The following is a 116,044-nucleotide window of genomic DNA, read 5'->3' on the forward strand; positions in this document are numbered from 1 at the left end:
AACACAATGCAAACATGGGCCCTGAAACCACATGGGAGAATCTATTCACAATTTGGTCATCTGGATAGTCTAAAACATGCTTGTATTTTTTGTATATATTATCAACAAAATTAAAATACAATATTAAAAAGTTGTATAGGGGCTGGCCCCATGGCCGAGTGGTTAAGTTCACATGCTCTGCTTCAGCCGTCCAGGGTTTCACCAGCTCAAATCCGGGGCACAACATGGCACGGCTCATCAAGCCATGCTGAGGCGGCATCCCACATGCCGCAACTAGAAGGACCCACAACTAAAAATACATAACTATGTACCGGGGGTCTTTGGGAGAAAAAGGAAAAATAAAATCTTAAAAAAAAAAAAAAAGCTATATAGCATACACAAACTCTGAGAATACACTGAGGCTCCCAGTGGCTCATGAACCCGAGTTGGAGGAACATTGGGTGGACGAAGTGAGTTTGGACCTGGACAGATGGTTGTGATCCAGAAAATCAGGGTAGTTGTGCAAATCTTGAAGAGCAGTTTGACCCTGGTGAAAAAAAAAAGGTCCCCCCAGCCCAAGTAAGGGCAGTTTTGGATTGATAAACAATGTAGGGGTCGCTGGGCCTCCCCTCTGGAAGACTGGGCCTCGTGAAGTTTACCAGACTGTCCAGCCTGCTCCATCAGCCCTGAGGGGTGGGCAAGAGCTAAGGCAAAGGGCGCTCAAAGGCCCACCCGCCTGCACATATTGGAAAAAGAGGAGGGGCTGTGGGGTGGAAGAGCAGCTGCCGCTTCTTGAATGGACCCAGGAGGACCATGGTCAAGGCTGAGCTGGACCTAAACAATGGAGGAATAGGATGGGGTCACTGAGGTCAGGGACACAAGCTGAAGCAAGACCCCAAAAAGTCACCCTCCAAGTCACAGCAGGGAGGCAAAAGAACGTTGGGACCCCAGCAATAATCAGACTAGCCTACCCACTGGTACAGCAACTGCTGGTTGGGCAAAGACTAGCCAATGCAGTGTAACCAGAGAGTTCCTACTTCCCAGTGCCTACTTCCTTAACACTCTGCATTTAAATGTAGACTACAGAAAACGGAAAGATTCCGTAATCTTACATAATGTAGAATCCACAATCAGCCAAGAAAAGTACAAGGAAAAAAAGTATAAAGCCCATTCTATTTATTTTTTTCCTTTTCTTTGGTCTTTTTTTTTATTTAGATATAATTGACATATAACATTATATTAGTTCCAGGTGTACAACATAATGATTCGATGTTTGTATATATTGCGAAACAATCACCACAGTAAATCTAGTCAACATTCATCACCATACATTGTTACAAAAATTTATTTTCTTGTGATGAAAACTTTTAAGGTCTACTCTCTTAGCCACTTTCAAATATACAATACAGTATTATTAGCTATAATCACCATGCTGTACATGACATCCCCATGAGGCCGTTCTCATTTGTGAACAGCCTTTTTTTTTCTAATTCTAAATAAAACATGAGCAATTGAACCTAGCAGTATTTAAAAGAATTGTATAATCACAACCCAGTATGATTTAAATGAAGAAAGTAAAGACAGTTCTACATTATAAATACTATCAGTATAATTTATTACATTACTAGATTAAGAAAGAAAAGGCCTGGGGGCTGGCCCAGTGGCTGAGTGTTTAAGTTCGCACGCTCTGCTTCAGCGGCCCAGGGCTTCGCCAGTTCGAATCCTGGGCGCGGACATGGCACTGCTCACCAAGCCATGCTGAGGCAGCATCCCACATGCCACAACTAGAAGGACCCACAACTAAAAATACACAACTATGTACCAGGGGGCTTTGGGAGAAAAAGGAAAAATAAAATCTTTTAAAAAAAAAAATTAAAATTAAAAAAAGAAAGAAAGAAAAGGCCTGTGATCATCTTAAATGCAGAAAAAGAATTTGATAAAATCCAGTGCATGTGCTTGGGAAGGAGAGGAGGAACTTTTGGCAAACTAGAAAAAACAGAAAATTTCCTTAACTTGGTAAAGTTTATTTCCCTTTAACCAAAGGAAACATTGTCCTTGACCTGAACACTAGAAGCATTCCCACTAAAGCCAGAGAGAAGACAAGGATGCCCTCTATCATGAACAACATTGCGTGGGGGTCCTGACCAGGGCATTAAGACAAAAAAATGCACATGAAAAGAAACAGTCATTATTTTCATTACTTGCAGACAACCACCAATCAAGAATATCTAAGGACAGCAACTGGCAAATAAAACTAAAAAGAGCCTTCACCGAGGCAACCTGACACAAAATCAAGAAGTGAGAACCTGCGGACTACGTATGTGCCAATGACAGATGCTCCCCTGACCCTCCAGAACAAACCCCCCCCGACACCACCTGGATTTCAGCCCAGTGAGACCCATGTCAGACTTCTGGCCTCCAAACTGCAAGATAATACACTTGTGCTATTTTAAGCCACTGAGTTCGTGGTAATTTGTTAGAGCCGCAATAGAAAGCTAATATAGAAAAGATTCAATATCATAAAAATATTAATTATCCCTAAATTAATATCCATAAATTCAATGTAACCCCAATCAAAATCACAGTTTTTTATGCAACTTGGTAAACTGATCATGAAACTCCAAACTGGAAGAGAAAATTTGAGGCAATAGCCAAGACATTTTTTAAAAAGAGCAACAATGTGGACAGACTCTTCCTATTAGCTATCAAATCATTCTCTCAGGCCATGTTGCTATGGCAACAGTGGCATCAGTACGTGAATAGGCAAATAGAACAATAGAACTAAATAAAAGCCTAAAACAGACTAAGGTAAAAATGGAAATTTAATACATGACAAAGGAGTATTTCCAAATGGTAGGAGAATGACGACCAACTGAGTAAATGGTGTTGGGCTTCTGGAAAATAGCAAAGCTCCACCCCTACCTCACATTATACTCTCTAAGATAAACAATTTTTTTTTAATTATAAAACTATTAGAAGAAAATATGTCAGAATGTGATTATGCCCTTCAGGTACGGAAGACCTTCTCAAGCAAAACACAAAATATAGAAGTCATTAAGGGAGAAAAGAATAAGCATAACCACTTAAAAAGAAAATATTCCAGGACCAGCCCTGTGGCCAGGTGGTTAAGTCTGCACACTCTGCTTTGGGGGCCCCAGAGTTCGCCAGTTTGGATCCTGGGCATGGACCTACCCACCACTCACCAAGCTGTGCTTTGGCTGCGTCCCACGTAGAAGAACTAGAATGACCTACAGCTATGTACTAGGGCTTCGAGCGGGGGGAAAAAAAGAGGAAGATTGGCAACAGATGTTAGCTCAGAGCCAATCTTCCTCACCAAAAAAGCATACATTAAAAAATATATATCTTGAATAAAGTCAAAAGGAAAAAAAAGGGGTTTTTTAAAAAATGAGGAAGATCTATATCCTATCTAGTATAGGAAGATATCCAAGTAAAAAAAAACACAACAGTGAAACACTGCACACAGTCTGATCACACTTGGATAAATGAAAAAACCACAAAACTCCATATTTTTATGGAAATATATGTATATAAATGTATCAAAAAAGGTCTGGAGCATAACACACACCAGGCTGGGAACAGTGGATACCTCCGGAAAGACAGGTGGGCCTGGGTGAGGGCTAAGCGGATATTACATCCTTGCTCTGAATTTGAAGTTTTTAAAAATATGTATATTTATGTGTTATTTGTATAATAAAAGATAAATTTTTAAAATTATTTAATGGCCACTTCAGTCAAATCCTTTCAGTTTGTAGTGGTATCTAGTGACTTGTTCAAGTAAAGAGAATGGGAAAAAGGTAGGTCAACTAAAGTCTTAGGTCAAGCTTTGGCAAGATTCCTTTAGATTCAAAAAGCTAGACCTTAGCATCTCCTTTCCCAGACCAAGGTTCTCAGAAAACTGAATTAGTTATCAGATTGCCTATGAAATGTGGAATCCAAACAACATGATTTGGATAATCTTGAGGGACATGTTCCCAGGCTCTGGGAAAGCTCGGTTAACTATCCCCGCCCCACAGTAAAACTCCCCTCTCTAAGCAAGAGTATTAAGTCTGCTTAATATGTTCTCTTCCCTGGATTGTGATAAATAAACTAACAAATTCTTACTATCTCAGCTCCTCTTCTAGACACACTTTCCAATTAACTCTTCCCTTAACATATTCTTTTTTGCCACTTTCAAACATTTTTTGGAATGAGGAGGGCCTGACTAAATAGTTAAATGAACTGGTTCTCAACGGAGTCATACTACCTTACCATCCTCAGGGGCACTTCAAAAATTTGCAGGTTGGGGCCAGCCCGGTGGCCGAGTGGTTAAGTTTGCACGCTACACTTCGGTGGCCCAGGATTTTGCCGGCTGGGATCCTGGGCGCAGACATGGCACCACTCATCAGGCCATGATAAGGCAGTGTCCCACATAGCACAACCAGAGGCACTCACGACTAGAATCTACAACTATATACTGGGGGGCTTTGGGGAGAAGAATTAAAAAAAAAGAAGATTGGCAACAGTTGTTAGCTCAGGTAACAATCTTTAAAAAAAAATTTGCAGGTATGTTTTGTCATTGTCATGGTAGTATTGTCATCCTCCTTGTTGCTGTTTTGATTATTACAATGATTAGGGGCACTACTGGCATTTAATGAGTGGGCCAGGGGTCTTAGACATCTCACAAAATGCAGAACAATGCCCCACAATGACGAATTGTGTTATGTCCTGAGTGAGGTTTGAGTGTTAAACTTGGCATTTATGTAAATGAAAAAACCTGTATGCAAATATTTGAGCCTAGAACCTAATCCTTCTATATATATAAATATAAGGTAACTTGGACCTGTTGGAATATAATTTAAATGTTCCAAAAATAAAACTACCGAATAAATCAAAGGAAGCTTGTACTTTGTGTTTTCCAGAACTTTATTCATTTGTCCGCCATTTTGGAAAGTGTCATTGCCCATGGCAACTCCTCTCCTTGTATTTGAGTTTCCATCTGCATTTGTAGCTGTTGCATTCGTGTGGTTCTATGCATGGATGGAAGGACCAATTTCATCACGCGTTCTAGTTAGTCATGCCTGAGCACTTGAATACATGCTGGGAGATACATCCTGACATATATAGTGAGATAATGAAAAACAGTCATGGTGGCAGCCAGATCATGATGTTCTTAAATCCACACAGGCAATTCTCAGACAAGGCCATAATGTTACCGAATTTGGAACAAAACGGAGACAAGTCCACTCTGCCACCACAAAATGACTGAATATCCCCCTTTTCTGACTAACAGGAGTGATTACTACTTCCTTACCAATGACAACTCTAGCTCAGCTTTAATCCTTACTAGATCCTCACCAGAATCCCCCTAGATAAAAATTAAGATAGCCTACCACCAAATTCCACTTACTTCCTGGCAATATCCAATCCAGAAGCATCCCTTCCTTTCTTAATCCCTCTTTGGGATCATTCCCCACAATCCCAAATCCTATAAAGAGCCCCTCCCACCTCACTCGCAGTACGGATCATCTGGGATGTGCTGTCCGTCAATGCAGCAAGGTAAATAACCTAACGATTTTCGCTGCAGGTACATTCTCGTGGTCTTCGTTCAGTGAGCTTCCACAATACTATTTTATTATAAATTTTTTCATTTTATTTTACATGATAGGACATGATATTGATTTTTAAAATTGTGTGTATACATATAAATTATATTATTCATGAATTCATTTCAATAAGGTAAAGGGGCATTATAAAATATTTGTCTTAAAGAGGGGCATCAAGTCTGGCAGGATTGAGAACAACCCGATGAAAGAATTCTTTATTCACCAGATTGCAACACAGATGTTTGGATCACGGCATTCTTCAGCCTCCCCTGACCTGAGCAGGCTCTCCAGCCTCCTCTAGTTGGGCTGTCTGGGACACTTCCCCAGCTCCTTGTGGCTGATTGCTTGGGGACCCCTCAGCTTGTGCAGTAAGGCCAGCCAGAGTAGAAAGGAGGAGCTGCAGAGATGGTGCTCCAAAAGCCTGGGCACACACGACCCCAGAACCTGCGGCTGGACCAGATGAGAGCTTCAAACCATCAATGGCCTTGTGAGGAAAGACCAAACTCTTCACACGAAGGACTGTTGGGAGACTGACATACAACGTGCAAAAGTGCAAGAAGGTGGGATCAAAGAAGAGCAGGTGAGGTTCTAGGCCAGCCATGGTCGAGGAAGCATTACCAGAACACGGAAAGGGTCACACTGAGGCACGTGGGCAGAGAAAATCCTCCCACGCCCATCAGAAAGGTGGGTGCACACCTGGAGGCACTCCTCTCCAAGTGCTTTTTTGCCCCATGAAAATTCAGGACGAGGAGAAGAGGAGGCCAAATGTGTCCCCACCGCATATTCTCTGAGGTAAAGAAAAGAGAGGATTAATGAGTGCGACTCCCTCCCACACTCTGTCTCCCAAAGTGCAAAGCAAATGACAGGGGCCACATGTAGGTACCTTGACATGGGGGACACTGGGAGCAAAGGGAACTCTGAATATAAAGCATTAGCCCAGAATCTGACACATAGTGTGTCCTCATCTTTCCCCCATCACTCCACTTTTTTTTTAATTGTTTTTGTGTTTGTTTGTTTTGCTTGAGGAAGAATGTCTCTAAACTAACATCTGTGCCAATCTTCCTTCATTTTGTATGTGGGATGCCACAACAGCATGGCTTGATGAGCAGTGCATAGGTTCACAACTGGGATTTGAACCCAGGAACCCCAGGTCACTGAAGCAGAGTGCACGAGCTTAACCACTATGCCACCAGACCAGCCCCTCAGTCCACATTTTTTTTCCTCCCTCTGGGAGGGAAGGCTATCAAGCCCAAATATTACCAGCCCCCATCCCTTCCACCCTCCACCCTGCCATCCTCCTCCTGATGCTGATGTGGATGGCACCATTCAAGCACCTTCCTCTGAAGTGGGGCTTTGTCTTCTGTTAACAGGCAGCTCTCTTGAGGGAAGAAGTAATCCATGAAGCTGATGGTGTCAAACTAGGAAGAAGGCAAACAGAAAGGGCCCCGTCTGGGTGTGGGACCTGAGCTAGCAGGGAGCAGCGAGGGGTCAGTGACCTTCAACTTCTCAGGCTGTGACCTGACCTGCTCGTGGTACAAGCCTCCACCTGGGGCAGAAGCTCAGACACGGGGCACAGCTGTCAGCCCAGGGAGCTTCTCTGTGCAGGACTCTTTCTTCTCACGATGTTTGCATGGATACATGTAGTGTGTGGGCCTTAAAAACATTTTGGCAAAATACTGAGAAGTAGAAAGACAAACACAGTTTAACCTATTTCTATCTTCAAAATAATTTCGCAAACATGTCCGTGTATCTCAAACTCTTGTGAAATTTGCAAGTCTGTGAGAGGTTTCTTAACTAACATAGTTATAGCAATTCCATCAAATACGCTTGCGGGTCCTAAAAGTCACACGGTGACGGCAGGCCCCTACGGCACTACTGCGCTTAGAAGAAACTCAAAGCTCCTTCACACGTCCAGCGGGCCTGGCTTGGTATGACCCTGCCTGACTCCCTGTCGCATCCCTCGCCTCCGCTGCCTCTCTCTGCCTCACTTGGACTCAGTCTTTTCAGTCCTGGAAGGTACTTTCTACCTCGGTCTCCTCAGACGTGCCATTCTGCTTCCTGGTGCCCACTTGGCCTGGTTCACATCCACTCACATTCCAGATCTTGGTTCTGAGGCCTCTCCTCCCCTCCCCCAACCCTGCCTTAGTTAAACCCCACTGTTATTCTCTCTCCTAGCCCTTCTGTCTTTCCTGAATGACACGTCTCCCAATCGTTTTTTTCCCCAAAGATTTTATTTTTCCTTTTTCTCCCCAAAGTTCCCCCAGTACATAGGTGTATATATATTTTTTTAGTTGTGGGTCCCTCTAGTTGTGGCATGCAGGACGCTGCCTCAGCATGGCCTGATGAGCAGTGGCATGCCCGTGCCCAGGATTTGAACCGGTGAAACCCTGGGCTGCCGAAGCAGAGCGCACAAACTTAACCCCTTAGCCCCGGGGCCAGCCCCACATCTCCCAATCTTTAATGTTACCCATTTTTATTTGCTTGATGCTCGTGTCCCCCACTGGACAGACATGAGCAGGGGCCACGTCTGTTTTGCTCACCTCTGTTAATCCCCTCCTTGGTGTTCTTTTGTTGAACATCTTCCTGTTCTATCTGACCCATCCTAACTTGCTCCTGGGCCCATCAGCTTCTAACCTCATGGTCCAAGTCCAATTTACAGCCTCCCTTTGCATCTCCCACACAGTGTCTGCAGCCGTGACCTCCATTTCCCTCCTCTAACAGGAGGCAGCCTCCTGCTGCTTCTCTGCTTCAGCTGCAAGGTGAACATCCTCTCTGCTCCCACCCACCCTGACTCCAAAACAGCTACCTCTGCCTGGCCCTGGAAGTGCCTGAAGAGTCTGTCTTGCTCCCAGAACCAGGCATGTCCAGTGACATCAAGCTTAAGCCATAAGGTTCCAGAGGCGCCTCTGGGCTGCCTGGAGGAGCAGGCAGGAACCCCACGCTGGTGCCTGGATGTTAGTGTGCAGAGGAGAGAGGGCTCCCTCTGAGCCTCACAAATGGAGTGCTGGAGCCTCCTGCAACACTGATTCCTTCTTGAGATGTTCTCTAGTTGCCTCGCTCACCACTCAAACCTCCTTAGGCGCTGACAAATCTTCACAGGCAGAGGTCCACTATCTTGGGTGAGGCTAAGTACAATCGATTCTCATTATTCACATATTTATGTGCTATAAATTTGCCATCAACACTGAATTAGCAAACAGTGAACTGCTGCTCCTAGGGGAAATCCAGAGTTAGGCTCCTGCGAGCCTCTGGTCACATTTCTGTCAACTTATCAACACACGACCTTTGGTGAATAAATGAACTATTTATTGACTACTGAATATGTGCCAGTCCCAATCACATGCTTATTTCATTTATTCCTCAGAACAACCAAAATGGCACCATTTTTGGAGAAATGAAACAAGTAACCCAAGGTCTTTGAACATGCTCTTTGAGAGCGTCTCATCTGATAAGATGCTCAGTAAATGTCACTTACCAGATGCTTAGTAAATGTCATTTCTCTCCCTGGTATGTCAATGGTCTCTGAGGAACAAAGAATACAATGCAGGACCTGCCTCCATTGAGAGGCTTAAACTCTGGTCACAAATCTCTCATTAAGAGGAAAACCACTCCAATGTCTATCCTTCATCTTTTCAGTCTCCACTGATGTGCTCAAAAGAATCAAAGCAAAAAAGTCAGCCAAAAACATCCCTGATAATAAAATAACTGACAAGTGCAGGGCACTTTATAGTTCTTAACATATTTCTGTGTGTGTGCGCACATATACACAGGAAGAGGTTAACAGCAGGTCCTCAGGATGAACCACCGTAAACAAGTTACCAGGATGCTCTTCTATCAGAGGTACCTTGCATAGTCTGGCAACCCCATCAGAACAGAAGTCAAAGCTCCAGTGTGCCCCGTCTGGCCTCCATACTCCAGCTCACCTGCTTTCCCAAACTTACAGGCAGAGGAAAGATAATTCTGTTAAATCTTAGAGTGATTTACGTGGGCAAGACAGCAGGAGAAGTGAGTAGGAGGGGGTTTTCTTCAAGTTGAAGGAGCCGAGAAGGACAAAAAAAATCCCATGGTAGCAATCAGATTGTCTGTACCAAATAGAGTGACTCAGGCAGGTGCTCGGCAAGCAGGCACTGAGCTGGGATGGCCCACGCCCTCGAGAATCAGAAGAGCATTCTGTGATCCAAGCTGGAAGGAATGCATCCCATCAGGAAGCCAGGTGAGGCGAGCCTGTTATTAAGGCAATCCGGGCAGAGTTATGACTACAGATGGACCAACCTGTCAGGAAGAAAACCGAAATCCACAGCACCGGCTGCCTGCCATGTGGCCAAGATTTCCTTTCCCATGCTGTTTTTTTGTCCAACTAGTATATCTGGGCAGTGACATGGCCTTAAGGCTTTGTGGTAAAAGCACCTGATAGTAAAAATAATAACAATTTTAAAATGTCATTGAGTGAGCTGCATGCAGTATTACAGTCCTCACCCTCTTGCTCGTTAATTATGATGGGATGTTCTAACTTGAGAGAATTTTCTTTTTTTTTTTTGGTGAGGAAGATTGGCCCTGAGCTAACATCTGTTGCCAATCTTCCTCCACTTTGTATGTGGGGTGTTGCCACAGCATGGCTTGATGAGCGGTGCATAGGTCCACACCTGGGATCTGAACCTGTGAAATCTGGGCCACTGAAGCAGAGTGTGCAAACTTAACCACTACACCACTGGGCTGGCCCCAAGAGAATCTTTTTATAACAAAGGGAGACATATTTATTGGAGAAAACTTAGAAACTCCATGTAAATATTCAGAAGAAAATTATAATCATACATAATCCCTTCACCCATACATAACAAATCTTAACATTTTATTGTGTAACTCTCCAAACTTTCTTCTATGCATATATACATGTTTGTTTCTTATTAAAAAAATAGAATCATGATGCACAGAGTCTTTTGTTACTTGCTTTCTTCACTCAGTCAAATATGCATCTTTCCATGTCAATGCAAAAATTCTCCTACAGCATCATTCTTTATGTCTGCAGGGTACTCCATTGTATGGTACTGGTAATCTCATTAGTTATTTAATCAACTTCCTATTGTTATACATTTAGTTGCTTTCAAATATGAAATATTATAAATGCTATACTAAACATCCTTATTCACGTATCTTCCCAAACTTGTCTGATTATATCCTTCAGTTCCTCCTTGAATAGGAATGGTTGGATCAAGGAGTTTTCTAGTATTTATGGGTTTTGATATATATTGCTAAATGGCCTTGCCCTTCAGGTAAGTTGTACTATTTACATCTCTACCTCCATTGTATAAATGTTCCCTTTTCCTCTCATCCTCACCTGCAATTGTTTTTATCCTGCTATCTAACAAGTTGAACAGTGATGTAAAGAAGAGTGATTTGTTTTATTTTTGGTTTCTTGACTATTTAGTGAGGCTGAGTATCATTTCACATGTACATTAACTTCCTAGGTCTACTGTAACGAGGTGCGACCCACTGGGTGGCTTAAACAGCAGAAATGTACGGTTTCACAGTTCTGGGGGCTGGAAGCCCGAAGTTAAGGTGTTGGTAGGGCCACGGGCCACGCTCCCTCTGAAGGCCGTAGTGAAGGGCCTGTTCCAGGCCTCTCTCCCAGCTCCTGGTAGCCTCAAGCGTTCCTTGGTTTGGAGATGGCTGTCTTCTCCTTGTATCGCTTCGCATGTTCCTTCCTCTGTGCATGTCTGTCTCTGCGTCCAAATTTCCCCTTTTTATAAGGATACTGGTCCTATTGGATTAGGACCCACCCTAATGACCTCATCTTAACTTAATTATTTCTGTAAAGACCCTATTTCCAAATAAGGTCAAATTCCCAGGCGCAGAGGATTAGGACTTCAACTTATCTTTTTAGGGAGACACAACTCCATCCAGAACAACGTCTTCACTAGGCATTTGTACTTCTTTTTCCTTTGGTGAATTGCTCACTTTTCTATTGAGTTGTTCGTCTTTTTCTTCGGTGGGTAGGAGCACTTTATTAGTAATCCTTTATCTGTCACATACGTTATAAAGGTTTTCCCAGTTTGTGGGAAACAAGAGTTTTTCAATTGTTTATGCATTCATCTTTTTCTATTCCTTATTTTGATGTCATATTTAGAACCAGTCTACCTCAAGATTACAAAAATAGTTTGCCTGTGTTTCTTCTAATACTTTTTGGGTTTATTTTGAAAATTTAAATCTGGAGCTTATTTTGACATGGGACCCAGGTCACTTTTTTCCCAAATGGCTGGCCAGTTGCTCTCCTACATTTATGGAATCATTCCTCTTTTTCCCCAGTGACTTGAAGCCATCATTATCTTTTATTAAATTCCTACATATACTTGGATCTGTTTCTGGGCTCTTTATTCTGTTCCATTTTCCTGTCTGTCTTTAATAATACATTTATTGTTATAACTTAAGTTATAACACTATAGCTTTATATAACTATATTTATTTATAACTTTATTTATATAAAATTATAAAGTTATTATAGCTTTATAATACATTTTAATATTTGAGGTAAATATTCTTTATACTATTCAAGGAGAACTTTCTATCTTTAATTTGTTAGGTAATCTTACCAAAAAATATTTTTATCAAATGCCTTTGTGATATATCCCTAGATAGTGATAGCATTTTTCTCATTTGTTCATTTATTCAGCAAATATCCTTTGAACACCTGCTATGTACCAGGTCCCGAACTATGTGCAGGATACAAGGACGAGCAAAACGGAATGGTCCCTGCCCTCGTGAAGCTTATCAGAGTCTAGTCGAGGACACAGACATTAAGCAAATAACCACAAAACGAATGTAGCAGTACAACCACAGCAGGTGCTAGGAAGCAAAGAGTTACAGTACTCAGTGTGTGGCCCATGGACCAGCAGCAAAGGCTTTACCTGGGAGCTTGTCAGAAACAAAGACTCTCCAGCCCCTCCAGACCTCCCGAATCAGGGTCTGCCTGTTAAGAGAATCTCCTAGTGCTTCATACGCACAGTGCAGTTTGAGAAGCACAGGAGTTGGGAGGATTTGACTGATTCGAGTTGTAAAGAAAGGTTCCTAGAGGAAGCAACGAGCAAACTTAGCTCTGAAAGGAGAGGAGGCATTAACCAAGTCAAAAACAGAGGGAAGAGAGTTGCAAGTAGAGGGAACAGCATGTGCAGAGCCCCTGTGATGGATGGAAGCGCAGTGCATCTGAAGAACGAAACAGGGCAATGAGACTGGACCACAGAGCTCCAGGGAGAGCCCTGAGGGGGAAGACCCTGTAGAAAGAGGGGAAGCCGGACATACAGGGCCTTGTGTACTAAGGAGATATGTCTTTTTTTTTTTTTCCTAAGGAAGATTAGCCCGGAGCTAAAAGCTGCTACCAATCCTCCTCTTTTTTTTTTTTTTTTTTTTTTTGCTGAGGAAGACTCTGGCTCTGAGCGAACATCCATGCCCATCTTCCTCTACTTTATATGTGGGACGCCTGCCACGGCATGGCTTACCAAGTGGTGCCATGTCCGCACCCAGGGTCCGAACCGGCGAACCCCAGGCCACCAAAGCAGAATGTGCAAACTTAACCTCTGCGGCCACCAGGCCAGCCCCAACGAGATATGTCTTTACATTAAAAGTAATCGGAAGCCATGGTTGCGTTTTAAGCATGAGCACAACTTGATTATATGCTGCCTTTGGCCTGTTGATGTGATGAAATGAATAATATACACTAATAGGCTTCTTCCTATTGAACCATATCAGCATTCCTGGAATAAACCTTACCTGAACACAGCATTTATTCTTTAAATATACTCCTGGATTTTATTTAGAACTATTCCACTTAGTATTTTTGCATCCACATTCATTCATTAAATTAGTCTATAGTTTTTTTTGTTTGCTTGTTTGGGGGATGTTTTGTTCTCTTTTTGTCTCAGAATCATGCTAGTTTTGTAAAATAGCATAAAATTCTCTGCTATCCAACAGTTTATCTATCCTGGGAATTCTTTTCTTTGAAGACTTGAAAGAACTCACCTATGCAAGAAGCTTCTTGAACATATATTGATAATTTATATTATCATAAAAAAGAATTTCATCAAGGTTTTAAAACATGTTAGCATAGCATTATGCATAATATTCTCCTAATAACTTTTGTTCTCCATGATATCTATGTTAAAATTTCTTTTTTGATTACTCATTTTATCTGTTTATCTTTATTGGCCTAGCTGTGGTGTCTATATTATTATTGTTTTGCTTTTAATAATAATGTGTTGAATTTATGGTAGTGGCTATGTTTTTTAACTCTATCCAGCAACCCTCTCTCCCCTTTTCTGGTGAGAGACCCTTCAGCCTTGACCACAGGGCCTCCCTATAGAAGCCCTTTCCTTATAGGGGCTCCTTATGGATGCATGTCCCCAGGTTTACACAGGGCTCGTGTGTGAAGTTGAGTAAATCACGGTGCCTCAGCCACCTCATGACAGCCACTGGGCCAGGGTTTCCATGGCACCCAACCAGCTAATCAAAGTTCTTTCCCAGAGTTTTTCTTACAAGAGCTGCCAATCAGCCTCCTTTTCCTCCCTGGTTACAAGCTGGAAGGATGTAACCCTCACGTTGCCTAAATCCATGTTCTCCTCCATGTTGTGGATAGAACAGAGCCAACATACACAGAGATGCAGAAACGAGAAACAGAAAGTGCGTGGACAGCTCTAGGGTCCTTAGATTCCAGGTAAAGCCCGCTCAGTCTCTGCTCTTTCTTTGATTTGATGACATAAACCAATAAATTCCCTTGTTGACTTCAGCTAATCAGAGCTGGGTTTATCAAAGATGGGACTTAACATTTCCTCAAAGGTCTGAAAGAATTTCAGTGTCTTTTTATCTTGGATTCGCTTTCTCTGCTATTAATATTGCAATCCCTGATTTGTTTGTTTGCCTTCGCCAGGCTGCCTTTTCTTTCTTTTTTTCGTTTCTTTTTTTTTTTTAAGATTTTATTTTTCCTTTTTCTCCCCAAAGCCCCCCGGTACATAGTTGTGCATTTTTAGTTGTGGGTCCTTCTAGTTGTGACATGTGGGATGCTGCCTCAGCATGGCTTAATGAGTGGTGCCATGTCCGCGCTCAGGATCTGAACTGGCGAAATCTGGGCGGCCAAAGCAGAGACCCTGAACTTAACCACTAGGCCACAGGGCTGGCACACAGGCTGCCTTTTTATCTGTAGCTTTGCTGAGTTGCTCTGTTTTCAGGGAGTCTCTCAACAAGGGCTGCTCTTTGCTGCACATGCACCACCAGAAGGGCCTCACACCAGAAGTGCTCCCAGTGAAAGGTGAATGTGGACTTCCAGGAACTTGGTTAGTTTGTGTCCTGCCCTCAGTGTCCAGCTAAACTCACTCTGCCTCACCACATGACTGCACCATGTAGAAGCTCCTCTGGCCATCTATCTTCTCTGGCATTTTCATTACCATACCACTCAGGGTTTCCAGGCCCTGACTCAGCTTCTTTCTGCTCCTTTTTCCCAAACTTTTCCACAGTGCCCACCAGAACTCATTCTGTGTATAGCAAATCTTCCCATATTGTCAACTTCTTTACTAAATATTTCCTTCGTCTTGCCTTAACTGAAATCTAGGTTTTCCCCAGGAAGTCTCCTCTTCTACAATACTTTTCTTTTGAGGAAGATTAGCCCTGAGCTAACTCCTGCCAATCCTCCTCTTTTTGCTGAGGAAGACTGGCCCTGAGCTCACATCCGTGCCCATCTTCCCCTACTTTATATGTGGGACACCTACCACAGCATGGCTTGCCAAGCGGTGCCATGTCCGCACCCAGGATTCGAACCGGTGGACCCCAGGCCACTGAAGCAGAACGTGCGCACTTAACCGCTGAGCCACCAGGCCAGCCCCTACAATATTTTTAGATTCTACACACCCCCATTCCATTCCTAAGCATTTTTTCCTTGTTTCTTCACTTTGCTGCTTTCCTTTTTATTCACGCACTCATCAGGCAGCTCCATTTTTATTTCTGTCTATGATCCCATTATCTTCATCTTTTTTCCCATTTCCTGGAAACCACATTTTCTTGACTTTTATCTAAAGAACAATGCAGATGTTATCTGAAACCTTCTTTTTTTCCTGCCATAAATCTTTTCAAAGGTGTTTTTTCCTCTACTTATTCTGTGTCATAGTCTTTCTTACAGGGCACAGAATTTTTTATAGATCTCTCGGGGTTTTCTTCCCCTCACTTTACTCATTCCTAAAACGTAACAGCTTTATCCAAGAAATAAACTGGGTGGGCGAGTTCTTTTTAGCTTCCCTTACTCTCCATTTCTAGGCAAGATCTCTTGCATCTCAGATGGAAGAAATGCAGTGCCTGTTCTGTGATCAAGGTGTCCAAGGCCATGGGGAACCATGAGAGACGAACTCTTTCATTGCAAGCGTCTTCTACACTTTTAGTGAGGTTGCTGTACAATGTGACACCTGGTTGCTCTTCAATCCTACTTAACATCCATAACAAATCTTGCAACTTCCATTGTGGCAGCAGCCACAGCAGATCATAGAGAGACAGCCCACCAGGTCTTCCTTACCCCCCCTCTCACACCCAGCCTGATTTCACCATGCTGATACCCTTGTACCCATGAAGAACTTTGCTGACACTAAACTGCCCCCTCCTCAAAAACCGCTAACAGCTTGCTGCCGTGTTACACCCTCCTGAGTCTCAATACCCCACTATCACCACTGCCCTTGAACCCCACTGATCCTCAGGGACCACAGGAACTCCTGTCAAGAAGCATGAAGGCATGACGGTTAAGGGTGTGGCCCCCAGAGCCAGATAGCCTGGGTGTGAATTCTGGCTTTGCTACTCCCCACCTTGCACAAGTTACTTCACTTCCCTGTTTCCTCATCTGTAAAATGGGAATAATAATACCTACCCCATAGTATTAGAATGAGGATTAAATGAGTAGCTATCTAAATGAATAGATATTCTAGGACTAGAATAATGCCTAGCACACAAACTAGATATTTGTAAATAAATTAATTAAAATCTCACCACCACCAGACCTACTTCCTCTCTTTTCCAGATTGATCATGGGGTCCATTTATTTTCTTTATTTGTTTTCCTTTTAATTTTTTTATTTGAAATATTTCAGGCACAAAGGAAAGTACACACAGACACTGATACAGCAAACACTGATGTACCTATCATACGGACTAATTTTTAAAACATTTGTATAGCAGAAAGAAAAGAAAAATGTTATTCTAAGAGTTTGCAGCAGAATTCCTCCTGAGGAGAAATGGTTCTATTATTTAACTGAGGTATACAAGTGAAGCTCCCAGGAGTCGGGCTGGACAGCCAGAGAAAAACAACCATGGAGGGCTGGGGGATGAGATAGACAGGAGGAGACAGTAGGAGTGGGAGAAAGAGGAGCCAAAACTCAGGGCAGGTAGGATGTTCAACTTCTCCACTGAGGGCGTGAGAGGCTGAAGATTTAGAACCACTCTATCCCGTGTTCAAGGTAAAGTTGTTTGCTGTGCTGTGATGCTGTGTTACTTCTCCTGTGGCCTCAAACTTTTGGTCAACAATTGCCACCCACACAAGCTCCACTGTGTCCATGGTACTGAGAGAGAGTGTAGGAATCAGAGTGGATTCTAGTGTAGCATGACAGGGTTCAGAAATGGCAGAGGAGGGGCTGGCCCGGTGGCACAGCAAAGTTGACATGTTCTGCTTTGGCGGCCCGGGGTTCACCAGTTCAGATCCTGGGTGCAGACCTACACACTACTTGTCAAGCCATGCTGTAGCAGGCGTCCCACATATAAAGTAAAGGAAGGCAGGCATGGGTGTCAGCTCAGGGCCAGTATTCCTCAGCAAAAAGAGGAGGATTGGCAGCAGATGTTAACTCAGGGCTAATCTTCCTCAAAAAGAAAAGAAAAGAAATGGCAGAGATGTGGCAGGGGGAGAGAACTATAGAGTCCTTCATCAGAAAATGAAATGTTTCCTCCTAAATCTTGCCTAGAGAATCTGATCATCTTAGCTCAGGCGACAGAGTCTGGTAACTACCAGTTGGAATGCATTTATTATGCTCTAAATTCTTCATACACTAACTGAGCCTCCTTATCCACAATAAGCCACCCAGGAAGCCAGCCTGCTATAAGTCAGACTTGTGGGAAGCCAGATGGGTGTCTCTAGTGACAATCCAGGAAGCGAAACAGTAACTTCAGTAACAATCAGCCCCAAATGGCCAGGACTTGTTCAATAACTGACAGCTTCCCTAATTTTTGTCCCCATTTCATACTCGGGGCCAACCAGAGAAAGCCAAATGTGTTCCTCTAACCAATCCGATAGGATGCCCCATTTCTAGTGAGCCGTCCTGCAGCTTCCCCAGGCCAACAGCCTCCAGTCAGGACATACCTGAAGCCTTTCCTCTTTCCACTATAAAGCTTTCCCACTCCTCTGCCTGCCTTTGAGTCTCTGCCAAAACACAAGAGATGGGGCTGACTGCCTTGCTATATCAAGTTCAGAATAAATAGCCTTTGCTTTCCTCATTCAGTTGGCCTTCATTTATTCCCCAGGGATGACCACTCCACATGATGTCTACGTCCCCAGGTTACAGGGGGCCTAAGATGCCATGAGGATATGGTAGCTCCAGTGCAGTAGTGATGAGGGACAAAAAGGTATCGGAAATCCGGTGCTGAAATACACTCAAGGCTCATGTACATACAACCTGCCTGTACTTCGGGCAACTCTTTGGATACCCATGACTAGTTCCTTCCTTTTTTCTTACTCACCACATACCTACCATACACAGCCATCCTTTTGTGGTTGTCCAGGTGTAATATCTTATCTCTTTCATGCCTGCCGTCACATATATTTTAGCTTTATCATCCCTGTGTACAAATGATGGAGAAACCCAGCCTTGGCCACATCCTGTGCCTCACTCCTATGAGGGATGCACAGTTCTGCTCTGGGTAGCTTGAGGTCCTCTCAGGCTAGCACAGGTGAGCCAAGGGCATTTGCTTTCCATATCTTGCCCCTCCATTAAGAATGTGCTCATCTATCCCCCGGCTAAGCAACTCTCCATGCTTCGAACAGGGAGGAGAGAAAGTCACACTGATTATCTTTCTCATTATTACCAAAATTACCTCAAGTCAGGAGAAGAAATACATCCCACTCTGTCTGGTGTTCAGCTGGAGCGACCCCGGAAGTCTGCTAAGAGTTTGGGTGGAACCTGATGGTCCTGCCTCCTGACCTTGAATTCTTGACCAGGAGCCACAGGCTACAGCTGGAACTGCAAAGTCCAGTGGGGCTGCTGGTAGGGTGGCAGCCCCTCCCTCACTCCCTGCCTTCAGCACCTCTCCCCTACTTCAGCACTGACCTCCCGAATGGCAACTCCCCCTCCCAGCCCACGGCTCCCCCATACACCCAACTAAGTTATATTGATTTAATGACACAAATAAGTGTACAGATCTTGTTTTTAAAAGTTGAAGGCAAACATTTTCATTTCTCTAGGATTAAATGACTCACAGTGCTCCTGGGTCAGATGAGGAATGAGCTGCTTGTGCTTGCCCTGTCAGATCTGAGATGTCTAGACTTCATGTGAGGTGCCACTGACATTCTAATACCACCAGGAGAAACCACATCAAGCTACTTGCATCACGCTTCTTGGTGAACTCAGATGTATTTTTGATATTTGCGCTGCATGGTGTTTACAGCAGATAAAGTATTCAGTGTTTACAGTGAATGAAATCAGTCTTTGGTAACTCCGTGGATTGCTTCTTAGAACTTCTCCCCTAATCCCTGGTCTTCTCATGAGCCAGTGTCCTCATTTTGTCCTCTAACTGCCCACTATTTTCATGGCTTATCCTCTCCATACCCACCACCTCCACCAGTCTTGAAAAATCTCAGACTGGATCGCTCCTCCACTCTTACTCTTCAAAATTTGGCAGCCAGATATGCTTTCCAATTGGCAAGAGACTCTGAGTCTCTTTGGCAAAGGGTGTCATAGAGAGTAAAGTTGATGAAAGCCACGGAGATGGTCTGATCTGATCCTTCTCATTTTACAGATAAACTGAGTCCTAGAGAAGAGAGGCCTAAGGCCAGCACAGATACTAAGACTTCAACCGAAGTTCCCCAAATGAGCCTTCACTGCAATGAGAAACAGAGCCCTCTGGCTTAGGAACACATGGGACAGGCCTCAGGTCTCCTCCTCCAGGCTGAAGTGAACATTACCCCACAAGAGGCCTTCCTAACCAGGGCTCCTCAGCACTTCTGCACCCAAAACCTGGCCCACGGCAGGCTGCACAGATTATTATTATTATCACTGTCATTGTTGCTTTCACTATGACAACCACATTAATAAGAATGGGAAAGAGGGAAATATAGGATTCCCAACAAAAATAATTATTATTTACCTCACACCTCAAAGACATTAACTCATGGCCTGCCACCACACCCCTGAGAGTTAATAGTACTGTCCACGACTTGTAGAAGGGAGAAGGAAGGAAGGAGAAGGAAGGAAGGAAAAGGGAGGAGCGGCTCTGTCCGTGAATTAGCAGAAAGACAGATTGTCAGAGGTAGGCTAAGAACACAGACGAGTTTGATGCTCAGCCCAAGATTAAATCTGTAGACCTGTTTTCAATAGAACCTAAATCTGTGACCTGCACAATACTTCAGCACAGGACTTTCCAAACTCTTTTGATCATTTCCCAAAGTAAAAAGTATGATTTCACATTTATACTTATGCATATATATTATATAAAACAGAAACAAAAGCTTTCACAAAACAGTCCTTAACCCTTACTACGTACCATGCATTCTGATATCTTCTCTCTCATTCTAGTCTATTCTATTTTGTTCTTTAAAGTGCTGGTTGCAATACCCTAAATGTATTTCACTACACGTTAATGAGTTGTCACCCACGGTTTGAAAAATATATATTCAGAGGGAAGATGAAAGAGCAGTCCTAAAGGAGAAGGGCTGGATGACATTATTCTCCAAGAAAGCAGGAGAAATGAAGTTATGGATAGAAGTAGAATAAAATGTGTAGAGAATCAAATTTGTGAGGTTAAGATACTGTATAACAGCAGCAGTATACATACAGAATTTTTGCCCAAAATGTTTAACCTGAATCTAATCATGCTGACACAATCAGACAAGTCCTGATTGTGGAACATCCCACAAGACAACAAGCCCGGCAGTCTTCAAAAATCTCATTGTCATAAAAGACAAGAAAAGGTGAGAGATTATTCTAGATTAAGGACTACCAAAGAGACATGACATACATGCAATATGTGATCCTTAATTGGATTCTGGCTGGAGAAAGAAAATAATAAAACAACTCAGCCACAAAGTACATTATGAGGACAATGAGGCAAATTTGAATGTGATCTCATATTAGATGATGCCATGGGGTCATGTTAAGTATCTTGGGTGTGATAACGGTATTGTGTCACGCAAGATGAGGCGTTCGTTCTTGGAGGTGCCTACTGAAGTATTTAGGGAAGAAGTGTCAGATTGTCTCAAACTTACCTTAAATGGTCAGAAAAGAGAATATACGTATAGAAAGAGTAAGTAAATGTAGAAGAATGTCAACAATTAGTGACTCTAAGAGAACGCTACATAAGTAGGTGGTTACTGTCCTATTCTTTCCATTTATCTGTGTTTGAAATTTTTCAAAATAAAAGAGGGAAATGGAAAAAATATAGATTTTAATAAAGTAATTTACTGTATTTAAACTCTAATGTTGCAAAGGACGTTCAAATGGTGTTTTGTAAACATTTTTTAAAAGATATAATAGGGCTGAATCTGCTCACTTACGCCCCACTCCCACACCACATCCCCTCGACGCCATTAACAAAATAGGACAATTCAATTCAGTAAGAATTTACCAGGTACACCTGACCAGCACCCTGCGAGGTGCTGTGAGAAATGCTTAAGTTGACAAAAGCCATTTATACAATTTTAGACTACTGAGGCCAGCAGCAGCAGGGTAGAATGTGTGTGTTTGGGAGTCTATCAGATTTCATCTGAGTCCCATTTCCACTGCGTTTTAGCTATGTGACCTTAGACAATTTATTTGACCTCTAAAACCATTTCCTGGACAGTGTGGAATTTAATCTGAGCCCAGTGATCCCAGAAAACAGTGAAGATTAAAAAATCCCCCCACCCCTTGTGTTCCGGAACAGCTTACTGCAAGGAGCCACCCTTCCCCATAAGACTGTTAGGAGATTCACAGACGCCTTCCTTATTTACTTATGACAAGGCCAAACACAGAGACTCCAAATCCCCATCCTTTGCCTTGGAAATGATTAGCTGAACTTCTTGTTCCTATTGATCAATGGGAACAAGATGCTTGTTAAAGAAACTTTTCATTAAGCTTTTCTCCTTTCTCCAGACCTCTGAACTCTGGCCCCCTCTCAGCCTGAGCCAGCACGCAGCTCCCTGAGAGGGTCCCTCCCAGAAAGTAGGCTGGCCTCAGGGTAAAATGGTCTCTGATCTACTAGCTGGTCTCGCCATCCTTTCATCCCACTTCCCACACCTGGTTCTTTCTTGCTTTGTTTACCGCTCAATAAAATGAAAATTCTGTTTCCCTAACTCTCCGGGGGTTTACAGATCTTTTGGTCACAGTGAGCTCCCTATTACAGTAGTCCCCTTCCCCTGTAAAGTAGTCCCCCTCCCACTATTGCAATAATCATTTTGAATTAAAGTTTCTCCTTACTAAGTCTGGATTTGTTTTTTTATTTGACACTCCTCTGTTGTGAGGATAACAGTAACATGCACAACGCTCTGGAGAGGGTTAAAGGTAGTATCCTTAATGTGCCTAGTATGTCTGGCACACAAACGGAAGCTGCTGTTATTAGCATTGAAGGCAACATCCTGGATGAGAAAGATGAGGCCCCACTCAGCCCCAAGCTTGGGTCCAGCTCCAGGGCCTGTCCTTCTTACCATTATGGCTTCAGGTGAGCAGGGCCCAGAGGATGGTGGAAGGGGTGTTCAGACCATGTCATTTCAGAGGTTTATGGAAAATACTGGGCTGAGAGTCAGAAAAATCTATTTCTACTTTCTTTTTTGACACTCACCTACTGTGTGACCATATGAAACTCCTTTGTCTTTTCAGGACCCAGTTTCATAAGAAGGTTGGTTTAGATCAAGAGTTTTCAGACTGTTCCCCACAGCGTCCTAGAGCTCCACAGAGAGGCCTTCAGGGTTCCACAAGATATCTGAGAATTCTAATTTTTAAAATATTTTAGGGGCCGGCCCAGTGGTGCAGCAATTAAGTGCACAGGTTCCACTTCGGCGGCCCGGGGTCCGCCGGTTCAGATCCTAGGTGTGGACATGGCACTGCTTGGCACACCACGCTGTGGTAGGCGTCCCACATATAAAGCAGAGGAAGATGGGCACAGATGTGAGCTCAGAGCCAGTATTCCTCAGCAAAAAGAGGAGGATTGACAGCAGACGTTAGCTCAGGGATGATCTTCCTCAAAAAAATATATATATATATTTAAAATACTTGTTCAGCTATCCTTTGAAAAACACCCACTCAAATATATCATACGCCCTGTTTTAGCCCACAGGACAGCACTAGGGCATTGTCTTGTGTCACCAGGTTAACTTGGTTTAGCCCAGGCTCAATCATGTTCAATGATTTGATTCATACTAATAATTCTTCATATTGAAAAGAGATTTTCCCCTGAGAACCCAAAAGTACTCTGTCCTGCTTATTTCCCTGAAACCAGCTAATGACTATAAATTTGCCTCTCCTTTGTTTTGTTTTGTTTTTCAAGGTTAGGAAACTGAGGCCCAGAGATAGGAAAGGTCTCAGATAGAGGCATCTAGCTGGGGGTCAACAGGATTGGGAACCACTTTCAGCCAGGTCCCAACCATATTATCCCCACCCCCTCCCGGTCCCTTCTCCTTCTGTGATTCTAGTTAAAGTTATTTCTCCATAAAGGGCTTAATTTTGCTCCGTCTTTTCCAAAAGCCCTTCACCAAGTTACCCAAGGCCATCGCCAGCACAGGGAGGAGGTCAGAGGCCACACCACCCACAAGGCAAACTTGGAAGGGGAGAAAATTTACAGAAAGGCAAGATATAGCCTTCCACTCATTAATTTCTTCAGTAAACATTCCCTGATTACTTGTGGTCTTGTACTGTAATTGGTGTTAAGGAAGATGCAAAGAACAGTACAGCATTTTTAAAAGGCTCAATTCTAGTGGGCGGGGCTGGGGAGGGTGACAAAAAAGAAAACAAATAATTACTTTACTGAAGAGTCTCAAGAGCCAGATTAACCGTGTTTTGTCTGGGCCCATGGTATTTGAAAAAAAAAATTGAGAATGTTGTTCTTCAGTCTATCACACTTCCCATCACTCTGCAGATATAGGTACTGACACCAGACCAGCTTCACTCCTTGGTACTTCCTCCAGGACCCAAAAAGCAGGTGAGTTTGAGATCCCTGCTTTCCAATGGGATAAAAAGGATATTGTGATGGAAGAAGATGGCAGAAAACCCAAAGTACTAGAGGAGCATACAGGAGGAGGCACCAGCTGGGCAGCATCTGAGCCAAGTTTTAAGTAGAAGCCCACAGGGCAGAGAAGAGAGGTGGAGAAGGGCATCCCAGACGGAGGGCACAGCACGTGCAGTGGACCAGGGGCCTGGAAAGAGACGAAGACACATTTAGGAGACTATAAGTGGTTGGGCACAGCTGGCACACGGTAAGGAGGGGAGAGATGATGTTGGAAGGGTAGGTTACAGGCAGATCCTGACAGACCTGCTGGTCCATCCTAGGAGTTAGGACTTTCCTCTGTATGCCAGGGGGCACTTTGAGCAGACACTGGACAAGGGAGAACTATAAATAATTCCACACTGATATTGTAGAAAGCTCACCAAAGTGTGGATGGCAGACTACCGCAGGGAGGACTGGGTAAGGGACTTTTATTACAACAGTCTTGGAAGGATGAGGGGTGCTGAACCAAGACAGTGGCTAACGTCATTCAAGCCACACAGCTGGTGCTGGTGCCCTGCAACAGAGAACTAGAGCTCACAATTTCTTAGTGACTGTGAAGGCCCACACAGCTAGGTGGTGGTTGTCGTTTTTTAATAGATTCTTCATCTAAGGAACACACACATAGCTGGTATAAATCTCAATCCACAAACTCAGATCTACAAGCAATGCAACTTTGTTCTTCTAAGACTAAAGAATCTCTAATGTGAGCTCCTGTCTGCCGGGTGGCAGAGATGCAATCTCAGTCAATGTGGGGGCCCATCCCAGAGCTGCATCTAAATAAGAAGATGTCTGCTGGAAGGGGGAGTTGTATCATCTGTCCACACTGGCATCTGCAAGGGAACAAGGTCTCCATCTTCAGCTCACACTAAGTGCTGCTGAGTCATCCCTCTTCCCAGACACAAGATCTGTCCAGGCCAGCTCTGTCTCTCCGCTCCTTCTGGGCTCTGTGCTTCTCTCCACTCCTCAGAGATCATTAGGTATCTCCCATTTGCGCCACGGGAAAGAGAAACTCCCAGGCTGTCTCAGGCCCTGTCTGGTTCCATGCCACTCTGGGGCAGCTCCTACCCACACTGAGCTCTGGGAAACCTGTGGGGCTGCCCAACACCCTCTCCACCTAGACCCACCATGAGGCCATCAGCTCTCTGGAGTCAGGTCACCTCCCTGGGGCTCTATGAAGTTAGACATGCCCCCTTTGCTCTTGGATTGCTCAACCATCAGGGAGTTCTGCCAGCCCCCACCCCAAGACTCATTCAAATCTTTAAACTGTATTATAATTTCAGTCGTCTACTTAAAATTGATCGCTAGCCACAGGCTATGTTTCCCCTTATTTGTACATAGTGACAGGGAAATATTCATAATTGTAAAAGGAAGATACCAAAGTATATATATTTTATTACCGCAATTTTTTTTAAAAATCCACATGGGAAAAAGGACTGGAAAGAAATAAATCAAGATCATGTGGATGAGGGTGTGGCCCCTGGGGATAGCAGAGCAACTAGAACTAGACTGGAGCTATGGAGTTGCCCTATGAGCCCTTGACTGCTTACCTTCAAATGACATATGAGAAATAAATGTTTATCCTGTTTAAACTGAAAAAATAAAAATAAAAATGCCAATAGTGATATTTAAAATAGTGGAATAGTATTCTGGATTTTAAGTTTTTTATTTATCTATTTATTATTGCTTTTCTCTAGTTTCCAAATATTTAAAGTTAATTACTTTTATAGTGAAATAAATAAATGTGTCAGGGCCAGCCCAGTGGCGCAGCGGTTAAGTGTACACATTCCGCTTCAGCGGCCCAGGGTTTGCTGGTTCGGATCTCGGGTGCGGACAGGGCACCAATTGGCACACCATGCTGTGGTAGGCGTCCCGCGTATAAAGTACAAGAAGACGGGCATGGACGTTAGTTCAGGGCCAGTCTTGCTCAGCAAAAAGAGGAGGATTGGCAGCAGCTAGCTCAGGGCTAATCTTCCTCAAAAAAAAAAAGGCTTGATTTATTAGACAACCTTTTACTGAGGGGTTAGTATGTATCAGACACTAAGCAAAGAATTGAAGAAGAACAATGAAAAAGACAGACATGTCCCTGTCCTCATAGAGGTTTTAACCTAGAAAGGAAAATAAACATGAGAGAAGTAACAAGCAGTAGAGATGAGCACTGTCACAGACAAGTGCAGGATGCTAAGCAAATACATGACAGAGGATCATTTGGGATGGGGAGTGTGGCAGTCAGAAAAGTCTTTTTTGAGGCCATAAAGGAAGTTTCAACAAATTTCAAAAGACTGCAAATATGCAGAGTATGTTCGCTGACCATAATGCAGTCACGTCTGCAATTAATAACAATAAATTACCTAGAAAATACCCACATGTTTGGAAATTTAGAGATACATTTCTAAATAACCCATGGATCAAAAAAGATTTCATAATGGAAATTAGGAAATGTTTGAACAAAAATACTACATATCAAAACTTGTGGGGGGCCGGCCCCATGGCCAAGTGGTTAAGTTTGGAATATTCCCCTTCAGGAGCCCAGGTTCGCTTCCTGGGCATGGACATACACCACTCGTTGGTGGCCATGCTATGGCAGCGACCCATATACAAAATAGAGAAAATTGGCACAGATGTTAGCTAAGGGCGAATCTTCCTCAGCAAAAACAAAAAACTTGTGAGAGTAGCTAAAGCAGTATAACAGGCACGTTTAAAGCCTTAAAATGCATATATTTGGAAGAAGAAAGGTTGAATAAAAATAAATACATATAATTTTTTAACACCTCAAGAACACCTTCATGACCTTGGAGTTGAGAAAGATTTTTTAAACAAGACACAAAAGAAACTGACTATAAAGGAAAAAAATTGTAAATAGGACTACATGTAAATTAAGGACTTCTTTCATCAATAGATACTATTTTACAAGTGAAAAGGCAAGTCACCAAGTAGGAGAAAATATTTGTAACATCTATGACTGACAAAGAGCTCATTACAGGAGTATACAAATCTATTCTACAAACCACTAAGTAAAAGATGAGTCACTAGGAAGACGAGCAAAAGATTTAAACAGGGTTAATTGCAGTAGCCCAAGCCAATAATAAAATATGAATAATGATGGTGGCTCTGTCTAGCATGATAACAATAGACTAGAGAGATGTGAATAAATTCAAGAGATATTTACATGCTAGGATATTTATAATCATGAAACATTTGCTTTATTTTACATTTAATAATATAAATATATATAAAACAACCATTCAACCAAAACTTCAAATGTATTTTAATAAAATTTTTTGTGACTTCCAAAAAGTTGAATTCCTCATTCTGCAGAAGATGGTGTTCTTTGCCTGAGAGTTTTCTTTTCCCCCAGCACACTTCCTAATCTACCAAGGAATAGGATGACTAGAAAGTGATAATGTAAGAATTGCTTTTTAAATGATCCGTTGATCCATAAAGGTTCACCCGGAGCTCTTCAACCAAGGTTGGCTATAGCTGGGTTTCTCGCTGTCACTCATTGCTAACCTGAGGTTTAGACAAGGTGGCAGCAATGAGCGAACTTCACTTCCTCCTACCATCCCAGGCCTCCGGGACCTCCTCTATCCCCACCCAGGTCTGAATATAAGTAAAGAGGACAGAGTGCTGGTCTACCTAGCGCCATCGCTGGTCTCTGGCAGAGTGGCTGGGCCACTGTTGAGCCACCACCAGGGTCTGAGTGTACAGCAGGGCCAGCAGGAGAGGTGGGGGAGGAGTCCAGACTGTGGAACTGACCATCCAGGACCCTGAAAGAGCTCAGACTTGTTTCCAATGAGTCAGCCAAGGCTGAGGCCAGACAAGATCTCAGATCCTGAAACCTCATTTCCTACTCGCAAAGCACCAGGATAATAACACAAACAGGTATCTGAGCTTCCTGGATGAGATCAAAGGGCTTCGACCATGACTCCCATTCTAAAGCTAACGCAGTGAGGCACGATTTTTCATCAACACTGTAAGAACCATTCATTTCATATACACAGACTAGCAAGGCTGCATTACTTAAGGACTTTTCAATTCATTTTAGCGTGATTACCTGGGCTCCTACAAGTTAAGACTTGGAAAAATTCAGTCTGACGTTTTAGGAGTAAGGGGAAAAAATGAGGAGCTTCAGATTGTGCTATAAAGAAGAAAGAAAGAACTCTCCATGGAATATGGAGACACAACTATAAACACTGTCACTCATGACAGAGATTTCCTCCTCCTATAGTCTGGAGTCAGCTTCTCGGGGTTGGAAGTCGAGCTCCATCAAGTCTAGCTTGTAAATGTGCAAGCTTTGACAAGTGGCTTCACCTCCCTAGGCCTCAGTTTTCTGCCCTGAGCCGGAGAAAAGTAGATAATAAAGTACTTACCTCATAGGATTGTTGTGGGAATTAAATGAGATAATCCATATAAAGCACTTAAAACTGTGCCTGGCACATTGTAATAACAGCTGGCCTTACCCTGACTCCAGGGCTGCCGGGGGCACCACTAGTCCAGCTTGAAATGGAAAGGATGTCTGGGACCCTGAACAGTGGTTTTCCGGGAGTTACCAACTCGCGAGCTAGAGAGAACCTGGTGCTTGAAGAACTCTGCTTTCTTTAAAGGACTTTGGGTTGAGTCAAGCGTCCCACTACCCTCAAAACAGAGTTCGCCCGCCATCTAGTGTCCAATGGCAGCAAATGCCTAAATTCCAGTGTCAGGACCCCTTTCAACTCACCAGTCTCCTTTTCTACTCAAGGTTCCAAGTCAGCAGAACCACTTGGGTTCCCCAAAGCTCCAAGCTCTGTCACACTCTACTTTGTTCATGGCGGCTCCCCGGCCTGGCGTGGCATTCTCTTCACTTTCTTGTGCGCCAGGCAAACACCTGTTCGTCATCTCCTCCAAGAAAGCACCTGGACCACTCTCTTCCTTCTTGCCACCTGGGGTCACTTCCATAGCTCTTCCAACATCGCCTGTGTCTGCCCCCTTCACCTTCGCTGATGCTCCCTATGGACCCCCGCCCATATCACAGTACTCCATGTCTAGCAGGCACCCAATACATGTTTAATAAATAAATGCATAAATTAGTAAAGCTGGGCATGGGGGTGGGGCATTCCAGATAGAACTGTTCCAGGAGCACAGAAACAGCTCGCTGTTTCTCTCAGGTAAATGCTTCATTGTCGATTGAATACCTATAGCCCCTGCATTGCCTTTGAGGCTAATAATTTTCTATTAGAAATAAATGCATATGGGGGCCAGCCCGGTGGTGCAGCCATTAAGTGTGCACGTTCTGCTTTGGTGGCCGGGGGTTCGCTGGTTCGGATCCCGGGTGTGGACACGGCACCGCTTGGCAAGCCATGCTGTGGCAGGTGTCCCACGTATAAAGCAGAGGAAGATGGGCAGAGATGTTAGCTCAGGGCCAGTCTTCCTCAGCAAAAAGAGGAGGATTGGCAGGAGTTAGCTCAGGGCTAACCTTCCTCAAAAAAAAAAAAGAAAGAAATGCACAAATATACATCTACCAACAATCCAACAATTCCACTTCTAGATATTTACCCAAGAGAAATGGAAATCTATGTCTACAAAGACTTGCTCAAGGATGTTCAGTCACCACTTTATTCAGAATTGCTAGTAACTGAAAAAGACCCAAATGTCCATCAACAGGGTGTCGATGAAAATAATGCATAACCACTATATAAATGAAAATTAGAGAGAGTTTATTCTGAGCTAAAATCTGAGGACCATGGCCTGGGGCCTTTCTTCCCGAAGGTAGAAAGGGCACCAAAGAAGTGAGGTACACAGAGTGGTTATATACCCCCAAAGAGGATGCTTTACATATGATTGAAATGTCCCTCCCACAATTGCCCTGTCAGCACAGCGCTTGATGGACACAGCAGGTGGTGAGTCTGCTATCTCAGTGGACCTAGCAGGAGGCAAGTCTGTTGTCTCGAGCTGGGTGGTCACAGGTGAGCGCAACAATCAGTTCCTAGCCTAAGGAAAGATGCTTAATCCTTAAGGAAATGCCAACGTTGGGAGGGGGAGGGAAGTTGCACCTTTATCTCAAGGGCCTTTGTTCTTGCCATAGGGAATGTCAGAAGCAGATATACAACGCATGCTCAACGGCCATGGTCAGGCCCCTTTGGAAAAACAAGGTCAGGCCGAATTAGGTTTACACCAAATGGCTTCCTCATATATTCCAATATATCCTATTGCTTGCCATTTCTATTTGTCAAGGGGAATGGAAAAACAAATTGTGGTATAAGGAACCAAGGACACAACTCAATCTCGAAAGCATTATGCTAGGTGAAGCAGCCAGAATGATTATGTACACATTCTAGAAAGGGGAAATGTAATCTGTAGTGACAAAGCAGATCAGTGGTTGCCTGGGGTCAGAGGTGGGGGAATGGGGGAAGAAAGGGCGGAGATTGGGAAAAGGCAAGATTTGTTAAAATTCCTCAACTATACACCTAAGATCTGGGCATATTCATCTGTATGTTAATTACATTAAATTTTTTTTAAAAGAATTTGAAGGAAAAGAGGGAAAGAGGGACGGAGGGAGGAAGAGGAGGGAGAAAGGCAGTCGTAGTGCTCTCACGGCCGGTTGCCGGGGGAGGTTGACCAACCCTCCGCTGCCCGAGGCGGCTCCGGCGGGGCGCGCACCGCGGCCGCAGGGGGCCGGGTGGGAGCGGGAGCCGGCGGGAGGCCGCGGGAGGGAGCGAGACCGCGCGGCCTGCAGTTGCTCCTCTCGAACGCCAGGCGGCGGCGTGGCCCGGGAAGGGCGGACCGCGGTGACCTGGGAAGCGGCGGCGAGGGGGCGGGCCGGTGCTCTGGAGTCCATGTGGGCGCCGGCGCGGCGGGGCGCAGCGCGGGGTCGCCATGGCGGAGCTGCAGCAGCTCCGCGTGCAGGAGGCGGTGGACTCCATGGTGAAGAGTCTGGAGAGAGAGAACATCCGGAAGATGCAGGTAGTGGAGCGCGCGGGCCGATGCGAGGGGAGCCCCGGCGGCCCGGGACTCCCGGCCCCTTCCCGCAGCCGCCGCGCGAGGCCCCGGGCCGCTGTCCCCCTCCCCGCAGACCCGGGTCAGGGCGGCCCTGGGGTCGCCGCGGCGTCCTCGGAAGCACGCCTTGCCCACAGCCAGAACTTCGGGAGCTGCGACTGAGTGGATGAAATCTGTGCGCAAGGCCGTTTTCCACCCAGGCCGATCCGGGGAAGAGGGCGTCCCCAGACCAGGGTTAGAAAGCCCCTGGTGTGAGGCGTTCGGCCTCCCCTACTTGCCCCTCTTGCGCGGCCCCTTCTGCAGGTGAGCATCCCGAGGCCCAGAAAGAGCACGGCCAAGGTGAAAGACCGGAAAGACGAAGGCGCTCGGCCTCCCAATGGCCAGGTCATGCCCGGTTCTGTTGCATCGAACTCCACTCCACACAGCGCTGGTTCATATGCTGCTCTGCTCTGATCCCCTAAGTGTTTTGTTGGACCTGCCTACCTAACCAGATTGTGGGTTTCCCTTGTAGTGCTCCTTGAGTCGATTAATGGATCGGTTGTCCCCTGGTGGAATGTAGATTACTAGGTTGCTGACCTCTGAACCCTGTGGTTTTCAGAACTTCGCTTTGTTTGACCACTGCCACCTTCCCCATCCACCCAGCCTTTGATGCAACAAGTGCCAGTGAGCCAGCAGCAAGAAGGCCATGAAACACTCTGCTAGGCACCGAGGATAACTTTCCCTTCGTGGTTTTAAGTTCTGATGTCTATTCTAAGGAGAGGTGCATAGATAGATGCTCCTAGCCTCCCTTGCCCTCCGCGGTCATCTCTGTCACCAGAGGCTTTCCTGCCTAACCAATCTCTGCCTTCCTTCTACAGGGCCTCATGTTCCGGTGCAGCGCCAGCTGCTGTGAGGACACCCAGGCGTCCATGCAGCAGGTACACCAGTGCATTGAGCGCTGCCACGCGCCTCTGGCTCAAGCCCAGGCCATGGTGACCAGCGAGTTGGAGAAGTTCCAGGTGAGGAATATCCCAAAGAGAGGGCTCTAGTCCTTGATGTGGCTCTTTTGCGGGAGATGACAAGCATTTGTTCAAAACTCTTGGTTTTAGTGTCTTGGTTCTTTTAACATTTGTGACCGTCCTGTGGCCAACCAATCTTCACAAGGGTTTGACATTTTGGAAAAAGTGCCAGAGGTTGAGTGCTGTATTTCCCATAGAAACAAAGATGTAAAAGGGAGTCACCAAGGGAGTTCGTGACCAAGAACTTAGGCTTTTTTTCCCCACAGACATCAAATATATGTATACTGTATAGTATAAAGTTTCTGAAGCATAATAATTCATTCTTACAACAGCCGAATCCCCAGGAAAGTGGAATAGGATCATCTTTAAAAGGTGCAGATTAGAGCAAGATCCTACCATCATTTGTGGACTTACACACCCACACAAGTGTCTACCCAAGAATGTCCCTACTTGCTACATCCAAGTGACACTTGCAGCTCCCATGTCACTAAAGAGCAGTCATTTGTGTGAAGCCTTATCGTTGACTCACTGATGCCTGCCTCGCAAGCCCCTCCGAGGTCGCTAAGAGCCCCCTGTATCCCTCTCTGGAGCAAAAGGTAGCCACAACTTCATTTTACTCCCTTCCTCTGAATATGCTTTTCTGGAGCATGGGGAAAGCAGGGCCCACTTCTGAAGCAGTTTGTCATAGCCTGGGATTCTGTTCACATGGAAACATTATGTCTAATGTGATACATTTTTACATTCTGCTATAGAAAATTCTTCAAAATTACTGACACTATAAAGGAATAACTTCTCCAAGGTCACGGAACTCCGATGAGTTCCTTTATGTTTCTTCTGACACCTGACTTTATAGATAGAGTCTTGGAAAAATTGATTCATGAATTTCTGTATAGCTTGCTCCTTCCGTTCCCTTTTCTGTCCTCTCCAGTCAGGCTTACCTTCCACTGTGCCAGAACTGCTCTTACTACTCCCCTCCATGGGTCTAAATCCAGTGGCCATTTCTCTTTCCTCATCTTCCTCAGCCTGTCTGCGTCATTGGCACAGTGGATCACTCTCCAGCTCCCTGAAACACTTTATTCAGTTGGCCACCAAGGCGCCTCACTCTGGTTTCCACCTCCCTCCATGGCCCCCTTTCTTGGCCTCCTTTGCTGGTGTTTCCCCTCTCTAGCCTCTGAGCGTTGGAGGGCCCAGAGCTGTCCTTGGACCTTTTCTCTTTTCCGTCTAGTTTTCTGTTCTCATAACTATAAATATCATCTATATGCTGACAATGCCTACATTCGTATCTGTAGACCAACTTCACTCCTGATGTCCAGATTCATATAACCAACTGTTTCCTCAACATCTCCACTTATTTATTTTGTTTGTCTCTCTCTCTCCTCTCTGGAATGTAAGTTTTACAAGGGCAAGAACTTTATCTGTTTCACTCATCACTGTATTCCCCAGCGCTAGAAGAGTACCTGGCACATAGTAGATGCTCAATAAATGTTGGTTAATTGAGTGTTTTTCTGTAGCAAGGACAGACATTAAAGACTCGAGATGTTTGTAAGCTTTTCTGTAATTGAGTAACAGTAGCCTCTAGTTACTTCTCACTTCTGGAAAGGGCTTCTTTACGATTTATTCTGTCATTCACCTGCTTTCTAGTAATGCTTTGTCTGGGACCCCCAGGTACCACCCTCCATTTCGGTATAATCTTTGTTGATTGCACTATAGTGTCCCTTTAATTGATCAAGATAATATATGTCAAGCCAAAATATGTAGCACAGAGCCTGGCGCATGATAAGTACTCGGGAAATGGAGGCCAACCTCTCAGCCTTCTCTACCCTCTTCCTTCTTGCCACAGGACCGTCTGGCCCGGTGCACCATGCATTGCAATGACAAAGCCAAAGATTCAATAGATGCCGGAAGTAAAGAGCTTCAAGTGAAGCGGCAGCTGGAGAGTTGTGTGACCAAATGTGTGGATGACCACATGCACCTCATCCCAACCATGACCAAGAAGATGAAGGAGTCTCTCTCATCCATTGGGAAATAGAAGTCTTTGCCATTGGCCAGTGGGGCTAAGGACAGGAATCTATTTAAAAAGAGGAATGGGAATTTTGGTCTTTTAAGCAAAGTTTATGAATGAAGAAATTAAGGATGGCAGCGAGTTTAAGGCATATGTCACTTTCCTCTGGACATTGGTTTCTTTATGTTTCACTCCTAGAAAGTGAAATGGAAAAAACTGGTGCTAAAATATGAGTCAGAGATAGCACAGGAGAGTTTCTGAGAGCCTGTTTCATGTGGCGAGTGCTTATCCTGGCTGTAGGGATCTCCCTTGTACCCAACCAGAGCCCTCCGAGGTACCAGATTCTTCTTAGTACACAGGTTCCAGCAGGCTGGCAGTTTCCTCTCACCTGCCTATGATCTGGTGGAGTGGGAAGACAGGTGTTCTCCATTTGTTGACAACTTTCTGTTTACTGCAAGGATCACCACACCATTTTCCATAAACTAATTTAGAAGGCAGAAAAAGGTTTCTGGGTCTTTGTTTTGCTTGGTTTTGTTTTATATACAAGGGCATGAAGTTGATTTAAGATGTGGAGTTGGGAGAGGTAGTTTGCATAGGAACTTGGAAAAGTTTCTTGTGAATATCCCTTTCTGGCCATCAAGATGTGGATGTGTGTTTCTTAAAATTCTCACACATTCCATCCTTCACCCTGGAGAGAGGCCGTGTCATACTGGGGATGGGAAACAGACCTTCCCTCTCACGGACTGCCGCGTCGGGCCTGGAGGCTGTCTGCAGCAGTGACAGGACAATCTTGCAGGAACACTCTCCCTTGATGGGAAAGAGGGGTTCAACTGTGCTATATACAGGTATCTAGGAATGAAGAGTGAAAGAGGAACTGCTGGCTGCTTAATTAAGAGAGTTCTGAAGTACTGAATTTGGGAAAACCTGCTTTTCATAGAACAGAATGGAATGAAAGCCTAAACCCAGTGCTGCTTACTTAGCCCCTGAAGTAAGAGAGCCCTATCGAGACAATCCTTTTAGCAACAGGAAGGTCAAGGAAGAAAAAGTAAGCAACTCAGGGGTGAGCTGTGACTCCTTTAGAGCAAAAGAGGGGCGGCCCCCCAATACCAAATAGCACTTCTGCCTGGGGCTTTTGCAACATGCAGTGTTCCTGCCCCAAATCTGGCACCTTATCATTTGATAAGGACTTTGTTGTCTTTTTACCTGCTTATCACTTGAGATGATAATATAGCCTGTCTGTTTGCTGTTTCAAGGCTGTGATATATTTTCCTAGTGGTTGGGTTTTAAAAAATAAATAAGGTTTAATTTTTCCTCCACTATTGTGTGTGTTTCATCATATCTGGGTTGTGAATATATAACTTGAGAAAGTTATATATTCTCTTTCTCATGTTTCTCTTTGTAATGTATGAAATAAGCTTCTTAAGAGGTTCAGAAGAGTGAAAATTAGTTATGGTTTGGGTGCAGGACTTGTTCATTGTAAGTGGGAAAAACTTTGAGGGCAGGCTAGGGCCCTATGAGTTGAAGTCCATAATGTAAAAAGATAGAACCTGTCTATAAGGCTAAAAGAAATTAAATATCCACATCAAGGCTGACCCAGTGGCACAGTGGTGAACTTCATGTGCTCGACTTCAGTGGCCTGGGGTTCCCTAGTTCAGATCCCAGGCACAAACCTTCTTATCACAAACTGCTTATCAAGCCACGCTGTGGTAGGTATCCCACATATAAAATAGAAGAAGATGGGCATAGATGTTAGCTCAGGGCCAATTTTCTTCAGCAAAAAGGGGAGGATTGGCAGCAGATGTTAGCTCAGGGCTAATCTTCCTCAATAAAATAAAATAAATAGCCATGTCAGGTCTCTAGCTTCAAATAAACACTAACAGCAAGAGTTGGAAAAGATACACAATTATGATCCCTCTAGAGAAAATGCAATGTTTAAGATTTTGAGTAACAAGAGAATACAAAATATATGATGAGTTTAACTAAGTCTTTACCATGATTGATATTTAAATAAAGTCATTCCTGAACATTAGGAATGAGTTGAATTTTGGAGAACAATCCCCTACTTAAAATGACCAAGGCTTTTCTGTTTTGGCCTAAATCTTCTATAATCTTTATTGCATTTAATTCATACATTCTCCTATTTTGGGTAACTTAACTGGGAACAAGGCAGAGACCACCTCTAACCCTTACACTCTTGACTTGAAAATCAGTACCTCATATTAGAGATCGTTTGTGCGCTGCACTTCACATTTTATATATAGGGGCAAAGTACATTATGTGGGCTTCTGGAGGCAGTGTTAAAGAATTGGAGGACGTCAGCCAGGAATACACTTCCGGGGTCTTGATTCAAAGTCCTGGAAACTGAAGCCTTGTCACCCTACTCTTCCGGCGTAGAGGTCAATAATTGAAATGTTACTGGAACCCTAGGCTTAGCATGACAGTATGCTGTGGGAATGCATGCCAAAGAGATATTAGGGGCCCACACCTCCAGAGTTTATTTTCATTTAGTATCTATGAAGAAGACAAACGATGCGAAACGCAAAGGTAACGAAGTGACTAGTGTCGCTCAGAAGCTAGAAACCGGACGTTATCTCAGTCTAACAGAAGAGGAAACCCAACGGAGTAGGACGTCTCGAAGCCCCACCCCTCCATCCTGGCCAATCGCTGGCCTCTCAGCCGGAAGCTCAAGACGGACGGACACTCTCGGGCGTCCCCTAAGTATCGCGAGGTGAAATGTGAACGCTGCAGACAATCGATTGGTTCACGGGCTCAGCGACGTCAGACGCAAAACGCCGGGCCTGCCGCGGGAGCGTGAGGGAGGCCGCGAATTGCGTTTGGAGGCATCTTTGAGCTCGGTGAGAAGACATCATGAGCAAAGCTCACCCTCCTGAGTTGAAAAAGTAAGTATGCGTGAGGGCCGCGCTCAAGTGGCAGCTTCTTTGCGTGCCTCGAGCTCGGTAAGTCCCCCGCCATGTCCCGTCAGTGCGCCTGGCATGCATGCCGGTCCGAGGCCGCCGAGATCCGGCTGGGTCCCGCGCTTCGGGGCCTGAAGCCCGCGCACACGTCCCGTTCGTCTTGGTCAGCGTGGTTACCAGGGGCAGCGAAGCGCCTCCGTTCCGCCGACCTGCCTCCCTGAACCGAGCTGCGGACCCACGTCTCCCCCGCCGTCTCCCTCGTTATCTGAAGATCTCGAATGCACCCCTTTGAGGAACATCTTGAGTAGCATCTTGTTCTCGATAAGGTGGCTGGAGAGTAAGTGTACGAGGAACTAAGGAGGTGGATGGAATGCTGGTGTTCGATAGTATATGAGGAATCCAAAGCCGCGTTGATCTTAGAATGTGTTTGTAGCTGTTTCTTTGAATTTTAACTTAGACATTCCTTTTTCTAGCTTTCTTGTACTTAAGTCAAACTTGAATGTCATGTGATACCTTGCTCTGTGAACAGAGCTGTGGGAGAACCTTCATTTTTCCAATCAGAGGATAAAGTTTCCCCTGCACCCAGTAAAATCAAGTCAAAGTAGAATATTTCTACTTTAGATAGGGCCCGATTAAACGCTTTGACTTCCTCAAACACTCTTAAGATGTCCCATGTCTCCTAAGTACTTCTCTATCTTGTTTATACCATGTAATGCTGGAATTCTGCATGCACTAGTTGGATAGTACAAAGGATGCAAAATTGCTCCAGGAATCAGTTTGTAAGGCAGCCATCTGGTCTGCCTTGTGTATGGTTTATTTATCATTAGCTCCAGAAAGAAGTCAGACTTAAGGACAAGTTAGCATTTCATAATTTTGCGTTTAATTATGCACCTTTGTATCAAAGCCATCTTTTCTGCAAAAACGTGTATCTTAGTTGGATCTGTTAAAGACTTAATTATTAAATCATAAGCTAGCGTTAAGAAAAATAAATTACTGTCATGAAAATGCTTATCTAAAAGGTGTTTTATTGGTGAGCTGGTAAAATCTCGTAAGTATCCTCTGGATTCATCAGGAGCTGGTGAAATGGTAATTATTTTTTAACAAAAGGACCATTCTCTACTTATAGTCTTAGATTTCCTTTTTGATTCTTAACAGATATTATTTAAGAATTTCAGAGAATCAAAGTAGTTTTAATACTTTTCTCATTTCTAGATTTCATGAATTGTGAAGTTCTGTCAGATCTGCCTCCCAAAATTTTATCTAAGTTTACTTTCTCACACATACCATCTTCCTTTACACTTTTATACCCGCCTCCTGGTTTAGCATAACTCAGTGGTTCTTAACTGGTTGGGGTAAGGAGTCAGGTTCTACCAGTGTCTAGTGGGTAAAGACCAGGGGTGCTGCTAAGCATCCTACAATGCACTGGACATCCTCGACGACAAAGAATTATCTGGCCGCAAATTTCAGTATGCCAAGGTTGAGATATCCTGGCTGTACTGAATTCTCCCACCCACCTCTTAAAAATCACTGCCACGGTAGTCTTTTGAATGACTGATTTTGCTTTAATCATTTATCGCTGTCTGGGTAATAAAGTCCAGACTTCTTGACCCAGTATTCAGGCTCCTCTATCTGAAATTCAAGCACCAGGTAATACACACACTACTTAAGTGTGCTGTTCTCCAGCTAAACTGAACCATTGTGTTTGCTCAAATTTTCTCACCTGCTGTGTGACTTTGGACAGTTTACTTAACCTTTCTAAGCCTCAGTTCCCCATCTATAAAATGGTGGTAATAATAGTACATAACTTACAAAGTTGTTGTAACATCACACTATGTATTTTTATCTGTAAATCTATCTTCTCACGCTTTGTGTCAGGCCCCATGTCATATTTATCTTTGAATTCTCCCATATCTTATACGTTAATATTGAATGAAATTTCCTGTTTTCTAGCCTATAACTAGAAGACGTAAAATTCTTGATAGTCTCAGACTATCCTGCTGAGATGGGATTTTCTTAATTCAAATTGTTTAAAGTTTCAAAGTATGCATTCATTTTGCTAAAATTTACTTGTGTTGAAGAATATCCTGAACACTTAAGACTGATGCTTAATATCAAGTGAAATAACACTACTTACTGTCTCAAATATAAATTAAAATGCCTATTGAATTGATATGGTTTGATTACCTTCTCGTTTCTTCACAGCTTTGTTTGGTTTTGGAAGTAACCAAATCTTTGTTTTTCTGTTAGGGCTATAAAATCCAGTTGTTGAAAATTAGGTCAATATTGAACAAGAAAGTTTTTGTAAATCACATCAGTATAAAGACTCAATTTAATGTACATGAATGTATTCTAAATCTCTTCCCCTTTGTTTATTATCTTGCCCCTTCCCCAAATACAGTGCTTTGTGTAAGTGCTAATTGAGGTGGTCCCATTACTCCCTTATCCTTCATAGCAGTGTAAAGTTTTTACTCTTTTAAATTTCATTATTCCTGTTGTGTAAATTTTACCAAATTATCTTGGCTATATCTACTTTGTGCTTATTTATGCTTAAATTTTTAAAATGAGTTAAATAATCTTTACCCCTTGCTTTTTTAGATTTATGGACAAGAAGTTATCATGTAAGTTGGGTTTCTTTGTTTTTTGTTGTTCAGTTGCTTTTTACATGTGTCTTGGCAGTATATAACACTTGGAGCAACTTTATAAAAATTCAAAGCACACAACCTCTAACTCATATCCATTAATTAAGCAAGTTTATCACAATCTTAACTAGACAATTTTATTTGCCTAATTTCTGATGTTTAATACATTTTACAGTACTTCAGACGTTTTATTGTTTCGTATAAGCCCTCCCTCACTTTGACAGAATTAACAGGATTTTCCTATTTTGTAATATTTGAAAACTTATTAACCTTTTTTCCTTTAAGCAAAGGACTTAGACAGGGACTGAAAATCTGACCCATATAGTACTTGAAGTGTATTAAGACTGACTTTAGGTGCTGGCCTGGTAGCACAGCGGTTAAGTGCGCAGGTTCTGCTTCGGCGGCCTGGGGTTCACTGGTTCGTGATCCTGGGTGCAGACATGGCATCACTTGGCAAGCCATGCTGTGGTAGACGTCCCACATATAAAGTAGAGGAAGGTGAGCACGGAGGTTAGCTCAGGGCCAGTCTTCCTCAGCAAAAATAGGAGGATTGGCAGTAGTTAGCTCAGGGCTAACCTTTCTTTAAAAAAAAAAAAAAAAAAAAAAAAAAAAAGACTGACTTTAGAGGCAAGCCACCTTCAGTTCGAGTCCCAACTTTACCACATAGTAGCTTTATAACCTTGAACCAGTTACTGAAAAGCTCTATACTTCAGTTCCCTTGTAAAGAGTTGCACAATTCTACTTTATAGGGTTCTTATAAGTTTAAATGAGGAAGTAAATGTAAAATGTTTAGCCCAGCGCTTGGCGTATAGTAAGGATAGTGGATTATACATCTCAAATGCCTGGGTTTTATCCCACCTAATTTTTAATGAATTGTTGATAGTTAAGGGTCAGTTTTATTAAAAGTTCTTTTTCCCTTTTTATAGTGAAATTAAATGGTGGCAGACATGTCCAAGGAATATTGCGGGGATTTGATCCCTTTATGAATCTTGTGATAGACGAATGTGTGGAGATGGCAACTAGTGGGCAACAGAACAATATTGGAATGGTGGTAAGTAAAGATGTAAGGTTTTTCTCAGAGATTTCATTTTTCTTTCAGAATAAACATTAACTTCTCTTCTATCAAACTCTTGGATTAAATTGAAGTTAGGCACATTACAGGCAAGATTAGACTTTCCAGCTCCCTTTTAGTTTAACATATGGTAGTCATTTAACTGTGATAATGTCCCAGTTACCTGTAGGTTAGATCTGAATCTTATACAGAACCCCGTGGGGTCCTTGGGCTTGAAGTACCTGTTGAAAATCATTTTGGAGCTTTATTCTATGTTAGAGGCCCATAGTTAGTCCTTTATTAGAGCAGTAATAGTACTCAATCTTAGTTGCATCTTAGAATCAAATTAGTCTGGGATGTTCCCCAGGTGATTCTAATGTACGGCAAAGATTAACCACTGATCTAGAGCGTTTATAATCACCTGAGGAGTTTTACCAAAACAAACAAACAAACTCTGCCTAGATTCCACCCGAGAGCAATTGAAACTGTATCTCTCATGGTACTATCTTTTTTTGGTTAAAAGACCTTGGGTAATTTTTAATGTGTGGTGAGGATTAAGAGCTATTTATCAACCTTTAGCATGCTTGTGAATTCCCAGAAGATCTTGTTAAAATGCAGATCCTAATTCAGTAGGTGTGAGGTGGAACCTGAAATTTTACATTTGTAACAAATGCAGTCCACAGATTACACTTTTTTATTTTAATTGTGTACATAATCAACCTATATTTTCTGGTTTATCACATCCAAATTTAAAAGTAGTCAAGGTAAAAATTGCCAGAGACAATCATGATAACAGCCATTCACATGGAAGAAAATGGGGGGAGGGGGGAATAGAAAGACTGAGTTCTTAATTAAAGGAGCAAACATTTCTGCATTCATGAGGCCACAATGGTGTGACTACTGAAGAAGAGTTTTTGATGTTTCTTAGCAAGACCCAGGCTTTGAATCCCTCTCTTTGTCCAGCACAGGACAATATACCCAGTAAGTGGTGAGTCCAAGTTTCTTGGGAAGGGTGAATCAAAAAGGACAACTTAGTTTTAGCAAATCTTTAAGCATGAAGACCTCTAAGAGGTGGCAAGAGCTCCTAAGTGTTAGCCTTGATTTTTTGCCTCACTATTATTTTTTTATGTTTGAGCAGTAAAGGGGTGTAAATTTTTTTTTAATCACTGTTTCCAAGGTTTATGTTGCTTATTTCAAATGTATTTCCATTCCTCCATTTTGAAAAGCAAATCAATGGTAAAGGTCGGAAGAACAGCTTAGAGTCTCTAGATAGGAGGCTACCCCTTGCCTCCAAGTTTCACGTAAGTCGACCTTCCTCTCAGGTACATTCTCCTTGAGCTTCTGTTGAAAATGGATAAAACTATTCGCAAATCATTAGCTGCCAGTTTCTTATAAAAACAGTTTTTAAATACCCCAAGATTTTCCTCTAGCCCTTCCTTTTACGGATTAGGAAACCCTCATTCTAATAGAGAGTCAATTCGGTTTTTATTTCATACCTCAGCAGATTTGCTAAAAAAGGATTCAAAAAGGACTTGACATCTAAAAGTTGATTCTACCTTTGGAAGATAACTTTTTAGAGAATCTTTGACACTTCTTGGAGTTTTATCAGAGAAGGAATTAAGCCTAGATCAAGGATCTTTCTCTCAGTTTTCCCCCTGAATTTTGATGAGCTTAATTTTCTTTACACAGAATTCGGTTAAAAACAGCGCCATCCCAAGTCATTCAAATAATGAGCACCTACTCCCTCTGTTTAGGCAGTCCGCTGTTCTCCCTCTGGTGCTTCTCGTGTAACCAAAAGAAGGTTGTATTAGTAGGCACTAATTTTTACAGCCAAGTTAACGCTTTGAAAATGAGGTAATGGTAATATATCAGTGGTCTTTAATATAAAGATATTCTAAAGAAAATGCAAGAACAGCTTTTCTGAGGTTGAACAAAGGGAAACACTGGTTATGGTTTTGTTTTTTCACAAGTTGTTTGGCAAAGGAGACTGTTACATTGGCTTCATTATTCCCTTGTCCGAGTCAGTAATCGGTTGAGGCCATTGGAATTTCATAATGCCATTGTATTAAAAATAGCATTAAGAATGTGTCTGTTCTGAGGGGGAGGTAATTTGTTTTGAGGATCTGTCAGCTGGATAGTTAATGATGTCTTGACTAGCCTCTTCTGAGACATCCCCAGGTTGTCGGTGGCCTCACCTCTGTCTTATTTCCTTAAGATTCCACTCTACCCCAAGGTTCCCTTAAGAATGTACTAAAAAGGGGCCAGCCCTGTGGCCGGGTAGTTAAGTTCGCATGCTCTGCTTCGGAGGCCCAAGGTTTTCCGGTTTGGATCCTGGGCACAGACATGGCACCACTCATCAAGCTGTGCTAAGGTGGCATCCCACGTGCCACAACTAGAAGGACCCACAACGAAAATATACAATTACGTACTGGGGGGCTTTGGGGAGAAAAAGGAAAAATCTTTAAAAAAAAAGAATGCAATAAAAATTCTGTATTTTATGATGCTTCGTAGTTCAGTTCTTAATAGCTTTTTGCTTCTAGAGCTCCACTGTAGGTTTGTAGTCTTCATTAGACAGCTGTGCCCTTGCGAGAGGCTGAAAGCCTGAGCGGCACTTTGCAAAAACTAGTATTGAAGCACGAAAGAGAGCCGTCTGGAATTCGGGACCTGACGGTTCCAGTTTGATTTGGAGAATTGGGCCTGGAATACAATGGGAAAAAAGGAAGAGCACCACAAGGCAGAAGTGTTCACTGACTAGCCCTTCTTCCTGTATATATGTGAGAAGGCAAAGAAGTGTGTAATAGCACTTTAGAAAATGTTGGTGAAAGTGGCGTAGTTTTGTTTTTTAATGAATCCCCTAAAAAAAATCCCTCAGATCTGAAAATTTTAGTTTATCTGAAGTAACTTCTCTCCACCACCCTTGAGTTCTAGGGAAAGTATCAGAAATGGACAAATTTAGGAGGGAGCTAGGAAAGGAAGCTAGCTGTTTTTCATGCTTTAATCAATGATATATGATGTTCATCATCTGTTGCAAATAAACTAGAAATTTAAAACTGAGAACTAGGCAAGCATGTTGTCTAGCTTTCTTCGTTTCTATCCCTCACTTAAGAGTAAGAGTCTGTAGGCTGCTTCAGTCCCCACTGTCATTGTCAGGGCATTGTTCTCTTTTAATACTGCTCTTTAACTCTGCCACCTTCTCTCCATACTCATTGCTGTTGGTTTCTGCCAGGCTCCAAGACACTCTCCCATCTGTCGTGTTCCTTTCCAGTCTGAGCTGCAGAAATCACATGCGAGTTCGTTTGTTTATTTAACAGATACTTATTGAGCCTTTTCTGTGCCTGCCACTACTTTAGGTACTGGACTATTGCACCAAAGTCCCTACCCTCTAGAAATGACATGTGAGTGAGGAAGACAGTAAATAACAGTGTATGTAATATATAAAGCAAGCAGAATGAGGGGAGAGAAGAACAAGTTATAGCTATTTTTACTCCAGCTGCCTACAAGCATAGCTCCACTTTGAATCTTATCCAGAATGCCTCCCTTTCTAATAAATTATGTTTCCTCTCATCCCTCTCGTGTCCTTTGACCTATCCAGCTCTGCTTGACCTCATCTGTAATTGCATTATGATCTGCAGTCCACCAGAAGCACCTTATTTTCAGTCCCCTTGCCTTCCAGTTTGACTTATTTTTCTCCCCCTCTTGAATTCAGTCACCAGCCATTTCACCTATGCTCTCGTGAGTATCCTTGCTGATCTTCATTTATGGAATGGCTACTGTGTCAGGCACTGTGCTCCTAGGGCCTTTTCTTTAAAATTTCTCTTCCTGACTCTTAAGGTCTCTCCCATTCTCTATATTTATATATGCAGTTGCCAGAACAGTGGTTATTCCCCCAACTGTGAAACTTTCATTAGCTTATTGTGTCATGAAAATGTCCTCCAAACACTGGAAGATTGGTGTTTGGGGCCTTCTGAGATGCATACTATCTTTGTTTCTCACTTCCCTTCATAAGCTTTTACTGCATTCAAAGTAGATTCTTTCGTTATCCTCTTATGCTTTTTCATCTCAGTTCTGTCTAGAATTTCTTCCTGTCCAAATTCTACGGAATTTTCAAGACCCAGCTAAAACACCATCTTCATAAAGCCTGCTTTTTGCAACTTCCATCCTGGTTTGTTCCCTCAATGATCTTACACCCTGAACTGACATACATATTCTGCTGTACCTATTCCCGTTAATTCATGGATCCCTTAGGGGCACAGATGGGCAATGTTACTTGAGTCCTACAGTTTAGAAAGTGAAATGAGTCATTGGAGACTTAGCATCTCAAAAGGGTACTTAGCCTTTGATATAGAAGATGCATATCTCACTTACAAAGGGCTTAGTGGCTTCATGATTGAAAGACTTGAGTTATTTGGGGTCCTTGTGGCTTGAAAAAAGTCACAAACTGACATTTAAAACTGGAAAAACATTAATGATTTGGTGAAAATTCTTTTAATCATCGATAGGTCTGTTAAGTGAATTTTTTCAAATTTACTTCTCTTTTTCTTAGGTAATACGAGGAAATAGTATCATCATGTTAGAAGCCTTGGAACGAGTATAAACGAAGGCTGTGTTCCCCAGAGAAATCAGCTCCTTCCACATGTCCCTGCTCCACAGCACCTGTTTTACTCCAACATAAAAATTGGGTCATGTACATTTTCGTATTGAACTTTTTTGTTAAATAAACTTTTGTAATAGGCAAAAATGCTTTCTCAGATGTTCTGAGCATAGAAAATAGAATATTAGCCCTTATTCTAATTTTTTCTAACATGAACTTATTCCTGCGAGTCTGATTAAATGTGAAACATGGCAAGGATGCCTTTTTTCCATCTTTTAACAATAAACAGAGATAAAACACCTGGAAACCTGAGTGGGTTTCTCCTGAAAGAGTAACTGCAATTTTCATAACTTTGATGTACTCTGTTCTTAGTACATCTACATTCCAAGTATAGTACAAGACAAGTAAAACACAGGAAGTAATGATGTAGTTGTTTATTTTGAACGTTAAGTGGGAAAAAATTTTTGAATACCACAGTAGAAATAGAGTTCCAGAGAAAAACATTCCAGTGTATTGTGATTCTTTGTGGAGTACAGAAGGTAGTGATAATGCTGCCTGTAACATACTCATCTTGCTCATAAATTTTACGGTGCACAAACTCAGATGAGAGATATTTTACAGATGGTTGTATCATAAACCTAACCTTAAGAAACTTACAGGGGCTGGCCCAGTGGTGCAGCAGTTAAGCCCAGGGTCCACCAGTTCAGATCCTGGGTGCGGACCTACACACCATTTGTCAAGCCATGCTGTGGCAGGCATCCCACGTATAAAGTAGAGGAAGATGGGCACAGATCTTAGCTCAGAGCTAATCTTTCTCAAAAAAAAAAAGAAATTTACCAAGCAAATACTTAGGCCTGTTCTTTTTGTGATCTGGTTTTTGTGATTATAGGTAAAAAGCATACAAATCATCAATCACTTTAATAAAACTGTAGAAAATGGGGTATACTGCTCGTGGGTATGTGAGGTACTTGTATAAAACAGAACACACTGGATGACTTATAGGCATCTCTAAAATGGTATTTCCTATTTATAGAAAATATGGCAAAAGAACAGTTAGAGGGATAAAACCAACTTAATCACAATAAGCAGAATTGATATGACTTCCTATATATTTTTATTCTTCCATTCTTCATCTCTAAAGAAATCTTCGCTGATGTTTACAGGCTTGCATTTTGTGCAGCCACACACAGCTGAATTATAAGACTGGTTCTCTAATTGTGGTTCCTAGCCCAGGAGCATCACCTGGGAACTTAATAGAAATGCACATTTTTGTATACCACTCCAAACCTATTGAAACAAATTCTGAGGGTGAGGCCCAGCCAGCCCTTGGTGATTGTGATACATACCCAAGCTGGAGAACCACTGGAATAGAGCTAGCTTTGTTAGCCCCTGCATAATTTTTACCAGTGTCTCCTACAAAAAGATGAGTAGAGTGGTCTCCTGGACCAGGAAACAGGCTCTGATAGTATTTTTCTTCCAACAAAAAATTACCCTTTAATACTGTAATTGCAAACAATCTAATATGCTAGATATATTGATAACCTGTTTTGCTCTTTAAGGAAGCAATTTCAGATACCCTGTTGGAAAACTTAATCAGTGTAGTTTTGATGTAACAGCAACATTTTAAATTGATATTCTTATAAGTAAAATATATATCCCATTGCTAAACAAAGTCTACAAGTGATAGAAAATAAATTATTTCATTAGTATTTACCAATCTTTAACATACACATAACACAGTATGACATTCTCTGTATTGTCTTCATTAAAACCACAAAAGGAAAAAAACTTGAATGCGTCTTAGGCTTGTTAAGAATAAAATTAGAAAAAAGCTCACGCTTTGACAAACAAAATTTAATCCCTGCCTTTACATCAACTCTATCTTGGCAGTTTTATCAGCATATTAATATACACAATTGTAGTAGAGAAGAAATCATTTTAACTAAGAATCAATGTTCTCTTAGACCATTTTGCTAAAGTAGTTACTGCCATAATCTGGTAAAGGACTTTTTTTTTTTTTTAACAGGACACGTTAACTTGGTTGCAGTTACTTTTAGAATTCACAAGTATAAGAACAGTCATTCATGATCGTTGCACAGTGGATGTAGAACTGGTTCTCAAGTTTGGCTGCATATTAGAATCATTCAGCAAGCTTTAAAGTCCTATAGGTGATTCCAACTTGCAGCCAAATTTGAGAACTATGACCTTAAAAGATTTCAGCAATGAATTTCTCACCCAAAATGCTACAGTAGCTTTAGAAGCATTCAGGAGTTTGGGCATATGCTGGATTTGATCAAGCGTAGTGTCATTCTGAATATCCTACTCTATTGTCAAGTGCTCTGGAGTAAACAAAGTTGCCTCTGCTATTAGACTGTCGATGCTTCTTACTATGAAGATTACTACTTGAGTTCTCATTGAGAGAAATCATTCTTTGCAAAATGGATCTGCTTTAATAACGGATTGGGTTTCTTGGGACTTTAAAGGCACTGAAAACCCTTTGAACACATCTTAAACCCCCACATCAGCAATTCTCAACATTAGGAACTTTAAAAAGCTACAATGCTGAGGTCCTCTCCTCCATCCAATAAATCAGAATCTTTGTGAGGATCTACCAGTATTTGTGAAAGCTTCATAAGTGAGGATTTGATGATAGAATGCCAATTCTTTAAATCAATAGCCTGGCTTTTCATTTTACTTGAGATTTTTTATGACATCTTAAGGTTATACCACTAAAACTTCGAAATGTCACCCCTAATAAAACTGAAACAGAATCCAAAGAACATTCTGAAAGTCAAGGCTTCAGGCATGGCAGATTTACTTGGAAAAGGTATCAATTACTAAAGCCAGGCATAACACACCAGCTTCCATAATAGTTTTCACTATCTGAAGATCACATCCAGCCATGAACTGCAAATGAACTAGTCCCCAACTAAAAGATAACGTCTTTAAATTCTTCCTCAAGTGCTCAGCTTAAAATCCTCTAAAGTCTTGTTTAAAATCCAGGGCCCCACCCCCAGATCCACTGATTAACCAGAGAAGCAAGAGAATCTCTTACGATTAACAAACTCCACATGATTCTTAAGATCAGACAAGTTTGGGAAACAATCTTGATGGATATTAAAAGAAGAGTTAAGAAATTTTGGAGATGGCATAAATGCATTATACTTTCCGACTTAATTAGAACTTTGTATTTTCTCTTGATTCTCTGGGATGACTTCAGTTAAACAATGATAATGGCAAAACATCTGCTTCAAAATCATCTCAGATTGTATTCTTTTTTGCCAATAATATTCCATTCGGAACCAAGGCGGGGGTGGGGGGGAGTGACAATGTTATTTCATAGTTCAGTTTTCAGTTTCTCGTATAAGTCCTCTTGGTCAATCATGTGTGCGTGCTCGTTCCAGCGGTGATAGGCAAGGAGAGCGGCATTGTGGGCTGCAATGGCACTCATCTCCATGGCACTTGCTGCAAACTCTATGCCATTGAGGTAATACAGTCGATCGTGGAGGACGATGGGGGGGCATTTCTCCGGAGGCTTATAGTGAGGATATGCCAGCCACGGCTGCTTCACAGCATAATCGTAGGACAAAAAGAGCTTTAAAATTTGTTCTTTAGTAAGAATTTCTTGGGAAAAGATCTTCCAAACATATGTCCCACCTTTTGATGGTTGAGGATTATTTTCTCTTACTGAGGACACAATCCCAATGCTGTTAATGAACAAATCTGAACTATCAGTGGTTAAGATTGTACTGAGATCAAACTCATCTAAGTGTCTAGAGGTAAAAATTGTTGAATTCAATTGCCCCTTAATTAAAGTTGTCACTATATGTTGGTAATATTGATGGAATTCCTCAATTGGAGGATCAAAGTTGAGAAAAGTTATATTGGACATTTTTCGATTCAAGGGAGTAGCCACCAAGACGATGTCATAGAAGTCTGAACGGGTCTCAGATCCAGTTTGGTAGACCACTTCATACATCTTTGTGGGATTTCCTAGAGGAAATAAGGAAGCATACATTTCTTTAGTGTTTCTAATATACTATATTTTATACCCTCTAAAAATAATTTTATACCTTCTTAACAGTTTATAATTCTACGGAATTAAAGAAGTTTTATTCCTTTGGGACAGATAACTGTCCCAAATTGAAGCAATTTCCTACTGGGAAAGGAAATCACACCTTGTCAACAAGTATAAAATATGGAATTTTTACTTTCGAGGATGAGATTATTTTTCAAATCCAAAGTGTCACGCCACTGTACTTGAGCACATCTGGGAATAGTTCTACAGGGCACGACATATACAATTTAAAATTCCATCATTTGGAACTGAGTGAGAGATGGCAGAAGAGAGGTTTCTCTGCCTGAGCGATTATTTCCTACAGGGGAAATTAGGAACAATAAAATAGAAGTTCAAACTCACCCATCTGCTTGGTTCTTGTTTTCTCCTCTATGTACATTACTGAGCCATGTATAAGGTTGCCTTTGGAAGCCTCAAGGAGCCGTGAGCAAACAAGTTTATTACCACCTTCTACTGCCCAAAGGCCAGAATCAGCACAGGACATTGACACTGCCCCTGTTGGCAGGAGGGAAAAATGTGTTTTAATTCTGACTCTCTAAGACGCCCTCTACCCACACTCCCTTTCCATTTAGGTGAGTTCTGCTCCAAATGTCTCCAGATATTGCCAAATGGCCACTGGGGGCACAATCTCCCCTAAGTGAGAACCATTCAACTAACAAAAGCTAAGGACCCTCTCCCTGTAAAAATGCACATCTACATATCCGCAATTTTGCAAAGAATGTCTGAGGTGGCACAGAGAAAGGGAGTCTTCTCCAACTCAAGGCCTAAAGTCAGGAGCCACCATAGCATCAGGTAAGCCCCTCTGTGAACTAGTGTCTATACCTATTCCCAGCCTTGGCTTACCCACAAAACCATTGATGTTCATGCTTTGGCCAAAATTGACCCTCATGACAGGAGCAACCATTTCATTCAGGAATTTCTCAGAGAAGCCTGCTTTCTGCAAGGTTTCAAGAAGTGTTCGGTTAAGCATTCCAAGGAATTCGTCCCCTCCTAGAGAATGTAGTAACTTCTCAACACTACTGAAGGCATAGTCATGAGATTGGTAGCGGTAGATCCTTTTGAAAGGAGAGAAATGACCATTAAAAATCAAACAAGATAGGGGCAAGGGCATGCATAAAGAAGGGAAATAGCATCATAAGACTCAAACTGACTTTTATGTTACTTTCTGACGAGTTCCTGCCTATCGCATGTCACCGTCTCCCCCTGGAACCCTGGAAGCCCTAGGCCCTCCCTCTCCCTCCACCTCCTCTGGAAGTCCACTGTCCTTTGTATACACTCTTCTGCATTAATATGGTCACTGGGAGCACCTTTAAAGAAGTGGGTATGTCTTGTTCTCATTATGTTTTTATCTTCCAGCAGCACTTAAACATGTTTAAAATTAAACTTTATCGTTCCACCAGGCTTGATCCTCTCCATCCATCCCCCCATCCCAACCAAAAATAACAGGTCATTCCTAATATCCTACACATCATCCTCAGTTCATTTAGTTTCAAATTTCAACATTATCACTTCTCTTTTCTGCTTTACCCACACAAGAAGGAAACCTTATCACTCTTTCTAACATCTCTCTTGTTACTTCATTCTCATTTCCCTGATCTTAAGTCAGGATTTATATTCAAACCACTAAAATGAATAACTGATCTACCTGCTTCCAGTTTCTTTTCTTTGAAACATATATGAATCTCCCAGAAGCCCTAAAAAGCCTCTTATTTTGTCATTCATCCACTTACTCCAAAAACATCTTGCTTAGTGATGCTTACTAAAGTCCTGACATTTAAAAAAAAGAGAGAGAGAGACATGGATTTTACAGCCAAACTCATCAAGTCTAACTCTTTTGCTCTAATTGCAGATAAAAAAAAACAAAGGAAAAGTAAAAGAACTTGTCTAAAAGTCACATACAAGCAGAAGGCTCAAGTACCACTTGTCCCCTCTGCCCTCAACCACACACACACTCATACCCTCGCGAGTACACCTGACCCATTCACTGGTCTCTGAAGATGCTCTGCATAATGCTCCCCAACACTGCACTAGCTCTTCCCTCCAACTGGGAGACACTTCCCGTTCCTAACCACAGAACGGTGACAGCTCCTCCAGAGCCTGAAGCCCACCTCCTCTGCAAAGTCTTCCCCAACTTCCCAGTCCACAGTGACGTTGTCACCTCCAACAGTCCCATACAACTTAGCACCCATACCACTCATTCAGCACTTGATAGTACTTTGTATTATTTAATTTTTAGAAAATATCACTTGACATTTCTCTGCACTTTATGGACTTAAAAGAACATCCACACATGGGGCTGGCCCAGTGGCGCAGTGGTCAAGTGCGCATGTTCCTCTTCGGTGGCCCTGGGTTTGCTGGTTTGGATCCCGGATGCAGACATGGCACTGCTTGGCACGCCATGCTGTGGCAGGCGTCCCACATATAAAGTAGAGGAAGACAGGCATGGATGTTAGCTCAGGGCCAGTCTCCCTCAGCAAAAAGAGGAGGATTAGCAGCAGTTAGCTCAGGGCTAATCTTCCTCAAAGGAGGAAAAAAAAATCCACATAAATTAGTAATGCAGTAATTCGATGCATAATTTTTCAGGTCGCAAGTGATACAAAAATGAGAAAGACATGGTTCCCTTCCTGGAGCTTACAGTTAGGGACAAGTAATAAGGCACATGCAGAAATAAGTAGATGAAACAAAAGAAGAAATAAAAGTGCCAAAGAAAAATCCTGATCAGTGATCATGAGAGGAGAGTTTTTACATCAACTTTCTTGTCTCAAAATAAGCTGTAATTTTTTAAAGAGCAGAGGACAATGTCATATCTATTTTGATATTACCTACTGTCTAACAGCACAGTATTGGTGGTCTACCGGTCAAGATGTGGTGCTCTCACTTCCAGTTCATTTCCTGGTCCGGGAACCACACCACCCATCTGTCAGTCGTCATACTGTGATGGCTGCAAGTTGCTGTGAGGCTGAAAGCTATGCCAATGGTATTTCAAATACCAGCAGGGTCACCCAGAGTGGAAGGATTTCAGCGGAGCTTCCAGACTAAGACAGACTAGGAAGAAGGACATGACCACCTACTTCCAAAAAAACTGGCGATGAGAACCCTAGGAACAGCAGTGGAGCACTAGCTGATACAGCGCTGGAAGGTGAGAGGATGGAGCAAAAAGACCAGACAGGGTTCTGCTCTGCTGCACACACAGTCGCTAGGAGTCAGAACTGACTCAACGGCAGTGTCAACAACAAAACAGCATAGTGTACAAAATGTTGAATAAATTTTTGTTGCAAAAATTGGTATCAATGCCAAAACTGGGAAACTAAAATAATTCCTTCTAACCACATCATTTGGCTTCCAGCCCCTAAGAAGTTGGAAAAAGGGTAAAATCAGTGAGTTTTTTAGAAAAATTATTACAGTGAATATTCAATAAAATGAAGAGCAATTTTTGGCTAATGGTCAGCATGACAAAATAGTAGCCAATTAAAAAACTTATATATGATAATACAAAAATATTGCTCCTTGCCTCCTCTCGCCCTGAGCCCCAACCCCACTCAAGCAAGCCTCCTAAGTAAAGGCCTCCTATAGGGTGGCATGAGACAATACACACCATATAAACACTGAGCATTGTAACTGTTTCATGGTACTAGTTGCATTAGAATACATATCTATTAAAAAGTTAACATGTGAGTTAACTAGTAGTTTCTGCTAATCAGATTGCTTATACAGCCTTTTTCCTTTTTAAACTACATTTGTATAACCCTTAACACTTATTTATTCATTCATTCAACAACTATTTATGGAGCATCAACCTTGACTCAGGCACTGTTGTAGGGGCTAAGGATAAAGAGATCAACACAAAAGAGAAAAAAAATCCCTGCCCTAACGGAGCTTGAGTTCTAGTTGGGGAAACAGCTAATAAAAAAATACATCAATGCAACTAAATTGTACAGCAGGTTAGAGAAGGATAAGTATTAAGGAGAAAAATAAATCAGAAAGGAAGACTGGGAATGCTTGGAGTTGGCAAGGTTGCAACGCTAAGTAAGATGGTCCAAAAAAATAAGTAGGGGCCGGCCCTGTGGCTGAGTGGTCAAGTTCACACACTCCGCTTAGGCAGCCCAGGGCTTAGCCAGTTCGAATCCTGGGTGCAGACATGGCACCGCTCGTCAAGCCATGCCGAGGCAGCATCCCACATGCCACAACCAGAAGGACCCACAGCTAAAAATACACAACTATATACTGGGGTGTGGGGCTTTGGGAGAAAAAGGAAAAAATAAACAAAAAATTAAAAACTGAGTAGAGTGGTCAACAAAGCCACACTGAGAAGGTGACATCTGAGCAAAGACCTGAGAAGGAGGTGAGGATGCAAGCGATTCAGTAGCTGGGGGGGGGAATATTCCAGGTAGAGGTAAGAGCAGTGCAAAGGCTTTATGACAGAAGCATGCCTGGTGCATTCACCAACAGTGAGGCCAGTGCAGCTAAAGCAGAGAGACTCAGGAGAACAGGAGGAGGCACCGGCAGAAAAAAACAAGCAAGGCTAGTGGGTGAGGGATGAAGCACCTCTAGAATGGTGGAGTCAGAACTCAGAAAATCTGCTCCCACATAACAGCAACGAGAACACTGGCAAAAACTGTCAACATCAATGTTTTCAGAACTCTAGAAAGAAACCAAAGACTTGCCAAAATCCCAGGAGTATTTATTCAAGAAAAACGTCTGACTCTCAGTAAGAACGAGCCCTGTGGCATTTTAACTTACCCTATTCCCATTCCCCTCTTGCCGGCTCCAAGGTAGCCTTGAAAATCAGCAGCCTTGAAACGACAATCACTGTGAAACCAGCAAGCTGGCAGCCACAGGAGGGAATAAGACAGGTCTGGAGCTCCCCAAAACCCCCATCCCCAGAGAAGTCCCACCATCCGACCTATCTGGCAGCTCACTGAAAAGCTCCATCATCAGGGTTTGTCTTTATTTGACCTGATTTGGAGCTCACTCTGTACAAACAGCCCATCCTGAGGGCATCTGTCAAAAACATCAGTGGCAATTTAACATCACAGCTGCCTGAAGCTGAGATACCAACTGGGGCTCACAAGAGGCTGACCGAAAGGCTTTTTTTTTTTCTTCTTCTCCCCAAAGCCCCCCAGTACATAGTTGTATGTTCTAGTTGTGAGTGCTTCTGGTTGTGGCATGTGGGACGCCGCCTCAGCGTGGCCCGATGAGCAGTGCTAGGTCTGCACCCAGGATCTGAACCAGTGAAACCCTGGGCCTCTGGAGCTCAGTGCACGAACTTAACCACTTGGCCACGGGGCCACCCCCTGACCAAAAGACTTCAAAAAGAAATACTGGGGAATGAAAAACACCAACACATTCTGGAGACCTAGAAGGCCATGCCCAGGACAGACCTGAGAAGGCCTGAATCTGCCATGTCTGGCCAACCTTGAGGCTTTGAGCAGGCAGGAAGTAAAGGCTAATGGAGAGCTGTAAGCCACCTGCCAGAACACTGAAAACACACCCCAGCACACACACTTCACAGCCATAACTGACAAATACAGACCGAACAGAATCAGTCCCAGAAAGTCACTAAACAGACAAACAGCAACAATAACAAACCCTGAGTTGGGGAGAAATCTGATTTCCCAATTTGCCATGTATTATTATTTTAAATGTCCAGTTGCAACAAAAATTATGAGCTACTCAGAGAAACAAGAAAGTATAGCCCACACACAGGGAGGAAAAAAAAGGAGTCAACAGAAACTGTCTCTGAGGAAACCAAGACCCTGGACTTGCTAGACAAAGACTTTAAATCAGCTATTATAAATACTTTAATAGAACTAAAGGAAGCTCTGTCTGAAGGACTAAAGCAAGTATGAGAACAATGTCCCACCAAATATAGAATATCAATAAAGAGACAGAAATTATAAAAAAGAAAAAATTCTGGAGTTGGAAAGTACATCTGAAATAAAAAATTCCCTAGAGAGGCTCAACAGCAGATCTGAAACAGCAGAGGAATCAGTGAACTTAAAGATAAGATCAACTGAGGGCCAGCCTGGTGGCACAGCGGTTAAGTGCGCACGCTGCACTTCGGCGGCCTGGGGTTCGCCGGTTCAGATCCTGGGTACGGACATGGCACCGAATGGCAAGCCATGCTGTGGTAGGCGTCCCATATACAAAGCAGAGGAAGATGGGCATGGATGTTAGCTCAGGGCCAGTCTTCCTCAGCAAAAAGAGGAGGACTGGCAGCAGTTTGCTCAGGGTTAATCTTCCTTTAAAAAAAGAAAAAAAAAAAAGTAAGATCAACTGAGATTATACAGTCTGAGGAACAGAAAGAAAAACAGCTAAGAAAATGAGCAGAGCATGAGAACCCTGTAGGACAACACAAAGTACACCAACACACACAAAATGGGGATCCCAGAAGAAGAGAAAAAGGGACAAAAAAAATTGAAGAAATAATAGCCCAAAACGTCCCAAATTTGATGGAAAACATTAATCTGCACATCCATGAAACTCAACAAATCCAAGCAGGATAAACTCAAAGAGATCCATACCGAAACACAGAATAGTCAAACTGTGGAAAGACAAAGACAGAATGTTGAAAGCACCAAGAGAAAAGCAACTCATCCAACAAAACGGATCCTCACTAAGATTAACAGCTGACTTCTCACCAGAAACCATGAAGGCCAGAAGGCAGTGGCATGACACATTCAAAATGCTGAAACACTGACAACCAAGACTTCCATATTCAGCAAAACTATCCTTCAAAAATGAAGAGAAATTACGATAATCCCAAGTAAACAAAAACAGATAATTCAACACTAGCAGACTTGCCCTATAAGAAATACTAAAGGGAGTCCTTCAGGCTGAGATAACACTAGACAGAAACTCAAATCCACACGAAGAAATAAAGAGTAGAAAATATCTCTTTAAAACAAAAAAGGACAGCAACTAGAAATGAATAAGTACTGGAGGTCTAACGCACAGTATAGTGACTACAGCCAACAATACTGTCTTCTATACTCCAAAGTTGCTAAGAGTAGATCTGAAATGTTCTCACCATATAAGGGAAATGAGAAGTATGTGACACGACAGAGATGTTAACTAGCTGTGGTGGTAATCATACTGCAACATACAAATGTATCAAATCAGCACGCTGTAGATCTTAAACTTACACAATGTTACATGTCAATTATATCTCAATCTTTTTTAAAAAGGCACAATACGCTAACAATGCATAATATGAAAAGGAAATTAAGAAAACAATCTCATTACAATAGCATCAAAAAGAATAAACCTTTAGGAGTAAGCTTCACCAAGGAGACAAAGACTCGTGCACTGAAAACCACAAAACATTGCTGAAAGAAATTAAAGACATCCCATGTTCATGGACTGGAAAACTTGATATTGATAAATTGTCCTTATTACCTAAAGTGATCTACAATTGCATTGTTTCTATGTAATCCCTATGAAAATCCCAATGGCGTTTTTTGCAGAAATAGAAAAAAAAATCCTAAAATTTATATAGAATCTCAAAAGACCCCCAAAGAACAAAAGCAATCTGGAGAAAGAAAAACAAAGCTAAAGGTCTCACATTTCCTGACTTCAAAGTACACTGCAAAGCTACAGTAAACAAAACAGTATGGTACCAGCATAAAGACAGACATATACATCAATGGAGCAAAATAGAGAATCCAGAAACAAAGTCTCACATATATGGTCAAATGATCTTCAACAAAGGTGTCAAGTCTACACAATGAGTAAAAGATAGTTTCTTCAACAAACGGGATATCTACCTGCAAAAGAATGAAACTGGACCCTTAAATGTTATACAAAAATTAACTCAAAATGAATCAAAGACATAAACATAAGACCTGAAACTATAAAACTCCTAGAACAAAACATAGGGGAAAAGCTTCATGACCCTGGATTTCACAATGATTACCTGGCTATGACACCAAAAGCACAGGCAACAAAATCAAAAATAGATAAATGGAACTATATCAAACTTAAAAAACTTCTGTGCAGCAAAGGAAATAATGAACAGCATGAAAAGGCAATGTACAGAATGGGAGAAAGTGTTTGCAAACCATATATCTGATAAGGGTTTAATATCCAGAATATAAAAAGAACTCCTATAACTCAACAACAAAAAGTCCAATTAAGAAATGGGCAAAGTTGGGCCAGTCTGGTGGCACAGTGGTTAAGTTTGCGCACTCCACTTCAGCGGCCCAGGGTTCACAGGTTCGGATTGTGGGTGTGGACCTATATACCACTCATAAAGCCATGATGTGGTGGTGTCCCACATACAAAATAGAGGGAGACTGGCACAGATGTCAGCTCAGTGACAATCTTCCTCAAGCAAAAAGAGGAAGATTAGCAACAGATGTTAGCTCAAGACCAATCTTCCTCACCAAAAAAAAAGGGGGGGGGGGTGCAAAGAACTTGAATAGACGCATCTCCAAAGAAGATACACAAATGGCCAACAAGTATATGAAAAGATGCACAACATCACTAATAATTAGGGAAATGCAAATCAAAAGCACAAAGAGATTATCACTTCACGCCTGTTAGGATATCCATTATCTAACAAAAAATAGCAAGTGTTGGCAAGGGTGTGGAGAAACCCCTGTCCATTGTTGGTGGGAAAATAAAATGGTACAGCCACTATAGAAAAGGGTATGGAGGTTCCTCAAACAATTAAAAGTAGAATTACCATATGATTCAGCAATCTCACTTCTGGATATGTATCCAAAAGGAATTGAAAACAGGATCAAAGAGATGTTTAAACACCCACGTTCACTGCAGCATTATGCACAATAGCTAAGAGGTGGAAGCAACCTAAATGTCCACCAACAGATGAATGGATAATACAAAAAGGCAGTAATGGAAGAACAGAGAAACAAACAACGTATGACATACAGAAAGCAAATAGCAAAATGAGAGACATAAAACTTACCTTAACAGTAACTATATTAAACACAAATGGACTAACAGTCCAACGATCGGCAGAGTTGATAAAAACACACGATCCAACTATATGATGTCTACAAGAAATACACATTAGATTCAAAGACACAAATAGGCTGAAAGTAAAAAGATGGAAAAAGATACACCACACAGAGAGTAACAGAGAGACCTGGAAGTAGCTATACCAATATCAGAGAATATAGACTTTATGACAAAAATTGTTACTAGAGACAAAGGAGGACATTTTATAAGATAAAAGGGTTAGGCCATTAGGAACACATATCAATTATAAACATATATGTACCTAACAACCGAGCCCCAAAATACATGAAGCAAAACTGACAAAATTGAAGGGGAAAACAGACAATTCAACAATCACAGTTGGAGACACTAACATCCCACTCTCAATAATGAGTAGAACAAGTAGGCAGAAGCTAACAGTGTATTAGTTCACTAGAGCTGCCACAACAAAGTATCACAGACCAGGTGGCTTAAACCACAGAAATGTATTTCTCACAGTTCTGGAGGCTGGAGATCTAAGATCACGGCATTGGCAGGTGTGGTTTCTCCTGAGGCCTCTCTCCCCAGCTTGCAGATGGCCACCTTCTCACTGTGTCCTCACGCGGTCCTTCCTCTGTGCATGCACATCCCTGTGCCTCTTCTGTGTGTTCTAATCTCTTCTTATAAGGACACCAGTCAGATTGGATATGGCCCACTCTAATGGCCTCATTTTAACTTAATCACCTCATTAAAAGTCCCATCTCCAAATACAGTCATATTCTGAGGTGCACAGGGTTAGAGCTTCAACATATGAATGGCCGGGGTGGGGGGGAGGACAATTCTGCCCATAAGAAACAGGAAATATAAAAATAAGGGATGAGATTATCCATGTCCTTTGTCAGGTCTTCCAAACCATGGGATAATTTTGGCCGTTTCTCTGCAGGATATAGAAAGCCACTGAAAGTTTCTGAGCAGAGAAGTAATGTGATGACTTTTAGATTTTAAAAAGACCACTTCGGCTGCTATGCTGCAAACAGATTGTGGCAGCACAAGGGCAAAAGCAGGGAGATAAGTTGGAAGGTGTATTAGTTTCCTACTGCTGCTGTAACAAATTACCACAAATTTACTGGCTTAAAACACCACAAATTTATTATCTTATGGTTCTGCAGGTGAGAAATACAAAGGCAATCTCACAGGGCTAAACTCAAAGTGTTGGCAAGGCTAGTTCCTTCTGGAAGCTCTGAGGAAAGAATCCATTTTCTTACCTTTTTCAGTTTCTATAAACCACCTGCATTCCTTGGCTTATGGCCCCTTTCAAGCATCACCCCAACCTCTTGCTTCCACCATCACATCTCCCACTAATTCTGATCCTCCTGCCTCCCTCTGATAAAGACGTTTGTGGATTACATTGGGCCCATCTAAATAATCAAGAAGGATCTTGCGATTTCAAGACCCTTAATTTGATCATATCTGCAAAGTCCCTTTTACCATGTAAGGCGACACATTCAGAGGTTCCAGGAATTAGGATGTAGACATCTTGAAGGCGGAAAGAGACTATTCCAGCAAGCCAGATGAACAATAATAGTGGCTTGGATCAAAGTGGCAGGAGTGGTGGCAGTGAGAAGTGGTGGAATTCTGGATATATGTTAAAGACTGACAGGATTCCAGACAGACTGGATTTGGGAAATGAGAGAAAGAAACAAAAAATGGCAAAATGTTTGTTAGCCGTTAACTAGAAGGAAAAAAGGGTGTTTATAAAGCCTTTCACTGTCAGTCCTATCAGTCTCAGACCAAGAAGTGTTAAGGATCTAACAGGTCCCCAGAAACGCACTAAGTGCTAGAGACAAGAATGAGCTGTACCCTAGCCTAGACACCAAGATATCTCAACAGGAAGCCACAGTGGACCAAAGGATTCAATTCAACAAACATTTGAGGGAATTATCTACTACATTATAATTACTGCGCATACTACACAACAACACAAGTGTATGTGTGCTGTGCACCATCTAATTCCTAACGGACGTTGGAAAAGAGAGATCAATGGTGACTAAGAGTATTAGGGGAAGGTTTTGTTGAAAGACTGAGATTAGAGATTGGACTTTGCAGTAAGAATGGCATCGAACCAGAAGAACTGCATAAATAATTGCTCAGAACTGGACATTAACCTGGCAAGTGTGGATATCACGGGCTACAGAATTTCCACCCAAGTACATCCAACAGCGAGAAGAATGAATGCATACTCCCAGGAGTGTGGGGTGTTGCCTACAAGTTTGAACCCTCTTTCAAGTGTCATGGTTTACTACCGTCATATGGGCCTTTGCTCACACCGTGCACTCTTTGAAATGGAAGCAGAGAAATGACAAGATACCTCCCCAAAGCTGGTCAGCAAATCTCCCAAGAGTTTCTGCAGAAGATGACACAAGCCACTTTCAAGGGGACTTAGCTGGATCTGTCATATATATCCAAAAAAGAGAAAAAACTTTTCAAGCAAGAACTTTAGGTTTTATACCATTCAAAGAAAGAAAAACTCAAGAGTATTCTCCAATTGCACATTTAACGTAGTTGTTCTCAACTCTGGCTGTAAGTTAAGATTCACTTGAGGTGCTTTTAAAAATACCAATGCCCAGACCCCTACTCCAGAACAACGAGATCAAAAATCTCTAGAGGTAGAATATAGCATTCTTATTTTAAAAAGATCCCAAGTGATTCTAATGTGCACCCAGGGTTGAGAACTACTGCTTTACTGAAAAGCAAGGGAATTCGTTGTTCCAGATTCTTCTTTGGCAACCTCTGTAGCTCCCAATCCTGGTTGCAACATTCCTGAGTAACTCCAACATGGAATACTACCAATATTTAACCGCTGGCAAAGAATTAAACAGCGAGTAGACTGCCTACACCACTGGGACTGAGTTAAGATTCCCTGCTCAGGGTGGGGGCGGGGGGTTCCCGAAAAGCAGGCAGATGCCTTGAGTGGGAACACACAGCTATTTCACAGTCCAGCAGAATTTCACTACTTCAACAACTGGCACATGCTGGCTCAATACCAGCCTTGTCTCCAATTATCTCATAGCGCATGATAAAATTGTCAAAATAAGATTTGTATGTTGATTTATTGAAAGAAACAGAAATGTACGATGCATGGCCCTTTAAACAACATAAAGGTCAATGCTATATAATCAAATATCAAACACAGACGGGGGCAGTAATTTCATAAAGCTTGGGAATTGTTTTCTAAAATCAAAAATAGGATAATCTATGTATCCTCTCACTGGGTCTTTTTCACAGTTCCGTAACACCCTGAATTCACTCCAAAGTGATTTCTTTATTTGTCAAAGGGCAACTTTCTACATGTCAAGCAAGCCACGGGTAAGAAGTGTGTTACCGGCAGAGCTGCATCCGATGCCATCTGAACTTGATTTTCCTGCTGAGCATGCAGCAACGTGCCCCCTACCTTCTTTAAAGAGTGACTAGCTGTCTCTCTTTAAAAAATCCTGCATTTTTTTTTTTAGTTATTGGTTTATTGCTTGTCTCTCTATTAGCATGTATCTTCTTTGAGGACAGGGAAATGTTCTAGGTTCTACACCCTCAGGACCTGGAATAGTGCCTGGCACTCAATATTTGGTGAATGAATAAATGAATGAATGCCTACTTTAAAACAGTCTGCACTGTAGCTGAACTGAATGTACCCACTGAAAAGATGTTCAAGGATTTGACCTAAGAATGATGTTTAGAAAGAAAGAAATCTCTAACTAATATAAGTTACAGAAACTAGAGTGTATTCATCGTACTCCACTCCTATATTTGTTCTGGGCAATACTCAGTCATATGACATGTAATTTTACCTTTTTAACAAGTACTTTATTATGTTGGAACAGTCATAGTAATAAACTACTATTAGCACTTACAAGTTGAATTTCTCCAGCATCTAAAATTGTAAACCAGCATAAAAATTAGCACATGCCAAGAGCCTTAAAAAAAGCAAAAGGTTGCATCTTTCAAAGTTTGACTGGCTATTAAATGTTATTTTTCCTTATTGCAAAGCAATGAGCATTCATACACATAGAAAATTTTGAAAATATAGAAAAGCATAAAGAAGAAAAAAAAGCCACCTGTATTCTCACTACCCAGGACAGTGCTGGAGTTTAGTACCTTAATTTAAATTCTTGGGGCACAGAACTGATACTCCACCTCAGGCTGCTGGCCCACTGGAACATCACGTCACCATTAAAGCTCATTTAAGTTTTCTGATCCCTTTTACAAGCTCTTATACACATTCCCTCATTAATCCACACAACACCAGCACAGTGCCGAGATGAAAAGTGAGGACTCTGGAGCCAGCCTGCCTGGGGAGGAACTCAGCCCCACCACTTACTAAGTGGGTGTGCCTGCACACTTGCAACCTCTATGCCTCCACCTTCTACACCTGTATAAAGCTAAACCAGTACCCACCTGAGAGAGCTGTCCTGAGATTTCAAGGAGTTAATATTTGGAGAGAATTTAACAAAGCCCAGGAACACTAAACAAGCATTTGCAATACACATTTTCAGAAGCAAAAATAAAGTACCCTTTCAATTTCCAAGTGGATAACCGGCTTGCGTATTTTATAAAAAACATTTTGCCTAACAATCTTACCAACAAACAGGCCTTGCAGTCAGGCAGAGAACTGTTCCAAGAAACGGTAATTCCTAAAGAACATCTAACTAAAAGGTCTTAGGTTAAACGGAAGAGAAAAAAATTACCTCATAAACTTGTCTAATGCATCCTCTACCCACATGTGCATTCGGAGGGACTGAAATCCATACTGCCAAATTAGTTTAATCATGTTAATTATAAACCAGCTGCTCTCCTCAAACACCAGTCTCTCTCCGTTATACACCCCCATTAGGCCACCATAGCTCTGCACAGTAGAGAGACCTGCAAAAACAGAGAGGGGGAGCTAGGTCAGTGGTTTCCATGCTGATCAAAGGAAAAAAGGTAATCGGAAGCTATCAGGCACACTCTGAAGTGAGTGAATCCCGGGCTTCCCACAGTTCCCAGGAGACATATTAAAAGAGCTCTATCTTTAGAACAGTGTGTGACACACTATACACTCACTACACTGTCCAAAAGCAGAGTCTCCAAAAGTTAGGTCAGATGATCATGCAGAGATATCAAAATTAGACTGGCTACTGTTAGTCTAAAAAGGCTAAAAAGTCAAAGGAAAAAAGAGTACCAACTGAATTCAACTTAAAAACAGAAATGCCAGTCATGAATCTTCGCAGCATAAATCGCTCCTGTTATATATTTGCCCTCATGGAGGAAAGAGAGACCCAAGAAGCTTCCACAGGAGAGGTGGAATGCAGCTAAGAAAAAGAAGCTATCCCCATTCCTATGCCAATCCTATTCTGCATAACAGGGTATTTCAGATAACTGGAAGGAGGCCAAAGTTACACAAATATTCCCGAAAGAAAGGACTTGCAGAGGCCTGCCAGCCTTCCCCCCACAACCTGTCCCAGCTCCTCTGCAGGTAGGGAAGCAGTCAGATGCCCCAGGTTCTAGGCATATGTCTACACCCATAGCTATGTGAGTGACTTTAAGCCAAACATGTCAAGCCTCTGTGCCTCATTTCCCCAGCTGCAAAATAAGCACACGAGGTTTCTGCTAACTCAAGCCATTCTTTGATTCTTCAACATGAACCCCAGGTTTAAGAGCAACCACTCCCACCCCCGCCCTATGGCTGTAATTCCAGATAACTGAAGATACAGATAAGTAGAGTCCCATTACAGGAGAGTGGCTCCTAACTAAGGCAGTACTAACTGCTAGCAGGAAAAGTGGGGAAAAGAGTTTTTCCAATTTCTCTGTAAAGGACAGAAAAGTTTCAGTTCCCAATCTTGAGAAAAATATCCATGGATGGTTACACAGAAATCTGCTTAGCTCTAAAGCCAAATTACCTACCCAGGTCCTTGACAAAACGCTTCATGTGCAGATTTAAAGGATGGATGACAGAACCTCCTGCCTCATATTCTTGCCCCCGCACAGTCAAGGTGGCCAGACGGCCTCCCACCTCTCCTCTTTCAAACAGATCAATCTTCACATCTTTCCCAAATTTCTGCCGCAGGTAATAGGCTGCTGAAGTGCCACCAATTCCAGCTCCAATAATTGCTATAGGGGAAAAAAAAGAACAATTTCTTTCCCTCTTACCAGCTATGTGGGTTTTGTTTTGTTTTTGTCAACAATTTGGGGAAGCTTGGGGAGAGGGAGGCAAGTGACAATTGCAGTGAAGACGGAACTCTGAATCTCTCAGACCCTGCCCCAGATAAAACCGGTAGATTAACTTACAAACTGACATTAGATTTTTTTCTTGCCAGATGCCCAAAGACCTCACATTTCTTCGTCGATGCACCAACAGGCCCGCTCACCCTTCTTTGTGCCCAATGCATGGGAACAGAGAAGGTGGGCCTTCCCAGCACGCATTTTAAATAAGGGGCCGCCATTTTTGCTTAGATTTGTTTTGTCTCATTAATGTAGGTAGGTTAATGAACCCAAAGAACACAGTTTATGGGGAATAAAAAAGAAAGCAAAACAAAACAAACAGGGAGCAAAAAAACCAGGAAGACTGAAACTGGAAAAAGAGTGCATTCTTTCGGCTGTGTCGTAGTCCTAGGCAGAGAAATTGTGTGCAAGCCAGGGGCCTCTGAGAGCTGGCCACCTCAGCAAAGCAGACGGGAGCAGGGGGCTCCAGCTATCAAGGGAAGCAGTCGGGCTCAGCTTGTCTGCACTGCTCAGCGTGCTGTGCCCGCGTGCGCCTGTCATCTGCAGAGCACAGGCGGCCCGTCTCTCCAGGACGAACCAGAGGACTGGCCTCCCAAAGGTGCGGCAAGGCAAGGCGACGAGAGGGGCCTCCGAGACCCGGGCTGCAGGGACGCTTGGCGGCCGCCCACTCGCCCCGGACGCCCCTGCACGGCCCACTCTTCAAGCGGGCCGATCTCCACGCCCGGGAAGGCACGGTGCTCGGGCACCGAAAACGACCCCGAGGCGCGAACCGGGAAGCGCGCGGCCCACGCGGCCCGGCGGGCGTCGCGGCTGCGGAGTCCGTGCACCACGCAGCGGGCCGGCCGGCGCGGGGCGCGCTCCCGCACCCCCGTCCGCGCCGCCCCGCTCTCGCCTACCGATCTTATCCGGCGGGGCCCGTCGCTCGGCGCTCCCGGGGCACCCCCAGCTGCACAGCAGCAGCCCCAGCCCCAGAAGCGACGAGACAAGCTCCCTGGCGGTGAGCCCCATGGCTAATGCAGCGCAGCAGTCAGTCCCCGGCACCCGACAGTCGGCCAGCCACTGCGCGTCTGCGCGCTCCGCCCGCCCCGCCCCCGGCCGGCCGCGCCCCTCCGCCCCGCCCGCGCAGGCGGCTGGCGCCCCAAGTCTGCCCAGACCTCCGGGAGCCCCCAACCATTGTCCCCTCGGTCCTCCAGGCCCGCCTGGTCCCTCTGGGGCCCTCGCTGCTTCAGGAAGACACCAAAGGCACCGGCGGAGGCTCACCCTAGCTCTCCTTCTTCCTCCCTATGTATTCGAGTGAAACACATTATTTCTTCACTAGTGCCCTCTTCTGTCTCTTCAGTGCCTCCCTCTCAAAGAAGGCACACTGCTCATCACTGTCAGAAACAGACCGGTGGAGCGACACATACTTATTGAGTGATCACTATGTTCTGGGGACTGTTGGGCACAGATGAATGGGTAAACGCTGCTAGGTGAAAGGAAGAATGAGGGAAACTGGGGATGGAGTGGTCCAATGTGAAGGGAGTGGAAAAGTAGTGACAGACATGACTAAAAGTAGAGTACCCATATCATACAATGGAACATTATGCAAGCATTAAAAAGAATATAGGATCTATAACTATTGTCCTAGTATTGTTAGGTGAGACAAGCTGGTGGCTGAGTGAAGGGTATTATTTGATCCCATTTCTGTAATTAAAATACTCCACCTCACCCCCCCACCTCAACAAAAGAAAAGAAAAATCGGTGTAAGACCATGAAGAACAGTAAGGATGGAAGGAAAATAAGTTAGATAGAAATAAAGGTGGAGCTTGGAGAAAGGGAATAGAAATTCAGTGCAATAAGCGTCCATTCATTGGACAAATATTTGAGTTCCTTCTGAGTGTCAGGCAGTGTTCTAGGTGCTTGAAAAAGATCAGTGGACAAAACAGATTTTTAAAAATATTTATTCTAATGAAGCTGATATTCTAGTGGAGAGTGAGATGATAATTAGAAAAAATAAGTAAATGATGTAATATATAGAGTAGGGTGAGAGGACTGCGGAATGGAGTGCAACTTCAAATAGGATGGTCGGGGTAGGCCTCATTGAGCAAGAAAGCATTTGAGCAAAAGCTGGCAGGGAGTGAGAGAGTGGGCTGGGTAAATATCAGGAGAAAGAGCTTTCTAGGAAAGGAAGATGCCTAGCATGTTTGAGGAACAGCAAGGAGGCCACTGGAGCAGAGTAAGAAAGGGGGAGTGGAGGTGTTAATGGAACAAGATGCAAGTCGTACAAGAAATAAACACTTCTACTTAAGAAGATAAAAATATGAACATTAGGTGCCCTTTTCCACTACATCTAGAAATTACAAAGAAAGAGCTAAACTATGTGTGCCTTTTACTTTCCTTTTTCCAAACTACATTATGTCCACAACACCGCAGTGCATTAAGCCTACCAAGCTCTCAATAAGTATTTCTTGCTTGATTAGAACTGACCATGTTAGTGACCTTGACACGTGTCATATTTGGAAACTTTCATTTCTGCTACTGAAACCTTGGGAAAGAATTTACTGACAGGACACTCAGTGAAGAGACAGTGTAAAAGACTTGCAAAGTGGGAAGTGGGCTGAAGGCTTTCTCGTTCTGCGCCTTTGCCCTTTCGAAATAATACTGCCACTGAAACTCAAGAAGGTTTTTTAAAAATCATGGAGGGCAAATGTTACCACATGTATGAAGGGTCATAATAAGGTAATATAACAAACATTTATTCAAAGAAGTGTTATTCAAAAGAGCAGTCTCTCTAGGAGGCTAAACACTACTATACTCTCCTCGATCAAACTCTAGCCAGGCTCCTCTTCTCAACTAGGCCTCAACCTTGGTCTATAGAGACTTGAAAAAAAACACTAACACAGTTTCTAACAGCTCAAGCTGCACCCTTGGAATGACCCTAGCTCCCTTTAAAGTGCCTGCCTGAGAAAACTCAAGGCTGCCAAAAAAATTTACTGTTTGTTCCCACCAATGCCAACACAGGAAGATAGAGCCCCTTCTCCCAGCCCCTGTGGCGGGGTAGGAGCCTAAGTGACAAGCACCAGTTACCCGCCCTTCTTAATTTCTGTAATCTTTCACTTCCCTGACTATATAAATATATAGATAGATTATTTAATTCAGAAATCCCATGTTTGAGAATCTATTCTACAGAAAGAAAAGAATCACTTATAAGAATATATATACCAGGATGCTTATTGCAACGTTATTTGTAGTAGGAGAAAAGAAACCAGGAGTAACCTGAATGTCCCTCAATATCATTTATGGTCATTTATTCAATTTACCATTGAATAAATTGTGACACGTTCATTCTATGGATTACTTTGCCATTATTAAAAAACAATTAACTAGATCTGTATTAGTTGAACTAGAGAATATCTATGATGTAAATTTTCTTTTTAAAGATTGGCACCTGAGTTAACATCAGTTGCTAATCTTTTTTTTCTTTCTTTTCCCCAAAGCCCCCCAGTACATAGTTGTATATTCTAGTTTTAGGCCCTTCTGATTGTACTATGTGGGATGCTGCCTCAGCATGGCCTGATGAGCGGTGCCATGTCTGCGCCTAGGATCCAAATCAGCCAAACCCTGGCCCCCGAAATGGAGAACACGAACTGAACTGCTGGCCACTGGTGTGGCCTCTCTACGTACGATGTAAACTTAAGTGAGAAAAGAATGCTGCGTGAGAGAAGAACAAAGCTGGAGGCATCATGCCCTCTGATTTCAAAATTATAGATATATTACAAAGCTATAATAATCAAAACAGTATGGTATTGGCATAAAAAGACACATGGTTCAATGAAACAGAATAGAGAACCCAGAAATAACCCCCCACGTATATGGTCAAGTAATTTATGACAAAGGAGGCTGGAATACACAATGGGGAAAGGACAGTCTCTTCAATAGTGTTGGGAAAACTGGACAGCCACATGCAAAAGAATGAAACTAGACCTCTACCTGACACAAAAATCAACTCAAAAGGGATTAAAGACTTGAATGTAAGACTTGAAACCATAAAACTCCTAAAAGAAAACATAGGCCATAAGCTCCTTAACATGGGTCTTGGCAACAATTTTTTGGACCTGACTCCAAAGGCAAGGGCAACAAAAGCAAAAATAAACAAATGGGACTACATCAAACTAAAAAGCTTCTGCATGGTGAAGGAAGCCATCAATAAAACAAAAAGGCAACCTAGTGAATGAGAGAAGATATTTGCAAATCATATAGCCGATAAGGAGTTAATACCCCAAATACATAAAGAATTCATACAGGGGTCGGCCTGTGGCACAGCAGTTAAGTATGCACATTCCGCTTCTCGGCAGCCTGGGGTTTGCTGGTTTGGATCCCAGGTGCGGACATGGCACCGCTTGGCAGGCCATGCTGTGGTAGGCGTCCCACATATAAAGCAGAGGAAGATGGGCATGGATGTTAGCTCAGGGCCAGTCTTCCTCAGCAAAAAGAGGAGGATTGGCAGTAGTTAGCTCAGAGCTAATCTTCCTAAAAAAAAAATTAATTTATTAAAAATCGAACTTCCATATGATCCAGAAATTCCACTTCTGGGTATTTATTCAAAAAAACTCTAATTTGAAAAGATATAAACATTTCTATGTTCATTGCAGCATTATTTGCAATAGCCAAGCTATGGAAACAACCTAAGTGTCCATCAATGGATGAATGGGTAAAGAAGATGTATAGATATAATGGAATACTACTCAGCCATAAAAAAGAATGAAATTCTGCCATTTGCAACAACATGGATACACCTTGAGGGTATTATGCTAAGTAAAATAAATCAGACAGAGAAAGACAAATATTATATGATTTCACTTATATGTGGAATCTAAAAAACAAAACAAATGAACAAACAAAACAAAACTCATGGATACAAAGAATAAATTGGTTGCCAGAGGGATGCGGGTGAAATGAGTGAAGGGGATCAAGAGGTACAAACTTCCAGTTATAAAATAAATAAGTCATAAGGATGTAATGGACAGCATGGTGACTATAGTCAATAATAATGTATCACATATTTGAGAGTTGCTGAGAGAACAGATCTTGAAAATTCTCACAAGAAAAAAAATTTTTGTAACTTTGTATAGTGATGTGTGGTAGCTAGACTTATTGTGGTGATTATTTTGCAATATATACACATATTAAATCGTTGTATATTTGAAAGTAATATAATACGTTAATTATACTTCAATTAGAAAAGGGAAAGTTGCAGAGTAAGATCCATGGCATAAGCACATTTCTTTAAATAACAAAAAATCCCAAGTACTTATATACGTGTGTATCTGTATGCATGTAAAGTAAGATGTGGGAGCTTACAAACTAATCCATTAACATTACCTCAAGAGGGGAAGAATGAGGGAAGTATTAATCTTTTCCTTATTTATCTATATTGTTTTACTTGTGATAGTGAGCATGTATTACTTTTGTAACTTTAAATATATAATATATAAATAAATAATATAATAAATAAAAATGAAATTTTGATAAAGTTCTTAGAGCTTAAAAAATACTTGTGCTATATCCATACAATGGAATTTTATTTGGCAAAAAAAAAGGGAATGAACCATTGATACATGCTACAACATGGATGAACCATAAAAGTATAATACTAAGTGAAAACAAGCTAATCACAAAGGATCACATATTTTATGATTCCATTTTCTATAAATTGTCCAGAATAGGCAAATCTATAGAGACAGAAGATTAGTGGGCTGGGGAGTGGGGTGGGGTGGGGAATAGGGAATGACTGCCAATGGGTGTTTCCTTTTTAGGGTGATGAAAATGTTCTAAAATTGATTATAGTGATGGTTGCACATTTCTGTGAATACAATAAAAACCACTGAACTGTACACTTTAAATGGATGAATTGTATGTTATGTGAGTTATATCTCAAAAAACTGTTAAAAAATACTAACCACTGTTAACATTTCTCGTATTCGTCCTGAAAAGACTATTTGATGTCTTTGAATAATTTCCGAAGAATGTGTCATAGATTCTAAAGACAATTCCAAAAATGGAAATCCAAAAGTATCCAAGTCTAAAGGAATGACTTCGAAGAGGACGTCACACTTTTGAATGTGTACATTCTTCTATGTTTAAACAAAATGCGTAATGAGTACGCTGAACCACATTTCAGAGCCCTCATCTCTCTGCTTCCCTCGAAGAGGACTGAAATTTACATATCTTCTAACTCATTTGGTTTTAGGATTCTTGTGATTGAGTTGCATTAAATATCTCAAGTATTTTCCAATGTACATTGAATATACCAATAAAATGCAATTATTAAAGAAAAATTCGGCAAAGATCTGGAAATATCTTCTTGACTCTCAAAAATTTGATTAACACCAAGACAAATTCTTAATGAAACTATTTTTTTAAACTAAAAAAATTTGAGTTTTTTTGTACAGAAAAAGTAGAAACAATCATTCAACTGTATTGGGATGAGAGAAAATAAATCCTTTCTTGTATCAATGAAAAACAGCAAAGTATAGACTCTCAGTAAACTTTTGTTTGTATAAAGATAAACAAATCATCCTTATATGGGAACTGACGTTTGCTTGTGTTCAGTCTTAGGATATTTCAGCCAGCCTAACTTCCGTCAGCGCCGCTGGTGTAGTGGTATCATGCAAGATTCCCATTCTTGCGACCCGGGTTCGATTCCCGGGCGGCGCATGCAGTTTTGCCACCTTCAGAACAAGGAAACTTGAAGAGTTCTAAAAACTTCGAATTTTTAATTTCCATACAGACTTCTATTTCATTATAATTCACAGTTGAAACACTCGAATTTGGAACTGGAAGACAGAAAAGTTTCCGCAATGCCTGAAATAGTTAATCCTTACGCCTGCGCAGTCTGAGACACCCCAGCGTCGGGTGGAAGAGCGGCTGCGCAACAAGTGAACCTATGGATTGAGGTGTAGCCTGGCGGCCGGGAGGTTGAAAGTGCAGGATTATTCCGCGCCTGCGCGGCCCGGGTCAGTTCGCTGGCTGCTCCTGGGCTCCCGGCTCGCCGCCATCTTGTATTGGGGCTTCATTGTTCGCGCTGGGCCGGCCGCTTTGGTGTAACTGCCGCCGAAAAAAAGAGGCGGAGTAACCTCCGGTCAGCCGAGGAACCCCGCTATCCCGCAGCCATAGCGGCCCAAAAGATTTGGGAGGTAATAAAAGACTAGGGAGCTGGACCCGGAGGCGCGACCGCGACAGCAGCAGCCATGGAGGACGAGACGCCCAAGACTCTGTGAGTCTGGGGCAGCGCTGGGGGTGGGGGACGGGATGGTGGTGGTCCCGGAGGGAGGCCTCGGCCCTGCGCCGCTCCCCAGCCTATTGTTCTCCGAGGACGCCGCGGGGTCGTGGTTCCTCTCCTGGGCGCGCCCTGGGATGCTAGGGACGGAGAGCCGGGCAGTGAGAGGACGCGGCGCAGGGAGAGGGCTTCGACCCCCGCCGCCTTCTTCACCTGCGCGACCCCGCCGCGTGGCCTTTGGCCTCGCCACGGGCCCTCTGCGGCCTCAGGCCTGGACAGAGGACTTTTTCATTCAAACCTCTTTTTTAGAAGTCGGCGAACCTTCTTTTTTTTGTCCCTTGCTTTCCTTCTCTCTTTTCGCGCCCCTCCGTTTTGATGAACCTCTTTTGATCTGTTCAGCCGCCTCCCTTTCATTTCGCCTTGATTTCCTCCTGAAACCTTTCGTTGTCTTCTCGTTGATAGACCTTTTTCTCTTGAGGCTGCTTGTACTCCTTTTCAGTGAGGTAAAACTTGAATTCTCCCAGCTGCCAACTGGAAGGAAGCCAGATGTTTTTCTCTAACCTCTCTGGTTTTCCTTCTGTAGCTCCCCCGACCCCGATCCCGACCCCTGACCAAAAAGCCTAAAAACCGGACACGCTAAGGATTTTGAAACTGCTTTTTAGAAATGGAAATCTCACCCGGAGGTATATATCAACTGAGAGGAAGTGGATTTAATACGTTTTTATTGTCGTGTGCTACTTTTGATTGACATGTTGCTGAACCAGCGGGCAGTTTGCATGAAACCAGAATTGATAAATATCTTAACATATTTAGTCACCTCGGAGAATTTTTGGTGTTAAATGATCTCAGTTTGGGATGTTTTCTTTGTCGTGTAGCTTCCACCATAGCATTTTCCTTTGTTTTTCGAAGTATTATCGGATGAGGTGCTCCTGCCTTTGTTGCTTTTCTCGGAAAAAAAGAAAAAGCCCGATGGGTTTTTGACATAGCTTTTTTGGTTTTATGCTTAGAATACTGGCAGTTTGAGAACTCTCTGCGTTAAAAATACCATTTTAGGTTTCTTTTTGCAGCTCGGTTGTTGTCATGAAGTACGGTGTAATCAGTTCTTTTTTCCATCACCAAAAAAATTTCCATCTTGTAATCTATATGAGAAATATAGTTACACTTGTTTTCTTGATAGATTAGTAAACTTTTTTACTAGTTTACCTGATAGTCTGTTAATCTTAAGTATCTTTTTAATAGGATGCAGCAATTAGTGCATGACCATGTTTTTTGAAAGATTACATCTGTAGATGAATACTCCCTAAACTATTAGCCTCACAGAGTTTATGGAAGCCTTTTTCCCCCTTGCCTCTTAGGTAGAAGTATGATAGCCAGCAGCATATTGGATTAAACACTGCTCATCTTTTATAATGTCTTTAAATTTAAGATGATTATTATTTTGAAATTTTTAATTTCAGAAATGGCCAGAAATATCTGGGAATGTAACCTTTTTAGTACATTGATTTGGGAATATCAAATAACGAAGACAGCTTCAGCTTTCTCAGGCCAGTCTGCAAAAGCAGGTGGTTAAACAGTACTAGCTTGGGGACAGGGGACCAACCATTGCAGGAGAAAGAAGGAAGGAAGTTTTATTCAACAGGTGCTTACTTTAATGCTTGTGATAATGTGAGTTCTGTGTTAAGTGCTTTCCAAGCTGCTTTAATCCTCATCGGAACTCTGCGGTGAATGGGCCCGTGTTTAACATGAGGAAAAGCTAAGCTTAGACTTTAAGTAACTCACGCAAGGTCATATACCTTTTTGTTCATCATCCTGCAACTCTACTGTCCTCAACTCTGAGCTCTTCCGCCTAGGACTGATTTTCCCTTGCATCCTTTACTAGAACACCCAATCCAAAAACCTCTTCCCCAAAGTAGTCGATGCTCTAACACTTCCTATTCTCTCCTCCCTTGCTTCTACTCCCTCAACCAAAACTCCCATTCTTCCAGTCAGACCGGTCTTGATTAAATATGAGTAGATACCAATCCTTAAGTTTTCCCAGCAATATTTTTACTTTTAATATAAATCGTTTGTTTTAATGACCCTGAAACTCAGGGTCTTTTAATATGTTCTTAGCACAGCGTCTGGCCCATGGCAAGTGTTGAATAAATTTGTTTTAAAAACTGGTACAATTCCTAGCAATGAATTAAGATTTTACTCATTCTTGAGGGTAAAATATAGTCTGAATCTAAGTATCACCTGTGTACTTAAATGGCTTCAGAGGAAATGCCTTCATTTGCCACAAATGAGTGTTCAGCATCGCCTTGTTAAGTTAGAGATTGCCAGTATTCAATTTCTTGTCAGCAGTACTTTCGCAATATATTGTGAGAAGTGGTTTGATTCTGGATGTGTTTTGAAAACAGAGCAACAGGAATCACCCATTGGTATGTGGGATTGTATGTGGGATGTGAGAATGAAGTCAACAATAAGGTTTATTTACAAATGTGTAACATCAGTCATCTAAAATGTTAGTTTGTTGCAAAGTATAAGTAAAAACGAGAACAGTCTTGAGACCATGGATGTCTTAGGATGTCTTCTGGCATAGTATTAGATTCATTTGTTCAGGCTGGTTTATGTATATGGTGTGATCTCCAAGTGAAGGAGGTGCTAGCTAGTATAGTAAGAGGGTTTAAGCTATCATGCAACAAACTATCCTTTGTAAAGAGTAGACAGTTGTTAAATAATGGTAGGGTTGTGATGCTGGTGTATAGTATAAGTAAGTATTTGTTGTTCTACATACTTAAATAAGTAAAAGACATACACCTTTTCCCCATGAACTGGAGTAACTCTGGCAAAATAGAATAATTAGGACCAGATAGATACACAGCTTCCACTTTCACTGGATATTGGACTCCACTGCTGTTTACCACCAAATGGATTCTCTTTAATCTCTGCTTCTTGAAGCCCTATCTTTGTCTTCTATGTTCAGAACTGGTATCTCTAATTGACCTAGCCTAGATCACATGCAAGGGAGACTACAAAACCATATCTAGCCTTTTCAGCTTCTTTAGAGGAGTCAGGCTCTGCCACAGGATGAAGATTTCTCTCAAAATAGGAAGGAGGGGGTCAGCCCCATGGCCGAGTAGTTAAGTTCACGTGGTCCACTTCAGTGGCCCAGGGTTTCACCGGTTTGGATCCTGGGCGCAGACCTGACACCACTCATCAGGCCGTGTTGAGGTGGCATCCCACATAGCACAACCAGAAGGACCTACAACTACAATAAACACCTATGTACCGGGGGGCTTTAGGGAGAAGAAGAAGAAGAAAATAGGAAGGAAGATGTTTGGCAGCCAAAAATAAATAATTCACTACACAGGTGTAACTTAAATCCATACTATTAGTAGGAAATCCTTGGGCTTCAGTAACAATAATATATTACAAAGTATTGAACAACTAAAGAAACATAAAAATGAGAATGAACTTTTTAAAGTACTAGCATTCTACAAACTATAAGAAACTTATTTTTCCATTGAAAGTATCTTGATTATAAAAAGGGACTGCAGAATTCAGATTTGGGCTTTCTGTCTCAAACTAGTATTTATTTAGCAAGTAGACTTGGAAAGTAATAGCATCTTAAGTTGTTTGGAAAATTTGAGGTATTAGTGATTTACTTACTGGTAAAAAGCAAAGACTAATTTAATGGATTATTTTTATTTACACAAGGAAGAAAAGTTTCTTGTCATTTGATTTCTTTGATATGAATGTTATATATGTTACTTGTAGTTTATTGTATTCCTGTCAGAGGTTGAGAACAAGTTGTTCATGTGATTTTCTCTGAAGAGCATTTCTCTAAACACCTGTGCATAGAGTTAATTGGTAGAGGCTCCTGGAGCTTATAGTATATACAACAGGCCACGTTAAATAAACAAATATAAAGACAATACAAACCCTGGTGCTTTTTAAAGTAGCTTATTTTTTTTTATTACCTATCTTCAAATGAGGTATATCACTCAGAAAATATTTCTCAGAAAGTCTTAGATGATTTTGCAAAGAGTAATTAATAGAACTCAGGTTCCCTAAATAGTGTCCACTTGCCACTAGATTATCTAGCTTTAGGAAAGTAGATGTTAGAATTAACTTTCAGAAGAGCCATTTTATTCATTTAGACATATGCAATCCTGAGAAGTTTTTTTTTTTTTAAAAGATTTTGTTTTTTTCCTTTTTCTCCCCAAAGCCCCCCGGTACATAATTGTATATTCTTAGTTGTGGGTCCTTCTAGTTGTGGCATGTGGGATGCTGCCTCAGCGTGGTTTGATGAGCAGTGCCATGTCCGCACCCAGGATTCCAACCGACGAAGCACTGGGCCGACTGCAGCGGAGTGCGCGAACTTAACCACTCAGCCACGGGGCCAGCCCCCCAATCCTGAGAATTTCTTATAGGCACAAGAGTCAGACAAGAATCGATATAGAATAGTTGCAGAGATGGTACAGAGTTCTCACATAACCTTCACCCAGATTCCCTTAATGTCAACATCTTACATAAGTATGGTATGGTTATCAAAACTACAAGCTTTCTGGGGCTGGCCTGGTGTTGTAGTGGTTAAATTCATGTGCTCTGCTTCGGCGCCCAGGGTTCACAGGTTTGGATCCTGGGCGCAGACCTAGCACTACTTGTGAAGCCATGCTGTGGCAGCATCCCTCATAAAATAGAGGAAGATTGGCACAGATGTTAGCGACAGTCTTCCTCACAAAAAAAAAGTTAAAAAACCCTACCAGCTTTCTTCCAGTTTCTCCAGTTTTTCCACTGATGTCCTTTTTATATTCCAGGATGCAGTCAAAGATAAGACATTGCATTTAGTCGTCCTCTCTCTTTACTCTCCTTTAATATGTGAGACGTCTTTCGTGCCCATGGCACTTTTTAAGGGTGCTGTTTCTCCATGGTACAATCTGTTTCTCCCACTATACAGTGACTGTGTACTTTTTTTCTCTACATACTCTAGTAATTAGAATTAAGTCACAAAGACTAGCCCACACTCAAGAAGAGGGAATGAAGCTCCACTTCGCAGAAGGGGGTATCAAAGAAATTGTGGACATATTTTATTTGGACATATTTTAAAACAACCAGTTCATTGGTTAAAACCAATAATATCTTAGAGGAGATATTTTGAAGCTCTACATATATCCTATTTCTCCTTAGAGTTTCATCAACCATAAAAGATCCATGGGTGGATCTTGCCAGTAGCAGTCATTACTGTGGTGTTTTGATGGTGATTTCCCTCATTCCTTCTACATTTATAAATTAGAGTTCTTCAAGAAAAAAGCTGTTTTCTCCCTGATCAGGATCCAGTCAAAGAATGTTCATTGTATTTGGTTGTCAGTGTCAAAATTTTAAGTTCCTTTTAATCAAAAACAGTCCTCCTTTTTTTTTAGGATAATTTTTTTGAAGACATCAAACAAGTTGTCTTATACAGTATCCCATTTGTGGATTTGTGTAATTGTTTTTATATGCCCAGTATTGTACACTTAGATCTAAATTTAAGCTTGACTAGATTCAGGTTAAAGCTTTTTGATTTGAATACTTCATAGGTGATATTGTATAATTCATATTGTACATAGTGTCTTGTTGTCCATCTGAAAAATGGTTTAAAGTTTGATCACTGGGTCAAAGTGGTAAATGACCAAAGCTCTTACTTTTTTAAGGTAGGGTTTTCCCTTTGGCCACTGTTAAGTAATCTTTGTGATAACTTTGTTACCCTGCAGGTATCCATTTTCACACCAAACTTTCATCTAATGTTTCTGCATCTGTTAATGATTCTTGCCTGAATCAGTTATTTCATTAGGGCTTACACATTATTAATTTAATGTGTTAATGCTGTCTATGTTTATTGACTAGCATTTCTCTGTAAAGAAGAGCTTTTCCCTCATCAGCCAGAGCTATTAGATTACACTGTAATGGAGTTTTCAGAATAAAGATTTGGTGTAATGATAACCTCCAGTACTGGAAAAATTGCTGTTGGATAGCTGTTGCTGTTGCTTTTTTGAGTATCATTATTCTACCTGATCTTTAAATGTTATTCATTGTTCCTTGAAACTCAGCACTTTGACCTTTGCCATTTTAACCTATTCCACTGCCTTTGTGGTAAGCGCTCAATATGTTTATTGAACGGGTAAGTGGAAGGAAGGAATTAACACTTTCCGTCATGTATAGATGTTTATTTTTCTGGAGAGAGAGTCCATACCTTTCATCATTGTTCTCTGAAGGATTCTTGGCAGAAGAATAAGAAACTGTGGTTGTTGGGAGACTGCATTCTCTGATTTCAGAAGTGATAACTTCTATCACTGACCTGTCTAGAGGCAATCTAATTTCAAAAGTCCCATTTTGAAAATTTATTTATTTAAACCTTTTAAATAAAGATCATCCCAGTCGTGTGATCGTGGAATACACTGTTTACAGTAATTAAGTGTGTTGGTTACTAATTCATGTTATCTGTGGAAGGTCTGTCCTGGAATCTTTCTCCTCACTCTCCACTTCCACTGATCAGTGATACTCATTGAAAGGTTTCCCATCCCTTTGTGAGTATGCATAACACCTGAGAAGTGATTTACCCATGATTTCTCAAAAATATGTTTATTGTGTAAACCAAAGTATACCTATATTGGACTCTGTTAGGGGAATCATGAATTAAAAATGGAGGAAAATTTACTCATTAATACTGTAAAAGTAGAAGTAATTGCAAAGCTTCTCAGGATTTATTGTATAAAATGTTCTGTGTGTCCCGTGATTCATTTGAGAGATTTTTAAGCATATCTTCCTAGGGTAAACCTAGAAACTTAGAAACAAACAGGTTTAATTTGCAAACCTTGACTAGCACACACACATGCTTCCCCTCTACTAACAGTGTCTAATATATTTGCAGGTAACATACCTTGCATCTGTTTTGAAAGAGGTTTTGAAGTTTTGGCAAATTTTTATAAGCTATTCCCAAATAATGTAGTTTAAGGCAAATATCTACCTATTCCCAAAGTTTATTTTTCAGTAAGCAACTTTAGAAACTGATGCAAAAGAAGCAAATTTAAGATGGTAAATTGTGTTTCTTTGTGTTTCAGGTATGTCGGTAACCTTTCCAGAGATGTGACAGAAGCTCTAATTCTCCAGCTCTTTAGCCAGATTGGACCTTGTAAAAACTGCAAAATGATTATGGATGTAAGGGTATTTTACTTAGTTAACTTTCTTCTTTTTTTAAAAAACATTATTTAAATCTATTACTTCCAGGAACTCTTAGTTTATGCAGTGTAACGTTGGGATTTTAGTGAATTTGTAATAATTTGGCCACTGAGTTTAATTTGTTTTACTAAATAAAGGAAGAAGAGAATAGAACTAATGATTTCTAGAGCAGGTGAGAACTATGGGTAGGCTCTTGTTTTAAGTGCCTTGAGGCATCAGAATTGTTTATTTTATATGTGGTGTCAGTTGATTAGCTAGTCTAGAAATTCAGTTATTACAATTAAATTGGGAAATTGGGTCAAAAAATAATAGACATTTGATACTGTGAAATTGTTTGTTTTTAACTTTATTTTTAAAGGTCATTATTTCAAGTTTTTCTTGCATCGCGGCAGTTCCCATCCATCAGACCTTTATATTTAGAAAAAACATTGAATTCATTCATCTAATTGGTGTTAATCCTGAATTATAACGTATATAAAAAGACAAAGTTTTTTTGATGGGAAAGAGTGCTGAAGAGAAATCTTTTATCCTATGGTCTCTTCTTCCTGTAAACTTTTGGTTTTCTTTTCCCCAGGAAAGAAAATCAGAGATGTGTCTGTGTATTTGCTACTTTCTTTTCTATTGTATGCCAATTTAACTCTTTTTGCTGTGTATTTGAAAAATTGTTTAGTCAATTGATTTTGGTTTGTTCTTAGATTTTAAAATGTCAGACCTTTCTCTGAATGATACAGGGTCATCTACTTATAATATAGATGGATTCAACAGATGTTTTTGTCCTTTACACTCTTAAGTGTTTTCTTAGCACATTTAATATCTGTATGCCTTTGGATAAAGAAGAAGAGATCCCTGTACCCATAGAGAAAGATAAGAGGGAGAGACAGGAAAATGATGGAGAATTTAAAACCAGTCTTTCCTTGATCTGGGTCTCCTTCCTTATCCCAGTAATAGCATTTATGCAATGCTTGCTACCTATTATTATTCTAATTCTGATGCATTATCACAAATGCTCAATAGAAACGTTATAAAGCAGATGTTATTCCCATTTAATATATGCAGAAATGAGGCAGAGCAAGGATGTAAACCCAGATTGATCTATCTGAATATGAATCCTGTCCATTGGTTTGAACGCTGCTATTCTGTCCCTGTCTGTGTCATTCTGGATATTTGCCTGGTAAAGATCACTAGGCAAAATGTTAAGGGCTGCCTGACCTACAGAAAAGGCTGACTAGGTGCAGGCCCGGTGGCCTAGTGGTTAAGTTCACACACTCCACTTTGGCGGCCCGGGGTTTGCAGGTTCGGATCTCGGGCGCGGATCTATATACTGCCCATCAGGCCATGCAGCATCCTGGATACAAAATGGAGGAAGATTGGCACAGATGTTAGCTCAGAGACAATCCTCAAGCAAGAGGTGCAGGATTGGCAGTGAATGTTACCTTAGGGCCAGTCTTCCTCACAAAAAGAAAAAAGAAAAGGCTAACTAGGTTAGCCTCTGCCACTTTGTATAAGTTTTGAATTGATGTCCCTATTTATGAATTTTATGCTCCTTGGAGTATAAAGGCTGATAATGTGTATGCTTAGATTCTTTTTATCTAAAAAGTACAGTTTTTTCTGGGTACAAATTAAGTAAAATGAACGTTCTTTTTTATTTGATTGCTCTTCTCTTAAGTGTAAGCTACCTTTCCTAACCACCTTCTGATGCCTGTCAACACTGATCTTTGTAGGAGAATTTGCATTTTGTGCTGTTAGTTTGAATTATACAATTTTTAAAACATTCTTTTAATCCCTAATGTTTTTAAAATAAAATAATGGATAATCTCAATATCATCAATTTTGTGGTTGCCTCCTTGCTCTAAAATTCTTTTTTTTCCCTTAAAGATTGGCACCTGAGCTAACATGTGTTGCCAGTCTTTCTTTCCTCCTTCTTCTTCTTCTTCTTCTTCTTCTTCTTCTTCTTCTTCTTCTTTTCCTTCTCCTCCTCCTCCTCCCCAAAGCACCCCCAGTAGATGCTTGTATATTCTAGTTGTGCTATGTGGGACGCCGCCTCAGCATTGCCTGATGAGTGGTGCTAGGTCCACGCCCAGGATCCAAACCGGCAAAACCCTGGGCTGCCGAAGCAGAGCACACGAACTTCACCACTCAGCCATGGGGCTGACCCTTAAAATTCTTAAAAATCATTGCCAGTGACTTTTTTAAACTGTTAATTGTGCTTGAAACAAGATGGTATATTTCTTTATTCTAGTATCATTCTAGTCTTTTGAATTAGTTTCTTATTTTAACAATTCTGCTGAGGAGATTATGGAAGGAATTTCAAAATGGACTGTAAAGTCATTTGGTATTTTGCACTTGATAGGTGTAAAATATTGAGTGTTTTTTCTGCTTCTTTAATTTACATGAAACATATAGCTTCATTTATCATCATACCTCAGTTACTTGGAACACTAACAGAAAAGAAGAGAGAATTTTATTTTTGAGGTCATAATAGTTTATAACATTGTGAAATTTCTGTTGTACATTATTTTTTGTCAGTTGACGTATCTACATGCCCCTTCACTCCTTGTGCCCACAGCCCAGCCCCCTTCCCCTCTGATAACCCCTAAACTGTTCTCTTTGTCCATGTGTTAGTTTATCTTCCACATATGAGTGAAATCACATGGTGTTTGTCTTTCTCTGTCTGGCTTATTTCGCTTAACATAATACCCTCAAGGTCCATCCATGTTGTTGCTAATGGGATAATTTAGTCTTTTTTATGGCTGAGTAGTATTCCATTGTGCATATATACCACATCTTCTTATCCAATCATCAGTCAGTGGGCACTTGAGTTGCTTCCATTTCTTGGCTATAGTGAATAATGCTGCAGTGAACATAGGGGTGCATGTGTCTCTTTAAATTGTTGATTTCAGGTTCTTTGGATAAATACCCAGTAGTGGGATAGCTGGGTTGTATGGTATTTTGATTTTTAACTCTTTGAGAAATCTCCATACTATTTTCCATAGTGGCTGCACCAGTTTGCATTCCACCAGCAGTGTATGAGGGTTCCCTTTTCTCCATGTCCTCTCAAACATTTGTTATTTTTTTGTCTTGGTGATTTATAGTCATTCTCGTGGATATAAGGTGATATCTTAGTGTAGTTTTATTTGCATTTCCCTGATGGTTAGTGATGTTGAGCATCTTTTCATGTGCCTATTGGCCATCTGTATATCTTCTTTGGAGAAATGTCTGTTCATATTCTTTGCCCATTTTTTGATCAGGTGGTTTGGTTTTTTGTTGTTGAGTTGTGTGAGTTCTTTATATATTTTGGAGGTTAACCTCTTTCAGATATATGATTTGCATATATTTTCTCCCAGTTGGTGGGTTGTCTTTTCATTTTATTCCTGGTTTCCTTTGCCTTGCAGAAGCTCTTTAGTCTGATGAAGTCCCACTTGGTTATTTTTTCTTTTGTTTCCCTGTCCAAGTAGACATGGTATTCTAAAAGAACCTTCTAAGACCAATGTCAAAGAGTGTACTGCCTGTATTTTTTTCTAGAAGTTTTATGGTTTCAGGGCTTACCTTCAAGTCTGATCCATTTTGAGTTTATTTTTGTGAATGGCATAAGAGAATCGTCTACTCTCATTCTTTTACATGTGACTGTCCAGTTTTCCCAGTACCCATTTGTTGAAGAGACTTTCCTTTCTCCATTGTATGTTCTCAGCTCCTTTGTCGAAGATTAGCTGTCTGTAGATGTGTGGTTTTATTTCTGGGCTTTCAATTCTGTTCTATTGATATGTGTGCCTGTTTTTGTATCAGTACCATGCTGTTTTGATTACTATAGCTCTGTAACGTATTTTGAAGTCAGGGATTGTGATGCCTCCAGCTTTGTTCTTTTTTCTGAGGATTGCTTTAGCTATTTAGGGTCTTTTGTTACCCACGTGAATTTTAGGATTCTTTGTTCTATTTCCGTGAAGACTGTCATTGGGATTGTGATTGGAATTGCATTGAATCTGTAGATTGCTTTAGCTAGTATGGACGTTTTAACTATATTTATTCCTCCAGTCCATGTGCATGGAGTATCTTTCCATTTCTTTATATCATCATCGATTTCTTTCAATAATGTCTTATGGTTTTCATCATATAGGTCTTTCGCCTCTTTGGTTAAATTTATTCCTAGATATTTTATTCTTTTTGTTGGAGATTGTAAATGGGATTGTATTCTTGAGTTCTGTTTCTGTTCGTTTGTTATTAGAGTATAGAAATGCTGCTGATTTTCAAAGTTGACTTTGTACCCTGCAACTTTGCTGTAGTTGTTGATTATTTCTAATAGTTTTCCGATGGATTCTTTAGAGTTTGCTATATGTAAAATCATGTCGTCTGCAGACAGTGAGAGTTTCACTTCTTCAGTGCCTATTTGGATTCCTTTTATTTCTTTGTCTTGCCTAATTGCTCTGGCCAAAACCTCCAGTACTACGTTGACTAACAGGTGAGAGTTGGCACCCTTGTCTTGTTCCTGTTCTCAGAGAGATGGCTTTCGGTTTTTCCTGGTTGAGTATGATGTTGGCTGTGAGTTTGTTTTATATGGCCTTTGTTATGTTGAGGTACTTTCCTTCTATACCCATTTTATTGAGAGTTATTGTTATAAATGGATGTGGATCTTGTCAAATACTTTGCATCTGTTGAGATGGTCATGTGGTTTTTATTCCTCATTTTGTTAATGTGGTGTATCACATTGTTTAATTTGCACATGTTGAACCATCCTTGTGTCCCTGGTATAAATCCCATTTGATCATGGTGTATGATCTTTTTAATGTATTGCTGTCTTCAGTGTGCCAGTATTTTGTTGAGGATTTTTGCATCTATGTTCATCAGTGATACTGGCCTATAATTTTCCTTCTTTGTGTTTCCTCCTCTGCCTTTGGTATCAGGGGGATGTTGACCTTGTAGAATATGTTAGGAAGTGTTCCATCTTCCTCAGTTTTTTGGAATAGTTTGAGAAGGATGGGTATTAAATCTTCTTTGAATGTTTGGTAGAATTTTCCAGAGAAGGCATCTGGTCTTGGGCTTTTATTTTCTGGGAGGTTTTTGATTACTCTTTCAATCTCTTTACTTGTGATTGGTCTACTCAGAGTCTCTATTTCTTCTTTCAGTTTTGGGAGGTTGTATGAGTCTAAGAATTTATTTCTTCCCTATTGTCCAATTTGTTGGCCTATAGTTTTTCATAGTATTCTCTTGTAATCCTTTGTATTTCTGTGGTATCCATTGTAATTTCTAGAGGAGAGAATTTTTAAAAGACTGCTAAGCAGACAAAAATTTAATGTCAGAAAATCCACATTCTAAAACTTATTCTAAAACTTTACTTACCAAAGAACCTCTTCAGATTTCAAAGCCTATTTACTTATGTTTTAGAAACAGTTTTAAGAAGGTTGGCTGGCATTTTCTGCTGCTCAGCTAGTTAGAAGCAGCAAGGATATATGCACGTTTATAGCAATAAAAAGTAACATGTAACATGGAAGGGACAGAAAAATTATTAAAAGCCAACACCAAGACTTGAGAACATAGGAGTATAGCCAGACTTGACCTCTGTAGCTTAAAGAAATGATTCTATTATATGGTGATGGGGAGAACACACACACGTGCATATATAGTATAGCTAGATATTCATCCATTCATAATTAGGACACTTAGTCGTTAGTAAAAGATTAAACTATATATACTAGTATACCATGACTTGTTGAAGAAGACAGCTTTCTATAAAAATAGTTCATTTTTGAGTGTTCACTTCCTTAGCTAAAGATTTACTTGTGGAATGGACCCTTCATTCTCCGTGGCCTGATAACTGAGGTGTATAAAACTTTCCATAATTTTAAGTTAATGGGAATATAAAACTTAAAATTGGCTTTTGTGTTCCTCCTTCAACAGACAGCTGGAAATGATCCATATTGTTTTGTGGAGTTTTATGAGCATCGTCATGCAGCTGCAGCACTAGCTGCTATGAATGGGCGGAAGATAATGGGTAAGGTAAGCTGTCATAATTAAAGGTGACTTGCACTGGAAAATTTTAAGTTGCATATAGCTTGTTTCCTTTTTAGAAGCATTTTATTCACTTTACAGCAAAAGATCACATGTAATGTTAAAAAGATGAGATAAAGCTTTTAGAGGGTGTGTTTATATTAGTATCCTTCATGGTGACTTGCACCTGATAAATACTAAAATATTTATTGAATTACTCAAGCCTGGGTGAAACATCTAGGACAATTGGATACTAATGGGGAAGAATAAAAGGAAAAAAATTTATTGGTACTTTAGATAAGAAAGGTTAGTTGAATGTTAACAGAGAAGTATGTTAAATTAGCGTTTGTCAGCATTATTTGGGTCAGTGTAGGTTAAAAGATAAGTATTGAAACTTTGACCAGAACTGGTATCCCCTTGAGTGTTTCATCTCAAACACACAGGGGCCAGCCCCGTGGCCGAGTGGTTAAGTTCATGGGCTCTGCTTCGGTGGCCCAGGGTTTTGCTGGTTCAGATCCTAGGCGTGGACGTGACACTGCTCATCAAGCCACACTGAGGCGGTGTCCCACATGCCACAACTAGAGGGACCCACAACTAAAAATATGCAACTATGTACCGGGGGGCTTTGGGGAGAAGAAGGAAAAATTTAAAAAAAAAAAACAGTCTTTGAACAAACACCTTCCTATGTGTTCATAGATGCAAATGTTGTAATATCTTATTTTGAGCTCTTTATTTTATGGAGTATAAATGTAGAAAAATTTTTTTAGGAAGTCAAAGTGAATTGGGCAACAACCCCCAGCAGTCAAAAGAAAGATACAAGCAGTAAGTATATTTTATACTCTTTGAACGTTTGTTTTTATTGTACACAGTAGTTTTATTGTAAAGCATATAAACATCATACATGTTTGCAGTAATGTTTTGATCGTTATCCTAAGATATGATTGAATGTGTTTGTGTTAATAAATTTAAGAACAAATCTAATCTTTGTCATCAGGTAGTACCGTTGTCAGCACACAGCGTTCACAAGGTAATTGTATCTTCTTAAACATAAAATGAAATCTCTTGAAAGGGTATTCACTAACCACCTGAATTTTTTTTTGTTTGATATTGGGGGGAGTGGGGAGGGAGGAGGTCGTATTTCTATTGTATCTCTGGCAATATTTTCCCCCTTTTCTCAGTGTTGACCAAGTGTGGCTCGTCCACTACTTTGGTGCTATCTCAAGTTCTCTGACCCCCTTGGTAGCAGTTGATGCCTTAGAAATACTTTCACCAACTAAAGGGCAAGATACCCTGCTTCCTTGAGGTCACAATCTGTGCTTCATACCCAGATCTTCTGATTGCTTGAGTTGCTCCTGAAACTGTTTCCCAAATGGCAACCCAGTGTGTTGCTTGAGGCCTGCCAAGTGGGGGTAACTTTTCTTTCCAAATATACTTTGTCAAAATTGATATATATGTCCATTTTATAAAGTGTTGATCCAAGTATTTTGTATTTTTAAAGTGTTTCTTTTTTGAGCATTGTCTTTTTTTAAAAACTTCACATATGGGATCATTATTTCTCTCCAATGCTTTTTTAGTGGCTCTGATATAAAGTGAAGGGATTACTGTTTTCATTCTGTTGCCTTCAGTCTTAGTTCACTTGCACATGGATTCACATAAACTGAATGGTGTAATGTCTGGGCAACCAAAACTGTTGGCTTTTGAGAAAACTGTCAAATACTTTAACATCAAACTGTTGCAATGCAAGGTATTTCTTTGATTGTTCTTCACAAAATATGGTTAAACCAAATATATCATGTAGCTAGCTTCAGTAAATTGTCTTAACTGAGGCGAGTCTAGTCTTCATAACTCACAATACCACTATTTTATTTTAATGTGTAAAGCATTAATATAGTGGTAAACTGAATAAATGTAATAATTACTATGAGAATGGTAATTAAGTCATTAATTTTTTTGCAGAACTTATATATTATTAGTTTATTTTCTTAGAACAGTATAATAAATGGCTGTAAGTAGAAATATAACTGTCAGTTTCCAGTTAGGCATATCACAGTCTTTAGGAGAAGCTTACCTGTACTGTCACCTTGATTCATTATGTTTAAAATTGATAGGATTTGTTATAGATATAGGATAGTGTTTTACTTATACTTTACTATAATCTGTAAGTTATTTTAAGAATACTTTATTGAATAGATTTTAGTATTTTTTAAATTCTAAAATTTTATTTTTCTTTTCACTTCCCCTTCCTTCCCTTTATAAGATCATTTCCATGTCTTTGTTGGTGATCTCAGTCCAGAAATTACAACTGAAGATATAAAAGCTGCTTTTGCACCATTTGGAAGAATATCGTAAGTAACAGAAGATAAATTTAAAGTGCTTTTAATTAGAAACCATCTTATGTAGAAGTAATTTGAAAGTCTATTGTGAATTTTGGACATTACTTTTAACACTTGAATATAATGTATTACATTGTTTAGGGACTATTCAAGCAGTTAACAGCCAAAGATGGTTTTCCCATTGATAAAATAAATCTTTGGTCTTCAATTATCTTAAAATCCATTTTTAATTAGCATTAGCTTTTAAGAGACAAATTTGCTTTATTGTACATACTGCTTTTTATGTAAGTGTCTTGATAGCTTGCTGATAATCTTTAGTACAAAACTTGTGCTGTGTCTAAGGAATTTAGACCCTTTGGGCACTTCTATGATACCATGCATTTTGTGTTAATATATTTTAACAAAAAGAAACTTTAACAATTCAACCTAAAAAGCAGTTATTAAGTGTTCATTCCCAAGTATCTGCCCTTTGGTTGTTGTTACAGTTAACAATAATAATAATAATGATACCTTTTAGTATTTTGTAAAGCACTGTCCTGCTTGCATATGTTATTAATCATACACTTTAGACCCTTTGTAAATAGCTCACTCAAGGTAGTATTTGTCATAAAAGAACTTTAATATTTTTAAAAGCATACTGTAATAAAGAATAGTAAGTTGATTATAGTACTTTCTTAGAAGTAATTGTTGAATTTAGAAAACAGAAATTTTTTAGGGTTTCTGGTTGCTTTATTATTGTTTCAGCTAGAAGAGTAGTAAAAGGAAACACTAGCTTTGGTTTGGTTTGATGAACAGACCAACAGCAGAGATGAGAAGGTGAGGAGACTTGGAAAGTAAATGCTAGTAGTATTGGTGACGAATTTTGGGAGTTTTCATTTGAAGAGTTGTAGTTCGTTGGTAGGGGGATAAAAATGTATAGTGACGAAGGAATGGTCATAAGTAAGGAGTCAACTTTAAAGGCAGTTACAAGATAAGGGTTTATAAATGAATTCTTCTGTTAGGTGACGTTTTTCATCATCTGTGATAACTGATTAGGAAAAATAAGTAAGTTCTAATTTCTTAATTGTTCCTTTCAATCTGTCTTAGGGTTTTAATGATGGTTAGGTTGCTTTCAAATATCTAGACTTGGAGGTCTTAACCTTTGACCTCTTAAAGGCTCTATAAGTCTCTGTATGCAAAATTTTGTATTTGTTTTCATTTTGGTGTGGAGTATCTTTGTTAAGTTGTATCTTATTTTCAGAGTAGTGATAGGATCATAAAAGGATTAAGGAAAGATTAAAGAACCCTGATCTAGATCTTTGCTGCTGCTTCTTTAGAGAATCTTTTCAGAAATAAGTAAGAACTAAGTATATTTCAAGGCTAACATTTCCTGAAACTTTAAGAAGAAAATAATTTTCTGAAATTTTAACAGATTAGCTGTTTTATTAAATGCTTTGATTTTGATTCAAGTAGTTTTTCTGAAAACATGGGAATTTTAGTTTGGGATTAGATAAAGAGTGTTTAACAATGAGGGTAAGTTAAATGACGTTCAAATTTTAGCAATTTCATGACTTTTTAATAATAGGTCAATAATTTCTTTTTGTTAAATACGTTGGTAGCATAATTAGTCTGTAGATTTTCTTATGGTCAACCATGATTATTGATTTTTTTTGTTTTTTTTGGTAAGGCCTTTCTTTAAATTTTATAATTTTCAGTTGAGATAATGTATAATGTGTCAACTTTAGGCTACTCAAGGAGTTTGTTTTCCTAAGTTTAAAAGAACCATTTTCAGTTGGTAGCATCATTTCCTGATTTTTTTGTTAAAAGAGATAAGTTGGTAACTATATGTTAAAAGGTTCTCATGATAGATATTCTCTGTAGAGATCCTACGACAGTGCTTGATTTATAGAAGGTATGCAGTAAATGGTGGCCTATTGAAATATTTGGTATTAAAAAAAAGTACTTTCTTTCCCCACTTTATACAGTTTAAACTCTTCCTGTTCCTTGAGTTTAGGGTAGTCTAACATATTTTGGTATAGAAGTGAATCAGCTACCAAATTAAATGCATGTGTACCATACAGACAATTTAATAAGTATTTTTACATATTGAGAAGTAACCTGCATTTGTTTTCCCTCTTTAGCACCACTTCTTTGTCATTTTGATCCTAAACACTTAATAAATCACTCCTAAATTGATCAAAATATGCTTATGTATTCTTTAATATAAAATTATATTGCATGGCTTTCTGACTTGGGTTTTTGTTGTAAAAGTGCCTGTTTTGTTCATGTGTCCTGAGAGAACAAGCATTGTGACATACCTGGCTAACTTAAAAGCAGATTGCCTGTGAAGCACAATTTGAGTCCAATTTTTTGAGGTATGGAGTTTTAGCTATCATGGCTGGGTTTTTTTGACTCAATCTCAAATAATAGGGCTCTGGTTATTTTGCAGAGTATCTCTGAAGAATGGACAGAATTGCCCTGGCTAACTACAAGCTACGGTTCACAGTGGATAAATGTTGGCGTGCTTTTTTACTTTCTGACTTTTAAAAATTTTGCTTTTATATCTTGTAGTTTCCAATCAATCTTATATGATTGCTATTTTAAAATTCAGTATAAAATCTTTTCTTATATAGTTTAAAACTAAAATGTGTGTCTAGTATTTTTCTTCAATGATTTAGCATTTCTGAAAATGTCAAGTTCTCGAAATTTACCCATAGTCCAAAAGGGGGGTCTGAATTGATCTGAGAAAATGGAATAATTTAATTAATTCAGGGAATATACAACTTTTTTATTCTTTTAGTTTCCAGTTTTCTGTTTATTTTTTTAATGATTAGGGTAGTATATGGTATCAAATAGCAAATTATAAATTGCATGGTTAAAGAAAGCCATTCACCTAATGTGCCTGTGAACCCTATAAGAGGTTAAGTAATTCACGTAAATAGCTGCTTTCACCATGCTTAATATTTAAAAGTTTAAAAACTTTTTGAAGTGGGAGGCAATTTCTGTACAATGTATACATATATATTTAAGAAGTTATTGATTTGCATGTTTATAAAATTAAGCCTTATTTGCTAATACATGATAAATTTTGTAGAATAAAAGGTGAATTTGCATTAAAGGTTCATTTTAATGAAGATGAAACATGAAAATGAGTTGTGTATGAAATTCTTTCTGGTATCCAGAGGAGAGTTTACAAACCTAAACTTGTGATTGTTTCTAATTTCAGAGATGCCCGAGTGGTAAAAGACATGGCAACAGGAAAGTCTAAGGGATATGGCTTTGTCTCCTTTTTCAACAAATGGGTGAGCTCAATAAAAAGTGCATGTGCAATGCTCTGAGAGTAAAGCACTAAGATACTCATTTTGTTTTAAGTATTAATCTTTTATCTACCATTCATTTCACTGGTAATTAACAACCTCACTAGAGGATATCTTCTTTCTCCTGGTTGGTCATTTATTCAGCATTTATTTATCACCTGATGCATGCAAAATACGGACAAAATCTTTTCAGAAAATAGAAAGGAGAAATTGTTTAATTATTTAAAAAGGTAGATATTGAAAATCTCATGTATTTAATTCATTATCTCCCTGTTTTATATTCCCATGATAATTTAAAAATAGCTAATGCAATGTTCCAATGGGTGGGGTTTTTTAAATCTGTATATTAATGTATTTGAAAATATTTCATCATTTCTTTCATTTAACAAACATTTACTGAACACCAATTTGCATGGGCTTGAACTTTCTAGTTTTTGCAGAGAAGAGGAAGGGTAGTGCAGTTGATCAAATGAGAGGTGATAATAGCATATATAAAGAAGGAAAAGGCTCGTATTTAGTGTGACAACTGGATAAAATCTTTGACATGTCCTCCATACAGAGTAATACTGTACCATTGTTTAAATAAAAAAATAATGAGGAAGCTCTGTAAGTACTGATTGTGGAAGGATTTCCATGGCATATTGTTAGATGAAAAAGCTCATTTGTGTAAGAAAGAAGGGAGCGTATATTTATGTGACATGTGTATTTGTGTTCTTTTCCCTCTTTAGAGATAAACAAGAAACTTGTTGCAGGGTCTCCTGCAATTAAGGGTAGGCAATGAGACAGGCAGATGGGGGGCAGGACAGGAAGCTTCTTGCTATGTTGTACTGTTTGAAGTTTGAACCTTGTAAATATATTACAAATTCAAATAAATAATAAACTTTTTTAGTGTAATAACTCAATGTTCAAAACAGTTAAATGCATAGATGTCACACTTCCAAAAATATAGGGGTGGGCTGGCCCCGTGGCCGAGTGGTTAAGTTCGAATGCTCCACTGCAGGCGGCCCAGGGTTTCATCGGTTTGAATCCTGGGCGTGGACATGGCACTGCTCATCGAGCCATGCTGAGGCAGCGTCCCACATGCCACAACTAGAAGGACCCACAACTAAGAATATATAACTATGTACTGGGGGGCTTTGGGGAGAAAAAGGGAAAAAATAAAATCTTCAAAAATATAGGGGTGAATAGTGGGAGAATTTATATACACTAATCTTGGAGTATACACTAAGATTTCATTAACCTTGGATTTTATTGTATTGCCTCTATGTTATGACTTTGCCAATGATAAGTACAGAAACACTATACTTGTCTGTGTAAGAGTGCATTAGAATGAGCCATTAAAAGTTTCTGATAATATGAAATGTATTTTAGAAAGGCTTTTCTTTAGTTATTGGAGTATTTGAAATAGATATTATGTCATTTCTTGACGACTTTAGGTCAAATTTATGAGCGTCACTTCTTATGCCAGTTCCTTCTAGGTTTTTTTAAAGGTGCATTTGTTTGCAATTATGCCAAATAATACCAAAACTTTTTTTTTTCTAGTTCCTTTGTCTGCTTACATTAGAACTAATGTCTGGTTGTTCTTCACTATGAGCTCTTACTATCCAGATACCTGCTATAACAGCTTGCAACCATTTTGCCCAAAATTTACTTTCCAAATAAAAAATCTGCCCCAAAAATCTGTGAAATCTGTTCACGTGGCTTTCAAGTTCAGGCAAGAGAACCAGAACATATTGCAATTGTATCTCACCTGTTCGCACAGTAACATCGTATCTTGCAATCGGATTGTTTAAATGTGTTAAACAGTATAGCTATCATTCCTCTCGGCAAGTGAAGACGTCTTCTAGGAAATAGAAAAACTGGTGAAGAAAGTGGACAAGCCTAAGAGGTCAGGAAAAACACATAAATTAGAAGAAAAGTTGGAAATGGTAAAACATATTGAGAGGTGAAAAGATAAAAGTTCTCTCATGTATGTGTCCCATCTACCAGTTGTAAGCTTTTATTTTTTTTTTTTCTGTGAGATGAGAAAATAAAGACTAAAAGTAGAGGCTGGCCCTGTGGCCGAGTGGTTAAGTTTGAGCGCTCCGCTTTGGCGGCTCAGAGTTTCACCAGTTTGAATCCTGGGCGCGGACATGGCACCGCTCATCAAGCCACGCTGAGGCGGCATCCCACATGCCACAACTAGAAGGACCCACAACTAAAAATATATACAACTATGTACCAGGGCGCTTTGGGGAGAAAAAGGGAAAAAAATAAAAAAAAAAACTATAAAAGTAGAGTTGATTCTGAAAGCTTTACTGTTTATCACAACATAATATTTCGGAAAAGTAGAAAAGTGATTTCATACAGTGGGTTGATAGCCACAATTTACTGTGAGTTCATTAGAGGATTGATATATAGGATTTTAGTGTTTTGTGCTATTTGGGGAAATAGGTTTGGGGCTTTGGGTGGGCCATGAACTCATTTTTTCCATTTAAGATTGTTGAGTATAGGTCCCCGCTGTATAAAAATCGCCATTTAATGCATATTTAGTATGAAATAGAGTCATATAGCAAAGGATGTCTGTATGTGGCCTCTGGAGTCAGCCAGATGGATTTGAATCCTGACAACCATCAGATAGGTATAACTTTGAGTAAGTGATTTAATATATTCTTTCTGAATTTACATTTCAGCTTCTATAAAATTTGTGATACATGATTGGCAGGCACTCTCTGGTGTTATCAAGTGCCACAGCCTTGATTGCAACCACCCCCAACTCCTTTGCCTCTTTTCCCGTGTTGTGCATGCTAGGCAAGCCCCAGTGCTGGTTGAACAAAGCTTTTGTGCCTACTGAAATAACTGAATGTTGCTAGAGAAAAACTGACTCACCTGGTCTTGCTTCTAATTTAATGGTCACACAGTTAGATGAGTACATGGTACTATCTTTGCAAACCTTTGTTTCTCTAGTAAGTTTGATTTCCTGCTCTTTGATAACTATTTCATGCCCCCCTCCTGTCTCCTCAAATATTTCTCACTGTTTTCTCCATCATCACCCCACACTGTCAACCTTATGCTTCACTGAGAAAACAGAAGCTATCATACAGGAATTCTCTCGGCTTTCAACCACCAAACTTACATAAAAGTCATCCACCTTCCCCTTCTTCCGCCTGTGACAGTTGAGGAAAGGTCCTTCCTGAAAAAGGCCAAATCACTTATGAGTGAGATCCCACCTCTCCCGCCTTTTCAAGGACTTTGATCCTGTGCCTATTCCTTTTTTCCTACAGCAGCTTTATTGAGATATAATTCACATATCATAAAACCCACTAATTTAAAGTGTACAGTTCAGTGGTTTTTAGAATATTCACAAAATTATGCAACTATCATCACAATTTGGGAATATTTTCACCTTCCCCCAAAAAAACTTACATACTCATTAGCAGTCACTATCCTTTTCCTTCTACACCCTCTCCCCCCAGCCCTGAGCAACTGTTGTCTACTTTCTGTCTATATAGAGGTACCTGTTATGAACATTTTCTATAAATGGAATTGTATAATATGTGCTGTGCTTGTTCTTGTCCTGTGGCATCAGTCTTTCCTTCTTCACTGGATCATTCCCGTCAACCAAAAAACATGTTCTAGTATCTCTTAACTAAAACCACACTTGACCCCATATCCCTTGACCTGTATCCCCATTTCTTTGGTATAATTCAAAATCAAACTTCTCGGAAGAGTTGTTTGCATATGCTTCCACTTCTTCATCTCCCATTCACTATCCCCCCCACACACACACGCACAACACACCCTATAAAAATTTTTTCCCTCTTTTGTGAGCAAGTAGTTGTATTCATTTCTTAGGGCTGCTGTGTCAAAGTACCATAAGCTGAACGACTTAAAGGAACAAAAATTCTCTCAAAGTTCTGGAGGCTGGAAGTCCAAAGTCAAGGTGTCATCATGGCTGTGCTCCCTCCGAAGGCTCTGTGGAAGAATCCTTCCTGCCTTCTTCTTAGCTTTTGGTGGTTGCCTGCAATCCTTGGCATCCTTGGCTTGTGGCTGCATCATTCCAGTCTTTGCCTTCATCTTCACATGGCCTTCTTCCCTCTGTGTGTTCACATCCGTCAGCTTCTCCCCTCCTTAGAAGGACATCAGTCATAGTTTTAGGGCCCACCCTAATCCAGTATGACCTCATCTTAACTAGTAGATCTGCGAAGACCCTCTTTCCAAATAAGGTAACATTCACAGTTGGGGGGTGGTGAATAGTTAGGACTTAATATCAATTTAAGGACACAGTTCAATCACAACAGTAGTTAAACATCTCATGGAGTTCAAACTGGTTTGTGTGGTAAACAGTGTTTGTTTCTTTTTAAGAATATGCATTTGCTTTTTATGTGTCTCAGGAACGGCTTTTAGCCTTGAATTTGCCTGTTCTTTTGTGCTAGGTTGAGCCCACATTTGACACATGCAGACCAAAGCTGCACGCCATTTACTGTTCAGGCCGCTCCAGGCTGGCTTTTATTCTCCCTTTCTACCAACACTACTTTTTTCAAGTTCACCTCTTGATTTCTGATTCCTTGGCTCCATGACAGTACATTTTTGTGCATTTCTTCCTTCATCACTGGCTACTCCTTCTTAGTCACCTTAGCTAGTGGCTTTTCCTTTACCCAGTATTTAGATTTTGCTGTTTTTCAGGCTCTGTCCCAGGATGCTTTCTTTTCTCTCTGTAGTCTTTCTTCATGAGTCTGAATTTTATATCCAGTTCAGGTTACTTCTCTGTGCTCCGCACTTACTAACAATGATCATAATTTAAATGTTTTACAGTCATCTCAAACTTCAAGTGTCTTACATGGAGCTCTTTGTTTCTTCCTCAGACCTGTTCCCTTCTTTCCTCCCAGGCTTCTCATTTCAATAAATGCTAGCACTACCCTCCCTGCCACCCAAGCAGGAACCTAGGAGTTATCTTTGATTCCTCCCCTTTTACTTAACTGTGCACCCCCCCACCCTTCTGTTGATCTTCTTTTAGATTACTGCTACTGCCCTAGTCCTGGCCACCAACATGTTTTTAAATCTGGATATTGCATTAGTCTCAAAGTGTCTTTTTCTTTTTACTACCCGTCTCTAAACTATTGTAGCACTAAGAATGGCCTTAAAACATAGATTAGATTATGACAAGCTCTTACTTAAAACCTGTCAGTTTTTTTTCCTCTGGCATCCTTCCCTCTTGCTTGGCAGATTCCACTGAAAGTAGTTGTCTGTCACAGGCTTTCAGATGCAAATCAAACTCCTGCCTTCACATACTTTGCACTGCCTTTACCTCTACTAGGGCTTTCTTCCTCAGTGTGTGTTTGTTTTTGGCTTCTCCCTGGTGATGATAAGCACTATTTCTAACTCAACAGTTAAGGATTTTCTTTTTTATGTTTTTTAGTGAGGAAGATTGGCCCTGAGCTAACATCTATTGCCAATCTTCCTCTTTTTTTTTCTCCCTAAATCCCCAGTGCATAGTTGTATATCCGAGTTGTAGGTCCTTCAAGTTCTGCTATGTGGGATGCCGCCTCAGCATGGCTTGAGGAGTGGTGCTAGGTCTGCACCCAGGATCCAAACCGTCAAACCCCAGGCTACCGAAGCGGAGTGTGAGAACTTAACCACTACGCCACTGGGCCAGCCCCTCTTCCTCAGTGTTTTGACTTGGCTTGTTCCTCTTCCTCTTGATTTCAGCTAACATGTCATTTCAGAGAGACCTTCCCTAATCAGGCTGTCTAAAATAGATTCCCATGCCCATATTCTTTATCTCAGTCTTTTGCTTCTGTCATGACATTTACCACAATTTGTAATTACTTTATTTGTCCGCCTAAAAGAATGTAAGCTGCATCGCAGCAGAGACCACGTCTGCTTCATTCAGCAGCATTTCCCTAGTACTTAACCTGCTGCCTAGAACATGATAGCTGTTCAATGTTTACTTGATGGGTGAATGAGAAACCAAATACTGTCTATAATAAGCTTGTTGGATTGTCTAAGGGGAGATTTCCTCCATAATAGTCTGAGTTGTTGCATGAACTTTATAATTGTCACCTCCTAAGGGCTTTTGGGCTCTGGACTTTTTCAGGTGATTAACATTCCCAAAGTCTGCTATGCAAATAAAAGGAAGATAATTTAAAAGCACTCTTGCATTTTAGGAAAACTATTATACTGTGTATGTCATAAAGCATTTTCATTCAAAAAACATTTGTGAAATGCAACCATGAGTTTTCTCTACTGCTAACAGTTGTTTAACATCAACTAATAGTGGCTTCTTTGTCATTTCTAATGTTGTACGGAACAGGATGCCGAAAACGCCATTCAGCAGATGGGTGGCCAGTGGCTTGGTGGAAGACAAATCAGAACTAACTGGGCAACCCGAAAGCCTCCAGCTCCAAAGAGTACATATGAGTGTAGGTGTATTGGAGAAGAAAAGGAAATGTGGAATTTTGGAGGAAAATACGCTAGATTTTAAATGTTAGAGCTGTTCCCCGGAGACTTATTGCAGAAATAGATGAGAAGCAAATCAAGACTACTGTTCAAAAATGTACTTAGTTTTCATTTTTGTAATTATAAATAATAACTGATGATATCTCTAATGTCAAGTCTCCTGTTAAATAGAAAATACAGAGTAATTTTTTAGACGTTCTTGGGGGAGGTTTAATTCTCAAATGTAATATATATAACAAGGTAAATATTACCATTGCAGTAGTGTAGTTAATGCTGCTTTTCTCTTTCTGAACATTTTATGTAATGAATTAAAAATATAAAACTTTCCTTCCCCAGCAAACACCAAACAGCTATCATATGATGAGGTCGTAAATCAGTCTAGTCCAAGCAACTGTACTGTGTACTGTGGAGGTGTCACTTCCGGGCTAACAGGTATGGGAGCTTTATTTGTGTGGCATCTTGAGATGAATTTTTGACCTGAAAAGCTTGATATTTGTGAGATTTTAATGTAACTTAGTGTGGTTTGTTTTTGTTTTCTGTCTAACAGAACAACTAATGCGTCAGACTTTTTCGCCATTTGGACAAATAATGGAAATTCGAGTCTTTCCAGATAAAGGATATTCATTTGTTCGGTATGAGTGGGTTTTTTTAAAAAAAAACTTTTTCCCCAAAGTCATTTTTGAACATTTAACTTAGTGGTTTTCTTAACAATGTACCTTGGTTATAAAGAAATAGAAATTTTCTCCAGTATTTAGCCTATTTGCCACTGTTTTTTAATAGCTCCCTGCTTCCAACAAGGCCAATAAAACACGTTCTATTAAAAGAAGTTTCTGCCGAACTACAAGATCTTTGAGAAACAAATAGCAATGAAAATATGCCATTTTCTTGATTCTTTTATTTGAACTGCCTGTTTTAACTTAGGCTCAGCTTGATTTTTAAAAATAGGTTTTATTCATAAGTATTTTAAATAATTTATATGGGTGATTCTTAATATTGTTTTCAATAGGTTCAATTCCCATGAAAGTGCAGCACATGCAATTGTCTCTGTTAATGGAACTACCATTGAAGGTCATGTTGTGAAATGCTATTGGGGCAAAGAAACTCTTGATATGATAAATCCCGTGCAACAGGTGAGAGACTTTTCAGAGTAATTTCTGGGCTAATAATAAGGTTATTTTAAAATGAAATTGTTGATAATCCTTGTTAATAAGTTTCTAGCTTAAATGGGAGTATATAAGGGCTCTTCCTACATGTATTATAGTTCCAGAGTGCTGGTTCATGGATTACAGTGGTGACATGATGAATGTGACTGCCTCAGTTGACTCATGCTCACAAAGTGGATTTTAAAATGCTCCGACAAACCTAACAGGGTATTAAATTTTTTCTTAATACTTGGTAGCTTTATTCACATGCTATTTGGAGAACTCACAAGCATGCTTGACTCAATTGAAACAAAAATAAAGCTGTAAGTGTATAGAGAGCCTTGGCATTTTCTTCCAGATTTTGCTGTTTTTGTTTTTCCAGGCAGCTTTAGTGGTTCAAACTTGATCCCACAAAGATGTCTATGAGGAAATTGTAAATGGAGCACCAAGATAGGAGTAAGAAAATCCTAAGCTACAGTTATTTGATGCTTAACGACAGGGATACATTTTGAGAAATGGAGACAATTTCATTGTTGTGGGAACATAATAGAGTGTACTTACACAAACCTAGATAGTATAGCCTGCTAAACACCTACACTATATGGTACTAATATTATGGGACCACCATTGTACATGCGGTCCATCGTTGACCAGAATGTCGACATACAGTCGTGACTCTATATATGTTTCTTAAGTAAACTGAATATAGGGATAAGTAATCTTTGTATCTTCCCTATCTAAAGGAAACAGTCATGTAGATAGTTTACAAAACACTTAAACGTTATACTGAGTTTAATATTTATTACTGGGGCATTACCTCCTGCCTACCTTACAAAGAGTATGCCATTCAGGGCATCACATAGACTTACAGCAATATAACCTCACTTTTTTTTTTTAGCAGTCACTTTCTAAACTCTTGTTTATCTTTCATTTTAATTGTAATGATGGCCCTGTGTGTTATGGCTCTGTATTTGTCATATATTAGGACTGTATATGTACATTTAACTTCAAATAATAGTAAATGATCTGTTATAATTTTACTTAATAGCAGAATCAAATTGGATATCCACAAGCTTATGGCCAGTGGGGCCAGTGGTATGGAAATGCACAACAAATTGGCCAGTATATGCCTAATGGTTGGCAAGTACCTGCATATGGAATGTATGGCCAGGCGTGGAACCAACAGGGATTTAAGTAAGCACATTTGCTCTTTTCCTTTGTTATTAGCCTTTGAAAATGTCAAGAACTTGGGAGGAGATTTTAAGTAGTCCGTAGGTAATGTCGCTGTCTTGTTTAAAGCATTTATAGTTTTAAGTATATCTCTTTAAAGATTTGCCTAGAAATATGTTGCCCTGAGATATAACCAGCATTAGAAGAATTTTGGTAATGCTTGGTAATGAATTAACTAATATTTAAGTAAGAAAATAAGAGCTTGATCATTGTTAAGCTTTTTACTTGATAATGGTCACCTAGCCATTCTTCGATACAGTTATTTCACTGCTAGTTGTTTTATTCATTACACTTTTTTCTGCGCAAAAGAGTTTGTTCATACATTGTTATATGGAAGCTTCTTTATATACCCTAAATTAATGCAGTTTTACTTAAATTTCTAAAAATAAGCTGGAAATTAAAATACTTTGCAGTTTTTATTAAAAAGAATCTTGTATTTGTAATGTTGAAAAAAATTTATGAGCTTACGTGTGCTGATGATTGTTTTGATTTCTTCTTTGAGTAATATAAATGCTAGTCCTTATCATACCAAATGATCCAGTTTCTTTCAGGTAGTGGGTTGTTCAACATGTGTCCAACCCAAATGGACAGTTTTCTTTTTGAGATGAGAGAGAAGTTTTTTCTGAGTCAAAGGGGATAAATGTTTACAGGTTAAGGGTATTTCCTTAGCTGTAATTAAACTAACAAAATTAAACTGCCCAAACTAAACCTCATGAGGATACTAATTTTTAAGAGAAAAAACTTTTGCCTTTGCTTTCCCTGGCATAACAATTATTGTTACATTTGAGCTTAAGAAAAAGAATATCTCCCATATGTATGTGTCATTTGTTCTTCGCATTACGTTTTATTTTAATCAGTGAATTTTCCCTGCCCTCTGCTTCTTTGACATTCTCTACCAGTCAGACACAGTCTTCTGCACCATGGATGGGACCAAATTACGGAGTGCAGCCACCTCCAGGACAAAATGGCAGCATGTTGCCTAATCAGCCTGCAGGGTATCGAGTGGCAGGGTATGAAACCCAGTGAAAAAGGACTTCAGAATCTAAAGCCAGTGGCTTGAGGCTACAGGGAGTGTAGTAAAGCCGTTGTTTACTTAAAGATTTATCAAATCAGTCAGTGCAAATGTCAGATACAATGTATTTATTTAAAAGATTCATTTTTTAATCATGAAATTACTTATCATCCACGTTGTTTTAAAAAGAAACAAGATGCTGGATGTCTGCCAATTTTTGCCTTCATTACCTTTTTTGATAAAGTTTCTCAGATCCTTGTTTCAAATACAAATGCAGGGATTGCTGCCACTTTTTTTAAATTAAGAGGCAGAAAATTGCACAATGTTGAACTTTTTTCCACTAAGGTAGTGTGCAGTTCTAGTTTGCATTCCTGATATGATTTAAAACATGTAATATAAAGATGTAAAAAAAAAAACAAACCAACAACCAAAACTGTGCAGAGTCTAGAAGTTCTTTGTAATCTTCAGCTTGTGCACAATTCTGTTTTAGGTTTTTTTAAAAAAAGGCATTGTTTGAACTGTCCCATCTTCACTGTTTTCCCTTTGGGGTTTTTAAATATAAATTATTAGTTTACATCATTTTTGTATCTACATTTTTTTCACAAATTTGTCTTGCCTTATTAAAGTTGTGTAAAATAAATGAAAAAAATGATGTTCACGTAGATTGAAAACTTTTCTCAGATGGATTGATAATTGCATTCATCTTGTGTTTTATATGAGAAGGTGCCTCAAGAATTCCCTGTTGGATTTGTTTAAAAGGATTTTTATCTTCTGTGATAAACTTTGCTGTGTACCAGGAAATATAAAAACAAAAACTTGTTACTAAAGAAAATCTCTGAAATGTGATAAGTTCTTTTGAACCTGTGTTAATTTCATGTGTCAGCTTCTACATTTACATGTATTATTTCATTATGTAAAATGTCTTAGCAATTTAATATTTTGCACAGTTAGCAAACTTTGTATGTCATTTTCTTCTTAAAGGCATCATGCAGAGTTGACAGGAGATTTATAAAGTTTTAAGTTGTTTGCATGTGAATATCAAATACACACTTTGGTAGTCTTTGAATACAAAGTCATCTGCTCTTGTTTTTCAAGAATTTTAAGACACAAAGTTGTATGTAAAGAATATATTAATTTGCCATTTTCTAGTTATATTTACTCAAAAAGAGTAAATCAACTTAATGTACAAATGATAGCTGTGAAACTGTAGAATATCCTTATGTCAGGCTTGGGGTTCGTTGTGAACTCCAAAATTAGCCTGAAGGACCAGCCGGGCAAAGCATTTTTTAAATGTTCAGAGGCCAAAAGATAAACAAAAAAAACCCTTAAAATCCTACCTCCTTAAACAGCCTTCAAAGAGGAGAATCCTCAGTGCAATTGTTATTTTGATTCTTTTGGTACCTGTTTTCCTGGAGTTCCCAATTTTATTATTTTGGGGTGGCTCCGAGCATTAAGAGGTTTAATCTTTGATGGCATTGTTCTAGTTTTGAAATTTCTAGTACATTTCAGAGTCTCTTAGAAGAATTGTGGGAGATTTTGTTTTGTTTTCAGTGAAAGTCATAAACTCCGTTCTTCCTTGACTCACAAAGGGGAATGGTCCCCAGTATACATATTCGGCTGGTTGGTTGTTTTTAAGACCTTCAGAGAGCTCCTAGCATTTTATTTAGAAACAGAAAAGGCCTGTGAAATCTTTAAGTTTCCTGGCCTGTACCTTCTAGGTAGGAGCAAATGACTCTAAGCTGGTCTCTAAGCCAATACTCTTGTAAACCAGAGCCCAGGAAAGACAGCTCATAAGTGTATAATTCTCTGGAGCTCAATTCTATGCAGTTGTACTGATGTTTCATTAAGTCACTGTGTATTTTTAAGTGTTGATAGATTAAAAGTTGCTTTATGGAAAATGAGTAAATTTTTTAAATACTTGGAAATTTTATTTCCTTGTTAACTTCTACAGATCAGGGCATGCAACCTAAAGCAGCTTAAATGAAATACTCAAAAGAGAAAATATCAGGAAGCTGTTTTTAGATTCTTCTGGATTATGTTTCTATTTTAGGACCCTCATTATTTTTCTCTTATTCAAAAAGATTTTATTTCCTATACATCTGTGGACTGCAGGGTAAATTATTTGGGCATAAATAATTTAAGCAAAAATGCAGTTTTTCTTTCATCTAGACTCTCAAATAATAATAACAGTAACACTTTTTATTAGCCAGTATATTTTCTTATTGTACAAATCTTAAAATGTACATTGACTACTTTTTTGAGAAGAAAGTGGTATATTACCCAGATGAAAAGGTTACTACTGAACAAATTCACATTTCAGGAACATTGCTAACTTTGGTTTAAATCTCACTCTTAGTGTTAAAACAAATCATATAAAGATTTTTCAGTCTAAAAATCATGCTGGTATTAGCATCAAGTACGAAATTAAAGTTTAAAAACAGTTTCATTCTCTTCAATATGCATTCAGATTTTACTTTAAAAATATCTGGTACTGTAAAGAACCTGAAGTGATTCACACTTAATGGGTCATTAATCCAGTATTCTTTGCCCTGACTGTTTCGATATTAAAGTTCATTTATGTTTTCTATAACCTGTGGGATCTTCTTGCAGTTATTATTGTGTGTGAGAGATTTTTTTTTCTTTTTGACCTAGCCATATTGTTATGTTCACCCAGATATTTGTTAGATTTTTAAAAGAGAAATCTCATTTCAGAAACCATGGTTTGTACTTGGTTACTGTTTAATAGCACAAATAATTGGCATTCTGCAGATTTAACTCATTTTGAAACCAGGATCTCATTTTCCTTGTTGATATGCTCTCCCTGTTGAAAATAAGATTCACATCCTAGTGTTCTGTTCTTGTGTTTTGTCCCTGTGCTTGCTCATCTTCCTTTTTGTGTGTTAGAGTTGTGTTGCATTTGAGAAGGCAGTTGATAAGGACTAGATTGATTATACAAAGAGAGTTAGGGTGCCCTTGAGGTTACAGTTGAGTTGGAAAAATAAAATGTGTTTATAGGAAATAAAAAGCAAATCCTTTCAATGAAAGAGTGATGATTTATAAAAACAAATCATTTTTGTAGGGGATCATTACATTTTTTCCAGTCACTACATGTTGATTGCTGTGTTTAGAACTTGAAGAACATACCTCCAAAAACAACAAATTTTAAGAGCTTTAATCAAATATATGTGAATATGTCTCAATTAAATAGCATTTACACTATGGCCTCTAAAGTTGGAGGCTGAAATTACTCTGATAGGAATTCAACTAAAAAAGGGAAAAATAGATGTGTGACTCAGGGTTACTAGGCTAGGTTGAGATGCTGTACAGAAAACAGCGACTAAGCACAAGTTTACATACTGGATAAATGAGATCTCTAGCTCCTTATCCCTGTTCAGTTCTAGGGTACCAAGAGCCACACTTAGAGACACCAGGCAGGATGTGGAGGATCCCTCTGTGGAAAACTAAACTCTTGAGAGGAAAGCCCAATGCTGACATTTGAGGGTCCCCACCAAAAAGCCACCTGGCAACCAATCCCCCTACAGTGGAGTGTGCCAATCAGTAAGCCCTGCCCCCATACTCCAATCCTCCAGACAGGTTTGTAGTGCTTCCCTTTTAAATAAAGATGGCCAAAGACCAGCAGAAATGGAGGAAAACTTTGTGAAAGGTAGATCCAAACAAAAAGCAACTCTCAAGAATTAGAAAAATTCCAAGAACTATAATATCCTCAGATAAAAGAAGATACTTGTATTTAAGAAACTAGAACAGGATACGACTAAAATGTCGTAACAAGAAATTAAAATATGAGTATAATGAGAATATTAAAAGAAGGAAATGTTCTAGAACAGAATCAAAAGTGAAGGGGAAGAAATACCTATCAATTCTGGAGGTTTAATATATAATCAACAGTAATTCCAGGAAGAGAAGTGAGAAAATAGGGGAGGATAGAATTTATTAGAAAATAAAATTCCCCTGATGAAATGATGAGTCTTAAGATTGACAAAAGGGGCTGGCCCCGTGGCCGAGTGGTTAAGTTCGTGCGCTCTGCTGCAGGTGGCCCAGTGTTTCATTGGTTCAAATCCTGGGCGTGGACATGGCACTGCTCATCAAACCATGCTGAGGCAGCGTCCCACATACCACAACTAGAAGGACCCACAACTAAGAATATACAACTATGTACCGGGGGGCTTTGGGGAGAAAAAAAAAAAGATTGACAAAAGGTTGTTAGTGGGGCTGGCCCCATGGTGGAGTGGTTGGGTTCGCGTGCTCCACTTCCAGGCCCCAGAGTTTTACCAGTTCAGATCCTGGGCGTGGACCTGGCACTGCTCATCAAGCCATGCTCAGGTAATGTCCCACATAGCAGAACCAGAAGGACCTACAACTAGAATATACAGCTATGTACTGGAGGGCTTTGGGGAGAAGAAGAAAGAGAGAGAAAAAAAAGATTGGCAACAGATGTTAGTTCAGGTGCCAATCTTTAAAAAAACATGTTACGTAAAAAAGAATAAGAAAAAAGGCTGTTAGTGAATTAGCACAATAAATATAAAAGACCCATACGAAGGCATACCACCATGAAATTTTAGGACACTAGACATAAGAATATTCTAAAATTTACCAGCTAGCAAAAGGATTGAGAATAATAGTAGCAACATTGGAAACCAGGGGTCGATGGAATACTGTCCTCAGAAGTTTGAATTGTATATCCAGCTGTACTGTCATGTATGGCAGCAGAATAAAGGCATTTTTAGACATGCAAGTTCTCAAAAGATTTTCTTCCTTTCACTGGTTCTCAGCTCCTGGATATACTCCATCAAAACAAGAGTAAATCAAGAAAAAATATGATGTAGTGTCTAGAAACGGGATCCAAAACAGGAATGAGATAAAGGGAAGTCCCAGGATAAGAGCTGTGAAGTGACCCGGCAGCCAGGCAGACTGATGGTCGGAGGGCTAGACCTGATTATCTGACAGGTTGGGCCATGCAGATAATTGTGTGAGGAGACATTTTACAGAGCTGTAGAGGATGTGAGAAGACTTAAATGCTGGAAGAAAATCAGGCAAATGAAAAGGGGCAATTGTCAGGAGAAGCATTGCATGAGGAAGAAAAAGTTCCTTCTTGAGAAGTGCATGCACTAAACTAATATTAGAGAAGTTTTCCTGAATTATATCCATAAATATTTGTGCTATGTCCATTTCGGTTTTCTTTGGCAACTCCAGTTGTATGTGGGATCTTCTCTGCCTATCATCTGTTTCTATGATTTGTTCTTAATTCCTTTTATTTTTATTTTTTTTTACTTTTCTCATTTCTGAACTCTCTCCATTATCATACTTCCCTGTGGTATCCAGACTTGCTTGTGATCCTTTTAATTTAGTCTTCATTTCTGAGATGGTTTTGTCTTTTTCTGTGTCCTAAGTTCTACCAGTTTCACTTCAGGGACATCTCTTCCCTGAATTCTTGTATTTCTCAGCTGCATTAGATTTTAAAAATTCTTGTTGGAATCTTGGTTTATTATTTTCAGTTGCTTTGTGGAAACATTTTTCTTGGGAGTTTTCTCCAGGGAAACTCTAGGTAAGTTTTGCTACTCCTATTTTTAGAGTGTTATTGTACAAATGCCATGCTTATTCCTTTCTGTTTGTTTATATTTGAAACAGTTGGATTTTGCTAGACCAAGTACCAGCAGGAGGATGAAGGGAAGGGACTCTCTCCAGGTTTCTCATCTCTCTGGCTACAGTGAATACTCTACTTAGAAGTATAGCATGAGTTCTCTCTCTTGGAATGTGACTTTGTTCAGAAGGGATTCTGTGCCAGCTCTGAGCTCCCTTGGTTCTTTACTCTGTTCATTAAGGGATCTTGTCCCTGTCTTTCGAGAAGATCCTCGGGGCCGGCCTGGTGGCACAGCGGTTAAGTATATTCTGCTTCTTGGCGGCCTGAGATTCGCCAGTTTGGATCCCGGGTGTGGACATGGCACCACTTGGCACGCCATGCTGTGGCAGGCGTCCCACATATAAAGTAGAGGAAGATGGGCACGAATGTTAGCTCAGGGCCAGGCTTGCTCAGCAAAAAAAAAGAGGAGGACTGGCAGTAGTTAGCTCAGGGCTAATCTTCCTCAAAAAAAAAAAGAAGAAGAAGAAGATCCTCTAACTTGCTTTCTGAAAGATGTCACCTCTGGACCTCCTAGTCACTTCTCACACCTTCCTTCCCTGCCTCCCCCAGTGCTCACACAGTTGTTCAGGCCCTCTCACAGCAGGCTCCACTCAGGGTTTGGCTGTGTTCTCAGAGTGAATATTGAATGTGAATATTTGATGGTGATTTCTGCGATCTGCCACCACCATCCCCTCCTCACCCTCTGTTCTTCCCCAACTGCACTCTGTTGGCCTCCCCTCCAGTCCCACCCTTTCACTCAATGTGGAATTTGTAAGTTTTCTGTGCCTCCCTAGTTTCACTCAAGATACTGTTTGTGGAGGTGAGTGGTCATATATTTTCTTTGTTGCTCTCTAGTGGTTTCCAGAAGGAGAAGTGAAAAGATCCAGAACCAGGCTGCAAACGCTTTTACCAGAGTCAAAAGCCCAAGGAATCTTTTAAACATGTAAATCTGATCATGACACTCCAGTGCGTGAAAGGCTTTGTTTGCTTCAAATTGCATTTAGGATGTAATCGAAAATCTTTAATATGGCCTGCAGTGCCTTCTAAAGTGTAATCTTTACTTATGCAACTTCACAGGAGGCCACCCCACTCTCCCAGAAGCCCTTCCACTCCACACTCATCTTTCAGTTTCTTGAGGAAGTAAACACTTTATATCAGTGAGGGTCCACTCAGGAGACAGACCAACACAAAAATTTGAAAAGGGAAATTTTAACATGAATAGTTGTTAAATAAGGTGGTTCACTACCAAAAGGGGTAAAACAAGGACTCAAAGGGATCCAGAAGTGGCAGGTGCAAAAAAAATAAAGCATCTACTACTTAGGGAGAGAGTGGACAATGAAGGAACTAAGGGTTTAGGAGAGCCCTGCCTGAGACTCTGACCTCTCCAAAGAGGGCTTGATTACCACAGGAATACTGCCTGCTGAAGACACGTGACAGAGGGCCAGAAGTGGTCCCTAGAAGCCACCTACCATTGCCAGAGAGCATGGGCAGGCTGGAGATGGTCTATAGAAATGGTCCGCCATGTGGGGGCAGACAGCTGGAGTTGCCAGATTTAGCAAATAAGAACCCCAAATATTGCATGGAACATACATAGACTAAAAATTACTTGTTTAACTGAAATTCAAATTTAACTGGGTATCCTGTATTTTATCCATCAGTCCTAGAGACAGTTGCAGGCTGGTGTTATGAAAGCTGCCGTGGTCTCAGCTGCAGGTGGGGAGAGTGGCTTGAGGTGTAGCTGGAGCAGGTCCCAAGGATTGCTGAGGGGAGTGCCACTGGGTCTTCTGTACAGTGCTCCACTGGCTCCTGCACTGAATAAAAAGAAGAGAGGGGCCTGCCTGGTGGCAGAGTGGTTAAGTTTGCCTGCTCCACTTTGGGCAGCCTGGGGTTCACAGGTTCAGATCCTGGGCGCAGACCTAGCACCACTCATCAAGCCACACTGTGGCGGCGTCCCATATAAAGTAGAGGAAGATTGGCACAGATGTTAGTTCAAGGCCAGTCTTCCTCTTAAAAAAAAGAGAAGAGAACCAGAACCCATAAGGGAAGTGCCTTCCCACCACTATGCATTGTTCCCCCAGTGCCCTCTATTGACAAAGTCTAACACTGAAGCAACTGGCAAAGGAGAAATGTTTCACAAAGCAAGGTGGATTGGGGACAGAGACTCCACTCCCATCGCAGGGCCTTGTCACGTGAATGCCTTTTGCCTGATCTTTTTCTTCAAGTTTCCACTTAAATGTCACTTCCTCCAAAAGGCCCTCCTTTCTTACCCAACAATCTAAATCAGTAGCCTCTCAAACCATCTTATACTTTTCCTTTATAGCATTTGTCACAATTTTTAATTATGTATTTGTGTGATTATATCTTTAAAACCTGTTCCCCACTAAACTAGAAGCTGGTGACTGTTTTCTTCAATGCTGTATATATCCAGTACATGGGAAATGAGGTGCTCAGTAAATGTTTGTTCAATGAATGAATGAATGAATGTTTGTCTCAAACAATCTGGCTTTTGCTCAGATGGCTTTCTGCCATGTGCTGATAGTACAGCCAGCTAGAGTACTGGGTGTGTAGGGTGATAAGAGCTAAAACTGAAGTATCAAATCATGGCCAATTCTTTATGCCATGCCAAGTACCTTGAACTTTTTTATCCTAAACGTTCTAGAGAGCCGTTGATCTAATTTGTGTTTACCCAGGCTGTCTTCCAGGTTCCTGGCTTGAGCAGTTAAATGGGTGGTGAGAAAAGTTAGAGGAGCAGTCTGTGAGGGTGAGCAAGGATAGACACTCGTTAGGGGGCAGGAATTGAAAGCTGATGAGTTCCATCTTTCAAAATGTGGAGCTTATGGGGCCGGCCCAGTGGCGCAGTGGTTAGGTGCACACATTCCACTTTGGCAGCCTGGGGTTTGTCAGTTCGGATCCCGGGTGTGGACGTGGCACCGCTTGGCAAGCCATGCTGTGGCAGGGGTCACACATAAAGTAGAGGAAGGTGGGCATGGATTTAGCTCAGGGCCAGTCTTCCTCAGCAAAAAGAGGAGGATTGGTTGCGGATGTTAGCTCAGAGCTAATCTTCCAAAATAAAAAAGACTACAAAATGTGGAGGTTGGCCATGTGTGACATTCAGGTAGAAATACCCAGTAGGTAATGATAAGGAACTTAGAAGGGAGATCCAGGCTGAACAGAGAGATGGAAGTCTTCCGCATTTCTAGTTCAACCCATGGGGTGGAAATCACCCAGGGAGAGGCAGAGAAGTGTGCAAAGGAGAATGCAAAAGAGCTGCCTGCCCAGTGGGAGGAATTACCGAGGCTCCATGATGAAATCAAAGAGGAAAAAATACACGGGAATAGAAGTAGTCAAGGGTGTCAAATACTGCAGAGAGGAAAAATACAAGAAATGGAAAAAAAAGTCCACTAAATTTAGCAATAAGGACATAATTGGTGGCTTCAAAGTGAGCATTTTCAGTGCAGTGGTGGGAGCAAAATGTGGATTACAGTGCGTGAAGGAGTGGGAGGTGAGAACAGTTAGCTAGTGCAGACTGCCTTGTCGGGTCATTTGGCTGTAGAGAGAAGGAAGAAGAAAGGAGATGGGTTTAAAGAAGCAATAATTTTTAAATCTCAATACAGTAAACTATGAATAAACCACAAAAGGAAACGACCAACATGAAAACAACCCCAGCCTTCAACCATTCAGAAATACAAAACAAAAGACATTCATCTCCTTTTTATATAAAAAGTAAATTGGGAGTACAGTCGAAGAATGAGTTTTTGTGCATGTGTATACTGTTTCTCACAGATATGTAGAAATTGAAGGATGGGTTAAAGAAATGTGAATTGTAAAAATTGTATTCTGTGTTGTTATATTGCCCTCTTAAAAGGCGATACCATTTTACACTCCAACCAGTAATGTCAGAAAGCACTCATTTCCCCCTACTTTTACTAATGCTGATTGTTGCTAAGCTTTTATTTTTGCCAAACTGATACGTGTAAAATGATCTCTTTAATTGTATTTTCCTGATTGCAAGTAAAGTTAATCACTTTTTCCTATGATAATTGGGTGTTTGCATTTCTTTCTTGTGACATGTCTGTTCATACTTTGTCCATTTCTTGATTAGATTGATTATTTTTATCAATCAGAAGGAATCTCCTGTGTAGGGTTTTTTGTTTTTTGTGTTTTTTTTGGTGAGGAAGATTGTCCCTGAGCTAACATCTGTGCCAATCTTCCTGTATTTTGTATGTGGGACGCCACCACAGCATGGCTTGATGAGCAGTGTGTAGGTTGTACTAAGGATCCAAATCCACAAACCCCAGGCTGCTGAAGTGGAGCGCACAAACTCAACCACTATACCACCAGGCCAGCCCCAGGAATCCCTTATGTAGTTTGGATACCCACAAATCCTCTCTGGAAGAACGTATCCTCCACCCAGGCCCCTCAGGATTACCTCAAATTAAAGTCATCAACTGGAGCTCACAATAAAAAACTATCAGGGACCGGCCACATGGCCTAGTGGTTGAATTCAGCATGCTCTGCTTCAGCGGCCCAGGTTTGGTTCCCGGTCGCAGACCTCCACCACTCATTGGTGGCCATGCTGAGGCGGCATCCTACATAGCACAACCAGAGGCACAACTAGAATACACAACTATGTACTGGGGGACTCTGGGGAGAAGAAGAAAGGGGAAAAAAAAGGAAGCTTGGCAACAGTTGTTAGCTCAGGTGCCAGTCTTTACCAAAAAAAAATACAATAGCTAAAAGAAAAAATTCAATGAACTGGCTAAACAACCAAATTAGATACAGCTGACGGAATCTGTAAATTGGAACACTACAAAGGGTAGAAAATGAAGACAGCATGGAGAATAGAATGAGAAGTCTAAAATATACTTAAACTGGAGTTCCATAAAGAGAAAACAATGTGAGATGGGCCATATTCAACGAGATAATGCTGAGAATTTTCCAGAATTGTTAAAAGGAATTCTCAGATTCAAAAACCACGATGATCCCAAGAAGGATAAATAAAATGAAGTTCATACTTACCTACATAGTCTAAGTGAACTTCTAAAGCATATATTTCAGGAAGAAGAAAATCCCAGAACAAATATCTGAGCTGCAAAAAGGAATGATAAGCAAAGAAATCTGTACATATGTAATTTAATCTACTGACTGTATAAAACAACAATAATGCCTTTTTCTAAGAACTAAAATACTAGACAATAACATACCACAGCAGTGATTAAAAGGTTCTAAGATCTTTATTTTTCAGAGAGAATGGACTATCACTAAAAAAAACAGTAGAGCATGTAACTTCCAAAATGAGAAGAGGCAGTAAAAAAAGAAGTCCAAACGAATGCAAAAAAAGGAATGCAGAGAAAGCCAGATAAACAAATCACAAAATGAGACAGTAGAAATAATTCCAAATAGATTGGTAAGCACAATATATCAAATATCCATAGCTGATATTTAAGCTAATAAATTTTAAAAGATTGGATTTTCAAAATCTAGATAGATGTGCTACTCTTAAGTAACATCTAAAACAAAAGTACACAGAAAAATACATACCAGGAAACCATAAACAACGCTGATGTGGCCAAATTAATGGCAAACAAAATACGCACCTTTTCTCAAGTACACATGGAATACTGAAGACAATAATTGGTTTGAAAAGATCATAGGGGCTGGAAGGGTGAGGGAAGTTGAAAGATAATTACTACCAATTGTCAAAAATCAAAGAACTGTGAGTATTTGTTCTACTGTGCAAATAGCACACAAATTCTTTTTGATTGAAAATGCCTTTACGTATCAGGAGCTATTCTTTGTATATTAACAGATGGATAAAGCAGAGTTTCCATCAGACAAAGAAAAAAAAAAAGTAGCTTATCATGTTTTCTGGCCATAAAAAAGGTTAGAAATCAGTAACAAAAATTTGTAGAAATTCCAAAATATGTGTGTGAATAACTTATGGGTCAAAGAAGTGCCGTAGTGGAAATTTTTAAATATTTAAAGAAAATAATACATATCAAAACTTGTGGAATGCAGGTAAAATGGCACCTTGAAAATAATGTATAACCTTAAATGCTTATATTAGAAAAGAAGAGCTAAAAATTAATGAGCTCCGTGTCCTGCGTAAGAAGTTAGAAGAGGGGCTGGCCCGGTGGCCAAGGGGTTAAGTTTGCGCGCTCCACTTTGGCGGCCCAGGGTTTCACGGGTTCAGATCCTGGGTGCGGACATGGCACCACTCATCAGGCCATGCTGAGGGGGCATCATGCATGCCACAACTAAAGGGACCCACAACTAGAATATACAACTATGAACTTGGGGGAATTGGGGAGAAAAAGCAAAAAAGAAAAGGAAGATTGGCAACAGTTAGCTCAGGTGCCAATCTTTAAAAAAAAAAGGAACAATAAGGAAGCAATAAAGATAGCAGCAAAAATTAATATAATTGAAAGCAAAGATATAGTAAACCAGCTCAAACAAGCCAAAAAGTTTGTTCTTTTGAAAAGATTAATAAACTACATAACATCGTGGTGAAATTTTTTTGGGGGGGGGGGGGGTGGAGATTAGCCCTGAGCTAACATCTGCTGCTAATCCTCCTCTTTTTCCTGAAGAAGACTGGCCGTGAGCTAACATCTGTGCCCATCTTCCTCTACTTTATATGTGGGATGCCCACCACAGCATGGTGTGCCAAGCGGTGCCATGTCCGCACCCGGGATCCGAACCGGCGAACCCCGGGCCGCCGAAGCGGAACATGCGCACTTAACCGCTGCACCACCGGGCCGGCCCCCATCGTGGTGAAATTGATCAAGAAAAAAAGAGAACAACAACAAAAAAAGAATAAAAGAGGGGCTTTTACTATAGATACTGTCAAGATTTTAAAAAATAATGAGGAAACTTAAATGCATATTACTAAGTGAAAGCAGTCAATCTGAAAAGGCTACATACTGTGTGATTCCAAGTATATGACATTCTGGAAAAGGCAAAACTGTGGAGACAGTAAAAGGATCAGTGGTTGCCAGGAGTTAGGAGTGAGAGAGGGATGAACAGGCAGAGCACAGAGGATTTTTAGGGGAGTGAAACTATTCTCTATGATACCATAATAGTGGATACGTGTTACTACACATTTGTCAAAACCCATAGAATGTACAACACCAAGAGTGAGCTCTAGTGTAAACTATGGACTTTGAGTGATAATGATGGGTCACTGTAGGTTCATCGATTGTAACAAATGTCCCATGCAGTGCAGGATGTCAACAGTGAGAAAGGTGGTATCGAGGGATAGGGAGTATGGGGGCACTGTCTGTACGTTCTGCTCAATTTTTATGTAAACCTAAAACTGTTCTAAAAAACAAAGTTTATGAATTAAAAAAAAAGATAATTCCAAGAAGAAATAGAAGACCTCAATAGTCTAATAACCATGAAAGAACTCAAAGCAGTAGTTAAAAATCTGGATAGCAAAAAAACAAAACCACCACCACTTCCCCAAAAGCAGGCACAAATAGCTTTAGAGGTGAACTCTACCAAACACTCTACAATGAATAAAGGATTTAATCAATAAAACAATACAAACTCTTCCTGAGAATAGGAGAGAATAATCTCAAACTTATTTTATGAGGACTGAAATTCTTGAAACCAAAACAGACAAGTAGGAGAAAGGAAAAATCATAAGCCCAGCTTCACTAAGGAATAACTTGATGGCATCTGTTGGGAGTCCAAAAAAATGAGTGAAAGTGACCTGAGACATTTCTGGGCAGAAACTCTAAAGAGCCAGCATGTCTTTGCCATGGTTGCCAGCAGTGTTCCAGATGGGGGGTATTCTGCCAGCCTGGGTGCTGGAGCTGGAGGAAGATGATAATGCAGGACGGAGGCCCCAGCTGATGGAAGGTTGTTGACCCTAAACATTGAGGCATGTTGTTTCAAGCCACATAGATTTGAGGGTTGTTTGTCACTGTTAGAGTCCAGCCTATCTTGATTGATACAGCTGCATGGAATACTTTACAGTCAGACCAGAATGAGGTACAACTTACATGTACTGACTTAGAACCATGATATATTATATTAAGTAAAAAAAGCAAGTTGCAGAAAAAATGTAGCATTTATCTTTGAAAGTAACAGAGGGGGGCCAGTCCCGTGGCCGAGGGGTTAAAGTTCCATGCCCTTTGCTTCAGCGGCCTGGGTGCGGCCTGTGAGAATTCAGTAAGATGGCAGAGGAAAAGATATTAACATACTGAAAATTAACATACCCTATTTATTTGTGTTTTTGGATTCCCATGTTTTATTATTGATTTCTAACTTAATTTATGATCAGAAAACATGATATGCTATTTTTTTGGTTTGTCTCATAGAAATTCTGGTTGTTAGGAGGCTTAAATGACATTAACACAAAAAACATTTAGCACAGAGCAGGCAACATTGTTAAGTGCTGGTTAAGGTGATAAGCAGTCACTATTCTTTCTCAGATCCTGGTTTGCCACATAATTGGAACTTTTACAGTATCACTTCTCTAACATTTTCCTTTCCTTGTATAATAATTATACTATTACAATATATCATGATGCCAGGGAGGCTCACTGTGAATTAATAGCTTGACGCAGGCATCACAACAAAAATCTACCTCAAGGCTGAAATCATGATGCTCAGAGAACAGAGAAAGGCGGCTTACTGTGTCCAACCATAACTTGAGAGTATTATGCAATTCTGAGAAATCTATTCATGAAGAGAGGGCTCAGAAAGGACTTCTGTGATGGCAACACTTCTTCAAAGGCCCTTCTTTGAAGAAGGAATGAAAAAACCCTGAGTGTTTGGAAGAAAGAAACCTCTTTTAGAATGGGGTGGCTTGATGGCTGCCTTCCTGACTGGACCACATAATGTCTCAACTTAAAATCCAGATCTCTTAGGATGCATTTGGGTGATTCCACTGAAAAAAAGTTAAACCCTCTGTCTTTACAACAGGGTCTCTCAACTTTGGCACTTCTGACATTTTGGGCCAGATAATTCTTTGTTGTGAGGGCCGTCCTGTGCACTGTAGGATCTTTAACACCCGCGGGGTGTACTTGCCAGACGCCAGCAGCAGCCCTCCCAGTTGAGAACAACTGCTTTAGATAATCACTCGGCAGCAATACAATCATAAACACAACCAGGCATTGAAACCCTGCAGTACTGTTAGGTGATCATCCAGATGACCCAGGATATACTGATGATCATTTTAAAAACTTACAGTCAAAATGGAAAGACAAAATTAGAAAATCTCCTGGAACAAAGTGTGCCCTTCTCTCCCTTCCTCCAGTTTAAGAAACGATATTACACACCTCAATCTTGGAAAGGATCATTTCTCTTACTAATAGTTGAGAAGACTCAGGCAATCTGCCCACAGCGCCACCTTAAGTAAGTAGCAGGACCAGGGCCAAAGGTACAGGAAATCTCATGCCCGAGTTTTCCACTACACACAAGCCTCACCCTTAACACAGTGGACTCTGGAGCTTTCTTCACTCGTGATCAAAGAGCATTTCAGTTTATTCTGTGTGATTCTGTCAGGACAGGGGAAAAAAATCCGTTTTCTTCCCTTCTTGTGTTCTTATGGCTGGACTATAATAAAACTGACACAAGACCAGCTTAACAGGAGAAAAAAATCCAGTTTAATACGTTTGTATTAGAGACCATTAAAAACGATGCTCGGAGAGTGAACAAAGCAGCAGTATATATATATCTTTTACGCAAAGAGACAATAAATTTGTGAGGAATGACAGGACAAAGAAACAGATTTGAGGGACATAAATAGTGAGGAATTTAAGCAGAGTTTCGACTTGAGGTAGTCAATTAGCAAGGTTTGTTTCTGCGGGCTTCTGGCCCTGAGTCCCCTGGCTCTGGGGATCAGGACGCAGGGAGAGCGCCTTTCACGCGGGAGATTTATTTCCTGCTTTCGGGGGAACAGAGACAAGCAACTTGAATTCAAAATCAATATGCTATTGTGGGATATTTTGGGGTTGCCTGCCCTGGGCCCCAACAACTCCAAGGACCAGAACTAGGTAGGACACACAGGAAGCCGATTTCAACTAAGGGAAAACGTTCAA

At 40.6% G+C, this 116,044-nt stretch overlaps 4 protein-coding genes and 1 non-coding gene across 11 annotated transcripts; 4 read left to right on the forward strand and 1 right to left on the reverse strand.

The window, feature by feature from the left end:
• The first annotated feature begins 30,816 nt into the window (after positions 1-30,816).
• FAM136A (family with sequence similarity 136 member A) lies at positions 30,817-35,322 on the forward strand. The gene is made up of 3 exons (XM_046661621.1): positions 30,817-30,973; positions 31,864-32,004; positions 33,845-35,322. The coding sequence occupies exons 1-3, from the start codon at positions 30,887-30,889 to the stop codon at positions 34,031-34,033; spliced, it is 417 nt and encodes a 138-aa protein (XP_046517577.1). The 5' UTR covers positions 30,817-30,886; the 3' UTR covers positions 34,034-35,322.
• Positions 35,323-36,764: 1,442 nt separating this feature from the next.
• On the forward strand, positions 36,765-45,349 carry SNRPG (small nuclear ribonucleoprotein polypeptide G). The gene is made up of 4 exons (XM_046661014.1): positions 36,765-36,906; positions 39,517-39,539; positions 40,487-40,611; positions 45,155-45,349. The coding sequence occupies exons 1-4, from the start codon at positions 36,875-36,877 to the stop codon at positions 45,203-45,205; spliced, it is 231 nt and encodes a 76-aa protein (XP_046516970.1). The 5' UTR covers positions 36,765-36,874; the 3' UTR covers positions 45,206-45,349.
• A 272-nt stretch (positions 45,350-45,621) lies between these two features.
• PCYOX1 (prenylcysteine oxidase 1) lies at positions 45,622-65,524 on the reverse strand. Its single transcript, XM_046661013.1, has 6 exons — positions 65,369-65,524; positions 64,155-64,361; positions 62,960-63,134; positions 50,124-50,335; positions 49,623-49,775; positions 45,622-49,195 (listed from the first exon to the last, which is right to left on the reverse strand). The coding sequence occupies exons 1-6, from the start codon at positions 65,478-65,480 to the stop codon at positions 48,540-48,542; spliced, it is 1,515 nt and encodes a 504-aa protein (XP_046516969.1). The 5' UTR covers positions 65,481-65,524; the 3' UTR covers positions 45,622-48,539.
• A 5,573-nt stretch (positions 65,525-71,097) lies between these two features.
• TRNAG-CCC (transfer RNA glycine (anticodon CCC)) lies at positions 71,098-71,168 on the forward strand. The gene has a single exon. It is a non-coding gene; the product is annotated as a tRNA-Gly (tRNA).
• A 254-nt stretch (positions 71,169-71,422) lies between these two features.
• TIA1 (TIA1 cytotoxic granule associated RNA binding protein) lies at positions 71,423-103,150 on the forward strand. Of its 7 annotated transcripts, none has more exons than XM_046663175.1 (13): positions 71,423-71,727; positions 78,813-78,915; positions 84,820-84,918; positions 85,677-85,731; positions 85,904-85,936; positions 87,167-87,254; positions 90,448-90,523; positions 96,831-96,939; positions 97,313-97,408; positions 97,524-97,608; positions 97,983-98,106; positions 99,170-99,312; positions 100,248-103,150. In XM_046663175.1, exons 1-13 carry the CDS (start codon positions 71,702-71,704, stop codon positions 100,372-100,374), a joined length of 1,164 nt encoding a protein of 387 aa, XP_046519131.1. In that variant the 5' UTR covers positions 71,423-71,701; the 3' UTR covers positions 100,375-103,150. The 7 variants fall into 7 exon arrangements, with proteins under 7 accessions (XP_046519131.1, XP_046519129.1, XP_046519133.1 ...); XM_046663173.1 differs by having other exon boundaries at positions 71,425-71,727; positions 99,167-99,312; XM_046663177.1 differs by having other exon boundaries at positions 71,425-71,727; positions 78,813-78,909.
• Positions 103,151-116,044: the final 12,894 nt, after the last annotated feature.

Source organism: Equus quagga, chromosome 5 (assembly GCF_021613505.1).
Source record: "Equus quagga isolate Etosha38 chromosome 5, UCLA_HA_Equagga_1.0, whole genome shotgun sequence".
Lineage (NCBI taxonomy): Eukaryota > Metazoa > Chordata > Mammalia > Perissodactyla > Equidae > Equus > Equus quagga.

Excerpts from the sequence above, each read along its gene's own strand:
- PCYOX1 (XM_046661013.1), bottom strand. The coding sequence starts at position 65,480 with ATGGGGCTCACCGCCAGGGAGCTTGTCTCGTCGCTTCTGGGGCTGGGG. Across the intron at positions 63,135-64,154 it reads GCGTTTTGTCAAGGACCTGG|GTCTCTCTACTGTGCAGAGC; the intron begins GTAGGTAATTTG and ends CTGTTTTTGCAG. Across the intron at positions 49,196-49,622 it reads AACAAGAACCAAGCAGATGG|GAAATCCCACAAAGATGTAT; the intron begins GTGAGTTTGAAC and ends TATTTCCTCTAG.
- FAM136A (XM_046661621.1), top strand. The coding sequence starts at position 30,887 with ATGGCGGAGCTGCAGCAGCTCCGCGTGCAGGAGGCGGTGGACTCCATG. Across the intron at positions 30,974-31,863 it reads AGAACATCCGGAAGATGCAG|GGCCTCATGTTCCGGTGCAG; the intron begins GTAGTGGAGCGC and ends TTCCTTCTACAG. Across the intron at positions 32,005-33,844 it reads GCGAGTTGGAGAAGTTCCAG|GACCGTCTGGCCCGGTGCAC; the intron begins GTGAGGAATATC and ends TTCTTGCCACAG.
- SNRPG (XM_046661014.1), top strand. The coding sequence starts at position 36,875 with ATGAGCAAAGCTCACCCTCCTGAGTTGAAAAA. Across the intron at positions 36,907-39,516 it reads CACCCTCCTGAGTTGAAAAA|ATTTATGGACAAGAAGTTAT; the intron begins GTAAGTATGCGT and ends TTGCTTTTTTAG. Across the intron at positions 40,612-45,154 it reads AGAACAATATTGGAATGGTG|GTAATACGAGGAAATAGTAT; the intron begins GTAAGTAAAGAT and ends TCTTTTTCTTAG.
- TIA1 (XM_046663173.1), top strand. The coding sequence starts at position 71,702 with ATGGAGGACGAGACGCCCAAGACTCT. Across the intron at positions 85,732-85,903 it reads TCAAAAGAAAGATACAAGCA|GTAGTACCGTTGTCAGCACA; the intron begins GTAAGTATATTT and ends CTTTGTCATCAG. Across the intron at positions 97,609-97,982 it reads AAAGGATATTCATTTGTTCG|GTTCAATTCCCATGAAAGTG; the intron begins GTATGAGTGGGT and ends TGTTTTCAATAG.